The sequence below is a fragment of the Mycena indigotica genome (genome assembly GCF_014461135.1).
Source record: "Mycena indigotica strain 171206Taipei chromosome Unknown Mind.scaff0002, whole genome shotgun sequence".
Classification (NCBI taxonomy): Eukaryota; Fungi; Basidiomycota; class Agaricomycetes; order Agaricales; family Mycenaceae; genus Mycena; species Mycena indigotica.
In genome coordinates, this window is record NW_023503001.1 from 5430501 (window position 1) to 5545165 (window position 114665).

The following is a 114665-nucleotide window of genomic DNA, read 5'->3' on the forward strand; positions in this document are numbered from 1 at the left end:
ACCGCTGACGCCGTATGTTATTTTACTTATATTATTAAGTCCTTTTAACTTCTGCTGTTTCAGGCGGCCTAGACGTTGTGAATACTGTTCTGATGTCAATCATCCACTTGGTTTTTGTTGCTAAATGGGTGATTTGGCATCTCTGGCTCAACTACTCGGCACTGGCAACCTCGGATTGGACTTCTTTCACTCCATCAACTCCCCTGTCCATTTGTATATTACCAGGGCAACTTTCATTTTTCTCTGTTGCCCTTATTTATTGATTTTCCCCTCCTATATGCTTCAAGTTGTTCTCTCCATATTTCTGTTCTGATCTCTACCTATGCTTCCCCTTGTTGTATAGTTATGGTTACTTCTATGACTGGGCTTCCTATTTTAGAATACTCCTGTCTTTTCTTGGCCTATGCACTATACCTACCCACTCCTTACTATACTGTCTTTTCTGGGTTCTTACTAGGTTGGCAGAGATGTTGGAAAGCTTGTAGCACAGTTGTACTTTGTTTTCCTTTGTAAATGCATGAACTCTTGTCGCTCTTTTGATTTGATCATCAAATTGTGATCAAATCACTGATGGAATCAAATCCTTCGACTTTCAATATTTTGAACACCTTGTCAATCCTTGTTGATGTTATCAATTCTTTTTGACCGTCTCGGACCTTCATCCTGCTGGTCTTCTATAACATCTAAATCATCAGAAATTAATTCTGAGTCTGAGTCTGAGTCTGAGTCTGAGTGTAAATCATCCTCCACTCTTTCTTTAGGATGCAATCTCATGCCTCCAAATTGCAAGTCTTTATTCTGAAATTGGAGTTCCTCATCCTCTTCCTCATTAATCATCTCATTGAGTTTATCTTGAGATATATCTATGAGTTCTTGGACTTTGACACCAAGACTTAGCTTGTGTCTCTGTGCATATGGCCTGACACGGAACCTGGCAACTTTTCCATGGAATAGTGCACCATTCATTTCTGAGATTATATATGAACCTCCTTTACTTCTGGCAATTATAACCATAGGTCCATTCCATCTATTCTTGTTGCGGCTGCTCAATGAACCTTCTGCAACTGTATCACGGACTAAGACTAAGTCTCCTGGTTTAAATACATAGTCTTTGATGACATGTCTATATTTCTCTGAATAATTCTGGGCATCTTTATGCTTCCATTCTGCAACTCTTTTTCTCATCTTTTGCACATGGTATGTATGCTTTGCTAATGCTTGGGCTCTATACCCCACTAATTCATCTGTTGATAGTATCCTGTCTGGATATTCAACAAGCCATGTTGCTTCTTCTAGATCTAATGGAGTCACTGGATGTGCTCCACAGACTGCAAAATAGGGAGAGCAACCAAGCCCTCTTCTGATGGTGATTCTATCTGCCCATAGTACTTGTGGTAAAAACCAGAACCATTTCTTGAGATCACCTCCAGTAGCTTTACTAAGTGACTGTCTGATATCCCAATGTCCTCTTTCAATAATTCCATTGGCTTGGGAATTGTATGCAGATATTTGTATGCCAACAATTCCATATTTATTTTTAAGCCAATCAAGAGCAGCTATGAAAGGAGTGCCATTGTCTGAAATGATCCAACTTGGACATCCCCATCTACATATTATTTCTTCAAGGAGAAATCTCCCAATTGACTCTGCATTTTGCTTTCTCAAACCTCTAGCTTCCAGATACCTCGATAATGCACATCTTGCATCAACAATGTATGAACACTGATTTGAGCTTTCACTCATATGCATAACATCAGTATGTATTTTCTGAAATATACTTGGTGTTGCAGTAATGACTGGTGGACTCCTAATTAATGACTGTGTCCTTAACTGACAGGCATGACAGGTTTTTATATACCATTTCACATCCTGTTCTAATTCTGGCCACCAAAATCTTAATTCAATAAGAGACTTGGTTGCAAATACACCTTTATGTCCAAGTGAGTCATGTGCTGCTCTGAGCATAAACATTCTATATGGCTTTTCCACTACTAATTTATGCATAGAGTCATCTCCCCTGCGGTATAATTTACCTTGTGAATTCATGAAGAATTTTCTACTATATTTCATGAATCTCTTGTATTTTAGGTTCTGATTCAAACCTATATCTGGCGGCCTTTGTAATGGATTTTTCAACCATGTGTGTACCAACTGAATTTTGTCATCTTGTGCTCTAGCACTGAGACTTCTGTGGTCCTCAACATATGGTTCACTTTTATTAGACTTCAATTCAACATTTGGAAGTAACCCATCTTCTGGTTTTTGATAAAGATATGATGGCATTATAATTCCTTCAGACCTATATATTGATTGTATATATTGAATCTGGGTATTTTCTTGCTCCTGTGCCATGGCACATTCAGATTCAAAGTCTTTAATTGATACAGCAGCACCTTGGAGTGTTTGCATATATCCTCCTCTCTCATCTATATCTTCTTTGAATACTTCAAAGTCCAAAGGCTGCTCTGAAAAGTAGTCCCAATCTGGATGGTCTTCTGGAGGTTTGCTATCTTCAAACTCTTCTTCATCTGGGAACCATTCCTCATCTCCAGGTTGTGGTTCTCTTCTTGAAAGTCCATCTGGAGGAAAGTTGACTCCTCTAACATGTTTCAACTTAAAGTGAAACATCAGAATTTGTTCAATCCAACGGTTAATAGTGGCATTAGGTCCCATTCCTGGATTGTTCAGCATTCCTTTGATATAGAGTGCATCTGTTTCAACTACCAATCTCCTACAGCCTAAAAGCCAATATTGCATTGCTTCTAGTGCTCTCTTCAAGCCATATAGTTCGCGTTTTGGTTGAGAGAATCTAGCCTCTCTTCTATTTAGTGTGATAGATGCAAACTTTGCATAGTATCTTTTCTTAGGATCATCTGGGTCTAATTGGTAGATTTGTATACCAATTGCCATCCATGAGGTATCAACTGCCAGGACAATGTCTGAGTCCCAATTATAGTTCAATGGTTTCAAACATGGTGCTGTTGCAATTGCCTGTTTCAACTTTTCCATTGCAAGTTCTTGCTCTGGTCCCCATTGGAATGATTCATCGTTTCTAGTTAATTTCTGAATTGGTCTAGCCAAAACACCATAGTCCTTTATGAACATTCTCATGACTCCAATTGTCCCTAGAAATTTCCTAACATCTGAAACATCTTTCAAAGGGCCCCATCTCAGAATAACTCCAACTCTGTCTGTGTCTGGCTTCCTGCCTTCAAATGAACAGAGATGGCCAACAACATGAAATTCTTCAGCACAAATGATGGACTTTGCACCAGATAGAGTGCCTCCACAGTACTTGACTCTTTGAATTACTCTATTGATATTTTCAAAATGTTCCCAAACAAAGCGACGGATGCCAGGATTATCAGGATGTGTTTCATATGAACCATCTGCTAATTGATATCTTGAACCAGGTCCACGGACTGGGATGTCATCAATATATGGTATTGTTACATGTGGAATTTCATCTCTCAAAATGAATGTGACATCATCATGGAATATTGGAACTGAGTTTGTCCATCCTTGAGGTAATTTAACTAACATAAGTGCTCCAAATGGTGTCTGGAAAGTTGTAAAATCTCTTGACTCTTCTGCTATGTCTCTATGATCATACCCAGAATATAAGTCTAGACATCCACCACATGCTCTTCCTGCAAAATGATTTGCAAGTTCTTCTGTAGCTGGTGGTATACCTGAGTGTGCGATGGTAACTGCATTTAGTGGCTCTAATGCATGCACAAGACGGATACTTTTCCCATCTTTCTTGATTACTCCAAAGAATTTACTACGATATGCTGCATTAGATGGTTCATATACTCCAGCATCTATCTTTTTCTTGATGACTTTGATAAATTCTTCCAGTTGCCCTCTAGGAATGGGGATATTTTTCTCAACCCATGTTTCATGTTCAATAACAGGAAATTCAACTGGAGGGAAGAAATCATGTCTGAAGCTTCCTCTTTCTTCATCATTCCATGCAAATGCACTTTCTTGATTGCTCATGAGATGATGCAGTACTTTATACTCCTCTGGCTGCAGAAACTTATCTCCATGCAGTTTCTCAACTATTTGTTTGCGTTCTTCAGTATATCTACCAGTTGGTTGAAACACTGGTGGGTTAGCACTTAATTTAGGCATGTTCAGCAGTGGATCTCCAATTATCTGGCGTTTTATCCTATACTTTTCTGGTAGTTCAGTATATACTGGTCTCACTTTCAATCCTACAGGTTTGTATTTCTTTCCTGCAAATACTGATTTAGGTTCATTCTTGTCATCAGTCTCTGCTGGTATGATGGTATCAACCATTTGACAGCAAGCACAACGCACATCACCAAGACTATGTGCTGTTCTTTCATTCATTCCTGATGGTGAGTGTATCTTTTCTGTTTCATCCTGTCCATCTTTATTGACAGTACTCCATGTAAATATTTCATAGGATTTCCCACTCCCTGGAGTTTTATTCTTTGGCCTTGAACAAAATTCTTGAAATAAAGCTGAGGCCTTGGTATCAGCTTTGATATTTTTACACTCCCTAGAAGCACTAATATATGCTTCTTTGATTTCTGTAGGAGTCAACCTATGTTGTTTTGGTTTGAATATTGCACAAATTCTAAATCCTGAACTAGGATCATGGTCAACTTGAATAGCTAGCTCTTCTCCATCCTGATTAGTCAGAAATTCATCGAAGATTGATGAAAACCCTTTTGGGTCTTCAAGCTGGCTTTGGAGAGTTCACTCTTGTCACAGTCAGAATTAGTATTTGCCTTATTTGACTTTTGCTGATTTGACATTCTATCATATGTCTGAATGGTATATACTTTACTTGTATTGGGATCTGTTAAAGTCAGTACCTGACCATCTTTTGAGTTGATTACTTGACTATGAGTCAGTGTATCAAATGGCCTTCCTAACAGTACTTTGTATGCTGGACTATTCAAGATGTGGACCTGTAAATAAACAGTCATTTCTCCCCATTTGAATGGTACATTTCTGGACATGCCAATAGATTGCTCCATGGTTCCATTTGCACTCTCCATATATATTCTAATTCCTGGATCCCAACTAAGCTTGGACTCTTGAGCCTGCTCAAGTGACATTGAAACTATTTGGGAACCAGAATCCAACACAGATTCTACTGGTTTTTGTCCATTTATTATTGGAAAAGTCACTTTCAAAGGGACTGAGTCTCTTGCAACATATACTTGCTTTGGTCTCTCATCCTTTGGTAAACTTTCCAGGTATTGTAAATAAGGGTCCTTTGCTATAACCGATCCAGCCGGTATATTATCTATAACTGTACTGGTTATAAATACACCGTGTACAGAGGGTATATCAGAGATATCAAGGGCATCATATTCAAAATTGAAATCAGGCATATTTTGAAAGGGAAACATAATTTCATCAGAGGATTGCATAGATTGTTGGACTTGAGATGCCACTGGCAGTCTCACTCTAGTTAGTTTCAACTTTTCAAGCTCTCTTAATTCTGGGGAAATTCCTAATACTTCTCCCAATGTTAATGGAATGGTGGTCTCATGAATCCTGTCCATTACCTCATTTGCAAGGCCTTCTCTTTGGATTGGAGCCCTTATCCTGTAGAGCTTTTCATCAGGATTGACTTCAAATTGTTTGAAAGGTTGCTCTTCTTTTTCAAAACTTGATTCTTGAGTAACCTCATTCAAAGGCTTTACAAGTTTATAAGGTAATTCCACACTGGTTTCTTTTGAAATTCCCTCAGAAGTATTTGAGCTATGAACTCTTTTCCTTTCAGAGTTCCCTAGTTCTGCTTCTGGTTTTTCATTAGTATCTTTTCTATTTTTCTGTTGCTTTCTCCAATTTTCTGATGAGTCTGATGTAGATTTTCTCTCAGGAGGCTTTAAAGACTGTTTGGCCTCCATCCTTGAGTTCTTTAAAAATCCAAGTTAGACTCTGAGGTTTGCTTACCTCCTCTAGTGGTCACAAATTGTTCATGGCCCTTCTGCACATTTAATGCAGCTAGAACTGCTTGTACAACAGCAGTTACATTATTTTCAGTAGGTTGAACCATCATGGTATGTAACTCTGGAGTTGGTACTGAAGATCTCTTTTGAAGCTCATATTTATACTGACGAATTTGTACTAATTCACTCTGAGCTTCATCTCTTATGAGTTCCATTTCAGAAATTCCCTCATTCTCATCAGATTCATCTTCAACTTGTATATAGGCCTGGCCATTCTTTCTGTTCCAATACCTTTCTACTAATTGTGCCCTTGGTGCATCACCAGTAGGTAAGGGTGATCCATTCATCATAACAGTTCTACCCATTTCTACTTTAATCCAGCCTTTGCTGATATGTTCTCTACGTATAGGACAACTTCCTTGCAAATGCCCTTGTTGGTCACAGTAGAAACATCCTCCTTGACGGGCATCTCTCCAATTTTCAGTAGAACGATATCTATTCCTAGTATTACCAGAGGAATTATTATCCTTCTCTCTATCTTGATGAGGTGGTGGATCTCTCATTTTACCTTTGGAAACTTCTTGAATAGCCTTCATAATTGACTCATTATTAGAATCTTGCTTCTTCTGTATTGAAGTCAACATGTCTTTTACATGATTAATCTCTTCTTCTAAAACTTCAACTTGTGCATTTGTGGAAGAATTTAACTGTACAAGAGCTGTTGAAGATGGCCTCTGGATTTGTATTGATCTTGATGTCAACAGTCCAAAAGTAGCATTGACTCCTCCTGTTGAAGCCAATTTTTCTGCCATCTTGACCAAGTCTTGGAGTAAAATGGGATCTTCCTTTCTAGGATCAAGTGCAGCTGCTGCACCTGGTCTGGCTGCTGTGGCTTGAAACTCTCCTTTGAGTAAATTCTTGGTACTGATACTCATTTGTAAGTTCATTGCAAATGAGGCTTCAAGTGTACTTAAGTACTTGACACAGGCATCCTTGTTCAGTAGAATGGCTGGAGCTGTCATTAACTTTTCTGCAAGATCCAGAAATTCAAGACCAAATCTTTTGAGTTTTCCTTCTTCAGCAACTGATATGCCTTGGTTTGAAGAGCAGAGCTTTTCCAATTCAGACAATTTACCTAGTCTGATTTCTTCAAGCTCAGGATAACAAGACTTGACTTCTTCAACAAATTCATTAAAGCTCTTGGTGGTGTCCTTAAATGTTGACAGTCTTTGCCAAATAGCACGTCTCTTCTGAGGCAAATATCGAGTCAATATCCCTTTTTGTTCATTTGCAGGAATTGCACCCTTATCAATGATTCTTTTGATTTGGTCAATGTATTCTTGCAAATCATCAGGATCTTCTGTAGTAAAACTGGGTGCATTTTTATCCCAATTTTCAGGAATCTTAAATGCTGCTGCTGCAGACATCTTTGGTGGTACTAGAGGAGGTGGTGGTGGAGGTGGTGGAGGTGGAGGTGGAGGTGGTACTTGAAATATAGAAATAACTGGACTCTGTGGTTCAGACTTGGTTTGAGGCTCAGGTTTTGGTTCCTCTGAAGATGATGAACCAATAGATGAACCTAAATATGGAAAAGGTATTGAATCAAGACCTTGAAACCTAGGGAGAAAAGATGCAGAGTATGATCTTTGAATCTTAGGAGCACTGAAAAATATACTAGGGGAATCACTAGTTATATTTCCTGGTGTTCCTGGAATAACTTCTGGATCAGTATCCTCCTCAACTAGTTCAAGATCAACTTCTTGAGTTTGAGGTGTTTCAGGTGGACGCTGTCCCAACTGTCTTGAAGATAAAGCTGATGCAACTGTTGCCCAAGCACTAGCTCTTTCTTCTGTTTGAGCTTGACCTTGTTCACGAGCTACTTCTGCAGGTGTTGAAGCCTTATTCTTTCCTTTGTTCCTTTTACCCCTAGGACGCCTGCGATTTGGAGTAATAGAAAGCTCTCCGAGAAGTTGTGTATTGTTTGATCTTGTTACACGGGGTGTTGATGGCTCACCAGTGCTTGACTGAGCCGTGGTATACTGTCACTTCTGAGCAGACACTCAGAAGTTAGAAAGTTTCAATTGAATACAACAAGAAAATATTAAGTTTCCAGTAAATATCTAAATGAACCCCTCGCGGTGGGCTCCAGATAATACACGGAGGAAATGAGCTAGGTAGCTAAATATCAAATCTAACCAACTAAATCAAATCCAAAATATGTATGTGTTTGTGTTCGGGGTTCGAGCCGCAGGAAACGACTAACTGATTCAGATGTGCTACTGGTGGAACTTAAAGGTTGAGTGTTGTAATTAAAGAGAACTTTCAAGGATGAACAAAGAACAACCAAAGGTTTGAAGTTTGTTGAGGATTTTAGCAGAAGAGTACCAATACTCAACTACCAGGTAAGTAAATTGACTGTTACTATAGCCAATCTACTTGGGGCTTACTATGGTTGTGCCTTACTATGCACAGGGTTTACTATGGTTGTGTCTTACTATACACAAATTCACTGGATGTGCCTTACTATGCACAAGTTCACTATATCTGTGTCTTACTATACACAGGATCACTCAGAGTTTACTAACAGTTGGAATCCTCAGCAAAACTACCGGTTGTGACAGTTGTGGTGTCACCCTCAGTAATCCTCTGGGGAAGATCAATTTGATACCACAGCAAAACTAACTAATGTGACAGTGGTGGTGTCACAACTAGTGGTCTCCTGGGGTGCTCACTATTATTCTATCTACTACAATTGAGCTCCTTATATACTGTTTAGAAAAATAACTAATGATGTGACAATTAAACCAATGATGTGACAAAGAAGCATTCTGACTCATTTGGAGTCAGTATGACTCAGTTGGAGTCATTGTGGCTGTGCATTCTAGAATATTCTACCAAATCAAACTTCTATATTAGGATGTTCTACACCCACAATTTAGAATTCATTCTCACAGATTACCCTTGTTCTGGCTCAGACCTAGGCCGGAGTTCTGTGGCTGTGCTACTAGAGCGGTCCAGAACTGATGTTCCTGGCCTTTCTAGATGTTTCTAGGTCTCTAGACATGCCTAGACGAATATAATAATAGAATTAGCCTTCTGGAAATTATGGAATGTTCTCAAGTATTTAGAGCATTAAAATAAATTATTTAGCCCCTTTTATCAGTTTTTAGATGTGCTCCATTTCTAAGCTCATCACCACGGCTCGGGGTGTGTGGTCGAAGCGGCGCTGGGACCGAGCGGGACCTTGAAAGTGAAGTTTGCACCAACACGACGACTGTTCAAAGTGGCGAAAGACAAGGCAGTGATTGATGTCAAGCACGTGTTGATGGCAGATCTAAAACGACGACTTCGCTGACTGTACCACTGTCGCAGTGTCGCTAGGATAGTACTCGTCGTCCAGCCCGCGGCACAGCCGGCCAGCGACAGGAAGAATATGTGACTAATTCTGCGTCGCGGAATGGCGCAGAACGGATGCGGGTCAGGAATAGTTGCCGAATGGGAAGCTGTTTCCAACAGTGTTCATGCCAACGGTGAGCCATTGTTTAACCTCCTGCAGACTGTATCTTATTCCTAGGTGGAACTGGCGGTAATGGGGGTGAGGGAAAGCAGCAAGAAGGATCTGGAGGGTCTGGAACTGGCGCAGAGCTCAGATTTTATGGAGATCACAACAGGTACTGACCTATTTCATTCAATTAGGCGGGTTAGTGCTGGCCAGAATTATATTATGCTTGATTAAATATTGAATATATTCAGAATATTATGAATATATTATGTCCTTCGTGGATCACTTGAATATGATTATGTTTGAATATATTATATTATATTATGACTATACTATATTATAGTCACAGAATATTCAATTATAGTAAGGTGGATGATTACAGCTATTTTCTCAGTCCATGTACTCAGTCATAGTACTAATCTTAGTCTAAGTTAGCCCTACTTCTGATAAATGTCACATATTATCTGTTATATATGGTGATTCATACATTACTCTTAGTAGGAACAGGTGTCAGGAGTGATCACTTTGGGTTGACCCTATTAAAGATAGTGTAGGACCTCTGATCAAGTGTCTACTGGCTAACCTAATACTAGTGGCAATGCCCCTGATTCTATTTTGAGAGTCCTATGTAACCCAGGCTGGAATTAAAGAGGCCCAAAAGGAAGTTGCCCTGACAATCCAGTATGTATTTTATGTTTTTGATTAGCAAATATGTCAAACATATCAAGAGATATGCAGACTATATTATAGTTGAATATATTTATAACATATTCATATTTTTGCAGCTGAATATGATTATATTATACTACAAATATATTATTGGGTTGGAGCTCTGAATATGATATGATTATAATATATTATGCCTATAGAATAATATAATCATATTTGGCCAGCACTAAGGCGGGTCATGGTCACATCGGATTTTTTGGCCGAAATATTTCGGCGGGTCACAGGTCACAGCCAAATCTTTTGGTCCCAAACTGTCCTAATCGGGAAGATTTTGAAATTTTCGGCGCCTGCGGTGGGCTGAACTTCCTAATCGGGTAATAGGTCACGCGAAATTCGGCCTGTGGCCGAATTGGACATTTCGGCCAAACGGTCACGGGTCACAGGCCCGCTGGATTGATCGAAATGGGTCAGTATAGTATTTATTTATTGTTTTTCGAGGCAGGGTAACTCAGAAATATAAATGTAGCATTATAAATAATCCAGGGCTTACACAAGGTATTGTAAAGGCTTCACCCCCAAGTTCTTGCTATTTACCTATATTATCCAAAATATCAGATCCCATTGAAGCCTTTGTAAAGATTGCAGACTGGCTGTCACCTGTGAATTTTGCCCTTCGTCATCAAGATATTCACAAGAACCGGGTAAAGAATAGTGGAAACTGGTTTCTTCACACACATGAGTTCCACAAATGGAAAGCTACCCAGGGAAATGTTCTTTGGTGTACAGGCATTCGTAAGTTCTCCATAAGCAATTGAGCCTAATTCATGGTATCTTAGCTGGTGTGGGAAAGATGTTTATGGTGTAAGTTGCCTTGTAATTATTTCAATTCTGTTGGGATAGATTGTTCTCTCAGGTCAAAGATTGTAGATCACCTGTGTGAATTCCAAAGTGAATCTATAGGGTGGCATACATATATCTCAATTACAAGGAAATTGAGACTCAAACTCTGGAGAATATATTGGGGGCTTTATGGAGACAGCTTGTTCAACCACAGCACATAGGTCCAGCAAAGAAGTTATATGATGTTCATCAGTGCCAGGGGACATGGCCAGCTGCAGAAGAAATTCAACAGCTGATTACTGGCATTACTGTATATTTTATTATTGATGCTTTAGCACGGGGAACTACACCCATGTCAGGGGAACCCCCACTTCAGCCTCCTTCGGACCGTCCGAGCACATCCGAGGCGCATGTGACCACCGCCCCCTCGGGCGCTATGACCTACCCCGACCTTCGTCCTTGGCCTCCTTCGCCCGCACAATCACCGATCCGTCAAGACCCTCCCAACGATCACCTGACAGAGCCTGCGACGCCGCTCAGGCCTTCTGCGCTCTACGTTGGCAGTTACGGATGACCAGTATATAGTTGGCGCCCTAGCAGGCGGACCCTTAGAGTTTCTTCTCTTTGGATCCTCCCCTGCTAGGTCGGTCCCTCCGTGTATCTCCGTAGCTTTTATTCACGCTTTGGATCCTCCCCTGCTAGGCTTTCGTCGGAGTCTCCAGGGTTGCCCTTACAACCCAACCAAAGTCCCCCCCAAACGCTGGCACACCTTCACAGTGGACTTCATTGTCGAGCTCCCCGAGGCTCATGGGTATGACGTGGTTATGGTGGTTGTCAACGCTCTTGGCAAATGCGCTCACTTCACCAAGTGCTATACGATGGTAGATGCAGTTGGACCTGCCCGGTTGTACTATCGGAACGTCTGGAGATACCACGGAACCCCTGAGAAGTACATTTTGGATTGTGGTTCACAGTTCATTGCCAACTTCATGCATGAACTCTGGCGCTTAATCGGCGTCAAACCCGCCACGTCAACGGCTTACCACCCGCAGAACGACGGACAAACTGAACGTGTTAATCAGGAGCTAGAGCAGTACATCCGGATCTTCATGAACTACCAACAGGACGACTGGGACGAGCTTATCCCTGCCGCTGAGTTTGCCTATAACAATCACGTTCACTCCTCCACTCAACAGGTACCCTTCATGACAGACACAGGTTGGCGGGTTTTGAACCAGGCACCCGCTCTGAGCTGGAGTCAGGAAACGAGTTTTGTGATCAGATAGCAAACGGTGTCTCCAAAGCAAAGGCCGCGCTTGTTAAAGCCAAGAACGAGCATAAACGGTACTACGATCGGAAGTGTTCGGACTCCCCGAGTATCCAAGTCGGTGACAAGGTTTGGCTCGACGCCTCTGACATTAGAACGACTCGGCCCTCCAAGAAGTTCTTGCATAAGCGCCTTGGACCATTCAAGGTACTTGCAGAGGTTAGCAAGGGCCTACAAGCTAGACCTCCCCCCGCGTTACTCTAAGCTTCACCCGGTCTTCCCCGTTGTTAAGCTCAAACCCGCTAAGGATGACCCCTTTGATGGACGACCCGGTTACGACGTACCACCCCCCAAACTAGAGGATGGAGTCCTAGAATGGGAAGTTGAGGAAATCTTGGATGCCAGGATAAGGTATAAACGACTTAACTACTTTGTCAGGTAGAAAAGCTACGATGCTCCACATGACTCGTGGGTTCGGTTCAACCGCGCCTTCATGCCAGACAAAGTCGCGGACTTCTATCGGAGATACCCAGGTAAACCACGACAAAGACAAAGGGGGGGGGGATGTCAGGGGAATCCCCGTTTTGGCCTCCTTCCGACCGTCCGAGCGCTGATGAGTGCGGACAGCAAATGAGCTCTCTAACCAACCTAACCAACAAAAACAACCAAACTCCACTTTTTGTAGAGAGAGAAGATGTATAATATTGAGTAGCAAAAGTCGCAAAACCCAAAAATGTCAACTCCTTGTGCGAGAACAGGCCCCTGTGAACAGAGCCTTGGCACAGATGTGTAAGGTTGTAGGGTAGATACGAGTTTCTTGCGAAAAACATTGATTTTATGTGCCCCAAAGCGTACTATCAACGAAACTCCGCAATAGAGAAGCGCCAATACGATGCCCGGAGAGTGTGGATAACTCGGCTTCCCAGCTTTTGATTGACACCCATAACTCATATCTTGTGCGTTTGGCCTCAGCGGTAGTTGTCCCAACTCTCCTGGCGCAAATCCAGTGTTCAGATGTCCAGTTCCTCGTCAGTGTTTTAGAGTTGCCATTGATCGCAGGTCCAGGCCCCGATCAATTGAGTAGGTTTTCGCCGTTTAACCCTCCCTTGGCACTCTCGATCCTCCAGCATGATCCGAAACCACGTTCCAATGATGTCAGTCGTTGATACCAAGAGAGATAGGGGTATCCCTTATCTAGGAGAAGTCGACTTCGAGTCGCCACTGCGCGCCAAACCGAAGATGCCTTTTAGTTTACATTCCCTTTGGGTATTTTGTATAGGATTGGATAGATCCTAACAGAAAACGGGCTCTGCGACCTTTTCCTAGTCAAGATTTTGGAATCACTGAGCGCAATTTGATAGATTTTGACTGGTTCTTTGACAGATAACACCCTAGTTGACCATTCGGGACTCATGTCAACTCGAAGACGTGCGCTGAGCAACAAAATCAACAAAATAGTCGTTTCCTGGTCTGTCCCAGACTGCGGCTTATCAGCACATCCGAGGCACATCTGACCAGCGCCCCCTTGGATGCTCCAACCTACCCAACCCTCGTTCTTGGCCTCCTTTGCCCGCACAATCACCAATCCGTGAAGACCCTCCCAACGATCACCTTGGGACAGAGCCTGCAACACCGCTCAGGCCTTCTGTACTCTATGTCGGCGGTTACAGACGACCAGTATATAGTTGGCGCCCTAGCAGGCGGACCCTTAGAGTTTCTTCTCTTTGGATCCTCCCCTGCTAGGTCAGTCCCTCCGTGTATTTCCATAGCTTTTATTCACGCTTTGGATCCTTCCCTGCTAGGCTAATCATTCAATACCTTTGCGACGGTATAGTCCCGCTCAGTACCCTCCGCGTCTCTCAAATGGCATCGTCAACGAGCCAATGAACTTGGAGACATTCATCCGCCAGATGAAGCTATTCATAAGCTATCATTTCACCTCGGATAGAAGAAAATGGATCTCTTCTCTCTCTTGACTCTTATCTCTGAGCCAGATTCGGCGCGAGCAAAAGCGCAACTTGAGCCGAGCACCTCGATTCCTCCAAAAGCTAATTACATCATATCTAATCTACCCCCGCACCTCTACTCCTCCACAGCGCCGCCCTCGGTTTGACCTAGGCCCATTATTAGTCCTCGCTTGGACTGCCTAGTCCTTCTTCACCGCGGCTGACGAAATATATAATTCGTCAGGGGTGTCACACCACCGACCCCTGCCAGTGACGAATTGATGAATATAGTACAGTATCTCCACAGACCTGCAGTGCTGCTGGCTCATCGCATTTTTATCATACCAAGAATCTACAGATAAATTTGGAAGTTCTTCTATTTATCCTGTACCTTTCTCAGCGGGGGAATTCCTAAATCAGACCAGGGGTCATGACTCAAGATCAACGCAAGACTTAGGAACATACGTGCACCTCATCAACCACAACAACGACAGCGACGATGAGAGCGACGACGCCCGTGCTGCGTTTGCCGCTCAGGCTCCCACGTGCTGTGCCGCTCACACAGTGTGCACATGTCCCCAGCCCTGGCACCCAGACTGGTCACTGGGCTGTGGCTCAGGACGAGTTGCTCGATAACAGACTACTGTAGTAATTAGACCTTAAGTTCAGACCATCTTACACACTACACATTTATTTCAGTACAATCAAGTTTATCGATGATGATCAGCACATCAATTTCCTTATTTGGTATGCCGGTGATAGCCGGCCGCAAAATTTTGATGATATCTGTGAAATTTGATAGATTTGATGCATGATTTCTATGTTTACACATTACACATTTGCAGAAGTTCAGTTCGGGGAGGTGTCTTACCCATTACTCAAACTTAAGGTCTAATTACTACAGTACAGGCTCGCATGATGAGGTGATACCCTGCACATCGCCATGTCCGGACATGGTGGGAACCCGCACTGATGCCCGGCAGCTGCAGGATCCCTGATGCATCTTATTTTTCCCTCCCTCCGCCCGTCGACTCTCTTAACGTTTCCTTCCTTTCGGGCCCGAGAGCGCTTCTGTTCGGAGCACGGATGCCCTTGCGCCGTCTCTCTCCACGCTTCCGTACACGAATTGTCCAGCTCGACCGCTGCGCTTGAAGATTCGGCTCTGCACTCGATGGTGTTCTGTGTTGGGGACGACGGAACTTGGAAGTGCGGAGGAAGACCGTTCCCGCGATCACGTGGTCCGACGTCACAATCAACAACTTGACACTCAACCACCATGTCGATGGCAGCGCCGCTCCCGCCCGCCGGCGCGCTACTGTCGCTCATCCTGCAGCGCGCGCACTGGCATCAGCCACGATGGATTGCCCGGTACACGCGTACGGGGCAGCCGGCCGACGCTCTTGACGGTTCCGTGCGGGCCAGCCGCCAGAGGGCGCTTCTGTGTCTGGGTTCTCGGAGGCGGAGCACGGATGCCCTTGAGCCGGCTCCACGCTTCCGTCACGGTGCAAGAAGCGTCCCGTCCGACCGCCCGCCGCGCTTGAATTCTCTGGGCGAGCCGCTGGCGGAGTCCGGTCCGGGACGACAAGGGCATCATGATGCGCATGGCCGTCCTGAACGTACGCTATATTGTTATGCAGACGTGCGCCCTGCTCTACGCGTGCTGGACACACTCTTATCTTAGCACAGGGAACTCTACTTACTTGGCGGGAGGGACCCTCGTCGCTTTTATGCGGAGTTTCGCCTAACGCCGCTCGCGCCTTCCCCTCCGCAATTCGCCCTACGTCCCTTACCCCCGCCTTTATTCTAGGCCTCCGGCACGGGCTTCCGCGGCGGACACTGGCAAACGCGACGCGAGCCCGCCCTCATATGAAAACACGGCCGACCGCGAGAACGCTTCCGCATTCCCTCCCCCCACCCCCATTGCGTCCCCGACACTAGTACTCATGGCCGCCCCCCGTATTCTCACCGGCCCCGAGGTCGCTGCACACGCGAGCCGCGAGAGCTGCTGGATAATCGTTCATGGTGGGTTCGCCCTTACTCTATTCCTAGGTCGTCTGACGGTGTATTTTTGAAGGCAAGGTATATGATGTGACGGACTTCCTGGACGGTACGTCCTCCTTGTTCTGTCGTCGCGCTCCTCATTCTCACAACCTTGAAGAGCACCCCGGCGGATCCAAGATTATTCTCAAGTATGCTGGTAAAGACGCGACGTGAGTTGTTCATCTGCATCCCCGGTTCTCATTGTTCAACGCCTTTAGTGAGGCATACGATCCCATCCATCCACCGGACGCCATCACTACCAACCTGCCCGTCGAAAAGCAGTACGTCTACCTGCTGCGAATCCCTTCCCTCTACTAACATAAGGCAGCCTCGGCGCCATCGATGCAAGCACCGTCGCAAAGGTCGTCAAGGAGGTGACAGCGGAGGAGAAGACGCGGCTCGCGCTGATGGACGCGCGCCCGCCGCTCGAGAACATCATCAACATGCACGACTTTGAGAACGTCGCCAAGGCCGTGTTGCCGGCGAAATCCTGGGTGTGTCTTGTCTTCCGTTGGTAGGCATAGCTCACGCATGCAGGCGTACTACTCGTCCGCATCCGACGACGAGATCACGCTCCGGGAAAACCGCATGGCGTACCAGCGGATCTGGTTCCGCCCGCGCATCCTCCGGGACGTCGCCGCCGTCGACTGGTCGCATACCATCCTCGGCCAAAAGTCGTCGCTGCCCTTGTACATCGTGCGTCCAAGTTTCCTCTCTGACTGTTACTGAATACCACAGTCCGCCACTGCACTCGGCAAGCTCGGGCACCCGGACGGCGAGCTCTGCCTGACGCGCGCGGCCGGCAAGCACGGCGTGATCCAGATGATCGCCACCCTCGCCTCGGTCTCCCTGGACGACATCCTCGACGCCGGCGTGCCCGGGCAGCCCTTCTTCCTGCAGCTGTACGTCAACCGCGACCGGGAGATCACGCGGAAATACGTGCAGCATGCAGAAAAGCGCGGTGTCAAGGGCCTGTTCATCACCGTCGACGCGCCGCAGCTGGGCCGGCGCGAGAAGGACATGCGGATGAAGGCGGTCGACGACGACGCCGGGGCGAAGGTCCAGGAGGGGCAGGCGGACGTCAAGAAGGACCAGGGCGTGGCACGTGCGATTTCGGTGCGTTATAAATTTGGCCAGGGCACGTGATGATGATGATTTCTCAGTCATTCATCGACCCGAGCTTGTCCTGGAAGGACATCCCGTGGTTCCAGAGCATCACGAAGAGTAAGTCTTTTCCGCCCTCAGTTGCTCGCTAACGGCTCCCAGTGCCCATCATCCTCAAGGGCATCGGGTGCGCGGAGGACGCCGTGCTCGCGTACGAGGCGGGCGTGCAGGGCATCGTGCTGTCCAACCACGGCGGCCGCCAGCTCGACACCGCGCGGTCGGGCATCGAGGTGCTCGCCGAGGTCGTTGCTGCTTTACGGCTCCGGGGCTACTCACGTGACAAGTTCGCGATCTACGTCGACGGCGGGGTGCGCCGTGCCTCCGACGTGCTCAAGGCCATTGCCCTCGGCGCGTCGGCCGTCGGCGTCGGCCGGCCGTTCTTATACGCCTTCTGTGCGTACGGCCAGCAGGGCGTGGAGAAGGCGATCCAGATATTCAGGGACGAGTTCGAGATGAACATGCGGCTGCTCGGCGCCAAGACGATCGCTGACGTCGTGCCCGCGATGGTCGATACGGGGTCGTTGAAGAGCCATGTCGTGATGACGCCGGAGGATAACCTGTTCCGGGATACTTGTGAGTCTTCTGGGAGACGCCGGAGCGCTGCTGACTGTTGATAGACCAGCCGCTGGGGCTCGCAAAGTTCAAGGCTTTGTTGTAGATGACCGTTCGGCGCGCGCCCGGGCCAAAAGAAGTCGCCGCTTAGTTCAAGGCTTTGCTGTAGATTGGCGCAGATCTAGACATTGCATGTATATTATTATGGTGGTCACTTTAGGGAAATATCCCCCCGCCACATATTGCCACAAATCTTGTGTTCTGCGCGATTTTTCCGCATAATTTGGGTGTTACACCATTAGCAGAAAAGTCGCGGGGACACTCAGTGACATATTTATTTTGACAGCGCGACTTTTCTGTTGAATACCAGAGGCCGAACTGGTTCATCACCCCCAAAGTATGGCATTCACCAGAGCCAAACCTTATTTACACATCACTAAAGCTATCCACAATGGGTTGACTCAACTAGACCACTTATTTGAGTTTGTCTGTTAACTGATTATGAGATTTGTATGAGATATTCAAGATTACTAGACTAGTTAATAGCAGCTATTCAACACTGGAACAGGCTACATTATCAAGTTTATCTTCCAGACTGTAGGCAATGGCCTCATACAGGTAGTGCAAAGAGTTATGTACTGTCATTATTATTAGTGTCATAGTCTGCTACAGCTGATAACCCCTCCAAAAATACAGAATACAGTGACTAAGTATTGTTTTTGTTCTAACTGCTCTTCCAAAAAAGGCAATCACTAATAAATGCCACATAAGTCTCAGTATATAACTTTTTTTAAATTGGGAATGTGTCATGTAGGTAACATATATAATTTTATACTATCCTGGTCAGTTACAGGCAAATCCACCCAGAAATACAGTGCAAATATGAATAAAGGTTTGTGAATACCTTAAATTGATCATTTTTAGTCTATTGAACTCTATTCTAGATCTGTTAATTCAAGATCTGTTATGGCTTATATTGTAAGGGCAACCCCGGAGGTCTGAGATCATGGTCCTAGCAGGGGAGGATCCAAAGGCGTGAACATTGGTAAGCGAATACAAATGAAGCTGACCTAGCAGGGGAGGATCCAAAGAGAAGAAACTCTAAGGGTCCGCCTGCTAGGTAGCTGACTATATACTGCTTGTCCGTAGCTGCCGCTGTCGGGCACAGAAGGCTTGGGCAGCGTCGCAGGCGAGGTCCCAGGGCGACCGTCGGGAGGGCGTTGACGGATCGGTGATTGTGCGGGCGAGATGGAGGGCCGGACCGGAGTCGGAACCGGAATCGGACCGGGAATCGGGCGCGTCTCCGGGCCGAAAGGGAGGTTCCCCTGACATCACCCCCCCCTTCAAATGCGGCGTCCCGACGCATAGACCGGAACGGAATCGAGTCGAAGGTCGCGGAGGCGATGTGTCGTGGCTTGCCAGGGTACTTACGATAGAACTCCGCGGTTTTCTCCGGGGCGAAGACGCGGTCGAAGCGGACCCACTGGTCGTGCGGACGCGTCGTAGCCTTTCCATCTGACGGTAATTCAGCCGTTTATACCTCACCCTTGCGTCCAGGATTTCCTCTACTTCCCACTCCGGGACTCCGCCCTCGAGGTCCGGAGGGGGCTGGTCGTAGCCGGGGCGTCCGTCGAAGGGGTCGTCTTGGGCGAGCTCGAGCTTGACGACGGGGAAGACCGGGTGGAGCTTCGAGTAGCGCGGAGGGAGGTCGAGCTTGTAGGCACCTTTGCTGATCTCCGCGACTATCTTGAACGGTCCAAGGCGGCGATGGGAGAACTTTTCCGAGGGGCGAGTCGTCCTGATGTCAGATGCATCTAGCCAAACACGGTCGCCAACCTTAAACTCCGGAGACGGAGTGCGTCTCCGGTCGTAGTAGCGCTTGTACTCCTCTTTGGCCTTAGTGGCGCGGCCTTGGCTTCAGCAACACCAGTGGCGATCCGGTCGCGGAACTTGTTCACTGACTCCATGGCGGAACGGACTCCGGGTTTGAAGCCCATGCGGGAGCCGTCCCGTGTCCGTCATGAAGGGGACCTGCTGCGTGGAGGAGTGAACATGGTTGTTGTAGGCGAACTCCGCGGCCGGAATCAGCTCATCCCAGTCGTCCTGCTGGTAGTTGGTGAAGATCCGCAAGTACTGCTCCAGCTCCTGGTTGACGCGCTCTGTCTGACCGTCTGTCTGCGGGTGGTACGCGGTGGACGTGGCGGGCTTGATGCCGATTAGACGCCAAAGTTCTCGGGTGAAGTCTGCGATGAACTGCGAGCCGCGGTCGGAGACGTACTTCTCCGGAGTCCCATGGTGCCGCCAGACGTTCCGGTAGTAGAGGCGGGCTGCCCCTACTGCATCGACCATTGTATGACACTCCAAGAAGTGGGCGCGCTTTCCGAGGGTGTCAACGACAACCATGATCGCGTCGTACCCGTGGGCTTCGGGAAGCTCTACGATGAAGTTGACAGAGACGGTATGCCAGCGTTCCGGGGGCGTTTCCGTAGGGTGCAGCTCTCCGTGGGGCAGTCTCCGGAGTGCCTTGGTGCGACAGCACAAGTCACAGGTCGCAACATACCGGCCGATATGGCGAGACATCTGAGGCCACCAGTAGTTCCGGGAGACCAACTCCAGGGTCTTGGAACGACCTGCGTGTCCGGCGACTCGGGTGTCATGGCAGAGCTCGATGATGCGTCTCCGGAGGTCCTTGTCCTTTGGTACGACAATCTTTCCTCGGAAATGGAGAAGACCGCCGGAGACGGCCCACTCGTCAGAACGTGAGGAGCGGGGGCCTCGAGCTTGTCCTTGAACCTTAAGAAGTTGCCGGGCCGCTAGTGCGACGGGCTCCTCCAGGTCAGGCTCACCGAGAGGGCATCACGGATGTCACGGAGGAGTTCAGAGCCGGGACCGGAAACGGAAACGCCCTCGAGTGCGCGGACGTGGAAGAGTTCAGGCCGCAGAAGGACGACATCGGAGTTGTCGGAATCGACTCCGTGGTCGGGTCTCCGGGAGAGGGCGTCAGGCCGACCCATATCGCGGCCAGGCTTGTGGTGCAGCGTGAAGTCGAACCGGGAGAGGTACAGAGACCACCGGGCCTGTCTCCGGTTGAGGTGCTGCGTCTTCCTGAAGTACTCCAAATTCTTATGGTCAGTCCAAATCTCGACAGGGTGCGCGGCGCCCTCGAGGAAGTGTCTATACTCCTCGAGTGCGCGGATGATGGCGAGCATCTCCTTGTCGTGGATTTCGTAGTTGCGCTGGACATCATTTAAGCTTTTGGAATAGAATGCTACAGGGTGCCACTTCCCGTCCGGGGCGGATTGTGAACGAACCGCCCCCCGTCGCATAATCAGAGCTGTCCGCCTCGAGTCGGAAAGGCCGTGTGTCGTCCGGAATCGCCAGGACCGGTTCCGAGGTGACTGCGTCCTTGATCGCTTGGAACGCGGAGGCCTCCGCATCGCCCCAAGTCCATTGCTGGTCCTTCTTGGTGAGCACGAAAAGAGGGCGCGCAAGGGTCGAGAAGTCCCGAATGAACCTGCGGTAGAAGTTAGCGAACCCACGGAACTGCTGAATGTCCTTCTTGTTTTCCGGAGTCGGCCAAGCGGAGACGCCTGCGACCTTGACGGGGTCCATTTCGACGTGGTTGTGGGAGATGATGACTCCGAGGTACTCAATTGACGATTTTTCAAAGTTGCACTTCTCTGCTCGAAGGTACAACTTGTGCTCCCGGAGTCGCCGTAAGACCTCCTGGACAATCTGCCGGTGTTTCCGGAGGTCAGAATGGGCGATCAAGATGTCGTCAAGGTAGATCATGACGTCTCCGGAGAGGATGAGGTCCTGAAAAATGTCATTCATCATCGTTTGGAACGTCAGGGAGAGTTTGTCAGGCTGAAATACATCACCAAGGGCTCGAACAGGCCTTGGTTAGTCCGGAAAGCCGCTTTCCACTCGTCACCTTCCTTGATCCGGACGTTGTTGAAGCCCCAACGGACGCCGAGTTTGGTGAAGTAACGAGCGCCTTTGAGCCGGTTGATGAGGTCGTTGATCAGCGGAAGGGGGTACCGGTTTTTGACAGTCATCGCGTTGAGAGCACGGTAGTCCTGGACGAGCGGAGTCCGCCGTCCTTCTTCTTGACGAAGAAGACCGGAGACGCCATCGGAGACTTGGAGGGGCGAATCCGGCCCGTCGAAAGCCCTTCCTCGATGAACGCGTCGAGCTCGCGTTGCTCGAGGGGCGAGATGGGGTACACCTTGCAGTTGGTGGGCTTAGCGTCGGGGACGAGTTCAATGGCGTGGTCCCAGGCTCTCCGCTCCGGTAGCGTGTCGAAGGACTCCTTGTTGAAGACGTCCCTGGAACTCCTTAGCCCAGTCCGGGATCTCGGAGGGCGGAGGGGCGGAGTTCCTGGCGAAGGCTTCGGCCAGGCATTGCGAGACAGTACTGCCAGCGCGTATCTCCTCCGAGGGGCGGAACGAGGTGTAGAAGATGCGGTCACCATCTTCAAGCTGACCATCGTCATCGTCGTCGGCCGGAGTCCAGCGTCAGATCAGGCAGGCCGGAGTCGTCACCGGAGACGGAATCGTCTCCGTCATCAGACCCAGAAAGGTCCATGGCGCAGACCGAGGGGAACGGGCCGGAGCGGAGACGCTTCTGAAGCGACCGGAGTCGCCGCAACTCGGTCCGTTCGACCCGCTCTTCCTCACGGCAGGTCGAGCAATCGCGGGGGCACCGTGTCATCTTGACCTCCTTGGTTTCCCAATTGATCTCTGGGTTATGTTTCTGCAACCAGGAATACCCCGGGATGAGGTCTTGCTTGCCAAGATGGGTGACGGCCAGCTGAACTCGTTCGGCATGGCCCTTTGTAGCGCAGGACCAAGTCCGCGATCTGTTTGATGGAGCCAGCGTCATTGGGGGTGCCATCGACATTGAAGACCGGAATCGGCTGATCGAGGATGCGGACCGGAATGCCATTCCGAGCAACATAGTTCGTGTCAATGAAGTCGGAGGTGGCACCACAGTCGACAAGCCCAGAGAGTGAGAGCTTCAGCGCGCTGGTGGTGGACTCGAGCTCTAATGGGAGGTGGAGGGAGTTCGCCCCAGGGGCAGCGGCAACGGTGTACTGCTTGGGCAGTTTCTTTTCCCAGGCAGTGAGGCGGCGGAGGACGATGACCGGAGTCGCGGGCGGAGTCGGAGACGGAGTCGAGGCGGGGACAGGAGAGGGTGTGTCTTTCGTTTCGGGCTCATTGTAGGGCAAGGAACTGCATTCATCATACAAGGAGGCAAAACGATTTATAGACGCGAACGAGGGCACACCAGTCACTCGTCGCGGGGACAAAATCCTCTCCGGCCATCGACTCCGCTGCCGTCTCCGGCAGGGCAGCTGTGTCCGTGTAGCGGGCGATCAACTCCGCTAACATCTCGTCACCGAGTTGTTGGATCACCTCGCCGAGGATGTCCATCGAGCGGACATCGGCGGGGAGGGGGCAATCCCGGGCGAGATGGTTTGGGTCGCCGCACCTGAAGCAGGCGCGACGAGGGGCACCCCGGGCCTGGTGCGATCCAACTCCATAGGGACGGGAGCTGGAGGCGCCGGAGCGGGGGCGCGGGCCGGGGGTGGCACGACCGGAGCCACCGGGCGGAAAGGGGCCGGAGCCGGGATGCGGTTGACCGGAAACGGAGTCCGAATCAAACCGCCAGGCGTCTTGGGGGTGGCTGACTTGATCAGCTTGGCCCGGACCAGGGCCTCGTATTGACGGAAGGCCCGGGTGCGCCAGCTAAGGTAGTCCCGGAGGTCCGGGGGGTCGTTCGAGGACGTGATTCCGTTGTTGATCAGGGGATCAAGTCCGTGGCGGAACTTGGTCACCTTGACCAACGTGTTCGAATCCGGCGAGGTCCATCAGGTCCTCGAAGTCGTCGGTGTACTGGTAGACATCCTTTGTACCCATGTGATAGGCGGAAGTCTCCAGCTTGAGAGAGCGTGATCTTGGTCATTCTCCTCGACGAACCGGAGTTGAAACTCGGAAACGAACGAGCCCCCAGGACGGAAACGGAAACGGGGCTTTGCTTCCGTGGCGCTCCGCCCATTGCTGAGCGGGTCCTTCTGCCATAAACGACATGGCATAGCGGACAGCCCTTTTCCTCGCTCGCCTCTCCGTTGACCACGAAGGCCTCAGGGGCAAGGCGGGCGTAGGTGCGGACCGCGTAGAGGAACGCGCGGCCGCGTTTACGGTCGCCGTTGAAGGTGAACGGGGGGTTTGGTCGCAAGACCAATTTTGAGGCGAGGTTGATGTCGTCAAAGAGGGCTTGGGAATTGCCCTGGACCGGAGTCCGAGAGTCCGAGTCGGAATCGACGTCTCCGGCGATAGTGTTTGGGGTCCGCCAGCATTATTAGCGGCGGCAGCGCCAGCGGAAGCCTGGTTGGTGAGTAAAGCAAGGGCCTCAGTTAGGCTATCGATTTTCGCCTCGAGTGAGTCCAGCCGGGCGTCTGCGGTAGGAGTGACTCCGGACGGCATGACGGGTGCGGGGACCACAGGAGTAGAGGAGGAGGGGACAAGTGGCAGGGGCGGTGACGAGGGCGGAACAGACTCGTACTCCGAGCCTGAGTCAGCGCCGAACCTGGCAATCTTGTCCGGTTGATCCCGTAGAGAGTTTCTTCTGCTGTAAGGGCAACCCCGGAGGCCTGAGATCAAGGTCCTAGCAGGGGAGGATCCAAGGAGAAGAAACTCTAAGGGTCCGCCTGCTAGGTAGCTGACTATATACTGCTTGTCCGTAGCTGCCGTTGTCGGGCACAGAAGGCTTGGGCGGCGTCGCAGGCAAGGTCCCAGGGCGACTGTTGGGAGGGCGTTGACGGATCGGTGATTGTGCGGGCGAGATGGAGGGCCGGACCGGAGTCGGAGCCGGAGTCGGACCGGAATCGGGCGCGTCTCCGGGCCGAAAGGGAGGTTCCCCTGACATATATACAGAGTCCTAAGGTTCCAACCATTGACTGTCCATCTACAGTGAATGGCTATATGGTATTAAGGTATGGATAGTGTTGAATTCACCCCACTATACTGGAATATTATGATGCTAAGTTTGTAATTATTGAGTATAATAGTAGATAATATGTTATTTTATATTATGATTTGATATATTCGCATATCTACTGCAGCTCTGTTGTCTGAGCACAACATTAATGATCTCAGTTGAAGTTATTGAAAAAGGATTAGAGCTGCCAGAAGTTGATGTGAGCTAGCCAAGACTGCATATAAACTGATATGATATATCATAGCCACCAGAACAGTCAATTAACAGATACTAGGTAGATCAAGAGGACACTTGAAGTGCTCACGTCTTATATAGTATTGTACTGCACTGGAACAGGCCTTAGTATGCCTTTGCGGTGATGTGTAAGTATGGCTGGGCTTTGAATGCTAAATGATGAACCTGGTCCGAGTGGGCCACTTATAATTGATAGAAAAGTCGCGCCATCATGCAGGAAAGTCGCACCATCATACAGAAAAGTCGCGCACTGCAAAAAAGTCATGTTCTGATAGATAAATGTGTTCTGAACATTCACGCAACTTTTCTGCAAAGTTTGTCATAAATTATATTGCGCAACCAAAAATGGGCAGAAGAATCACGCAAAACGCGAAATTGGTGACAATATGTGGCAGGGGAATATTTCCCCAAAGTGACCACCATATACACCGGAGGCATGGACCGTGGCATCAGGCTGCCTGATGCTTAACGGGCATCAGGTGCGCACTGAGCAAACTTCTGGCATGTGACATGAGGTGACCATGAGGCTGTAAATTGATTAGATATGATTCAAGATAACTCTGAATTCACAATTAATTCCCTTCTTACTTGAGATGTATTCAAGTATACAGTCAGTATTGGATGAGGGCAACTTGGTTGTGTGACCCTTACTTATATCTCACTAAAAATGAGTTTATTTCTCTATGGGATGTTTTTTTATTTTATTTTAAAACCTGCTTAACTCTCATCCCACACCCATCTGACTATTCTGACCACTATTTAGCTACATAGGGGAGTCCAAATCATAGATCACCTCTTGGAGATCCTAAAGCAGCCTGCAGCCTCCCCCTCTGGGCATGTGTGGATACCCAGATTTGGACTGGCAGGCTACTAATGGTCTGCTTCCACTAATGGTTAGGCTAGCCATAATTAGCATGCAGTGTATGGCAAGCAGTCTTAAGCTACAGCTATTGGAGTCAGCCATCTTATCTTACCTCTTGTTTTGCCACTATCAAGCTTTGTTTGGGTTTGAAGGCATATAAAGATCTAAATATTACTTTCTATCATATTAACCATAAGGAAATTATTTTTATTTCAATAGTGTCTCACAGGTGCCCTCAGTTCCTACAGCAGCATGAATAGCAGCTACTCAAATAAAAATACGGAATATTGCTAAGCCTCATGGCAGTGACCTGTCACATCTGCCAAAGCTTGCCTGAGGCTCGCCTGATGCCCGTAAATCATCAGGCAGCCTGATGCCACAGGCAATGCCTCCGGTGATATGTATATATCCTTCATTCCAATTTCCCGCGCATCTTCAACCGCCGTGTACATAATTCAACTAACCCCCATTTCCCGACTTGCTGCAGACATTCAAGTTGCCCCCAGTGTCAAGCCAGTGAGTCCCTTGCCCCGCTTTAAGTTCTGCTCCAGGACGACCTGCCAAGTATTGCGCGCCTTCAAGTTCTTCTTGTCCATCCGCAACGCATCCAGCCCCCAAGGCTACATCAATCTGTCCCAGCATCCGACCCAGGGTACCCAGGCGGCGGCTCATCAACGTTGCCATAGAACGCCATACCCGTGTTCTGGCTCTGGAGGCGTGAATACAGTATCCGGACAAGCTCGTCGTTGGGAAGCGCCGCGGCCGCTGCGAGTGGCGGCCCGGGCGGGGCGTGGACTTGTACATGTGCCGGCTCCGAGTCGGGCCGGTCGTCCCGGGCGTGTTCGGCGATGGGTGCAACCTCGTCTGCAGCTGGGCCGGGAGGCGACCTGCTCGTACTCGTGCTCGGCCCCGGCTCTGGCTGGCGGCGCTTCTCAGCAGCTGTCGCTCTGCGGGAGGAAGTCGGCAAAGTCGGCGCCGGTGAGGTGAATGGACTTGTCGACGCCCTGCTCGATTTTCGCCGCAGATGTCGAATCCAGAACAGCAGTCCCCCAGAGCAGAGCAGCACGACGGCCCCTACGACGATGCCCCCCGCTACAGCTCCCGTGTGTGATTTGGGATGGTGGGCGGAAGTACTAACGGTGGTAGCTGAGCTTGCCGGTGATGTGGACGAGCTCGTTGCCGACATCAAGCTCGAACCACCGGTATTTACTGCCGCATCGAGCGTATAAAACGGCACAACCAGCCCACTGAACGTTTCCGTGAGGGTCGCCTTGGCTGTCGGAGGAAAGCTCGCCGGAAAGATGTCGTAGACGCAGACGCCCTCCGTGTTTGCCTCGAATACGCACGACTCGAAGTCCAGCCCCCCGACACTGGCGGTGCCCTCCTCGAAGTGCGATGCGTCTTCGCGGAATGTCGCTATCGACGGTTTGAGTACTATCTAAGTCACCTGCGGTAAGTACCTTACGCACCCGTGAACGGCTCGTCTGAATTCAATGCAAAGGTCCCCAGCACGACGGTCCCCGAGACGTCCAATACCCCCGAGTCGTACCCGTACTCGACGTAGGTCGTGAGTCCATCAGCGCCGACGCCCGCCCTCGAAACCGAGGTGGCCGTGGCGCCGATCTGGTCCCAGGGCCCGACGAGCGCGGTGACCGGCACGGCTTCGAGTGTGACGGTTGGCGCAAGGGCTGTTGACCCTAGCGCTGGTGGTACAATGAGTGCGGTGATTATGTTTCGTTGGAATGCGCTGACCGAGCACCGTGGCGACGAGGAGTTGCAGGAACATGGGATGTAGTGTTTTCTCCTGAGGGGTTGATTGAGCCGACGGGGACTGGCCAGGTCAAATGAGTATATCAAGGACGTGATATAGTGGAAAGCGGGACCGCGTCAGGCGCTCGCCCGGGTCCGAATCTGCTGAGCTCCCGCTCCGTCCATCGTCTGTCTTTGATGCTGCCCTTCAGAGGATATTATCGACTCAATGGGGGTGGAGTCGGTTCGCAAGATGTGTGATGTCCCAAATTTGCCACGCCCAAGAATAGACGCATTGCAAGTGCGGTGTCCCGCTTCATGGACGCAGATAACAAGTTTAGCACTTGTGGTATAATGTTGGAGAACGCGAGCGGGTAGGGACTGGGGGAGAAGTGAAAAGCGGGCGTCAAAACAGTGCAGCTATTTCAATGCTTTAGTTCAATTAGTTGCCGTGGATGACCAGGCGGGGGAGCAGCTGGACGAGGGCCGCGCGCGCTTCCTCGGGAAGGAAGACGCGTACCAAGGAGAGGGATGTCACGGCAGGCGACGTAGAGAGGAAGGTGCGGAGGAGCGGAGCAAGCACGTGCACCCGGGTGTCGTGCACTGTGTCGAGGGCCAGCGATTCCAAATCGGGGGCGGTCAGCGCGCCGAGAACACCGGACACAAACTCCATTGGGCACCGGGAGATCCGCAGGCTGCGCAGCGCCGGCGCAATGCACGCAGACAATTCCGTCTGGGCAACAAGAACCATCGCGGCAACCACAAGCGTGTGCAGGCTGCGCGCCGTCCGCAGGATGTCGAACATCACGGGGGCGTCGACACGTGTGAGCGTACAGCGCGTCACGTGTTGCCATGCCTCTGGGAAGGGCTCCCGGATCGGCGGTTTGGGGAAGGAAATGTGGATATCGTCGACATGCGGGGCCCGAGCCGCCAGCGCCCTGAGGCTGGTGGGGCGCATGCGGAACAGGGTCAAACTCCTCAGAGCCGGGAATGCCGCCGGGGAGGTGTTCAGGAGGGTCCGCTGCGCTACAGTAAGGTCGAGGACGAGTGCCTCCCACCGGCTTGTGCTGGTCAGCAGCAGCGTGAAGAGCGTTATATCTGGATGGGAGAAGCGGACGTTAAGCATTGTTTGTCCGGAACGCGCAAGCTGGAGGCCAAGCATGTCGTGTAACCCCGGCGGCCTGTACTCACGCCCGTCGACCTTCCGCCCAATATTCACATCCCGCCATAGCAACGCCGTCCCGAGCGCTACCGCCCGCCAGCGATGGCACACTGTCGCTGCCACGTGTACCCGGCAATTTGCTGTGGCCAAGGGCGAGAGCGCGTGAGTGTGCTCAAAGATTAGCGAGAGCAGCTCGGGCGGGAGGTCCGCTGCCATCGACATGGTGGTTGACCGTTAAGTTGTTGATTGTGACGAGTATCCCGTGATCGTGAGAACTCGACATTTGCGCTTTCCTCCATTGTCAGCACCGTGACGTACCGCAAACGTACTCTGTCCAGGAGATTCGCCGCTGGTCGTGTGCTACTCGCTTTGCATTGAATCTTGGCCACTGGCTTGGGCATGCCCGCTGCCGACTTGGGTGTGGTGAAGATCATCGCTGAGTGTCAGAGTGTAGCAACCGCCGTCCGTAGCCTCGCCATCCGGATTCCGCAGTTGTTATCACTCTGGCCAAATTTCGAAGATCCGCGGGTTGCTGGGAGGGCTAAATTTGCGATCGGTCAGCGCGGCTATGCCAAATGTATCAGTCTACAGGCTGTGCAACACGCAGCAACAGCCGACACAATGTATATAAGTTGGCGGGTGTGCCCATTCCTGCCTTTCCCCACCACTCAAAGTTCTTCCTTCAAGTCTATCATAACTTTACCTACCTATATGTCTCAGACAATATCTCATCCGCAGCCTACATATATCATCCACGCTGGTGGTATGCATCTATTAACACTTGAGCTGTCATTATTCAAACTATCTAGGTGGTATGGGAGGCAGTGGTGGTCCAGGTACACAGCAGGGAGGTTATGGAGGATCTGGAACTGGTGCAGAGCTCAACTTCTATGGAGATAACTACAGGTAAATAAACTTTAACTAGGTAATACTGGAATGAAGCACTTACCATTTCTAGGATTGTGCACCAGCCAGGACCTACACAAGGTAGAGCAATAGGTCTATTTAAATTCTTGAAACTCACTTGGATTATTATCCAGATGATACTGAGATCTTTGTCAAAATTGCAGAATGGCTTTCACCTTTGAATTTTGCACCCCGCCATCAGGAAATTAAGAACAATCGAGTACAGAAGAGTGGAGGCTGGTTTCTCACAACCAATGAGTTCCTGCGGTGGAGATCAACACCAGGAAATGTTCTTTGGTGCACTGGCATTCGTAAGTGCAGAGTATTATTTTATATAAATTCTCAGTTGATAAATTCCAGCGGGTGCTGGTAAAACATACCTTGCGTAAGTCAAATTTGATTTGATTTCACAAGTAACAGTCCCTTTCAAGGTCAATAATCATAGACCATCTCCAACAGATCAAGGATAAATCTATAGGGGTGGCCTATATCTATCTGAATTACAAGGAAATGGAGAGCCAAACTCTTGAGAATATTCTTGGGACCTTGTGGAGACAGCTCTTCCAAGATCAGAATATATACCCAGTGCAGAAACTGCTCAATAAACACCAGAGAGAGGGCACAAGACCAACAGCAAGTGAAGTTCAGCAGCTGATTATTGATATGACTTCTACTATGAACAGGATGTATATTATTGTTGATGCTTTGGATGAATACCCAGAGCATCAGCGGAATTCCCTTCTCACTCATCTTCTTCAGCTAAGCCCAAGTCTTAACTTGGTAATCACCTGCAGAACACACATTACTCACTTCTCTTGGGAGGAAAGATGGAGACATCTATCTTTCATTACATTCACAATCAAAGCCAATGAAGATGATCTTAGAAATTTCATAACTACTCAAATTGAACATCATGATCACCTTATTGGAATTATCCAAGGCAACCCATCACTAAAGGCTGACATACCAAACAAGATGATAGCAAATGCTCATGGAATGTAAGTAGAAAACAAGTTGAACCTATATTTGTAGCAATAATTGCATAATAGGTTCTTATTAGTAAAACTTCAGCTGGATATCTTGTTCTCAGCAGTTAATACACAGACTCTGGAGGATGCTCTAGACAGCCTGCCTGATACACTCCATGATACCTATAAGCAGACATGGAAGCGTATAGTCTCACAGAAAGAAGCATTTAGAAAAATTACCATAACAAGTCTAGCATGGTTATGTTATGCCAAGCGGCCATTGAAGCCTCAAGAGTTACAGAAGGTACTTGCAGTTATGCAGTATAAGGCTATGCCCAGCTATAAGGCAATGGTCCAAATAGACCATATCATTGCATGGTCAGCTGGATTGATTGTAGAAGATCACAAGCACAGTATTTTACGCCTAATACACTATACAACTCAAGAATTCCTCATGAATCTATTGGACATAGAGCTTCCAAATTTTGACATTCAAATCACCAGGACTCTATTGGACTGTTGGAAATTTGACAACTATGAATACTCAACTGGATACCATAACCAAATTCTACTGCATGCAGCAGGTTCTTCAGAGTCTGAGCTAGCATTACCCCTCATAGAGTGCATAGAACAGATAATTTCTGCCGGGATGGCAAGATATATTATAAGCTGGGACCATAAAGGCATTGATGATTACAGTTACACAACCTTAGAAATTGTGGCCAGCAGTAATTTAAAGGTTCTAACTGAATACCTGCTTTGCCAAGGAAGCTGTGAGGCTCGGTTTGAGCTGATAGGTGCAGCAGCTAATGGTCATATAAATATAGTCAAAATATTGTTACAATACAATCAAGATTTAGATGGCTATATTGATAGATTTTATAGACACTGTAAGACAGCATTGGCTGCTGCTTGTTCAGGGCAGCATAGAGAAATTGTTCAGATCCTTGTGGATGCTGGGGCTAATATTAATCCACCAACATCTGAAAGTATTCTTTTGTTTATCTATCCACTCATGATAGCCTGTCGAAAAAGAAACACAGAAATTATGACAATACTTGTGAATGCAGGGGCTGATATGAACCATTCTTCTGTTAACAATGTACTTGTTCATGCCTGTGTATGTGGCACCATAGATATTGTCAAAATCCTTATAAATGCAGGGGCTAATGTGAATAAATGTGATGATTTTGGTTATACTACTCTTGCAACTGTCTGTAAGAGGGGGAACATAGAATTATTTTGCTTTCTCTTGACTGCGGGAGCAACTGTGAATAGTTTCCACAGGGATTATCATACCCTACTTGAGATAGCTCATAGCCGTGGTTACACACCAATTGTTGAAATTCTTCTTCATGCTGGTGCCAGTGGATATCATTATGGTCCTGCACTTTGGGCAGCCTGCAACAGTGGACACACAACAAGTGTTGAACTTCTTCTTAGTATTGGAGTCAATCTATATGACTTTGAAGATCATTATGATACTGCACTATGGGCTGCCTGTAGTAGTGGGCATACAAAATGTGTTCAACTGCTTCTCAATGCAGCAGTCTATATAAGAAATCCTGACTATTATTATACACCTGCAATTTGGGTAGCCTCTTGCAATGGGTATACAAGAATTGTTGAGCTGCTTATAAAAGCTGGGGCAAAGATTAATGATTCAAATAGTGATTATGGCACTGCACTTCAGATAGCCTACAAGCATGGGCATACAGAAATTATCAAGATTCTTCTCAGGGCAGGAGCTAGCAGGTAATCCAGGAGGTGATATAATTAATATAGTATTATATTGTTGTACCTAGAATTCCATTATAATATTCAACAATTTATAAGAAAGGTTGATCATGGAATTTGTTTATAATCAAAGACATTTTGAAAAATAGTTGTACAGGCACTAGTTGGTCTGTTACTTGTCATGATTTAGCCTCAGATATCAGTAATGTCATATACTTGATGGACAGTCATGTAGATGAGAAGTACATTGTTGAATGGAAACTTGAATTTCATTGGCCTAGATGGAGTTCTAGGAGCAACTTGATCCAAGAACTCCACATTAAGTCAGTGGGATTTGTTGATTGTGGAAATAATGGCAGAATGTGAAAAGGTGATCAAGTAAGATCATTGGCAGTAAACTCAGATAGTCTGCCTAGAAGGCTGAATCAAACAAGTCTTCAAATTCACAGAAGTGTAGTAGAAGGCCTTGGAGTGGGGATGAGGGTAAAGCTGGGGTAAATAATCCCACAAGAATAAGATTACAGATGATATCTCTTAATACTTGTTTGATTGCAACAGTCTAATCTTCTTGATTTCTGTTCTATAACCAAAAATACTTGAGTTGTTGAGGGCTAGTAAAAACAAGTACTTCAGATCACTGATATCAGTAGTTATCAGAAAATGATTGTGAGGCGATAAAATGTGATTTCAATCAAAAACACTATACAGGTGCCCCTACATGAAATTACAAGTGAGAGAGGTCAGATGGAGATTAAAGGATGGATCAAAAGGGACTCCTTGTTTAAAATCTGCTTCTTGTATAGCTTTTGGAGGTCTGCTGATCTAATATCTTAAAATAACTTCAAATGACTCTATATTACTCCAAGTTAGATTAAGTCATATCATGTTTAAGAATGTTGATATAATACTGGTCTCAATCTATATGTATTTGGGTTAAATTTGGTTCTAAATCTTATTCTGACTTGTTTTGGCAGTTCAGCATAGTTAATCATTGATATTATTGATAGGATTGCTTTAAAATGTTGGCCCCCAGATTTTCCAGTGAGCATTTTCATTCTATTATTGTATTTAGTTGGCAATGAATTTACTATAGGACGTAACCTATATTTATCTTGTCATAGCTACATCCCATTCCAGGAAGCACTCCAATAATTTTCTCTTGTTTTTTGTCACAAACTTGATTATTTCAAGTTTTTTGGAATATCTTGTTTGTGCACATGTGACATTCTTGTTAAAAAAATACATTATTATTCTTTATCTAGTTTCCTATAGGTTATGACAAGGCCCCTATCTGAGTAATGTTTTTAATGTGGAACCATTTTTGATGGCCATCAGTACTTTTGATGGCTATATCATAGTACATCAATTTTGTCCTAATTAGGATTGTTATTGATTCAGGCCTTCCTAACTATAATCCGGGTCATCGGCCTGAAGAAAAGGAGTTAAAAGCATTATATATATATTATTATCAAATTATATGTATCTTATACCCACTTATTACATTATTGATGCTATTTAGTTATCTGCCTATTAGATAGAAAAGGGCTTGGAGAGCTAGGTACAGATAGCCCTAGGTACAGCTACCCTCCCCGGCAACCATTTTCCTACCTGTACCTAAGGCTGAAGGCTAAATCTTACAGCTACGGGTGCATATGCCTACGATCAGCATCATATAACCACTGATGCGATCAAAAAATGGCATAAATTTAATCTTTGTGAAACTTTTCTTTGCAAAGAAATTTATGTATGTGTATATGTATATGTGTAGATATGTATGTACCTGGAACCTTCAAACACACAATGTCACACATATGACAGGCCTATATCAACTCTTCGATGGGTTCACCTCCCATCAATTACCTAGCGATGGTGGTGTCTGGTTCGACCTTCCGGTTCAAACCTGAACCGAACGCGCGTTCAGGTTCAAAGTCCAGTGCAAGGCTGAACCTGAACCTGAAGTTCAGTTCAGTGTTGTAATGCCAAACGCCGGAGGCACCGGACTGCCTATCAATCAGCGCCATCACCGCCTACATCATTGGGACTGGTACCCTACTAGTGCGCCGCGCGGCCCGGGAGCATGCATGTAGTAGATGCACACGCAGAGAAGCAGTGCGGCCCAGGCCCCCAGCACGCCAAGGACTCTCACGCTGACCACAGCGCCAGCAGGGAAGAGGGAGGCGAGCAGCGGCAGGTTGGGGGCTGGGTGTGGCACCGGCGCCAGCGCCGAAGAAGTTGGTAGTGGGACCAGGTGGGTGGGAAGCAACTTCAAGCAAGTGTGCGTGCTCTGGCTTGGGCCCAGGCTCAACACCGGCCTGGCCAATGACCCTGCGCCAGTGCTATTATCCCGCTCCCTGCGCCTCCGCTGCCGGCTTCATTGTCGTCGCTACATCCCCCATGGTCATTGTCGTTGTCTGCCATTGTTCCAACATTGTTCTATAAGTACCAACTATATATTGGTTTGCACGCTTCAAGTTCGGAGTTTGAACGTGTTCTGAACCTGAACCGAACCGCGTTGAACCTAAACCTAAAGTTCAGTTCGGAGTTCAGCTTTCGGCTGAACCTGAACCGAACCGAACCTTGCCATCTCTACAATTACCTGATAATAGGCCTATGACAGGGTGGGCTTTCCAGGCTCACAGGCCTGAAAGTGTGTAGAGATATATCATATAAGTACTTATGAGGGTGGTGAACTATGAAATTAGAGTGTATATACACTATATTTTCAGTGTCTTTACACCCATATAGGGCTCAAATCTTTTACATACAAGTGACATATCAGTGACGTGACTGACGCAGACTCTCACACCTTGTTTGAATCGTGACACCCCACCCTTTCGCCACCCTCCCCTAACTTGAACTACGTGCTCTATGTCCCATCAACTGCAAACAGCCATGGACGATGCTGTCAACGTCTGTCTTTACCAGCAGGCGGTGACGACGGAACTGCCTCCGTCCTTCCGCCGGCGTGACTCCAAAAGCTGTTTCGCACCCTCACCAGCGCCGACCGGCAACCATGACATCATCCACGGGGCAGCTTTAACCTTTCGCCCTGCACTGGGGCCATTGTCGGCCACCACCCAAGTCCCATTGTCCAGCGGGGCCAGCATGGTCGAGGCTCGCGCTCTGTCAGCCTACGCTGCTCGACACGAAAGTGCGATTGTCGGTGCCGCCCTGGGGAGCGGCGTCGCGGCCATCGCGGTGTCCGTTTCGCCAATCGAGCCGTCGTCAGACTTCGATTCGCCTGCGACGGGCCAGTGGGTTGTGTGGGCGGATGCAGGGCACGTGCAGTCTCAGTTTGCGTATAATCTCGCTGTCGAAACTGGCGTGGGTGTGCTCATGCGGCCAGCAGAGGCAGCGCCGCCAGAGCTTTGGCTGACCACTGGCACCGTGTTAGCCACAAACTTCCCACCGCCCATTCCATCCACTCAACCCCCATCAACCCCTTCGAACGAGGAAATCCTACTGTGCCCCTCGGATACACAGTCTCCCCCGATGCCTCCATATGCCCCATATCGTCCAGGATACTGTGCCCCGCTGCCTGAGCCGTCTCCCGGGCCGCACGAAGACGACACCCAGCCGAAAAACTCTCCAGTCACGAAAACCACGCGAGTCAGGATAGGCAATGGCGCCGCCACCGCGTCGCTCGTCATCCAGGTGTGTGTCCCTTGGTCTAGATCTCCTGACACGCATTGACTGCTGGTCCTGCAGCGAGGGCAGCGCACTGAGTTATTCATGCGAACCCTGACTGTTCCGCTCACCGCAACACTCGGCCTCACCTGTGGACGGTACGAGCTGGCTGGTGGTTTCGTGACCGTGGCCTCGAATGGTCTGCCGCACATCGTTATGATGTTTGTGTTCTTCCCCTGCGCAACTTGCCTCGGATTAATGTCCTTTTGTAGGCAGCACGATCAGTACAGTGTGTCCCGAGGGTATCCGGTATGTGTGCCGCTCTCCTCAGCTGCTCGCTGACGCGTCGTGTTTATAGCCAGCCGCGCCATTTGTGCTCCGGCCGCACCCTAGCACAACCCTCGCTGTGACATCGGAGGTCATTCCGCGCCCAGCCGCCGACGTTAACGGCGACATCAATATCACCGTCACGATTGCTCCGCGGGTAAGGGCCGCCGCACGCGCACAGCGCGACCCGCCATACGCACTGCCAATCACGTTTACCGCCCAGTGGCTGCTTCGGGACCGGTCCCAGTCCCCGATTGGCCGCTACAATATGCTTGTCGTCGAGGTGGGCATTGACGTTTCTTTCCTCCCTCTTCTGTTGCGCTATTGATGCCCTGTATAGGCTACCGAGGACGTGTGGGGCGGGGCCGGGCCGGGCGACTGGGCAGCGGACGCAACGACAGAAACTAGGCTGGACTTGCCGACGTGCAGCGACGGTGCGGCGTCTGGCCCCGGGCCCGGCCCGACTGCCGCAAGCCTCGCGGCGCTGCAAAGCCGTCTGCAGCCTGCGCTGCCGACGTGGTATACTGTGGCAACGCAGGGCCTCTGGTCACGGTGGTCCTGGAACAAGTCGGTAATACGGGTTGGCGAGCGCTACCAGATGCATGGGCGCAAGGGGTGGATGGAGGTGATCGTGGGCGCTGTCGTGTGCTTCCCAGCGGAGGGAGGGCGTGTGGTGTTCAACAAGCTGCAGCTGGAGCGGGGGATGCGGTTTCGGGAGTATTGAGAGCCTGGAAAAAGAAGGACGAGTCACAGCAACGCAGTGCGGGACGCAGTCGTCGGGCCGGCACGGCGGCCGAGACCAACACGACTCTTCATTCACAAACCTCACCTGGATCACGCCCAGACCGCCGCAAGCCGAATGGGCGCCTATCCTTAGCCGCCGACGGCCATACGCAAAACGGCACTGCTCATAGCCTGGCTTACACGATCACTCGGCCGTCGCCTTGGGTTCGGCGTCACACCGCTCCCCCGGACTGGTACGGCGACGAGGGCGCTCTCGTACGCGCTAAGCCGCGGGCACTCCGGCGCTGGTGTGCGCGGTGCCGGTCGTCGACGGCTGTGGCTCGTGCATTGTACTGGAGGGCGTGTAGGAATTCCGAACCCGGGCGTGCTCAGCCGTAGTCGGAGTGGCGGACGCGGGATTAATATGGTTGCAGTGCTGACTGTGCCGTCCATTACTACCGGCTCAAGTTGGCTTTTCTTCAAACGAAATACTTATCAAGCGAGCCGGTGCAGAAATACCTCTATGACTAGGTGATGATCCCGCTGACGCTGACCTGGCGACGCCGAAGACTCAGTTGGCGGCTGGGACTCATGGGAGCAGGTACATGACACCATATAATCAAACTACTAGTAGTCTCGAGAGAGAAACATATAGAAATAAGGAAGTACGATACAAGTATCAATCATATTTGGCGAATAATCACCGATCTGAGCCAATCCACGTTTTAGTCAGCAAATTTCAGCTGAGCTGAAAATTTGTGACTGTGACGGACTTGTGTCACACACATTTTCAGCTGGGCTGAAAATGTGTGTGACATAACCGTGACCGTGAGTAGTGACCCACTTGCGTCACAAACATTTTTAACTAGGCTAAAATGTGCTGACATAATCATGACCGTGAGTCGTCACCCATCTGTATCACACACATTTTTAGCTAGGCTAAAAATGTGCTGACATAACTGTGACCGTGACTCGTCATGCATGCCATAACCATTTTTTGCTGGGCTAGAAATATGCTGACATAACCAGCCTAACAATTATTCATAGAATTAAGTGTAAACATATAATAGATGCAAGAAGAAGATTGAGCATATAAAACATATCAGCAAGCATAAGGAATGAATATATATAAGTTTATGAGAGAGTGAAAACCCTTGGGTAGCTTGGTATAGCCAGTACTTAATCTACTTGTTCCTCCCTTCAAAGGTTGGTACTGAGGGCTCAGCTTCAATCTTGGGCCTTTTGGCAGTAGATACAGAATCTTTATCCAGAAAGCTCAGCTTTCTTTTGTTGTCATCACCTCTGAGAACTGGGTTGTCTGCCTTCAAGATTTTTGAGCCACCTTCAGTGGGGTCCAAGATAGGCACAGGCTCAGGACCTGCTGGAATAGGAGGCTGGGTTAGAAGCCGCTGGATAGACAGATCAAATACCAGTTTGCAAGACTGGAAGGGGCAGTACCACCAGGTCAACCACACAGACCATGTGTCCCTCCTTGCCCCGTATACGCCTTGGGTTGCTTACTTTGTAGAGTCCGTCATAGCGAAATCTAGGCTTTGTTATTAATATTGCTTGACATACAAAAGAGATCATACCCTGACGTTGGCGCATACTTGGACTTGCATTTGTCCCCACGGATGACCCGGAGTGGCTTGCCCTGCTCAGCACTCCTCTGCCAAGCAAATGCCAAGAGTGAGCCATGTGGACAGAGGGGACATGTGATTAATCACCTTGAGGGACAGATTTCCAGGGTTCTTCCAGTCCTGGTCTCCCTGCTGGGGGGCATTCCCCTGCATGGCCTATGCCACCAATCAGTGCAAATCCTCCCACTCTTGCAGCAATGGCCCACCTTTGCAAGCATGCTCTGGCCTTTGCCTGGATAGATGGGATAGGTCAATGCCCCTGCCAAGCCACTGACTGTGTGTTACCTTGCCCAGTATAGACACTACCCCATGGGATCAGCTCTTTCCACTCCACACATGCAAAGAAGAGTGGCATACATGAAATCACCCATATCCTGGTCGTCCTCGTATCCGCCGTTCACGACGACGGAGCGCGCGCCGAAGGTGGTGTCGGCCCAGATGCCCCGCGCGCAGCGGCGCGTGCAGCCCTGATTTGGCAAGGGCGGCGCGGTTGGGGAAGATCGCGCCGACGGGAATATCTTTGATGTTGCTGTATGCGCGGGAGAAATCAGTGAGTGGAAGAAAATTGGGGGGCACGAGAACGCACGGCATAGCGGCTGAGAATTGGTAGATGATTGTGGTTGAAGAAAGGAAAGCAATTTGAATTTGACTACAAAGGTCACGAAAGTTTTTATACGAGTCACGACAATGGTTGTGACGCGCTTGGCGCGCACATGTCCAAGGCTTTGGTCCAGATGCATCTCTACTCCCCAGTCCATCCATAATTCCCGCGCCCCCAACAGAGTAGTACCCATGACCAGCTTCACCCTCGCCGTTCGCGCGTTCCGGACGCAAAGTCGGCAGTGTTGTGGGTCCCGCCGGACGGCTGGACGATCCCCGATCATTGAACCGCGAGGTCACCGTCTGTTAGACCGGGGAGCAGGGGGACGATGCGTGCGCAGAGAGGGAGATACCCGTGATCGAGAGGCTGGTCACGCAGGGTGACGCGGACAGGAATGTGCAGAGGAGCGGCACGAGCACGTGTTCCGGCGCGTCGAGCATGCTGCCCGTGACCGCGAGTGATCGCAGCCCAGGAGCGACGAGCGCGCTGAAGAAATCGTTGACGAACCCGGTGGAGCAGCGCGTGACGCGGAGGCTGCGCAGGGCCGAGGCCCGGTTGAATACTCCAGCACGCGCTCAGGACGCCGGCAGCGGTGTCGTGTGCAGGATCGCGAGTACTTCTTTGGCACTGACGTTTGTGAGTGTGCAGTGCGTCACGTGTGTCCAAGGGATCGACGCCGGGAGTGTCCTGCGCGGCAGCCGAATGCACACGTTGGCCACGTGTGGGGCAGAGGAGAGCCCGCCGAGGCTGAGTGAGTTGACATGCCGTAGCGTCAGCGTGTGGAGACGAGAAAATGTTGCCGATGATGTCTGGAGCTGATTGTGTTGCAGGTCGGTGAGCTCGAGGTCAAGCGTTTCCCATCGACTTGCGCTTGTCAAAAGGTGCCTGAAGACGAGAGCTCACTTTCGGGCGTGCCCGATGGGCGTGGGCCTGCGCCAACGGGCGTGGATGGGCGTGGGCGTGGGTTTTGGCTGACGATCAAAGCCCACGCCCGTCCATCAGGCGTGCCACGCCCATCGGTCGGCTTGGCACGCCCGTTTGTCCTGCTTGGCACGCCGGACAAACGGGCGTGGGCTCCTATATACTGTAAGTATTTCGGAGTGTGGCAGCTGAATTGCTTCCTACTCCGCCATCCTCAGTCGGCGGCGAGGGCCGCAAGCCGTGCGGGCTGGCGGGCCGGTGGCGGCCACCAACATAGGCCGGCCAGACCGGGATCGATCCCGCCCCGGCCCCGACTACGAGTCGGGCTAGACCATAGCATAACCCCCGCCAACCAACGGCGCAGAAGACGACGACGAGGAGCAACGACACAAACGTGTCGCTGGTGCGCCGGGAAAGGGAAGGGGCCATGTCCCGGGCAGGAGAGCATTCCGTTGACGCTGCTGCGGTTGCCACTATCCGGCCTGGCGCAGGGGCGCAGGTGCAGCATCGGCCGCGGCCTCCCTTTACTCTCGGCGGGGCCAACCAGCCATTGAGCACCGAAACCGGCTTTGCCAAGTCAGCTTGGCACCGCGGTTGACGACGATCAGCACATTTTGATGTGTTCTGATTGGAGCCCACAGGGTGTCGCGGACAAGTGACCGCCACATAACGGTCGTCGCGGTGTCGCGGTCGCCGCCATAGGACCGGGGATAGCCTCCGGGGAGGGTCCCACGCCCGCCCACGCCACGCCCACGCCATCACGGGCGTGCACGCCCGTTGGCGCAGGCCCACGCCGTTTGGCCACGCCCACATGCGAAGTCTCGCCTGAAGACCGTGGTATCGGGGTAGGAAAAGCTCACTCGGAGCTTCGTTTCGCGGGCGCGTTCAAGCTGAAGGTCAAGTAGCCAGAATGATCCAGACGGTCTGTCCTCGCGTCCATCAACTTTCCACTGAATTCGCACGTCCCGCCAGAGCGACGGTGTGGCGAGCGCGACCGCCCGCCAGCGCGCTGACCCGCATTGCCACGAGTGCGCGGCAGTTGGCCGTAGCAGAAGGGTCAATGTCGTGTAAGTGCAGGAAGATGAGCGACAGCAGCTCGGGCGGGAGTGTGGCTTGCATCAACGTGGTGGTCGAGGTTTGTGTTGTTGATTGTGACGTCACGGGCATGTGATCGCGGGAACCGCACCCCCACTCGCGTCTTCTTCCGTGTCATCCACCATCTACTTGTTGCTGAGCCTGCCTACGAAGGAACACCGGTGATGCGGTTGAGTAATTAATTCAAGAATTAACGGGCTAGGAGTGTCAGTGAGTCGAGGTAGAGAGGCTCCGAAGTCTACTGAGTACTGCTGTGCCGCCGGCCCATGCAGTCTCCCGTGTTCCTCAGCTGTTTATGATGTCGCAACATCACTATGCAGTAATCTGATGAATAGACCAACCTGTAGTTGATATAACATTACTCAAGGGGGGCGCAAGATGCCTATCACGGCTATGGGGCAGGGGGGGGGGGTCCAGAGCCTAGAAAAAAAACTTTTGTGTTTGGTGTAGGGATGCTTCAAGAGGTACTTAGGAGGCCTTAGGAGGCCTTTCATATGTAGATCTTCCATGTTAAATGCCATTTGATACCTTTGAATGCAGTGAAACCCAGTTTTTTTGGTGAAGTGACTAAACTTGTCACAGTCTTTGATAGCATCAACATATCATCATGATGCAAGAAGCAATACAACTTTATATGAAAGTTCATTTAAAGGCATAGGAACATTATAATAGCCTAGTTACAATTTAATTTAATCACATTTTCCATTTTCAAGACCTCTATCGATCATTTTGATGCGATTTTGATCGCATCAGTCACGTTTTCGTGGGAGATCATTACTATATAAGGCAGGAGGGGGAGGGGGGGTCCAGTGGGCGCAAAAAAAAACTTTCAGCCCTATGTATGTAATTTCCACCTTGCGCCCCCCTTGACATTACTCATCAATGACTTTTCACCTGGGTATCAGAACATCAAAACATTATTTCTAGCTGACACAACCTAGTTGCAGAGCATGTTTTGCTAGCATTAGATACCCCTCACATACCTCTTCATTCTCTGATATTTGCATTCCCAAAATTTCAATCGCTAACATGTGAAAATATATTTTCTTAAGAAATTTCCAAAAAAAATAAAAATATCGGAACATCAAAACCTTGTTTCTAGCTCACACAATCTAGATGCAGACCATATTTTGCTGGCATTAGATACCCCTCACATACCTTTTCATTCTATGATATATAAATTCCCAAAATTTCAATCACCAACAGGTGAAAACATATTTTCTTGTGAAATTCTAGAGAAAAGAGAAGATATATTATATTATATTATCTTGTGGGTAGCTTACGTCACCTTAGCATCAGGACATCAAAACATTGTTTCTAGCTCACATACTCTAGATGCAAACCATATTTTGCCAGTGTTAGATAGCCCCCACATACCTTTTGCTTGTATGATTTTCAAATACCCAAAATTTCAATCGCTGACAAGTGAACAGATTTTTTTTAGGGGGGGGGGTGTCAGACTGCGGGTCGGGCTGTGCAAGAACCTCTCCTAAGAACGCACGCCCGGAACAGAACAGACGGATCGTCAGGCCTGCAAGTACGGCGAGTGGGGTAGATCGAAACCAAAAGGGCCTGTTAACTCGGTCCCTTGTCGCTGTCGGTGGTCGAAGGTTCGAATCGGGTCGTGTCGTGCCCGATGAGTCGCTGGCACCTCCTTGCACGGAGTAAGGTAGTTCTTCAGACGATCTAAGTGATAGAGTACATAGTACACTATCGTGGTCCGCAAAGGGGTGATCGGACACCCTGGCCTCTCCTGCTCCTCCTCGCCCCCGTTCCTGGCCGCAGAGGGGACAATCGTACATCCCTTGTGGGCCAGGCGCTACTCCTAACCTCATAGAACTCCTCCCCAGTTTGAGTTGGGCTCGGCGACGGCTCGACGCGTCGTTCTCGGTCACGTGCTTCCCACGTGTGTGTTCCTCCTACTGGGGCGCATGTTCCCCGTCGTCACGTGCTGCGTGCTACGGGCCCGCGATGGCCCGACAACAGCGCCAGAGCGGACGGGCCAGGTCTTATCCGTGACAGGTGGGATTCAAAAAAAAAAAAAAAAAAAGATAACTTGTAAGGCAAGTTTTCAGTATCAATCATAGGTGTATTCTTTTTATCCCTGTCAACTCCAAAGGTGGATACTGAACAAAAAGAAAGAAAAAGGATAGAGTAATATACAATTGTCACAAAAGTTGAATCAAGTTAAAAATCTGATCCAGGATCAGGATACTTCTTGCAGAACATAGCTAAAAAAAGATGTCAACATGACATTTAGCAAGTGAAAGGTAAAATAAAACAACTCACAAAGACAGATCTGGAGAAGATATTAATATAAGGAGTTGTAAGTCCAAAATGAAATAACTCACAACTGAAAGCACAATATACACCATTGGCTCAGAGCTTCTTGGAGAATGAATAACTCCCTTGGGCAGCCTTGCATAGCCTGCCATCTGTTTCTTCCTTCCTTCAAGAGTTGGCACAGGGGCTTCAGTGTCAACTCTAGTCTTCTTGAGCACAGGAGCAGAGGTTTCATAGGATAATTCCAAGGGCCGTTTTTGAGTGCTGGCACCAGAAAACAGCTCCTCCAACTTGGCACCAGATACAATTGGATAGAAGCCCTGGGTTGTGCCTGCTACCTTTCCTGTTTCCATAAAGGAGGATGAAGATGATTCCTTTGCTTTGCCACTCTTAGCATTGACCAAGTTCCACAGGGAGACATATTCAGGGTCTTCTGAAAGAGGTTGCTGACCTGGAATCCTCTTATAACACATAGATCAAACACTATTTTCAAGGACAGAACTTAAAAACCATACCTCAAGGACCACTTGACAAATTTTGTGTTCCTTTATGCCAATAACACACTGTGCCTTGGTCACAATATAAAGCCCGTCATAGCGATATCTAGTTGTGTTGCAGCCGGCTTTGAGATTGCGAGGTGAAAACCGGCTCATACCCTGACTTGGGAGCAAACTGTGACTTGCACTTTGCTCCTCGAATGACCCGGATTGGATTGCAAGTTTCATAGCTTATCTGCCAAGCAAGCCAAGAGTCAACCATGTCATGGTAGTGATGGCATGTGATTGATCACCTTCAGGGAGCGGTTTCCAGCATTCTCCCAGTCTTGATCACCCTGCTGAGCAGCATAAAACTTGAAGGGCTGTACCACCCATCAGCCTCCATTCTGCAGACTGCAATTGTCCTACCTCTTTGCGCGCCCCCCTTTGCCTGGGTGGAGAAAGTCAGTCTATGCCCCTACTGAGCTGCGGAATGCTGCCTTGGCCGGTATAGACACTGTGTGATATGTATCAGCTCTTTCCGGTTGCCAGATGCAAAAAAGAGCGGCATACATCACATCACCCCAGTCTTCGTCGTCCTCGTACCCGCCGTTCAAGACGATGGAGAGTGCACCAAACTCGACGTTGGGAGAGATGCCCGCATACAACGGCGCGTGCAGGCCGGCCTCGCGCAGGGCAGCGCGGTTGGAGAAGGTTGCCCCGATGGGGATGCCGGAGATGTGACCGTATGTGCTGGGAGCAAGTGAGAGGAAGAAAGGCTATGGTGGAGCGGACGCACGACATGTCAGGATACTCTTGGTGGTGGTTAAAGGCAGAAAAGAGCAGAAAGTGACTCAGGGAGTCTTCTGCCGGAGTCACAAGTATTTATCCGCGTCGCAGAATGATGATGGAGTTGATGTGATGTGACTCCCAATTTCTTGCCATTGAACAAATACTATTCCAAAGTCAGCCGCGGCACTCTCGAGCCAGTAGCACGACGTTGACGTCGCCCAACTTGTCCGCTAGTTGTTTTCATTCCTCGAATCATTTTGTCCGGGCCTGTAAATATCCCAGTACAAGGGAATCAGCGAAAAATATAATAATAATAATAATAATAATAATAAGCCCATATGGTCCAATATGGTTCAACATGTGGATTACAAGCCCGGGTCCGACCTGTCGTCATCCGCCTCGCCGTACCAGATCTCCACCATATCATATTTGTCCTCGCTTCCCGGCGTCACCTCAAAGTTCATATCCACCGTCATCCCACCCGCCCATAACCCGTCCAGCGACCGGTCGAAGAGGAAGGTCCGCCCTGCGTAAAATAACCACACCTTTTCAATGTCTTCCTCCGGCTGTGCAGCATTGCGAACAGGAGTGTGTTGGGGACTGATAGCCTGCCGACTAGCATCAAGTCGGTCAGATGCGGCAGCCATGGCCAGCTTGTGCCAGTGCGCGCGAGGCCGGTAACTTGAAGTGTCAGCGCCCCAATAAGGGAGCGGGTGTGGACATCGGCTCTAGGTCGAGGGTGGGCACGGTGTCGTAGCGTGAGCGTACGGAGGCTCGGAAATACTGTGGGGTATGCCACGAGGAGAAGCCGCTGGGGTGAGCTCGATAGCAAGTACTGTAGTAATTTATTCAATTCGGCGGTCACGCGTCACACCGCCCCTCTGACGCCAAAATATTTCGGCGTGTCACACGCCACAGCCTGGATGCCGAACGTCAAACACCCATCAGACCATGAAAAAAAATTTGGGCCGCTAAGTAGGCCGAAATATTTCGGCAGTCACGGACATCGACAGGAGGCGCCGAAAATTTAATTTCGGCGCCGATGTCACACTATTTTGGCGCGCCGAATTGAATAAATTGCTACAGTACCGCCCATCGGTCCGCTGTCGCCAGAAGTACTAGTAGTTTGAAGACCATTATATCTGAGTAAGCGAAGCGAACTCTGAGCGTCATCTGGCCAGCGCGTTGAAGTTGAAGGCCGAGCAGGTCGCGTAAACCCTGCGGCTTGCGCTTGTGCCCGTCGACAGTCCGCTGGATATGTATGTCCTGCCATAGCAACAGGTTGCCCAACAGCGGTGGCAGACTGTCGCTGCCACATGTGTGCGGCAGTTCGCCGTAGCCACGGGAGAGATTTCATGCGCATGTTGGAAAATGAGAGCAAGAAGCTCACTGGCAGCGGGAAGTGTTGTTGTCAGCGTCGGGCTCGGGCCGTATCGGGGTGTCGGGGGGTCCGACTTCAAGAGGGTCTGAGGAGCACGAGAGTTGGGTATTCGCCCGGAGAATAGACGATATTAGCCTAACGACTACATCTTGTAAGTACGGGTTTTATACACCAGGGTATTAGGGATAGATCGGATGGGCGCTACGTAGGGTCGCAGGGGTGAAGGGAAGGGGCTGAAGGAATGGGGGAGCGTCGAGGAGTGTGTCGGTATGCGGGCCCGTGCGGCCTCCGGTCGGGCCCGTGTGGCCTCGTGGCCCGGCGGCCCGACCCGAACCGTGACATCACCCCCCCCCGTTGTGGGCGGCGCCTTGACGCCCTATGGGTACGCATTGCCTGATCTTCCTTCCGGATTTTCCATCGCCCGTTTACAAGTTCTTCGCGGGGCGCGAAAGGGTTGAGAATATAGAAATCCTCCAGTGCCTCCTCCGCTCCTTTGAGCTTGTCCCGCAATTCCCACGTCCACTCTTCCCGAGGATAGCCTTTCCATTGAATTAAGTACTTCAGGCGATGTCGACCTTGCTTTGCGTACGAGGGAGATGGCCTCTACTTCGTAGTGGGGCTCGCCGTCCCGCATCTCGGCTGGGGGCGGCGGTACGGCCCGCTGATGATCTGCGACTGGGGCGTTCCAGGGTCGTAACAGCGCGGTGTGGAAAACGGGGCTCACGAGCCAAGTCGGGGGCAAAATTAGCTCGTAGGGACGTTTTACCGACCTTGCGTTTGACTTCGAACAGCCCGAATCTTTTATCGTCCAGTTTCTTTGAGGGTCGGTCACTGGTGAGGTTCGTACCCTGGAGGTATACTTTGTCCCCTTCGGCATAGTTCGGGTCCGGAGAGCGCTTCCGATCATAATATTTCTTCATGGTCTCTTGCGCTTCTTTCATGGCTTCGGCCGCATCGGCCCGAGCTTCCTTCATCCGCTCGGCAAAGACTGTGGCGGCTTCAGTCGGGACCTCTTGCGGAGCCTCGGACCCCTTTCTCGGGTGGAATCCCAGCGTGAGGAAGAAGGGTGAGAACCCTGTCGAAGAGTTTACTTTATCGTTGAATGCAAATTCCGCTAGGGAAAGCCAGTCGGACCAGTCGCTCTGCTGGAAGTTGCAGAATGTTCGGAGGTATTGTTCAACTTCCATATTCGCGCGCTCTGTTTGCCCGTCCGTCTGTGGGTGGTAGGCCGATGAAGATCGAACCTTGATACCCAGCAATTTGCTCAAATCGCTCATGAAATGCCCGATGAATTGCTGTCCCCGGTCGCTAGTCACCTCCTCTGGGAATCCGTAATCCTTCCAGACGTGATCCCGGTACAGCCGGGCGACTCCTTCCCCGGAGATGTTTCCTGTGCACGGGAGTACGCGGATCCCTTTACCCAGCCTGTCGATGATCACAAGGATTGCGTTATACCCGGAGGACTCGGGTAATTGAACGATCAGATCGATGGATATCCGCTGCCATACCCGAGTCGGCACGCTGTTCGGGACCAAGGTCCCTACGGGGCGTCTCAGGAATATCTTTGTTCACTGGCACAACGGGCAGGCCCGTACATAAGCCTGGCAGTTGGTCTGAATCGACGGCCACCAGTAGTTGCGGGTCGTAAGCTCGAGGGTTCGATGCCATCCCGGGTGTCCCACAATAGGGATGTCGTGGTGTTGTCGTAGCACCCGATGCCGCAGTCCCATGGCAGGGGGTACGTATACGAGTCCATTCTGAGTCTTGAAACCATCGTGCTGTTCCCAGCCTTCCAGTTCCCCCTCTTCCCAGAGTTTGAGGACCTTTTCCTCCGTCGCCGGTTCGGCCTGTCGGATCAACTCCATCAACCCGTCGCCCTCTGTATGCTCCAACGTGAGCATCGCGCGGATCGCGTGTTCCTTAAATAGGCCCGCCGGTAGTAGTACAATGTCCTGGTTGTCCCCCTTCCCGTTGTCGTACCCGTTTCTTCGGGATAACGCGTCGGCCCGCCCGTTCGTTTTCCCCGGCTTATGTAACAAGGAGAAGTGATACTCACTCAATTCCAGGGACCATCGGGCCTGTCGCCGGTTCAGCTTCTTAGCGGTCATGAAGTACTCCAGGTTCTTGTGGTCGGTCCAAATCTCAAACGGCTTTTCTCCCCCGTTTTGGAGATAATGTCGCCATTCGGTAAGGGCCCGCATAATGGCGAGCATTTCTTTATCGTGGATGTCGTAGTTGCGTTCGGTGTCGTTCATAGCCCGAGAGAGAAACGCGATCGGTACCCATTTCCCTTCTTGTTCTTGTGAAAGGACGGCCCCGGTAGCGAAGTCGGAGGAGTCCGCTTCGACCCGCCATGCTCCGTGATCCGTAGGGAAGTGTAGAACTGGTTCGTCCGTGACCCGGTCTATCAATGTCTGGAAGGCCTCCTCCTCTTCCAGTCCCCATTTCCATGGGCTATCTTTCCAGGTCAGTCGAGTAAGTGGCTTGGCGTAAGCGCCGAAGTCCTTGATAAAGCGTCGGTAGAAGTTGAGAAACCCCAGGAAGCTTTGCACCTCCCGCAGATTACGAGGTCGGGGCCATTCGCGCACACCAGCGACCTTGATCGGGTCCATGCGGAGTTGCCCGCTCCCGATGATCACGCCGAGGTATTCGACTTCGTCCCGCTCAAAGTCGCATTTGTCCGGTTTCAGATATAGTTGGTTGTCCTTTAGGATCCGTAGGACCTCCTTCACCGTCGCGCGATGTTCGGAGAGGTCGCTGGAGTATATGAGAATGTCGTCTAGATACACGATGACAAGCTTTCTCACTGGTGTGAGAAAGAACAAGAAAAGCAAGAGCCCTTCAAACTGCTCTAACTGCAACCAAAGGCTACAGCACAACCAGAGAGGGGGAAGAAGAAGGAAGACTTTGAACTGTGGGGAAACTCTGCTGGGAAACTATGTGATATGATGAACTAACTAGAGACAGGCTTATATATATACCCTACTAACTAGGAGCTAGGAGAAAGGAACAGGAACTACAGAAGGAACCATATAGGAACTAAGGAACGCATAAAGGGAGAGATCAGGAACAACTACCAAATATGAACAAACAAGCACAAACAAGCAACAACAAGCTGAAGGCTTGTCATCGATCACGCGACCCTGGGAGATCAAGTTGGAAAACAATTCATTCATCATGGATTGGAACGTGGCCGGGGAGTTGGTGAGGCCGAAAAACATCACGAGTGGTTCGAATAGGCCCCGGTTGGTAACGAACGCGGCCTTCTCTTCGTCGCCCTCCTTTATGCGTATATTGTTGTACCCCCAACGTACGTCGAGCTTGGTGAACCACCGGGTGTTACGTAACTTGTGCATGATGTCCGATATGAGGGGTATCGGGTATCGGTTTTTGATGGTGATCTCGTTCAACTTCCGGTAGTCCTGTACGGGCCGCAATTTCCCGTCCTTCTTCTTGACGAAGAAGAACAGGGACGCGTAGGGGGATTTCGAGGGCCAGATCCGCCCGGTTGCCAAGTGTTCCTTAATGAAGGCGTCAAGCTCTTTCTGTTCTTCTCCGGATAAGGGAATGCAGCGTCCTTTGATGGGTTCGGTGTCCGGGTGTAGTTCAATGGCATGGTCCCACTTCCTCCGTTCCGGGAGTTTGTCGAAGTCCTGTTTTTCGAAGACTTCCTTGAACTCCTCGAGGTAGTGCGCGGGCACGCTCTCCTCGATGGTTCGGGGCTTCTCGGCGGCATAGGCGGCGGCGGCCAGCTTGGTGGCCACGCTCTGCATGGCCCGGATGTGGGCGGGCGCGTTCGACCCCTCGTCGTATATCCGGGTAACGAAGAGGTGATCCCCTTTGCCCAGGGGTTCGTTGTCCTCTTCGTCCCATTGTTCCAACAATCGGGCCCACTTGCACTCGGGCGGGCATCGGGTGAAGGCGATCGCCCCTTCGCGCCAATCGATCACGGGATTGTGCTTCTTGAGCCAGTGATGCCCAATGATCACGTCACTATTCCCGGTGTCCGTGATGGCAAACGTGAGAAGCTCGGAGTGGTCCTGAATGGTGACCCGTAAGCGGGTGATGTGGGTGATCGCCCCGTCGGCGTTGATCGTCCCGTCGGCGTTGTATACGGGGACAGGGTGAGGCAGGGCCTCGAGTTCCAGTTGAGAGTCCTCTGCAAACCGCTTGTGCATGAACTCGGACGTGGCTCCGCTATCGAGGAGGGTGTCCACCGAGTACCCTCGGAGATCGTTGACTCCTTGGAGGGTGACGGCCACCCGGGTGGCCGTGGTGCCTTCGCTTTTCCGAAAGGGGGGGGGCGTCTTGTAGCTGTCGCAAAGCTTCGGCTACGTCGGGGGCATACCCCGTTCGTATGAACTCTTCTAGTTCGGGTCCGTTCTCGGCCCGCCGGTCCGGGTGTATCCACTGCTGCAGTTTCGTGCGGGCCTTTTCGGGCTGGTCTCGAATCTGCGCGACAAGCCTTTCGGCACTGGCCGCGGGCCAATTCTTCCAAGCGGGCCTCGGGGTATCTCGTACGGCCTTGTGCGGGCCCTTCTTGCGGGTGGAACCGGCGGGGTGCGGGGTTCTTTGTTCGGGGTTGGTTTTCTACGTCTCGTCCCACGTATCTCTGAGTTGGCAACACGGAATATTGATTATGCGGGTTGTAACTAGAGACACTTGTGGTATACGTCGGCGAGGGCGTAGGCTTCACTCGCGACGATCGCCAAAATCCGCCTTATCTGCGTTATCCTTGATAAACTCCGACAAGATGGCGCGGATCTGGGTGGCTGATGCGGCCCAGTTCGGGCACATCCGGCTGATGTGTCCCTCTTGGCCGCAGTTGTAGCAGCGAGTGCTGCGGGCCGTAGCGGGGGGCCTGGCAGTGTTGCACCGAAGGCCTTAATTGAAGGCCTTGCCAAAGGGGAAGACCTTAGGGCTTAAGCTAAGGCCTAGCCCTTAGGATGCCTAAGGCCTGGGTGAGGTCTTACTACCTAAAAAGGAAATTTCTCCGATGGCCTATGAGGTATTATTATATGAATTTCTTTAGGGTACACTACTATTCAATATCACTTCCCTTCTCCATTACTATCCTCCATGGATCCAGTATATCTCTCAAAACTGATTTCATTGCACTATTACTAATTAATGATGATATATGATGGGAAAGATGATCTATTGATGGCATCATTGGAGGTCTAAGACCTTATGCAAAAATCTGGCCATTTACTAAGGCTTAGTCTAAGCCTTATCCTAAGGCCTTAGGGCTTAGACATGCCCTAAGCCTTAGGGCTTCGGTGCAACACTGGGGCCTGGGCCCGGTCGATCTCCATAGGTGCGGGGCCCTATCGCGGGTCCGGCGACCGTGGTTGCCCCGTTTCCTCGGGGTACGGCCACGGTCGGTCCGGTGGCGCTGATCGCCGCGTTTCGGGCCCAACCGTTGAACGGGTTGCGGTTACTGAACCCGCTCTTGGCGGGAGCAGGCGTTGTTGGGGGCGTTTTGGCCCGCGGGTGGTTGACCTTGTGACTTTCGTCGAAAATGCGGTAGCGGCGGAGTGCACCGTCTTGCTTGATGGCCTCTGCCTTCCAGGCCTCGTAGGTATCGGGGAGTGTGTCCTTTCGGTAGACCGCGTTCGTAACGCCCCGAAGCATGCAGTTCTTGGCAACGCGAATGAGGTTGACGTCATCGTAGTGCGCGACTTTGTTGAGGGAGTCGAGTACTGTGAAGTAACTGGTCGCGTCCATGTCTTTGGTCTGGACGAAGGTCTCCATCTTCTGCTGCGCGATTTCAGCGTGAGCCTCCCCTCGGAAGGCCGCGATGAAGGCTTTCTCGAAGCCCTCGTACGTAGTATAGGCTTCGGCGGTGTGGAGTTTCATGGCTTGGGAGACGTTCTCCTTCCACGTGACCGCGTTTCCTCCTTTGATGTAGGAGAGAGCGTACGAGATCTTTCGTACCTCGTCATTGTAAACGTTCGCGTTGGCTTCGAAAGCCAACCAGCAATCGGCCAGGAAGGCGTCTACTTCGCTGGCGTCGCCCGTGAACTCCTTAGGGGGAGAGACGGTTACTCGTGTATTCCCTCCGTGGGGCCGATGGGCCAAGTCTTCTCTGGCTTGGCGGAGCAGATCGTAGCTCTGCATAACTCCCTGCTGCACAGCTGTGTATTCCCCGTTTACTCGGGACAGCTCGGCCTCGATGACCACTTGTCGATTCGCCAAGGCGGTGTTTTCCGCCTTGAGTTGCTCCATCTCCTGATTCGTTCGGAACAGATGGGCGAACAGGAACTCCTGTTGTTCATTATGGCCCAGGGCCATGAATCGGGCGCGGGGGTGCCCATCGTACTGTCGTGCTCAGTAGACATTTGTCGCGCTTCTTGCGTTCGTCAGCTCCTATAGTCAGATCTATGCATAAGATATGGGTGGTGTCCAGGGAATATTATGCATAAGATATAGGTCCAGCTATTTGTAATATATAACAGCCCTTGAATTTATTATTATTAGACTACCTGAGAGGGTTATCAGTGATGGAGGGATGGCATCTAGATATATACCTTGATGTGGAAGCATTTTTGATTGGCATCAGTGATTCTGATGGCTATATAGAGATCCATCAATTTCATCCTAATTAGGATGATAATCTCTTTTCCCTATCACACAGTCCCCCTAACTACATACCGGGTCATCGGCCTGAAGAAATAGGACTTAAGGATATTATATATGATATTACATAAGTGATATCTGTCAATCCTGTTGTGTAATATCAGGTTTGATCTCCTGTCACAATTCCTGTCACAAGTCTCAGTTATAGGTCTCTGGTGGAACACCCATATCTTATGGATAGCTTTCTGTGGACCTCACCAGCATTTTATGCATAGATCTAGCCATAGAGGGTGCGTTCGTGGGGGAGGCTAATATGGGTGTCGGGGGGTCCGACTTCAAGAGGGTCTGAGGAGCACGAGAGTTGGGTATTTGCCCAGAGAATAGACGATATTAGCCTAACGACTACATCTTGTAAGTACGGGTTTTATACACCAGGGTATTAGGGATAGATCGGATGGGCGCTACGTAGGGTCGCAGGGGTGAAGGGAAGGGGCTGAAGGAATGGGGGAGCGTCGAGGAGTGTGTCGGTATGCGGGCCCGTGCGGCCTCGTGGCCCGGCGGCCCGACCCGAACCGTGACAGTTGTCGCCCTTGGTGCCAGTGGTGGTTGACGGAAAGTTGTTGATGGTGACGTGACGAACATGTGATCGCGGGAATTGCGCCGGGCATCTCATCTTCATTGAATCAACCAGCTAGTAATTTAAGGCCCCGTGTTCATGGCGCTCAGACGTCAGGGAAAACTCGCGTGGTCTGTTGAACAAGTGAAACGCATGAAATGCGAGCAATGGTGAATGCAGAAACAACTCCACAAACAACCAAAACACCCAAATCAAGGTCTGTGTGTTCAGGGCTCCATGGAAAGTATATCCATGCTGCAACCCATAAGAGCAAGATGATGATGAACAAGTTGAGGAGGTGAAGGTGATATGAGTGTGATGGTATCACTGATGACAGTGATGATGTTGATGATGGGAAGTGTGCTGCTGGTGTTGATGGTGTGCAAGGTGGTGTTGGTGGTGGTCTTGTTGATGATGATGATGATGTTGAGTTGGGTGGAGAGGAAGGAGGTGTTGATGTAGGATAGGACAGATATGACATACAGAGCATGCCTCTTGTAGCCAAACATCCCCACAACAACAACCCACTCCAAAATGATCCCAACCCAAAACCAACACCAAAACCCAAAATGGTAGTGGTCACAGTCACAGTCACATCTGGTATGTCGTTGCTGAAAATAGATACATTACCTGGTCCCTTTGTTGTCTTCATCATTGAGGGAAGAACAACTAGCATCAAGAGCATCAGTTGCCACACCATAAATGGCATAAACAACTCCAATATGGGTCGCTCCATCCAAAGAGGGCGACGTTCCATAAAGGGAAGCGCATCTGAGCATAGTTTCCCCATCTTCATGTCTTCACATCAAGCTAGCACTCCAATGTCCTGTAAAACAAATCAATACTCGTTCAACAATCAGAGGTTCGTCGTCGTCGTAGGTGTTCTTGAGGGTAGCAAGTTCAACTTTCCACTATGGGGAGCAATAGAACTGCTATGGGGGGCACGTTGTATTCTGGGGCCTATGCTACAATACAGCGCGAATATATACCTAGGGCCGTCACAGCCTTACATAATCCCTGGCCGCGGCTGCCGGTCACATGTCTCGCTCTGAGACAGTTTCAGACGCTTGTTTCGTCTCATCCCGCTTCAATCTACCCCCTTAATGCATACTGAGACGTCTCAGTCTCTCGTGTTTTGCTTCAGCAAGCATTTTGAGCTCATACACGTCCCATGTCGTGTTTCGGGGCCTCCGGCCGGCCACGGCCCGGTCCGAACTGTTCCAGAGTGATTTTGGGGGTCAAAAGCACCCCCAAGCGGCGCTTCCAGCTCTTTTCCCCCCACCTACGCGTCCCGCGCTCGACACAAGGAAGCGCTCAAGCATGGACACACCGGCGGCCCTGGCTGCAAATCTTATATTTGTCACATGACCATTTAAAATTTGGGTACCCAAATTCAGGATGTGACATAATGGTGTGACATAATGTGATGATCCAAAATTTGGGTAGCCAAATTTCAGACGTGACAGCAATGTGACAAAAACTGAGAAGCGGTCGATCCGCAGGCTGCGCCCAGCCGGGGCGGTACACAGAGGCGGTAGGGACCCATCTCCGACGGGACACCCGGAGCCGGCATGCACAGAAAAGGCCTGGAGGGCTGTCGTTGTGCGCAGGACTGCAAGTGCGATGCGCAGGAGGGTGCAGCGCGTCACAGCGCCGAGAGACGTTGGCGACGTGCGGGAAGGAAAGCCGTCCCAGCTTGAGCGTTGGAACGTGTCGCAGCGTGTATGGAGGCTAGGAAACACCGCTGGGCCCCAGTACTAGCGGGGTCAATATCAAGTACCGCCCACCGGTCCGAAGTCCTCCGAGGAGCCGTCGCCGATGATCCGCAAGCTGCGCAGAGTCGGTGCGGTGGACAGTGGACACCCGAGCCGGCGCTCACGGGAAAGGCCTGCCGTTGTGCGCAGGACTAAGAGCCTGAGTGCTTCTCCGGCATGATCGTGTGGGAGCGGGCCCCGGCCCCGGTCATACCGATGGATGTCGTTCAACGGATAGAAAAAGTGCGGAGTAGAGGAGCGAGGACGTGCCATCCGAGTTGGCAGCAGTTACAAAAAGAACCCGGCGGGGTCATGCGCCTACCGCAGGATGGTAAGTGCCCTCCTCTTGCGCCGGCATACGCGAGCGTGCAACGCGTCGCGTCGCGTAGGACCACGGGAGCCCCGCCGGGACAGAATGCGAAGGTGCCGACACTTTGGCATCGGCCTCATGACTCATGAGTCATGCTGGGAGGAGTTTGTGAACCCTTGTGAACCCGGTCGCATCCAGGTAGGCTTCGTTGTCTAGAACGCTTGCGTTGAAGGCTCAGTAGATGGCACTTTCCCTCCCATAGCAATGCTCAGGCTGTAGGGTATCAATACGGTACTTGTCCCACCGCTGCTGCCAGCGGGCGGACACCGCCACGGGCCACAGGTTCCTGGCAGCTGTTAGTAGAGGCGGGTAAGAGATTGTTGACATTCTGGAACACGAGCGAGATCAGCTCAGCGGGGAGTGTCGTCGCTATCCGTGGTGGTTGATTGAGAGTTGTTGATGTTGACGTCAACGGACATGTGACCGCGGGAAACAACAATACCATGACATCGCCTCTCTTCATTCCCCAGCCCCCATTTATATTCGGTGTCGAACCCCGGTATTCCTCTCCTTGCCTCAATGAACACCTCACTGGCACGCCAGTGGTACCTGGCAAGCAGCAGCAACCTGAACCTCGTGCCAGTGTAGTGTTTAAAACGTGTACACTGACAGGCAGTGACAGCCGACTGGCAGCCAGCATGACGGAGACGGTTATAAATTCGGCCCTCCATGTCCACTCGCCCTCCACACGCACTTGATCGTCGACATGGGCTTTGGGGCAACACTTACCTCGGGAATCCAGGACATTGCTGCCTTTTTGCCCATTTTTGGGACAGACCAATGCGAAACCCATGTGGGCTCCGCGCTCGATCGTGGCTACCTCTACGCTGCCGCCGCACCGATGTCGCTTTTTGGCTGTTTAGGAATCGTCAAAGCCGCCATCGCAGTTCTTTTTGCAAGCATATCCTCCCTGTTCAGCGGTGCGCAGAAGCTGAACGATGCAGGGTTCGAACTTGTGGGGTCTGTTGCACCAATGATAGGCACATCACAGGACCACAGCTTTGAATTCGAGACGACTAATCGCATATCCACATGTTTGACACAATTTGACGTGCCAGTGGGTGATCGCAGTAATCAGCTTAGGATCCGCACCAATTACACTGCAGTGGAACTGGAGTGCTTCCGGTGGAACATATCCCTAACGGTGTGGACAATAATCTTGGCTGCAGTTGGTCTGATCCCATATGTCTCCATCATAAATACTCAGCATGGTGCTGTCAAATCATGGATATATCCGATACTACGCGTTATGGGCTCAGCAATCTGCACTATCTGCATACAGTTCTTGCTGCAGCGCCGCATTGTGGCGATCATTCACGATGATGCCAACCTCTCCCGGAACAATCACCAGGAGTTTTATATACTTTTTGCCCTTCGTGTTGTGCTGATATTGGGAAGTGGAGCAACGGCTGTCGGATATGTAGGATGCTTCAATCTTTTGCAAGATACCAGTACCCGCCAAACAGTACTGTGGCTGGTGCTTGAAGCTATACTTTGTGTCCTTCGAGTTTTTCTGTGGTCACTCAACCCTGAGAGTGATGAAGGTATCTGGTTGAAATTCACCTTGACCACACCTGTAAGACAAATAACCCAGGCCAGCATATCTGCTCAATATGAAGACATACTCCCAAGTTCAGATGTGGGGTCATCATTCACAGGCATTCCAGCCACACAGTTCATACAAATGACACAACCAAGACAGTCATCTCATAACCAATACAGCCGTCAGGCCTTGCCTTTCTACTTAACAGCTGTGCTATCCACTTCCATTGACTCACTCTACTTTTTATGCACATACAAACCTGTGCCCACAACACATTTGATTCATGCTGCACAATCAGTCAGCCGTTATGGATTGAGCCAAACTGTTGTGGCTCTCTACAAGTATAAAGTCCTCCAGCCCATCGGTTGGTATGTAGCCAATTATTCCAACAGGATTGGTGAGAGGAGTCTTGCTGTTACACTGCGATATGAAACTAGTATGCCAACAAACAACTTGTTACCAAGAACAGAAACTGGCAGGATATGGACAGTTGATGAAATGAATGCCATTGTTGCACAAGCCATGATTCACTTCAATGATCCTACCCAAAAGACTAGAATATTGTTGGTTTCCTTGAATGGAAGAATACAAGGATATGGTCCCATGAAGGAAGAGATTCTAGGATAGGAGTTGTTAAGTACATAACTGTAGTGTAGGGGACTGGTCAGATTGATAGTAAGTACCAACTGCTATTTTCTAATCCTTGATTTGTGGACTCTTCAGAGTGGCACAGAATATTCAGCTGTGCCAAGCCGTTGTCCTGGTTATGGTATTGGGTCAAAAATGGTCATGATGGCAGCTGTGTTGTCTGTAAACCAGTGCAAGTGCTTTATTGACTCATCTGCCTTAACCGTTGGGCATAAGGATTAGTGAGTGTACAAATTTGAAATAATTATATTGGGGCGAAAAACAGGGAAAGATTTTTGGGTATTTCCTGAAATGGGTATAGCTGTAAGACAATAAATAGTATAAAGTATAGGTTAAGGTCAGAGCTCATCATTGCCAACCAATTACTATAGTATTAAATGCCCAATCTGGTGTGACATTCAATAGAAAATTTTTACCTCAAATTATTCCTAATTAGGCAACTCATACTGCCAGAGGCAACTGGAAATGTCCAAAATTACTATTTTGAGAGTGCTAGGAGGTTAGGAGTAGCACCTGGCCCACAAGGGATGTATGATCGTCCCCTCTGCGGCCAGGAACGGGAGCGAGGAGGAGCAGGAGAGGCCAGGGTGTCCGATCACCCCCCTTTGCGGGCCCGCGTATATACAACTCATCGGGCCTGACACGACCCGATTCGAACCTTCAACCACCGACAGTGACAAGGGACTGAGTTAACAGGCCCTTTCGGTTTCGATCTACCCCGCTCGCCGCACCTCGCGGGCCCGACTATCTGTCTGTTCTGTTCCGGGCGTGCACTATTAGGAGAGGTCCTTGCACGGCCTGACCCACAGTCTGACAAGGCCTGGGCAGCGCCGCAGGTTCCGTCCCAAGGTAATTGTTGAGAGGGTCTTGACGGATCAGTGATAGAAAAAAAATATTTACTGCTTCTTATATCTTAACTAAATATGGCTAGAGACACCTCAAAAATAGCTATGGTGCATCTACTAATATATCCCATATATATATATTCCATCTCATATACCTATAAGCATGGTTTAATAAGCCCAATGTGGTGCAATAATGACAGCCTGTCACATTCTCATCACACTACTGGTGATACATGACTAGTGATTATCACATATATGACGTATATGGACCCATATAGGCTGAGAACATCATACAATACCTCTTTATAATATATATAGTACCAGAGTTAACACCAAAACATTACCTTTATCAGCAGTTTTGATCCCATCAATTGGTCACATGTCTCAGCAAAGGCTGACCATTCCCATAGTCTCCTATCATTAACCTTGCACGGCCCGACCCGCAGTCTGACAGCAAGACCTTGTCGTCCACAGTCAGTACCCTTATATCACGCTATGCAGCCAACAAGGTATGCTATAAAGGTCCAGACACTACTGACTACGCCAGGTGCAGATGCCGAGCATCGACACATATGCCATGTGATGCCGACGGCATGTTGAACATGGGCAACACCCAAGGCTTGATTGGGTACATCTAAACACCTCCTTTGAACCCCCCCATGGTGTACCCAATCATGCCTGACAGGACAGGTGTGGGTGTATCCACCCATTAATGTGGGCATACCCCGGAACACCTACTGGAAGCGGAGGGCATCACCCATATCTGATGGGATCACCCAGACAGTTTCCGGGTCGGGCCGTGCAAGGACTCCTCCTAAGAACGCGCGCCCGGAACAGAACAGATGGATAGTCGGGCCCGCAAATATGGCGGGTGGGGTAGATCGAAACCGAAAGGGCCCGTGAACTCGGTCCCTTGTCGCTGTCGGTGGTCGAAGGTTCGAATCGGGTCGTGTCGGGCCCGATGAGTCGGTACTGCCTCCTTGCACAGAGTAAGGTAGTTCTTTAGACAATCTAAGCGATAGAGTACAGGGTACACTATATTACCTGATATGGCAGAAGAGGGCAAGGGGGGGCAAGGTAGTGCTGGCCAGAATTATGTTATGGTTAATTAAATATTTAATACATTCAGAATATAATGAATATATTATGCCCTTGGTGGATCACTTGAATATGATTATATTTGAATATAATATAGTATATTCATAATATAATATTATATCATATTATAGTTATAGGATATTCAACTACGGTAAGGTGGATGATTACAGCTATTTTCTTAGTCTATGGACTCAGTCCGAGTGTTATATCCTGTGCATCTTTGGACGCTCCGAGGTTATCCTTAGAATGCAACAGGGTTTTTTTCATGATAAAGGTATTTGAGTGTTTCCCTTCAAACAGTTAATCTGCACACAAACTCTCTCGGACCTGTTTGGACCCTTCAATTATTAATATGAATCTTTACCCATTTGAACTTTAGCTTGTTTACTTATATTCTTTAGGCGTTCGTCTTGTTTCCTTTGCATTGTGTATGCCTTTTCATTCCCCTTACTTACTATGCCTTTGTACTTATCCTGCAGACCCCTTCGGATCTCCCTGCAAGGTCATATGCCTTATGCCTACCACTTGGTATAAATACTCATACACTCCTGTACTTCAGTTGATACTCACAGCACCCTAGTGGCAATGTCCCTGATTATATTTTAAGAGTCATGTGTATCCAAGGCTGGGATTAGAGAGGCCCCAAAAGAAGTTGCCCTGACAATCCAGTATGCACACTGGGGTTTCAGCCAAAAAATGGTCCCCTAATCAGAATTTAGATATAAGAAATAGTGGTCCAAAACAAGAGCCTTTTTTGCTGCTTTGATTTATATGCAATAACAGTTGCAAAAATTGTCTCTGATTTACAAGAAATCAAGTACTCTATTGGGTTATCAGATATAGTATATATATCATGACCACCCTCTTCCCGACTTTGTAGACAATAAGTGCACCTTATTCGAACTTAAATATTTGTCAAAAAATAGTTTCATATTACAATCTGTCATATATAAGGTGATTTGTCATATATGATGGCACTTTGTCACTTATTTCTAATATAGCAGGTACACTTTGGTGCTGTCCCTAATTCTTTCTATATATGGTCACAATAGGTTTTTATACGAGTCACACAACAATGGCTGTGACGCGCTTGGCGCACATATCCCGACGCATCTCTATTCCCCAGTCTGAGTATGCATGACTTCCACGCCCCCAATAGTCCCACATGGCAGATCGATGGCCAGCTGCACCCGCGCCATTTGCACGTTCCTTTACACTCGTCTCGGGGGTGGATGGAGCTGGACGTAACATTCAGTGTTGTGCCGGGCCCCGCCAGACCCCGCAGACGGCGGGACGGCGGGACGGTGCTTGAGGTGGCAGTGGATGAGGGTGCAGTTGCTCGGTAAAGCGTTGTCAGTAGTAGATGTCAATACAAATGGAACACATATTACTTGAGTATTACACTCGTCCTCCTCAGACGCCAATGTCATCGTGACGTTCCGGTTGTATAGACTCGGATCTGGTCCCACTGCCCCATTATTCAACCGCGAGGTCACCATTTGTGAGACCGGGGAGCAAGGGGACAATCGAGGCGTGCGGGTGCTCAGACTGAGAGGGAGACACCCGTAATCGAGAGGCTGGTCATGCAGGCGCAGAGAGGAACGTGTGGAGGAGCGGCACGAGCACGTGTTCCCGGCGTGTCGAGCATGCTGCACGTGAGCGCAAGTGACCGCAGCCCTGGAGCGGCCAGCGCCCCAAAGAAATCATTGACGAACTCAGTCGAGCTGACGCGGAGGCTGCGCAGGGCGAGCGTAGAGCATGCGGGCGGGGGCGGGCCGAGGTCCGGCGGGATACTCCGGCATGCCACGCTGACAGCGAGGGACGGCAGCGGTGTCGTGCACAGAATGGCAAGCACTTCTTTTGCGCTGACGTTTGTGAGGTGTGTAGCGCGTCACGTGTGCCCAGGGGACACCGGTGGCAATGTCAAAGGCGGCCAGCAGATGACGGCCAGCTGACAGGTCCATGGACAGCATGGCTGGCGGCCCTTATGGCAGACCCAACGGCGGTTTGACTGGGAGCCAGCTGAACAAAGAGAAGTCCTTTGTAGCAAGATTTCAGAAGATTTTTCTTTTATTTACTGAGAATCAGACACCAGCGCGCACATAATCTAGCGCCGCTTGGGCCACCCCGGGCCCCCCGGCGTCGGGCCGGAGATCATAACATGCCAGCAAATGTGCCACCCACGTGCCGGAAGCGCTGGTGTGCGCGCTCACGGTGGTGTCCCCAACACCGAGTAAGTCCCCCAAATCCTACGCAGTGCCCAGTTTGAGCCATGTTGGCTGATGTATGGCCTTGGGCTGCGCCGCCCGCAAAGTCATGTCTGGGATAACACGATGCTCCCTGCGCATGCAGACACCCATTGCCACAAACTCCATCTCCAACCTCGTGCAAATCACAGCCCTCGTTAAATCGTCACTGCCCGTGACTTAATCACTGACCATCTGTGATTCCGTATGCATATGTCTCTCTGCTTCCAACCACCATCTTTGGTGACACAATCGGTGTTCCTCAGCCCAATCTTTCTCCCACTGACTTGCAAATTGCTAGGCAACGCTCATCTCCCCTCTACAGCATGGCGCGGTCCAGCCTATTGTGACAAGAATTTGCAAAATGTGCAAGCAGCATTTGTCTTTGCGTCCCCCGCGGCTGATAGAGGCTTCGCGGTAGTCCGATTGCCGGATCCCCCAACTTTGCTTGGTCCAGACTCCGCACACAGATGTCGCAGCGTCGCACACCTCTATTATTATTATTATTAAGGGCATAAGGTCCCAAATCTGGGTACCGCCCAACTCAAGAAGCCAGCGGGGGTGAGCTGTACCCTCCAGGGAGTACGTCGACCCCCTACCCGCTCTCAGGAGCTCTACATCCATAAGCTACACCAGCGCTGTTGCATCCACACCAACCAGCCATCTTGCAGAAAGGAGCAGACGCGCGCCGCGGCCGGCCCTAGCAGGGCAGGATCACTGGATAAAACCCTCTGTGAAAACCCGGTGGGAAAAAACACGGTGGGACGCAGACGGAGTTCTCCCCTCCTGCGTGTAAATCCCCAGCATCCACCGCCAACATCAAATACGCGCTGCCCACACTAATCTGCCTGGGTGGGAAACTCAGCACTCTGCAGCCCCCCCACAAAACAGAAACCAACACTCAAACCCGCTGCCTCAATCTCCACACTCGCCAACTGAATTCGCGCCATCCCCATCCTCCTCGCTCCATTCGTCCTCTGACAACGGTGCCAACTCGCTAACCATTGACGGCAGCCTGCGCCCAAACCATCTCCACGCCTTGCAGACCCGGTAGACAAAACGCGCCATCGGCACCACTGTGTCCCAACCAAAGATGAGCCTGCGCAGCTCGATCTCCGCATCCGCTCGAGAAGCCGGGTTTGTGACAAGTCTCAGTCCGAATTCATGCCCGAGCTCATGGCGCAACTCCACTATCTCACGGGCCCTGCACTGGAGGAACACATGCCCGGGTGTCTCCTCATCCTCGCCACACATACGACAAGCCAAGGACGCAGGATCGTGTCCGCCAGTAAGCGCGTGAGCGCCAGCCGGTGATTGGTGTGCGCTACTCTAGGCACGTGCTCCACGTCACTGCTGTGGGCCTGTGGCTCCTCAAGGGGCCTCTTCGGTGAGATCCAGACCCTCTGGCGGGCAGGAACAAGGCCATCGATGCTGAGAAGCATGCTGCATGACTCATGATCTGGAAACCCCAAGTCTGGTCTTGGCGTCTTGCCACCAGCACCCTCACCCATCCTCACCTCTGACTGCGCTGACCGTCACTGTTGTCGTCCCCACCATCGACCTTGCCACCTGCACCGCGCAGCCCAGAAGTGTCACGTTCTAACTTCTGGCAGGCCGAAGCCGAGTTGCCCACTCTCCCCTGAGTTTCGCCCCGGGGCCAAGATCTGATAAATCCTACAAGGATTGTTAAGCCAACAGGCATGATGATGGTAAATCAGGTTTAACTTGTTCAAGTTAAACTGCGTTAAACACAGTGATAAACTGTCCCAAAAATGGCACCACCCGGGATTGAACCTATGACCGCCAACAAAAGACATGCCATGAACCACAAGGCCAAGAAGATATACTTAGACCAATGTGCACAACCCATCAGCTGATTGTGTAACCATCAATAAAACTAATTAGCAAGCACTTTGCTATCTTACCCCTTGGTTATGATACTTGCTACAACTGATAACTACTCATTTACTGCTGTAGTAAAAAAAGTCATCCTCTTTTGCTCACTTGACTTGGACTCATTGAACCAAATTGTCAGGGGAACCCCCACTTCGGCCTCCTTCGGACCCTCCGAACGCATCCGAGGTGCATCTGACCGGCGCCCCCTCGGACGCTCCGACCCACCCCGACCATCGTCCACGGCCTCCTTCGCCCGCACAATCACCGATCCGTCAAGACCCTCCCAACGATCACCTTGGGACAGAGCCTGCGACGCCGCTCAGGCCTTCTGCGCTCTACGTCGGCAGTTACGGACGACCAGTATATAGTTGGCGCCCTAGCAGGCGGACCCTTAGAGTTTCTTCTCTTTGGATCCTCCCCTGCTAGGTCGGTCCCTCCATGTATTTCCGTAGCTTCTATTCACGCTTTGGATCCTCCCCTGCTAGGCTTTCGTCGGAGTCTCCAGGGTTGCCCTTACAGTATTGTTCTGGTCAGTTTCAGCCAAATCTATTGATAAATACAATATAAATATCAATCTATCCAGAGAGAGATACTTAAATTTTATACTACTGATTTTTTGATAAATTGGAAATACTTCTCTTAGGCAGTGGGATCATTATACATTATGCTCTTCATTTGTTGCCAAATCCAAAAGCAAAGAAAAGGCTATCTGTCAAACCCTGGGTTCAAAAACCCTTTTTCTTCACCCTTTAAACCTTTTATTTTGGCCCTGGTTGATAAGATAAGACAAGGAGGAGATAAGATGGACGATAAGATGGTGATTGGATCATCAGATGTCGATGCTGATGTTGATTGACAGCGTGGAGTTGGACATGAGGCAAACAGCACGTAAAGGCATGGCTAAAGTATGACGTCATTGCCTCTCGTATTAGGCATGATAAACACATAGTAGTAGTGTATATAAGTAGAGTAGATTTTGTCTTGTACCCCAGTCTTCGAATTGCATCATCTTTACGATATCTTTTCATGGTGCTTCTTGGTGTTGCAGGCCTTAAGGGGCTAATATCCAAAGAGTGAATGCAGATACAACTACAGTTCATTTGGCAACAGAGGATGCAAGGCCAAGATACCCTACAGGTCTGCTTACTAGATGGCTAACCATATACTCCTACTGCACCAAGGATAATCATTGCTCTAAGTAAATTTCAATATCTGATATAAACTTAGGTAGCCAAATTTCATATTGTCATACTGCTGTCACGTCCGAAATTTGGCTACCCAAATTTTGGATTGTCACATTATGTTATGTGGATTGTCACATTATGTCACATCATTAGTCACGTCTTGAATTTGGGTACCCAAATTTTAAATGGTCATGTGACAAATATAAGATTTGCAGCCAGGGCCGTGTCTATGCTTGAGCGCTGCCTTGTTCATCAGACGTAAGGCTTCAACTAATTACTATCCATATACACTCCAATGCTGTATTGTATTGGGATATGGATAGTATTGAGTTATAACCCAATATATTGAGTATATAGTAGATAATGTATTGTTTTAAAATATTATTTTATATATCACAATCATGATAGTTATGAACTATCTGTAAGGGGAGCATGTGATGTGACAGCTGTGACTGATCACGTGACTGGTCCGTGCGCAGATAGCCCTGTACTTAAGTAGTTGGCCGTGGGGCTGTTCCCCCGGCTTTGGTATCAACTAGGCACCTGGACCCTCATCCCCTGACAGCATACCAAAGCCTCTATATCGACTCTGGCACTCTTCTAGCCCCAGTTGATCCTCTCTATCTCCTATATTCGTCCTCACCCTACTGTGCTTGCCTTCTCTCCTCCAATGACGACTCCCGGCGTCCCTGTTGACCTATATTCGTACTGCCTGCTTCTGCAGAGCGAAATTACTCGCCTCACCGACCGTCTCAACCGTCTTGAGTATGGTACGCCTGCTCCACCCCCTGCTCCCCCTTCCCCTGGTCCTACATTCCATGGTGTCTGGGACGGCAGTTGCTGGGTTCTTCCAACGATCCCGGCCCCTACCCCTGCCGTCATTGCTGCGGCCCACACTTCCATACCACTTGCCGAAACCTTCCCCCCTACTGCGCCCGACACTGTCACGTGCTTCTCTTGTACGCTTGTGGTGCCTGACTCGGCTGTCGGGCATATCGTGGGTCGCGGCGGCAAGGGTCTCCACCAAGCTCACGACACTTCCGGTGCTCAGTTGCGCGCGTACTCTGATCGCGCTGCGCCTGGCGAGCGCCGGGTCTCTATCCGGGGAACCGACCAGCAAATTGGTGAAGCGCTTATCGCGCTTGGGAAACGGTTCATGCGCAAGCGTGTCCGTCTGCTGAGGGACCTGCCCCCCCCCTCCTCCTGCCGCGCCTGTGCCTGTACCATGTGCCACAAAGATGGATGTCGACCGTGCCCCTCTGCACCGCTCGTCCACCGTGATCCACGCCCAGTCTCAGGTGCCCCGCGCCACTACTGCGGTTCGACCTGCCACTCATCCGAGGGCCTCGGCCGCTGGTGGGCCAGCTGGGCATTCGCGACTGTCTTCCCCCCTCTTCCCGTCTTCTCTACCCCGCCAACCTGCCGCCGCCACTACCCCACCTATGCAGGCCGCGGCACCATCTCTTCCTACCCCCCAGCCTTACCCTACTCCCTTCGCACCCTTGGTGGTTATGGCCACTCCGTCGGCGCTGACCAGCGCGTCACCTACCCCGATCGGCTCTCCTATGCAGATCGACGTAGCTCACGCCCGGCCGCGTAACCGGCAGACTGCCCGACGAGGGGCGTACCTGCGCAGTCATCAGCGCGTCATAGGCGACAACCTCTATTTCCCTGGCGATCCCGAATATGAGTTCGCAGAACCCTACACTCCGCCTATCCGTCGAGGCGACGGATCTTGAGGAGGGGTTGGTGTAAGGGGAGCATGTGATGTGACAGCTGTGACTGATCACGTGACTGGTCCGTGCGCAGATAGCCCTGTACTTAAGTAGTTGGCCGTGGGGCTGTTCCCCCGGCTTTGGTATCAACTAGGCACCTGGACCCTCATCCCCTGACACTATCAAGTATAGTTCTGCCATATGCTAGGGACCATAATAACATCTTAGTTACAGGTCCTGAAAGTCTTAGAGCTGCAAAAAAGACGACATTGAGGTTAACCAAGGCTTTTAATAGTCAAATATAATAGTAAAACAGCACAGATGTCAGATCAAGAGGAAACTGGGTAATCAGATAAATGTTGTGTTGATAGTTAACTATAAAGCTCTCTTCTTATCATGATACTTACAGTCTTTTGATTGTGATAAAATTTCCTTATATGGAAATTTTGAAGTTTAACCTAGACTTATGATTGATATATGAGAAAATTTATTATAATAATAAGGTTGTTTAGATGGGTCAGTTTGTGGGTCAGTTGGAAGCTGTGGTTAAAGTAGCATCTGAACTTTTAGTCAGATATCAGATATAGTCCCAAAAAGTATAGTAACAAAGACTCAGAAAATACCTTATCTGAAAGAAGTTGACTTGATAACACCTTGTATAACCTACAGATACTGCCTATATAGGCCTCTGAGAAAACTCAATAGTATAGAGTATCTATACAGTATATATTCTATACTACAAAAATTTTGCCACCCTGTATATATATATGGATTGTATTGGGTTATAACTCAATATATTGAGTATTGTATTGTATTTGGTTGGAGCCTTAATCAGACGTCCGAGAGCCCGCCAGTAACTGAGTACATATGCGCGCGGGTTTTGAATCTTCCCTAATGTCTGAGCGATGACTGACACAAAGGCGTTCAAGTTGGAGGTGTTCCATGGACAGATGCACTGTTACTGTGTTAGAGCTCCGGGAGCTACTAGTATTAAGTCACTGGCTGGTTGAAGATGAGAGCCCGGCGCGATTCCCGCGATCACATGTTCGTCACGTCACCATCAACAACTTTCCCTCAACCACCACCGATGGCGACAACACTCCCCGCTGAGCTTCTTTCTCTCATTTTCCAACATGCGCATGAAATCTCTCCCCTGGCCACGGTGAACTGCCGCACACACGTGGCAGCGGCAGTCTGCCACCGCTGGCGGGCAGTCGCGTTGGGCAACCCGTTGCTATGGCGGGACATCCATATCCAGCGGACTGTCGACGGGCACAAGCGCAGGCCGCAAGGTTTACGCGACCTGCTCGGTCTTCAACTTCAACGCTCTGGCCAGATCACGCTCAGAGTTCGCTTTGCTTATCCAGACTCGGATATAGCGGTCTTCAAACTACTTCTGACGACGACGGACCGGTGGGCGGTACTTGACATCGAGCTCACCGGGGCCCAGCGGTCTCTCCTCATGGCATACCCCGCGGTGTTTCCAAGCCTCGTGACGCTCACACTGCGTCACGTTTCCACTCTCAACCTAGGTGGGCTGTCCTTCGCGCCACACGTCACCGACGTCCGCATTCTGGGGCCGATCACGCCGCTCCCGGCGGCACTCCCGTGGGACAGCGTGACGCGCTGCATCCTCCTGTACATCAACACCGAAGAAGCACTTGCAGTCCTGAACACAGCGGCAGCCCTCCAGGCCTTCTGCGTGAGTGCCGGCTCGGGTGTCCCGCCGGGGCTGGGCCCGCTACCGCCACTGTGCACTGCACCGGCTCTGCGCAGCCTGCGGATCACCCGCTCCTTGGAGGAGTTCGTGTCTAGCCTGCTCGGCAAGCTGGCCGCTCCCGATCTGCAATCGCTCATGCTCGACACACTTGACGTCCCGGCACACGTGCTCTCGCCGCTCCTCCGCACCTTCATCTCCGCTTCACCTGGACTTACATCCCTCTCCCTCACCCGTGTTTCGCTCTCTGAGCCCGACCTTATCGCCCTCCTGCCTCTGCTCCCCGCGTTGACCCGCCTCGCCGTCGTCTGGCCAGCCGATGTCCATACCCGCTCTCTCATTGGGGCGCTGACACTCACCGGCCTTGCGCGCACAAGTTGGCTGCCACATCTGACCGACCTAACGCTCGTTGGCGGGCTGTCGGTCCCCGACACACTCCTGTTCGCAATGCTCCACAGCCGCCGGAAGACGTTGAAAAGGGTGGGGTTATTTTACGCGGGAAGAACCTTCTTTTTCGACCGGTCGCTGGACGGGTTAAGGGCGGGTGGGATGACGGTGGATATGAACTTTGAGGTGACGCCGGGAAGCGAGTACAAAGATGATACTGTGGAAATTGAGGATGAGGACCCAGACGAGCCGAACATGGACCTGTAACCCAAAATCTATCATAATTTTCTGTGGCCGTGTTCGAGTCTCAAATGCTGTGGTTCGCTCGCCTGTTCCTTTTCCTGAAGCACACTCTTCACGCTAATATGGAGGTCACAGTCGTGGCCTCGCCGGTGGGTTCGCATGCAAGCCGAGCGGTAGCTATAACAACTTGATCATCGTCACTCGAATATATTATATGGCTGGACGACACGAGCCCAACAGGGGTGTATAACGCAACTGGAAGAGGAGGACGCGATGTCGTGCTACTGGCTCGCGAGTGCTGCGAATACAGAATGTATTTATTCGATGCCAAGATATTGTGAGTCCATCACATAAGTTGATGTGACTGATTTAGTGAGTTAGGATCAGTCACATGTCCTGTTTTGGTGATAAGTACCACTCAAACCAGCCACTGACCAGGACAGGGCCCAAGCCTCAAGCCCTAGGCAGGGCAGGGCAGGGCAGGGCCTGGGGCCAGGGCTTGACTTACAGTCAAGCCCCAGCCCTGGAAAGCCCAGCCCTAAGTGGGGCTTGGCAGGGCAGCCCGGCCCTAGACAACACTAATCACATCAACTCCATCATCATTCTGCAAATCGGATAAATACCTGTGACCCTGCCAGAAGACTCCCTGAGTCACTTTCTGCTCTTTTCTGCCTTTGACCACCACCAAGAGTATCCTCCCATGTCGTGCGTCCGCTGCGCTGCGATCGTTCTCCCTCTCATCTGAGTTCCCAGCACATACGCATCACCAAATTGGTCACAACGCTGTAACAACTTTTCGTCCCGACAAACCCCGACAAGGTGCTAGTTAACCGACATAATCCTTAGCCACACTTTTATGATACTAGCAACAGGCTTGGAAGACTTGCTACAAGCCTTGCCGTGAACGGGAAGGGTAGTCATACAGTTAATACACCCTTATTACTCAGCGCTTTCGATATGGAATTGTTTTGCAAGTTATTCTGGTTCAAGAGCTTTGTTTGAGTATACTAGTAAGTCTAAGTACATGAGATATCTTTGCGTGCTTGGTTATTGTAACAACTGTCAGCAATGGAGAGTACGGAGATGCTTTTGTTTCTAGGCTGACAGCGAGTGTCAATTCATATCTTCGAACGGAAGCTGAAGCACTGACCTGACGTGTGTGGTTCAGACCAGTCGCTCCTTCTTGATACGAGATGGTCCTGCTGCCACTGTCGCGGTCGGGGCTCGAAGAATCTGGTCACTATTTGTATCTTCAAGCTAAATACGCGCTGGTCAGCCGAGAATAAGGTCGGAAGTTCACAGTAAGCACCTGGGATTCCTCCTGGGCTTCCGATGTAACGTCTCCTTGCTGTTCGAGTTTTCGCTAGATAGTAGTCGTGTCAGTTTCTGAATCAGCTGTTGGGGCACCACGCACGACAATTCCTCGATAATACTGCAAATTCTGGGACAGAACAATAGGGTCCTGGGCAACATTATCAATGCATCTCTTTGGACCGCGTCGTCCCAGATTGTTGCAGTTGGCGATTGCTCTTCGAACGGCAGAGGGATGACGACCAAGAGCTTCCGCAAGTTGCTCGTAGCTGTAGTCGTCTTGGAGGGCACGGCAAACGGCTCGTTCACAATGGGTCACAGAGCGGCGCGGGGTTCTGAAAACGTCAGTAACATGCATGGAGGCCAGAACGAAGACTGACTGGCCGCGCTTTGTTGGCGAACTGGCTGTTTTTCGCGACTGGAGGAACATAGCAGCTGAAAGAATGGGATGAGTTCGCAAGAGTTGCGGGCGTCTTTATAAGTTGAAACGCGCTGCAAAGGTGGCAGTGTTTTCAAGCTTTGTGGTGTTCCAAAGAGAACCGCAGTCGTCTGTGGTTGAATTGTAGGTAGGAAATATGCTTTGCTGCGCTTCAGCGAGCACGCGGTACCAGATTTCACAAGGAGAATCCTGCTTTCAATGTTGATGCGGTGGTGCGCGGAGAAGGGATACTCAACTGCGGCATGACTGTGAATTCAAACTCAGAGGCCCGAGCGACTCGTCTCTTTTAATTCTTGAGATTTCTGGCTCTGTTCATTGAGCGACAGCAGCCTAAGTGGTAGGGTGGTAGATGACATGGCCATATAACGCGTGAGGGCCTCGTTAATGGATAGTACCTCGACGAGCATGGCGGTTGAGAGTAAGTTGAGTGGCGGGCATCGGCTCTCATTGACCCGAGATCCGACTTATGTCCGGCGGCATCACCAAATTTGGTGGGGTTAACAAATTGGAAATATTACACGAATGAGCAGTTATGAGCGTTGGAATATTACACGAATGAGCAGTTATGAGCGATCTATTCGGCTAGACCAAGGTGATTGATAACTGCCGCATCACCTCCATACAACGGTTCATCTTCATGATCAGCCTCTTCGTTGTCCTGTTCAAATATCGCGTCTCCACGCCAATCAGCATCCTCCTCCTCTGAATCGCTGTTATCCCCGTCAACCTGCATCAAGGGCATAGTAGTATCCTCTATTGAGGACGGGTCATCCACTGCTTCGCTCAACAGTGTCTGATCAGATGAGACCGCAAGGTTGTTGTCGATTGTGGAAAGACTGTCGTCCGACAGTTGGAGAGGCGTAATCTTGTGATGGCCAATGACATTGTCATGGTACCGCATAAGCATGTCGCGATCGACCACCCTAACAAGTCTGAGTGAAATAAGGTAGCGTAGAGAAAGAGGCTTACATATTGACATAATAGAATCGCCAGTCTTCGTTTCTGCTAGATTCGGGTCGAGCCACAGACTTGGGAAGATACTCCGTTGTTCGTCCGTGGCGAAAAGCAGGTATCAAATGACTGCCCCGCACAATATCTTGAGGATCGAGAAAACCGAAAGCATCGGGATCCTCATGCGGCATGTAGCCAAGGCGCGGGAAGCGTTTTGCTTTGAGTCCGCAGGTGTAGGTCATATCGCGTCGGAACCATCGAACCCAAAGGAATTCCATGCGCTTTGCTTTACTAGGGTGGTCTGCCAGTAACGCATAGACATGGAATATGCCCAAAATTTCGCCATACCAGTAACAGTGAGGATCGATTGAATCCTGTGCATGAACCATGAAGAATCTTCAGGTTCGCGGATTCAATGTGTCCTGGTCTCGACGAACATCGTACGTTGTGTAGTTGACCTTCATGGTTGCATGAGTGTAAAGCAAATCTTTCTCGACAATCACATTGAGCAAATCCTCCTTAGTGAGCTGAACATCATCGTCAAGGGCGAGAAGTTGACGTCGCAAGTAAGCCTTGAGTTTAGGAGTAAAGTCCTGCAGTTATGGTGAATTATGCACGAGTGGACAATAGCACGCCTACCTTGAGTGCAGGATCGGAGTACGACTGATCAATCTCCTGTCAGGCAATTGATAAGACGAACCATATACCTGAAATGTCTATACACCATGGGTTCTATGGGAGGCCCGTCAGTACCAGTATCCAAAACTTCCTCTTCATCCTCCATGTTGATGTCCGAAAGATGCCAAAATGATCTCTTCGAGTCAGAGATATAATGATGCTGTTCCGGAGGAACATAGGCACCATATGATGACGACGAAGGTTTGGGACGGAGAGTGGACACCAGTTGTTGTCGATTGCGACGTGCTTTGCTTACTTCAGCAGCACTTGGTTGTTTGGTCGGCGGGGGATAGCTCCCGTTGCAGTTGCTTTCTCAGCAGCTTTTCTCTCCGCCTCTTTACACGGCGGACAAAACAAAGTCCCTTGGCACAAAGTCGCCACGGGTCCCTTGTCTGTCCCTTGCCACAGCGCTTTGAGGAGGCTGATCTTCATCTATTAAGTCCATAATTTCTTTGTATTCTAAAAGAATCTATACAAAAAAAAAACAAAGTTGCAGCATGATAAAATTTCACCCAATTTACACGTCACTGTCGTCGTCTCCCTCCGCATCAGCCCAGGAGAACTCAGCCTCATCATCTTCATCATCTGCATCATCGGAAAGAAACTCCACGATACTGCCAGCCTCAGACTGGTTTTCATCGTCCCCACCATCCCCGTCCTCTGTATCCTCGCTGCCCACACTCTCGCCTTCATCATCGCTTGTTGCGGCCGGGGCCGGGGCCGGGGCCGGGGCCGGGGTTGGAGCCGGGGCCGGGGTTGGAGCCGGACGTGAGGTATTCGAAGTTGAAGCCGTTGGAGATGCAGAAGAGGTAGTGGGAACCTCAACAAGATCGTATAATGGGAATACAGTTGGACCATATTTGCGAGTTAGTTGCTCGATGGTCATGGATCCAGTGTCACTTCGTTTAGAGATGTCCGTTGAGCCAGGCTGAAAAACAATGATTTGTTGGGGTGCAATTTTGGCACGAATGCCCGGCGGGAGTTGATTGAACTCCGCAGGATCATAGTATTGAATGGGCATATGTTGAGGAATCTAGATGGTTTGTAAGAAGGAAACAAACACGACAAGAACCAATACTAACTGTTGCATACCGAGAGAGACCTCGTTTTGAAAATTCAGGGACAGTTCGACGGCTCAATTTGTTGGCGGCCCGAGTCTGGTTGGTCATTGATAAGGTCTTGATAATGAGTCTATCGACCATCTGAATGATGTTGTCAGCATCCATGGACCGCTCCGGACGGCGAAGGGCACGAGAGCCTGTCGGTGTTGACTCGTCATCTGACGTTGCCTTGGGTTTGAAGAGTAGTTGGATGCCTTCTGGGACACACGAGTCCGGAGAGCTCACATACGCGACTCGTCGTTCGGAGCGCTATAAAAACTTCATGATTGGAACAAGAAATAGTGAAAATAGACATACCCGCTGACGAGCATGGGGACGCAGCATTCCGATCTGCCTCGACATTATTTGCCCCAGGGTTCCGGATTTCCTTGGCCCACTTCTCGCGCATATAATGGAAGATGAAATGGTTGAAGAGATTGTTCATGAATTCGATAGAGTCGATGGGCGAGATGTCTGTCATGCACAGAAAGTCGTATGCGGCGCTAGCAACCATCAGTCGGAAAGTATCGACAGCAGCGATGCGCATAGTTGAGTTATAAAGGGAGTCGGAAGGCTGCTCGAAGTCGGGAGCCCATTGGATGATTCCGAAGCGTGCCAAGTTACCACGGATTGCAAGCTTGGGTGTGTCGCCAAGTTGGGAAAACTTTTTGACGATTTGGCTCTGAGAGCGAGCCGCAGTGGAAGGGAGAATTCCAAGCTGGAACAATTAGTGACAAGCGACAGGCAAAAACATGACACGCACCCTCACATCAGCAACTTCAACGAAGTTTTTGGCACCGTGCATACCGATCCGTGACATCTCCTTCACAGAGTATCCTTTAAACCGACGATTGAATGCATCGATTATCTCTTGCGATGCAGTGGTCGGAACGGAGTTCGACTCCAGATTGCCCCAGAGGAACCGAATATGAAGATAAAACCCTTTCTGCTCAGCTGTAAGTCAATGGATGTAAGCCGAATGATATTACCTTGAAGGGATCCGTTTCCTTGTCCAATTCCTTCTTCAAAATTTGATGCTCTGCCGGCTTTCGAGCTCGCTTCGCCTTAGATGCAGGTTTCCCAGTCGGCGCAGTTGGTGTATTGCCAGTCGTGGACTTGGAGGCAAAAGGAGGGGACGTGCCTGTTGTCGAGTCCGTGGATTGAGGTGGAGCAGTGGTGGGCGATGCCTTTGATGATGGCTTGGTTGTCTTCGGTGAGCTCGGGGGTGGCGTCGTTTTTGACTTCTTCTTCGACTTCTTGTGGTTACCGGATGCGGCGGGCGTAGTGTCGTTCGCAGCTGGCTGTCTGCAGAACCTATTAGTTGAGAATAGCTGAAAAATAGAGGATGCGTACTGGGAAGCTTGTCGGAAGGCTGCCTGTGCCTGTACATACGCTGCATCGCGTTGCGCCTGCATTGCTATGTACTCCCCGTTCATTTGCTGATAGCGTTGCTGGTACTGTTGCTCGTAACGGGTCTCCGCTTGCTGGGAGTGATGATCGAACATCGCCTGCTGCTGCTGATACTGGCGGTCGAGTTCATTTTGGTGAGCTAGTCGCATGTTCGCCATCCAAGCTGCGAGATCGGGGTTGTTGTTCATCACATCAGCAACACTTGGCGGAATTTCGATGTGGCCACTGTTGTAGAGTGGCTGAGACGTGTCGTAGTTGAATGAGTTGTTTTGCTGGTAACCATAGCCGTTGGCGTAAGTGTCGTAGGCGGTGTACTGGGACGAATAGCCTTGATTTTCGAAAGGTTGTCCCGCATAGTATGTGTTGGTCGACTGTGGATATGGATGGGATGGATTGGCCGCGGAGGAGGACTGGTTAGGGTCGGGAGCGTTCGCCCATTGCGACTGTGCAACACCTTCGTTGTTGTTGTAGTGGTAGGCCATGAAAGAGAAGAAGTGGCTGACATGTGTGTCAGCTGGGTATAAGAGCTCAGAAGACAAAGAAACATACCATAAAGGTTCCGAGGAAGCTCAAAGGGAGCGCTGGTGCGGCTACATGGCCGTCAGAGAATGAGTAACAGGAGTCACACAGTAGATCAGATTTCAATCGACACGGCAGCCGGGCCATCTCCGCAACGTTCAATGCAAAAATAAGACCCCGCGGGCAGCCCCGCACCACTTGTGCTTGAACTCATCCTCGGCGTCAACAACATTCCAACTTCCTGTGATTGCTCGTCCCCTCTAGTAACCCCTTTTTCACAAACTCCACCCTCTCGGCCCGGGACCGCGCATATGGCACAGCGGTGCTCGTTCTTGCTCGCTTGGCGCCAACTTGAACGCGAAGCAGGCCGGCCAGTACTGGTGGCGCCTACTCTTAGCGGACCAGCATCTCGGGGAGTTGGACCATGGCGTCGGCGTGCCAACTGCAGGACAGACAAGAACGCCATTTCGCACAGGAACTACAGCCGTAAGCCACCGCGCGGGGTATCCCTGCAGTCAAGGCCGCCAGCGGAGCGGTCCCTCTGGGGCTTCCGCGCGGTTGTGTTTCGCCACCGACGCGAAGCGCAGGCGCAGGCGCAGGCGCAGGCGCAAACCGAGGACCATGGCCGCCCGAGCCGTTGCCCGTTGTTGCTCAGCCAAATCCCTATTGGGTCGCGCTCAGGAACCTGACCACGTCCACGAGCACGCCAACCATCGTGAGGATCAGCGGGCCTCGTGGACGGCAGTGCTCTCCTTCGAGTTCCCGGCCGGGCGACACCCCCACGAGCACCACAGTCCTCAGCGTCGACAACGCCAGGCACACGACGTACGCCGTCGCAAAGCTTCGCCTCGCGGCCCGGTTCCGGCGCAGCATCGTCTAAACCTCGCCTGCTCGCCGTCTCGCGCCGCGTTCCTCTGCATGCAGCGCCGCCGGCTCTCTGCTCAGCCACCGCCGAGTCCCCGCTGTCACGGCGTTAACGGACACGCGGATCGGAGCTGACAACGAGCATTTGTGCGCACCACGAAACTCAGCGCTGGGGAGCAACAGGCAGCGGCGCAGGTCAGCCTTGCGGATCGAGGACTCGATGCTGCTCAGGAAGACGGGCGGGACTGTTTCTCCTCTCCTTCAGCTTCCGGCGACCCCCGCAAGCACCAGAATCCTGGGCGTCGACAACGCCCGGCCCCATTCGGGCGCAGACCGTGGCCCGGCCACGCTCATCTGCCGCGTTGGTTGTCCACAGTCTGCCGCGACTCACGGCGCGGTGATTGCGATGGAGTCGGTCCGCCAGGGCCGGGCCAGAGGAGGAGACGATGCCGCGTGTTGGCCGCCAGCGCGAGCAACGTGGGATTCTAGGCGGGTTTAGAGCCTTGGAGGGGACTGGGGCGGCTGGGTGAGTCGGTGCACAGCGGCTATCTGCTCAGATAATCAGCGCTAGATAAGAAAATAAGAATTATAAACTGTGTATGTATTTAAATTTCTTTCAATATCTTATAATATACAACAAATTCCATTCAGAAAACTATTGCTAGTAATATTTTGACAACTACTAGTATGTATATCACTGTAGTCAAGTTCGGCCACGATGCAAGGAATCCACAAATATAGTAAAATTCTCCATTATTCCAAATGTTCCAGCAGGACGCTGGTGATAGGCCAGATGGGAAATAATATGCTGAGGTTCTATAACCAACAAGGATTGAGGGGTTTGTGGTGAAGAATATCTCAAAAGGCATGCAAGACCAGGATGAGAAGCATAGGGAGTCTTAGCTTCATCTTCAGGAGACAATGCTTGGTGAGGCTGAACTAGGATGAATGTGAAGAGTTTGTCATGTAGAAGCATTGCAAATATTGCTTGAATAAAAGCAAAATCCTTCTGCCCTGTCTGTGGATTCTTGTATGAGATTGAGCTATTTCCATGGTGCTTCTGGTAGGTAGAAAAGACACGAGTTTTATGGTGAAAAGTCTTGAGTGGTAAAGCCCTGGAAGGAAATGCTTTGAGACCAGCTTCCAATGCCTCAAATCCATAATCAGCCTGTGAAATGAAGGATCCACCATAGTGGGTATTATGATAGTTAAGCAAGAGGTTATAGACAGTGTTATCAAGTTGAATAGCTTGACGACGGTGAGCACTTTGTTCCTCAATAGGAATACTATGAGGCTCTAAAGGAACAGAGCTGGCTGGCTGTGGGGAAAGAATCTCCATAGCCTCAGCAACTGCTGGATCAGAGTCAGGCTGGCTGAGCTTGATACTATCATGCATTGCTGCAACTAATCGACCTCGCCTACAAATCTGGCGAAGCATAGTAAGATCCATTTCCCCTATTTATGATAAGATTAAGAAACGTTTGTTAAATAAAGATTTATACATACACATATGATTATTGGTCTTGATTTTTTGAAGGGTCCCATTATGAGTTTCATATAAGAACTCAGCAAGTTGAACCAGAGGACCCCACCATTTCAGTTGAGCACCATAATGAAGTGCAAAATGATGATTAGGGCGTGTACTAAGTCCTGGGAAGAGGTCCTGAGATGTTTCTAGATAGTGCACATAGTATTCCATAAATTTATCAGCTTCAGCTGGAGTGACTGAATATGAAAACAGAAGATTTGTTGCAGCAACTAGATCTGTTAAGTTCTCAAGAAGCTTTTTGTCAAATGTTCTGCGTTCTGATAGACCACAGCTGAATATCTCTGGCACAATCAAGGGGAAATTGATAGTAATGGCAACAAACCAATTGTCAGCCTTTAATTTCCCATGTGTTTTTTCTCCAAGATTGAGGGGAATTTGGTCAAGATAGGATGGCAGTACCACACCTGCAAGACCTTCATGAAATTTAGGCATTCCAAAATCCTGAATAGTAAATTAAATATAAATAAAAGATTAAAAAAAGAGATATTACCTTGGTGAAAATTGTATGAGGAGGTTTCTCACTCTCATATACCCCCTCCTCATTTTGTTCCTCTTCCTCTTCTGACTCCTCTTCTTCTTCTGCAGTAATATATGCTGTCCCAGTTTGCTCTGCCTCAGGTATTCCTTGAGGAACCTGTGAAGAGCTTGCAAAAAAGTTCAACTAAACCTAGTCCTTCAATTTCTTCTTGAATATCTGTTTCATCTATATCCATCATATCATCATCTCCTGAATTTTCTGCAGCTTCTTTATTTTGAACAGAATTTCCAATTCCCCATTTTAACCTGCAATGATGTTGCACAACTCCTTCCAGCCATCCATGCATGATACCCAGAGTAGTATGCTTGATAGGATCCCGATATTCTAAAAAATGAAGTGCTGAAAATCGATGACCTTCATCACGGACAATCTGCTCCCGCTCTCGTTTAGTTTTTGCAATAAGGTGTTTGTATGCTGCAAAACGAGCCTCTGAACCTTTTCTAAGAACAAAGTTTTGATAATCTGTACGAGTAATCTCATTTCTAGGAAGCTTGCACAGAAAACAGAAATTCTTTAGTGAAGCAAGCCCTGCAGCTCCTAAAAACTTTGCAAGAGCCAGAAGGTCTCCTAAGGCACAGAGTACAGCGGCCCGATAGTAGATGCCCTCAGTAGGATGATTGAATGTCCGTAAGCATTTTCCTTTCCACATATCAACAAACTCCTTAACGGGTGTCTCCATAAGACCATTGACAGTGTCAACTGTTGGTTCATGAGGTGGTGGAGTAATCCCAGCAAAGTATGCATTGCCTGTTAAGTGCCAGAGCTCATAAGGCAAGTTTAAACAAACTGCTATAATGGCACCACATGAGGCCTTCTTCCCTGCAATCTTGTTCAGGAATGGGTTGAACCAATCTACATAAAAGCTAAAGACAAGATTGTGTGGCTTGGATGTAAAGTCATTAGGGAGACTCTTCCATGCTGGGCTATCCCAGATAGAGTGCATGCGCCCAGAGGGATCTGGCTGATGATGAACAGATTTGCTAAGAAGCTCTTCCATTCCAGGACGGCCTAAAAAATGTTCTAGAAATGTTGAAAAGCTCTGTGTGCTATATAAGCGCCGTGGGACAATCTTTGGTCCACCACGGGTTTGACGTTCTGTCCAGAGAGGTGTAGAACATGTAGTATTTCCATTTCTGGCAAGACATGTCTGAGGAAGATCCTGTATTGAATAGGCCCGGAAGCATTTGGGACAGCAGATACTGCGGACAATTGTAGGCTCTATAGATAAATGACCTATTGCAGTTCGAACATCTGTTGGGACATTATATTGCTGGGGTGATGCTGTGTTATCTTGAGCTGTCAGGCGGATAAGAATGTTGAGAACTTTCAATACACGGCTACTTGTCTCTCTGCTAACACCAGAAACAAGGTGCAGCCAAGAAGCCAGAGAACTTGCTAGAAACTGAATTCTCTGCTTAGAAGATACTTTTTTTTAAAAAAAAATCAGCTATGTACTGCATTCATTTAGTATAAGCTTACCAGTTGGGCCACCTTGTGCAATTTGCAGAGCAACAGGCTGCACATACTCAGCTTGAGCCTGGGGTACAGTAGGCTGAGCCTGTGGTATAGCAGGCTGAGCCTGAGAAGGTTGCTAAAACAGAGTTAATTCTATTTAAATTATACTATATAAGTTGAAAGGGTACCTGATTTTGTTGAGCCTCATATTCTGCATCTGCTTTTGTGTGCTTAGAAACTGTTGACCTATGGAGCCATTGCCCCCCCTGCGCAAAGAGCCATCAGCTGACATCCAGACTTTTGATCTGCAATCTTTAGAAATACAGGTGCAAACTCTGTAATATTCCTTGTTTTCTTTAGGATCTGGTTCTAATTCCATATAGGTTGGGGCATTACTAGAGCTTGCCATGGTGGTTGAGAGCAAGATGGGTGAGGGGGAGATTGATAAGTGATAATAGTTCCTACTTCATCCATGTCAACAGCTCTCGGTCCGAGCCTAACGAAGCCGCGGACTTGGCACTGTGACCGTAACGATGTCACATCATTGTGACATCGGTGAAAAAAGTGTGCAAAAGAACAATTGGATTTCATATACTATGATTCACATTAAGTAAAAGACTTAAAAAAATCATAGGGTGCTTGGGTGCTTTGTATAAACAAAGCACCCTATGGAGTGGAAAAGGACAGCGTCGACACATCAGCCAAGGGACTTGATGTTGTCCGCCGTGTTATAGGACCGTCGTTTCTCCCACATTGCACGTATCAACCGTCGGCGGTGTTCATGCTTTGCAATTTGACGAACATGATCTTGCTTGTTCGTGCGGACGGTACAGATATTTGACGAGCCTGTGAGCAAGCTTGCCCTGATAGACAATTCAGAACTGGATGAAATCTAGTTGGAGATTACTCACAATCTGAGTTGAAAATGAGTCAGTGGTTCCGTAACGCAGGATGGCATCCGGATAGTCGGGGAGCGAGTGCAATTTGAACGTGATTAAATTGAACGGCTTCTCAACCTGTTCTCCCTTTTGTTTGGGCGGAGCAGGGGGAGTTGTGCTTGTGATTGTAGTCGATGAACCTGGTGTAGCCAACGAACTTGGCGCGTCAGCTGGCGTAGACAAGTGGTCGGTGATTCGTGTGTCGATGGGCCAGCCGCTGGCGGTAGGTCACCATCTGGGTTTGCCGACAGCATTGCTGAATCAGATGAGTGGTCCGCAATGGGTGTCGGCAGCCCAGGTATCAGTGTCTCGTTGTCACTTGCATTCGCCAACGGTATAGCAGGACCAGTTGATTTTAACTTTGCCTTCGTCTTCGCCTTCGCCTTCGACTTAGGCTTGGGTTTAGGTTTGGGTTTGGGCTTTGATGTGGCACTCGAGTGTAGAGAAGGGGGAACGGGAGGAACCGGGTTTTGAGGAAGTGTTGTTGGTTGAATATCAGTAACCGCTGTTGCTGCTTTCGCCGCCGCTGCAATAGTAGCAAGCAAAATCCTGCGAGGACTAAGTCTCAGTAGTAAGAAACAGCGTATCACGTACTTCTCAGGATAATCTGCCCCATAGATAAAGAAACGAGGGAAAACAAGACGAACAATGCCGTCCCAACATCGAATTTTGATACCGTTGTCATATGCATCAATGAAGTCTTCTGAGAGAAGAAGATCCCATATTCGATGCATTAACTCGCGTTTGAGATGCTTGTATACTTCATCCGACATGTCGCACCCATAATGAGCACGATATGTGTCCCGTATAGAGTCTGGGAGCTGCAAGACCGTGAGCATCATCGCAAGAATAGGCAAATAACATACGGTAGCAAAATACGCTTGATGAAAGCCAGCATTTGAGGATGGTTTAGCTCGAAATCCCTTCGGATGGTTGCCAAAGAAGGTATAACCGGGCCACAGCGATGCAGTCCCGAATTGAGCAAGGTGGGTCGCATCAGACCATTCCATTATACCCATAATAATACTCTCAACAGGGTCCTCTGGAGATTGCGGAGGAGGGGGTTGCGGGATTGCTTTGTATGCCTCGAGAAATGCCGCCGATGTGTATAATTCTCCAAAGACCTCTTCGTGACCCGGAGGAAGGCCAGGTAGTCCATATTCGTTAAGGGGAGGATTGGCGTCGTCGAGTACGATGTCAGCTGATGTCGAGTCGAAGGTGGGGTCGAAACGAAGGGAGAACGGCGTAGTATGGAGCTTTTCGAATAAAGGCCCTTGGAGAACCTCTCTAATAGGGTCAAGAAGAGGTCGGTAGTGTATGTCGGTGACCGTGAAAGTAGGAGCATCACACTCTTTTTGAGAGTGTCCAACGCAGGGCATTTTGAGCTGGACGCTCCCAGAAATCCACTTGTCAGTGACCTCAAGAGGCTCTATTCCATTCTTGTCGAGTTGTTCAAGAAACTTCTTGGTCGAGAATGGTCGAGGGAGGTCACGAAGGTCCACGCCATCTGACTCGGCTTCGTCGTTGGGTTGGAGAATATTCTGGATAAATCGGTCAAAACCGCCGATAGACCCAGGATTTTCCTCTTCGATATGATATTTCATGAGGTGCGCAACTGATGCATTCGGAAATGGATAATACCAAGGCTCTTTCGGAAGGGGTAAATTATCCCAGTTGATTTGGTCCTTTGGCGCGCAATATAAGTCGTTTAGCATTGCATGTTCGTCAGGATCGTGGGTGGGACGCTGAGGATAAACTTTGTACAGCCCAAAATGATTAGGCTCTGTTCGAATCCATGTTGAAGGTTGCGATTCGAGTGGAGATTCGGGCTCGGCAATCGACTGCACGGTATTAGGCGCAGGTTGGGGTAGCGACTGAGATGAAGCCTTTCGGCGAAGATGGGGCAGTGGAGTTGGCGCAGCATCATTTAGTTTGGCTGGAGCGCGGCGCTTTCGGTCCGGTAAGCCACTTTTACGGTATGTTGGAAGCTCTGGGGCCGCTCTTCAATCATTTCAACTTGGATCTATTCCCTAGTATGAGCGAGGTAAACCAGCAACAAGATTTCTTGAAACGCACTGGAGCAGCTGGTGGGCTTGGAGGTGCTGATGGCAGTTGCATGGCAAGTCGTTGGTGGACATGGGCAACAGATTGTAGGTGCAAGGCTTTGAAGCCCGCACACGTTCTATCGTGAACCTGTTTTGCTTCTCCCAAATTGCGTAGAGGCTTTTGGCATAGCTCACACGCGTATTTCGCCTTAGGCATCTCTTGTCTGACTTGAGGGCAGGGCGACCGCGCAACTGGAATTCAAGTTGGTGATCGCGCGGAAGAAAAGTTGTTGTTTATATAATCACGTCATTCACGTTTCCTCGCGCGCGCGCGTCCTCAGATTCATCTCTCTTCAAGTTTGGAATACCATTAAATTGCAAGTAATATAGTCGATGTAGCTAAGGAGCGTGTCTAGGAAAAAGAGCGAAAGAAACGAAGAGATGGGTGTCCGAGGTCAGAGTTTGAAAGTGATAACGGTAGGTCTACTAGTCGTCGGCCTGGATTGAGTCAGATGAAATACTAATTACGGAGTCCATAGAGATATCAGCCACCGCATCGTCGGCATCAAGGGAGTGGAGTGTATCCTGTAAAATGCGACTGAGAGTACGGAGAGATGCGATGTGCGCCAGAGACTGTTGTCGAGCTTCCCCGAGACCGGTCTGTGCATTGTGAAGCAACAGCCGGAGGTTTGCAAGGTCTTGAAGAAGGAGGTCATTATCCTCCTTAAGCCTATCTGCGCGGCCCTGAGCTTTGTCGTAACTTTTTGTAAGTTGCTCGAAAGCTTTTCTCAGCGTCTAGATATTACTATAAGTGGATTGCCTCTGTTCACAAAGTCGGAGCATACCTTGCGCTTGGCTTCGTTCTTCGAAGCTGTCTCGGAACATTGGTGGAGCTCTCTGCGCGTATTCTCCAACTCCAACTCCAACTGTGCCTGCCGGTCCATCGCCACGTCCAAGTTGTGCTCCAAACGAGCGTTCTCTTCGCGGATGTTCTGGTTTTCATTGGTGACAATGGCGTACTGAAGCGTAAGAGTCTCGTTTTCCTTCTGCAGACGCTCGTGTTCGTCTTCGAGTTTGTGGAATCTGGCGACGGTAGCCTCAAGCTTGGCCACTTCTGTTTTTGTCAGTCAGTGACAGCAGACTGAAAATATAAACACAAACTCTGGGCATGTTTTTCCGCGACGCTGACGGAGAGGTCAATGAAAGAATCTACTAACAAGTGGCGACGACATACAGCTGAGGAAGCAAAGCTGGCAGAGGGTCTATGGCGGCCACCTCATTGGCGGGGCCTTGAGCTCGTGTTACGCTGGACGATCTGGTCCTCGAGGCTCCCGGAGTGAAGAGACTCTCGCCGGTTCGTTTCAATGGCCGAGTGGAATTCGAAGACCCAGACCCAAGATTCTCTTTCTGCTGAGAAGACCGTCGTTGTTTCTCGGCGAAGGATGGCAAGGTGGAAGGACTGTCGATATCGCTGGAATTCATGTTGATAAGCAAAGGAAGGAAGCGGGAAGAGAGGGAAATAATGACCCACATCCAACTATCGTTCGAGCTTTTATAGGGCAGGCTATTCGAAGGGTTGGGGTTGGCAGAGCGAACATTTTGCGCTTGATGGCAACATTTTGGCGCCGATTTGTTCAAGAGAAGTTGGAGAGAAGCATTCGCCTTGGCGAAAGCCAAGTAAGGAGGGCGTATATGATGGGCTCGTGGGCGCATAGTTCACTGAATGAGTCGACATCCGCAACAATGCCAAGCTTTGCTGGTGGTCGATGCTAGCGCAGTCACGGCTCGTGACTGCGCTTCGTTCAGAATGACCACAACTACCTCGAGAAGCCTTCCTGCATTCCTGCTGAATATACCATCCACATCTACTCCCAGATTTTTGGAAGATGGTAAACGGATAGTGCGTTAACATGACTTAGATTGACTTGGTAAATTTAAATCATGACTTAGAAATTGGCTTTCGACGGGTCGATTGTACAAGTACCTCGCAATGCTCCCGAGAGCGACCATCTACTCCACCTACTACGCTCTCGACTAGACGCATCCCTAACCGAGAAGAATCTCCTTGAGAAACGGATACATTCACAACTCCAGTACCTGAAATATCTCCAGTATCAAATCGACCACGTCGAAGACGATATACAGCACGAACACCAGGACATAGGAGTCGTCAGGGCTGCGATGCGCTGCTTGGGCATACCTATAGATGGGGACAAAATGGAGTGTGGGTGTTAAACGCGTTATTCCGAGCTTGTTGTAATATCTCGTGTATATGTATCGTGTGTGCGCTCCGCCAGTTGGCGACAAAATATGTTTATCGCAGCCGCTGCTGCCGCATTGAGGAGAGGATGTTGGTGACGCATTGACAGGTATTTCAGGCAGTAGATTAAACCGATGTTCCGCATGATTTGGCATAAATATAGCGATAACAATGACGGGAAGAAAGCCAGGATAGTCAATCCATCGAAGCGGTAAACAACGATGGAAGCAGTTGCCGGTATTGACAATTGCCTACAATGGCGTCGTCGCGAAATATTGAAGAACGCCAGAGAGATGTCCTCCCACAAGAGCGGGCTTCCTGAATGAGTGCGGGTCAGTTATAGAGCTCTTGAGCTTGAGAACCTCAACAAATGAAGTCGTTATGCACCAAGCCTTGGCTTAGATGGAATGAAATCGGCCTACCGCCGTTGGGAATTTAGTTGACAAGCGCGTTGACGTCTTGCAATAAAGCGAAAGAAGGACAAGCAAACGATCCAGCAGTTGTTGCGCGACATTGTGCTGTGTGTTCAAAGAGAGCAAAAGTCACGAGTTGTTGCCCGAGTTTGATTTAGAGAGCAACGAGATGAGCGCGTATTCAAGTTGTGCATAGGATACTGGCAGTAGGTGCAACAAGCCGCGCTTGTAAGCTTGATTATCCTTGTTCTTAGACAGAAAAATTGGCTAAGCCGCGGCGGAGAAGAACGAGTTTCCAGATTGTGAGGCAGATAATCCCTCGTTTCGCTGCATGTGATGTATCAGTAACGATTCCAGACTTGGTAAAATACACAAACATGAACAGCACAAATGAGCGCGGCGCTCAGGCTCTTGAAGTGGCGCTAAAGCAAGTTTACGACAGCGCACACACGTGCTTGTCACGTGTTGACAAGCTTTTCTCGCCAACCCGAATCTGCGTTCGCATCGATGCTGCTCTGGAAGGAGCGCGGACAATTTGTCGCCTGCAGCAGGTTTCTGGACACGCTGAGCTCTGCAAAGAAGCATTTCGACCGCTTCCATTAGGTGGCAATCCCGAAGCTGTAACAGTAAGCGCGCGTAGGAAGAAAACAATGCCTACTGTCAACTAACAAGCAGGGCAGCTCGAAGATTCATCGGTCGCCCATTTGAAAACCAGGCCGCTCCGCAGACTCGACCAGATCATCAAGGCCCCAGTAGCCGCAAGCAAAGCCCAGCATCTGGCGCATGTCGTTCTGGGGTACGTCGTTCGTTGCTCTCGACAGGCATTGGCGCTAACTATTGCCATGAAGCTTTGATTTTGCGAGCTGCAAGAGGTCTGGCAAGTCAAACCTTCAGCAAGCAGAGCTGGGGTTGTTTTTGGGCGCTGCAGCGTGGCCGTGATCAACAGGGTTGTGCGAGGCAGGCTAGCAGCCGTTGGCGGCTGTAAAAGGGGAGAAAATTGAAGGACTATGGTTGGCGGACGAGCGGACGAGCTGTACCTGATGGCTGGAGAACGAGTCTCGTTGGCACGACATTGACAACGCAACGCTGGCTGCTCACCTCCACGATCTGTAGCCAACGCGTTACCCCCTCCGACGGTGGGACTTCGAGCGTAGGGCGTCGGGAATCGACAAGCCTCGCCGATCGCAAAAAGACAAGCCGCGCGCGGGATCGAGGGGGACATGTTCCACCCTAGCTGAACTATCCGCCCTCTTGTTCGCTCCGATCCAAAACATTGGAGACGAAATGCAGTGCGGGCCGCTAGCTCCTAATTCGACGGTTACCCTGAAGGCAGAAGAGCTCGTGGGCCCCAAAACCTATTGTCAATACCTAAACCAAACGACAACGACGACTTTGCTGCGACAAGTTGCTCCGAGTAACTGGAACGGGCGGGATGCGCAAAACCGCCAAACAATACTATGGCCTTAATAACATAACGGCGCCTAACCGATCGTCCTGGCCAATAATTGCAAATATGCGATTAGGGTGAGGCTACGGCCGAGAACTTCGACTAAACTCTGACCTACGTCATCGAAAAAGGAGCTCATAAACCCTTAAAAGGCCAGCCCGAATTCGTAAACCGCCAAATCATGCCCGTCTTTTCCACTTTGCAGGACGACTCCCTTCCACAAGTACCCTTGCTCAGTATGCCTCTCCCGGGCCGCGGCAATGACTTCCCAGCTCTCTACTTGGCTGTGGGCCATCCCTTCGCTATCCAATTGACAGACGGCTCCTTTGGAGACGTTTATGTCTATCGTCAGGATACATCTCAGGAGGGACTGGAGCAAACGTGGGCGTGGGAGCGCACCCTTGCCATTCCGAACAAGACTGAGGAGGAGTTGTCAGCGTCAGGTAACGTTGGCTTCCGCTCGAATTATTTCTCTGATTTTGCTTCTTCAGGCTGGCTCAAGTTGAAAAGCGGGGATCTCATTGCCTCTCGCAGTCTTACAGGCTCTCAGCACCCCAAGGACGATGTTCCCATGGCTTGGGTCGTTGGAAAGTGCGTCTCATCATATCTTTTGCCGTTTCCACAGCTGACTTGGTCCACAGGGAGCTCATCCCTCTTAGCATCAGCGACGCCACGCTCGTTCAACGCGACCACTTTCTTGGTCCCAGCGCTGAACGTACCTTGCAGCGTCCCACCATTGAAGTCATCAATGGCGAGCGCACGCCTGTGGGAGGTATAGCTTTCGAACGAAGTCCCATCGCCAAACCAGTCAACAACGCGTGCGCCTACACTCTTGGCACCTCCTATGAAGTTCAAACCAATGTTGTTGCCCCGACTGCCTCCGTGAAAGTCGGCAACCCCGATCAAGTTACTGCTGCACATGAAAAGCGCGACTATGTTGGGGTTTGTCCTCTTTTCATCGTTCGTTATCTCCCATCTAACTCACTGCATTCAGATTTTTACTGAAGCAGCGATGCACTGTTTGGAGCTTGGCCCCGACGTCATCACGGAGCCCTTGCGCCAAGCTGCTTTGTTGCGTAATGTACCCTCATACGCAATCGAAGGCAATTACGCGTTTGGTACGACTCAGCTTAATGTCGCTGCCGCTCAAGAGCCCGACGGAGAAAACAGTACAATCGTGCCTCACTGTTCTCTTTTCATTTGCTAAACCCTCGCCAGATTCTCTGGCCGCAGATCTTAGTTTCTTCGGCGGCGCCCACATCGACGACAAGGACAGCGTTGGACACTACACGCACATGATGGTGCTATCTGACATCCCATCAACTTACACTCCCGGGTTCTTCTTCATCCTCGGGCTTGGCGTCTTTGTTGTCGCCGAACCTCAAGTCTCAATCGTTTTCTGCGGCCTTCGCCAACACGGGGGCACACCTCCTCTTTCACCTGTCGGGGAAGCAGTCGAGAATTCAGCCGTTCGTCTTACCACCATCACATATCCGCCTTGGGCGCAGATGAATGGTACTGGAAGATTGCGTGTGGGCACTTGGCCCGACGGTTCGCCTTTATACGTCGCTCCCGAAGTTACTTACGCAGGGTATGACAACAATAGTTGATTATGTGTTAGTTCAATGATGAAATATGCAGTATTTCCTTCTTCAACACACTTGGTCTCGCTTCAAAAGGCCAAAGCAACCGCACCACATTTTCAGCCGAGGGCAAATTGCTATTCCCCCGGCTCGCATTGATCACTTTTGTGATTCGCGCTCTCATGTTGCTTGTGTACTGGTTCATCAAACAACTCGACGACGAAATCGACTTCTATCCTCACAACTTTGAACGCGCCTTTTCCTTCAAGGTCAACGGAGTTCGACGCACTGTTGATCGTTGGACCTTGGCCCCTGGACGTCGATCAAATTCCACAAATAGCGCAACGCCCTTCTGTATCATCTCAGACGAGGAATGGGATGATACTGAGGAAATGGACCCGCAGCGTTCGAAGGCCGCCAAGATCTGGGTCGACCATCTTGCTCACGTTCGAAGTCATATTCCTTCGGTCGGTTCTTTGGGGGAAATGACTACACTATTCGAGCGTCCAAAGCCCAAGAAGGGTAAGATGCGCTTTTCTCGCGCTACTGTTAATTGACACAAAATGCAGCACCCAAGACGAAAACCTATATTGCTGGCATCAAAAAGGCGCGAGCAGTCACAGCAGGCAAAGGAAAGCGGGGACGTGCAAAGGGCAAATCTGCAAGGCGAATAGGGAAAGAGGAGTTGGGGTTGAGGAAAGCTAGAGGGGACAAGGCTGTCATCGAACGAGCCCGACGAGAACAGATGAAGAAGAAAAAGGGTAAACAGTATGAAGAGGATGATGATGACTACGTGGATTCGCAGGATGAAGGCCTAGATGAAGATGCGGAGGAATTTACTGACGATGAAGACTTGCGAATGACAGATCACGAAGAGGAAGAGGAGGTGGAGATGGGTATGTGTTTATCCCTTTATCTACTGAAATCTCAAACCGGACAGGTTGGAACATGCGGGATCGAGGTACAAAGGGTACAATGGCTGAAGCCATTGCTCCTATACGCGCGGCCAAACGCAGCCGTCGAACATTCCAAGGCATGTTAGGTGGCCAGTGTATATTCAGATAAGCCTAATCAATAGAAAGATGATTCGATTGTGCAAGATACCGCAACTCGTACGCAAAAGCATTGGGACTGGATGTACGAGCTCCTTGAGTTGAAATCGGCCCCAAAGGATAGCACAACTACGACTCCGATTGCGGAATCCCAGGAGTCAGGTTTGTTTTTGCGACAAGGGCGTCTCGAAATCAACTGAGTAATCTGCAGATCATATTCCTTTTGTCGAGTCTCTGAATCAGGCCGGCATTGCGGCTGACTTGGAGGAAATAGAACAGGTGTCTACTGCCATAGCCGCCGGGCCAATAGCCTCCGGCGCTCATCAACGCATTTGTAAGGGCAACCCCGGAGGCCTGAGATCAAGGTCCTAGCAGGGGAGGATCCAAAGCGTGAACATTGGTAAGCGAATACAAATGAAGCTGACCTAGCAGGGGAGGATCCAAAGAGAAGAAACTCTAAGGGTCCGCCTGCTAGGTAGCTGACTATATACTGCTTGTCCGTAGCTGCCGCTGTCGGGCACAGAAGGCTTGGGCGGCGTCGCAGGCGAGGTCCCAGGGCGACCGTCGGGAGGGCGTTGACGGATCGGTGATTGTGCGGGCGAGATGGAGGGCCGGACCGGAGACGGAACCGGAGTCGGACCGGAATCGGAGGCGTCTCCGAGGGGCCGAAAGGGAGGTTCCCCTGACATCACCCCCCCCTTTGAATGCGGCGTCCCGACGCATAGACCGGAACGGAATCGAGTCGAAGGTCGCGGAGGCGATGTGTCGTGGCTTGCCAGGGTACTTACGATAGAACTCCGCAATTTTCTCCGGGCGAAGACGCGGTCGAAGCGGACCCATTGGTCGTGCGATGCGTCGTAGCCTTTCCATCTGACGAAGTAGTTCAGCCGCTTATACCTCACCCTTGCGTCCAGGATTTCCTCTACTTCCCACTCCGGGACTCCGTCCTCGAGGTCCGGAGGGGGCTGGTCGTAGCCGGGGCGTCCGTCGAAGGGGTCGTCCTGAGCGAGCTCGAGCTTGACGACGGGGAAGACCGGGTGGAGCTTCGAGTAGCGCGGAGGGAGGTCGAGCTTGTAGGCACCTTTGCTGATCTCCGCGACTATCTTGAACGGTCCAAGGCGGCGATGGGAGAACTTTTCCGAGGGGCGAGTCGTCCTGATGTCAGAGGCATCCAGCCAAACACGGTCGCCAACCTTAAACTCCGGAGACGGAGTCCGTCTCCGGTCGTAGTAGCGCTTGTACTCCTCTTTGGCCTTAGTGAGCGGCCTTGGCTTCAGCAACACCAGTGGCGATCCGGTCGCGGAACTCGTTCACTGACTCCATGGCGGAACGGACTCCGGGTTCGAAGCCCATGCGCGGGAGCCGTCCCGTGTCCGTCATGAAGGGGACCTGCTGCGTGGAGGAGTGAACGTGGTTGTTGTAGGCGAACTCCGCGGCCGGAATCAGCTCATCCCAGTCGTCCTGCTGGTAGTTGGTGAAGATCCGCAAGTACTGCTCCAGCTCCTGGTTGACGCGCTCTGTCTGACCGTCTGTCTGCGGGTGGTACGCGGTGGACGTGGCGGGCTTGATGCCAATTAGACGCCAAAGTTCTCGGGTGAAGTCCGCGATGAACTGCGAGCCGCGGTCGGAGACGTACTTCTCCGGAGTCCCATGGTGCCGCCAGACATTCCGGTAGTAGAGGCGGGCTGCCCCTACTGCATCGACCGTCGTATGACACTCTGAGAAGTGGGCGCGCTTTCCGAGGGGTGTCAACGACGACCATGATCGCGTCGTACCCATGGGCTTCGGGAAGCTCTACGATGAAGTCGACGGAGACGGTATGCCAGCGTCCGGGGTGTTTCCGTGGGGTGCAGCTCTCCGTGGGGCAGTCTCCGGAGTGCCTTGGTGCGACAGCACAAGTCACAGGTCGCAACATACCGGCCGATATGGCGAGACATCTGAGGCCACCAGTAGTTCCGGGAGACCAACTCCAAGGTCTTGAAACGACCTGCGTGTCCGGCGACTCGGGTGTCATGGCAGAGCTCGATGATGCGTCTCCGGAGGTCCTTGTCTTTTGGTACGACGATCTTTCCTCGGAAATGGAGAAGACCGCCGGAGACGGCCCACTCGTCAGAACGTGAGGAGCGGGGGCCTCGAGCTTGACCTTGAACCTTAAGAAGTTGCCGGGCCGCTAGTGCGACGGGCTCCTCCAGGTCAGGCTCACCGGAGAGGGCATCACGGATGTCACGGAGGAGTTCAGAGCCGGGACCGGAAACGGAAACGCCCTCGAGTGCGCGGACGTGGAAGAGTTCAGGCCGCAGAAGGACGACGCCGGAGTTGTCGGAATCGACTCCGTGGTCGGGTCTCCGGGAGAGGGCGTCAGGCCGACCCATATCGCGGCCAGGCTTGTGGTGCAGCGTGAAGTCGAACCGGGAGAGGTACAGAGACCACCGGGCCTGTCTCCGGTTGAGGTGTTGCGTCTTCCTGAAGTACTCCAAATTCTTATGGTCAGTCCAAATCTCGACAGGGTGCGCGGCGCCCTCGAGGAAGTGTCTATACTCCTCGAGTGCGCGGATGATCGCGAGCATCTCCTTGTCGTGGATTTCGTAGTTGCGCTGGACATCATTTAAGCTTTTGGAATAGAATGCTACAGGGTGCCACTTCCCGTTGATGAGTGCGGAGTGGGGACAAAAGCAAATGAGCCTCTAACTAACCAAACTAACAAAAACAACCAAAACTCCACTTGAGATAGAGAGAAAGTTGTATAATGTCGAGTAGGGAAAGTCACAAAACCCAAAATATCGTCCACTCCTTGTGCGAGAACAGACCCCTGTGAACAGAGCCTTGGCACAAATGTGTAAGGTTGTAGGGTTGATACGAGTTTCTTGCGAAAAACGTTGATTTGTTGTGCCCCAAAGCGTACTATCGACGAAACTCAGCAATAGAGAAGCGCCAATACGATGCCCGGAGAGTTTATACTCGTTGGATCAGGACTAACTGCCTTAAACCCTCTGAGTTGTCTCGAGTCAGGAACTAACTGCCTTAAACTCTCGACCAGCAACCGAAACCCAATAAACAGCAACCGGAACTCTCTTTTAAACGGCAACAAACCCTCAACCAATAATCCTTCGACGATGATACTATTCGAAAGAGCTAGCAAGATAAATTGACGAGCTAGATCCCCAGATGCACCTAGTAGAGCGGGGCAATCCGTGAACCTGCCAAATACAAAACAGAGGTATAAATACTAAACAGAAATTGATAGAATCAGGGAAAATCTCGAGTAAGAAAAGTCGTCCATGTGCATAATTGTATAGGTATCGTTTCGCCATACGACCCGGAGTCGAAAATCCAGGTCCAGATGACTGGTATCGCGTGTGTTGGAGTCAATGACCTGTGTAAATCTTCCGTGTTCGCGACCATCTAGTTTTGCTTGTGAAGAATCCCTCGATCTTGAGTAGGATAAGTGGATAGCTCTGCTTCCCAGCTTTCGATTGACACCCATAACTCGTATCTTGTGCGTATGGCCTCAGCGGTAGTTGTCCCAACTCTCCTGGCGCATTTCCAATGTTCAGATGATCAGTTCCTCGACAGTGTTTTAGAGTCGCCGTTGATCACAGGTCCAGGCCCCAATCAATTGAGTAGGTTTTTCACCGTTTAACCGTCCCTTGGCACTCCCGATCCTCCAGCATGATCCGAAACCACGTTCCAATGATGTCAGTCGTCGATACCAACAGAGATAGGGGTGGCCCTAGTCTAGGAGTTGTCGATTTCGAGTCTCCACTGAGCGCCAAACCGAATATGCCTTTTAGAATACACTCCCTTTGGGTATTTTGCATAGAATTGGATGGATTCTAGCGAGAAGCGGGCTCTGCGAACTTTTCCTAGTCAAGACTTTGGAATCACTATGAGCGATTTGATAGGATTTGACTGGATTTTGATATGTTCTTGTGCAGGTAACTCCCTAGTTGACCATTCGGGACTCATGTCAACTCTGAGACGTGCGCTGAGCAACAAAATCGACAAAAATAGTCGTTTCCTGGTCTGTCCCAGACTGCGGCTTATCATCTCCCCCATTTTTAAATCTCGACTGTCCCCAGTCGTCTTTTTGGCAATACTCGAATTCAACAACATCAATGAATTCTCTCCATCTTTCACTTTTTGCCGTCAGCGAAGATCAAGGATCGACACCTGGACTCAAATTTTTGACATTCTCTGTCGGATCTTTGGTTCTGCCAAGCAAAGGCGTTGCCGTGATCACTGATTTGCCCTCGGACAAAGGAATGCTTCCGTTCAGGCGCCCGGTCGGCCCTTTCCGTCTCGCAAGCTTCCCTTAATTCTACCCTGGGTTTCCAGATTCACCCAATACACTTAAGCTGCTAACCAAATAGAGCGGTTCCGCCGACTGCGCGCAAGAGAAAGTTAATTCCCCGGAGCCGGTGCATGTGGTTTAAGCTTCAGAAGCGTCCTTGCTGTCACGTTTTGTTCTTCACTCTTCTTCACAGCCCTACGCTCGCGCGTATAAAGCTTGTCCGCCCCCCTTTTTCGTCCCATTCTTTCTTTCTTTCTTCCACCATGTCCACCAAAAAGACCTCCCCGTCGAAGAAACAGGCTCGGGCAGCCTCGCCCTCTCTGTCAGACGACTCTCTAACTCCTATCATCCCCTTGACCTCCAACCCCTGCTGGTCTTGCTTCGTTAACAAGGCCGGCCAATCCTTCTTCAACACCCTCCGTCGCGTCACCGCCGAAGACCCGTCTACTCCTGCCCTCAAGCCACACTGGAAAACTCCTCCTCTCGTGTCGCACCTCAACGGAGTACTCCCGTATTTCGTGAGTCTTCTCGTTTTCTTCTCGCACTTCCCCTTTCTGATCACCCCTTTCCAGCGCTATATCTTCCAATACACCGAATCCCTCTCGCGAGCCTCCACCGAATATGCATCCCTCGATATCGTGCTCCTCGTCGACTTGACCATCAAATTGCGGGACCTGCTCCCTTCCAAAGAGTTGGACAAGGACTGGGCGTTCCTGACTTGTAAATTTTCGCTCTTCACCGTGCGTATCTCCTTTTATTTCCTCCTTTCGATTATCTGACTCGGTTTTTCAGGACCTTGGTTCATATTACTTGGACATTTCCGACGAAGCCTTCCCTAGCAATATGCCGGCGACGCTGAAGCTCAAGGAGCTCGAACTGCCCAGCCTCCACGCTTCGTTGGCCAAACACCAAGCCGACGACAAGAAGCCAAAACCTCGGCCCAAACCCAAGGCCAAGCAACCCTCCCCGGTTGTCATTCCAGTCGAGTCCGAGGAAGAGAACGGTGAAGATGACGACAATGGTACGTCTTATTCATCTCCCTTTCCCCAAACCGGATTGTACTGACACTCTTTTTCTTCAGAGTCCGTTGTTGCTGTCAAGAAAAAGAAGGGCAAGGCTCCCGTCCGCAAGCGTGTTCGTGAAGATTCTTCTGGAGAAGAGACTGTCTCTCCAGAGAAAGTCTCCAAGTCCACCCGTACGTTCTCAAGCCTTCCTTCACTTCTTGCTTCCACTAACTCTTCGTTCTTCAGGCAAGCCACCCGCCAAAAAGTCGAAATATGCCAAGGAGAAGGGCACGGTGCTGGAGTTTGACGATGCTGAGGAGCTAAACGATGAGTTGGTGCCAGGCGCTGATGGGTATTTCCGCTATCGTCCGGCAGACGAGAACGCCCCCTTCGACGCGCGTCTGACCCCGCACACACCCATAAGCTCAACCAGCTTTTGGTTCGTCTCTTCCAACCGCGGCTTCATGCGCGACATCCTTTCCTTCACCCCCAACAATCGCGTCCGGCTGGTCTTGTCCCGCATTACCCAAGCGTTGCCTCTCTCTTGGACGGCCCTCGTGAAGACCTTCGACTCGCCCGTCTCAACTAACCCCGGCAAATCGACGATCCAGTCGAAGGGTTTCGAGCCCTACTACGTCGAGTCCGCACCCGTCCCAATTGCTTTCCTCAAGAGAGCGTTCCCGGACCAGCCCCTCTTCCCGCTTGGCCATGCCTGATGTGCATGATGTTCCGCCGAGACTGCACCCCTTTGGGATACGGTGTTCCTTGCGACAACTGCAACCACGACAGCAAAAAGGGTCACCTCTCGACCACCAACCCTCCTCAGACGAGATGCTCAAAGTCATCGAGCATCTCACGCCTCTCATCGCGTCTTCTAACCGCGAGACTCATCTGGAGTTGATCCACCTCAAGGAGGTCTTCGAGCTGGCAGCGCAGACTCGTGAAGCCCATCGCCTGGCGATGTCCTCGGTCAAACGGGCACTCGAATCCTTCCAGGGGCACCTGGAGTCGGTTGTCGAGATCCATTCTTCCGAAGGCCTCGAGCGACGCTTCCTTCTCGAGACTGGCGACAGAGTCCGACCCTGGTCCTCAACCAGCTGCTCCTTGCCAATGCTCGCAAAGGTACTTCCACATCTCTCTCCTCAGCTTCCCATCGCTAACACTCTTTTCCTCTGTAGGATCCAACTATCCCAACGGTCCCAAGGACGAGAAGGACAAGAAGGACGAGGAGACGGAGGAGAACGACGAGTTGCTGGGCGACACGGAGATGCCCATCGCTCCACCCGATTCCAACGAGGCGGGTCCATCCACATCTGGGTGAGATCCCCTTGGTCTGGTTTCCGGTTGCATCTCGATGGTTGGGAGCTCGTCGGCGGGTCGAAAGTCTACGGACTATAAAATTTTTGTATATTTCACAGTGCGCGGCCGGCGTAAAGTACTTTGCTTGTACTTTTACGACCGGCAAAACAATCAGTATTTTCACATTGCCTTCCTTTCTCGTCCGAACTTAAGTAAAATTCATCTGAGAAAAGTCCCCAATGCAAAGTCCTGAGTATTTTGACTCGATCTTGGACTTGGGTTCCCTCCCAATTCATCAACTCGACAATCTTTGTTCGAGATCTGCGGATTTCCCATCAATCCACAACTCCCCACATGTCTTCTTCTCAGCAATCCACCAGTAGCAACTCCGATCGGTCGCCTAGATAACGTCCTTGATGTTGTGTGGTCGAATTTGTAATGGTTTCGTCGAATAAAAGCTTTTCCATCTCTAAGAAAAGTCTGTCTTGACCCTCTACCATGACCGACAACGGTATTCCCAAGTACGTCAACGAGCCCATGATCCCTATCCTCTATAGCGGCATCTTCGTGGACGAAGTCTATCGATCCATCTTCAAAATGTGTGCGAGTCTTGAAGTATGTCACTTTTCCCACTCGAAATCTTGCAATTTCTTGACGGGAAACAGCTCATCGGCCCATGTAACTGTTGCAAAGTCCTCAATCGCGACTGTGTCCACCTCATGGCTGGTCTTCCTTGCATCCCCTGTGGTCTGAATCGCGACGACACCTGCGATTTCTCCACTCTCGAAGGTTTCCATGTCATTTATAGTCTCAATCGTGACTCTCATTTGGCATTTCTTGGTGCGTTTGGTATTTTCCTGACAGGAAAAAGGCATTTCTGACTTTCTCTTGTCAACAAAGATCATAAGAAGACGACCAACGAGCAGGAAGAGATGGCCAAGACCCTCGTCCTACTTCGCAAGTGGGAGGAACTCCGCACCAACGGCCATCTCAAAACGTTCCTCGACGCTATGCACGTGAAAACCCAAAAACTCCTCGAATGTGGCGTCCAAAGCTTGTTCTCCACACTCGGCCACGACGAACTCCATCAGGCCGAAGCCATTTTCGACGGGAACCCCAGTACCATGCGTCTCTCGAAGCTCGCTCATTACTCCCGCATCCAACTCGAAGACAAGGCCGAGATTCGTCGCGAGCAAATTCGTAAAAAGGTCGAATCCCTCAAGAACGAGTACAAATACGCTTCAGAGCTACTCGCTCGACTCGAATCTGCTCACTCCAAGGTCATTTCCCTCTGCGAATCGTCCATTCTTGTCGATCTGACCTATTTCCCTCAGGCATCGCTCTTTGGTTATACCCAAGATAACGATTTCATGAACGAATATGGCCACACCATGATCATGAACGTCCCAATCGACTCTCCCGCGTCCTCTGCATCCTCTCTCACTGATATGCCCGCACTGGAAACGATCCCTGAACATGGAGAACATTCCCCGGTGATCCATTCCGTCCCAATGGGCATTCCTGACGCTCCTGCTTGCTCCACCTGCCCATCCGCACAGGCTCACTCCTTCCACCCTTGCCCTGCTGATCATGTCGTTTGACAATCTCAACGGCGCAAACCCTTAATCCAACTTCTTATCTGTCGTTACCGTCGTTTACAATCATTCCTGTCGTTACAGTAGCGTTTTGAATCACAAAGGGCGTGTTGTTCCTTGATTTCCTCTGTTTTGGCACTTTTCCTACTCGAAGATTTGGTTGATACCGAAGATCTCGTTTCCAGAAACTGCGATGAGGCTGCCTTGGCAGTCCTGCATAAGATCCAGGTCCGGGTATATCCTTCTCCATGCTTGCATTTCATAAGAAAGTGGCAATCTCGACGGTAATAGCATATCTTTGAGGGTGGAAACATGATCCAGATCGCCAAAGTGTTTCGCTCTTTCGAGAGAACCATGCTTTGCGGTCCACAACCATGCTGCGCTCCATGTTCTCCATGTTATGCCAAAACGTGCACCACGTTGAGCCCATCTCCCCCATTTTTAAGATCTTGCTGTCCCAGCAATAAGCCATCGCCTATAAAAGATGTCCTGGTTCGATAACCCATTCCAGTTTCTCTCGCATCTCTATCCAAAGACATTCGCTCCCTTCCAATCTCGACCAGTACGAGCACTTCCTCCACAGTGTCGAGCGCGGGATGCGTAGAGCGCTGGAAACCTGCTGGAACGGCCATCCGGGCCATCTTTGACCGGTCGGACATCGGCCGACACGTGATACGGACCGGGCCCGGCGGCCGGCCGAGCCGGAAACACGAAATGAGCCAATAGCGGACGCGTTTGGGCTCAAACATGTCGCAGATGGTTCAAACGCACACCCAAACGCGGGGAGGTGGATAAAACGCGAGGTGAAACCAAACGCGTGAGGTGAGACGCGTCGCAAGTGGGCGAAACATTACAGTGAAACAGCACGTGACCGTGGCCGGGGCGGCCGGGGCCATCAAAATTAGATAAGCGAGTAGTATATATTGAGCCCGAGTTTGTGCTAGATACCCCAGAATTCAATGCGCCCCCCATAGCGGTTGTCTTGCTCCCCATAGTGGAAAGGTCTTTGACATTGACGACGACAACGACGAACGCTGTGATTACGTGATCCGAACCCGAGAACGCTACCCAACAACACCGAGACTACCCGAGAACGCCACAACTATCGCCAAATTGTCTGATATACCGGAACTATTGTTAAATTTTGGGACATTGAAGTGCCAGGTTGATGTGAAGACATGAAGATGGGGAAACTATGCTCAGATGCGCTTCCCTTTATGGAACGTCGCCCTCTTTGGATGGAGCGACCCATATTGGAGTTGTTTATGCCATTTATGGTGTGGCAACTGATGCTCTTGATGCTAGCTGTTCTACTCTCAAGGATGAAGACAACACAAGAGACAGGTAATGTATCTACCTTCAGCAACAACATACCAGCTGTGACTGTGACTGTGACTGTGACTGTGACTGTGACCACTACCATTTTGGGTTTTGATGTTGGTTTTGGGTTGAGATTATTGTGGAGTGGGTTGTTGTTGTGGGGATGTTTGGCCACAAGAGGCATACTCTGTATGTCATATCTGTCCTATCCTACATCAACACCTCCTTCCTCTCCACCCAACCTAACATCTTCACCACCACCACCACCACCACCACCACCACCACCACCACCACCAGCTTACAAGCCATCAACATCATCACTGTCATCAGTGATTCCATCACACCACCTTCACCACCTCAACTTGATCATCATCATCTTGCTCTTATGGGTTGCAGCATGGATATACTTTCCATGGAGCCCCGAACACACAGACCTTGATTTGGGTGTTTTGGTTGTTTGTGGAGTTGTTTCTGCATTCACCATTGCACTCATTTCACGCGTTTCATACGCGGTGGGGGCCGGCCGCCGGCCCGGTCCGTATCACGTGTCGGCCGATGTCCGACCGGTCAAAGATGGCCCGGATGGCCGTTCCAGCAGGTTTCCAGCGCTCTACGCATCCCGCGCTCGACAACAGTCTCCTCCAAGCCTGAGTACTGACGATATGAACCCTCAGACGTCTCCAGTTGAACACAAAATGGCAGACTCGATGTATGCCCCTCGCGAACCCGAGGAAGGAGTTCCAGAAGAACTCGAAGCCGACGTTCACGAGTTCATAACCACCGTTTCCGACTTGCGCATTCGTACCAACGACGAGAATGTCCGTAAAATTCACTTGTTGTATCGGTATTTGGTGCGTCGTCACTTTTCCTAGTCGGAATAATGGTACTCATCATCGTTCTTAGCTTCCTCAGCTCAAGGAGGAAGAGGTCCGCGACCGTTTGGCTGCAAGCCAGTTGATCTATCAAGACCTTCCCCATGCGCTTCAAAAACTCCATGCGATTCAGAACAATATTCGCAACGACGGCAAGATCGTCAATCTCCCTGACTCGGTGCGTTCTTATCTAGGAAGGCTCTGGCGATACCGACAAGAGTCCTTCTAAGAAGAAGCGCAACAAAGCCAGTTCTCCCAAGCTCATAGACGAGTCTGGCAAAACCCCTGCGCCGATCTCTTCTTTATCCTTCAAGAAGAAAGACCCCAAGGACCTCCCAACTGTCTGTAGACTCTATCCGATGTCCCTTCTATCGCTGATTCGCATATTCGCAGATCCCCTGGCTGCCGTAGCCGGAATTGTAACTTTTCCTTGACCAGATTTGAAGTTTCTGACTTGAATTTCCCAGATTTTGACCAATCCTTATCCGGTTGACGATTCCGCTCCTGCTGATCTCGAGTACAAGACCATTCAAGAACTTCTCGATCAATTCGCACAAGGAACCGAAGTCCGAATCACCAATAAGCAGCTGACCGCCTGCCTCGAACTCGCTCAGCAGCAAGTGCTCATCGCTGTCCAGCGTATGGCATATGCCCGTGACTCGTGCTGAAGTAGTCGCCTCGTCGCTACCAAACACTCTTCGACCTCGCGAAGGACCGCAACATGAAAGTTGATAGTAAACTCCCGTCCGTCCCTCTCAGTCTCGTCATAGTGCTCGATTTCTGACTTCTCCTCGTCAGCGATCCGTCCCAGTACTTGGCTATCATCCCGGAAATGCTCGTCTCGCAACTCCCAACGGTCCTTCCCATGGCCGCAAGTAAATCCCTTACTGCTCCATCGAAATCCCTTCTCCCATAGTACTATATACCCCCACACTCGTTTCCAAGGCTTTCCAGATCAGCCGTCCGGTCGTTACTTGAACTGTACTATGTCTTCACACCTCGAACGAATGTATTCTTGCGTTGTGACACTTTTTCTCTTCGATTTTGAAGCAGTCTTCCTCCTTAAGCGTCGTCATCTGACTTTTCGCTCTCGGAATCTGACTCTTCCTCGTCAAGATCTATGTCTCCAAACTGCAAATCCGTTCCTTCCACATCCTCTCGGCCTTCTGCGAGCTCATCCAGTTCCTCTTTTGTCATGTCGATCATCTTTTCGATGTCCTTTGAGAAAGAAATCTTCTCCCTGGCTTCATAGGGTATTACTCGGAATGCGCCAATCTTTCCTGGTACCATGGCTCCATTTAGCTCACATACTAGATAAGATCCACCCATTGTCCGTCTCACAACCACCATTGGTCCCAGGTAACGAAGTTTTGCCTTCTTGTCCAGACTCTTCTCGATGCGAGTGTTACGAATCAAGACGATATCTCCAGGTTTGAAGTCATAATCCTTGATAGTAGCAGCGTGGATGCGCTCATATCGACGAACAGCTTCTAACTTCTCCTTTGAGACTCGATCTCTCATCTCCTGAATATGATTTCGATGTTTCACCAATGCTCTCTTCGATATCCGACCAACTCAGCGGTACTGATGATTTTCCCTGGATATTCGACCAACCACGTCGATTCCACGATGTCGAATGGCAAAATCGGATGACAACCAGTCGCAGCGTAATAGGGTGAGCAGCCTAATCCTCTCCGAATGGTAATTCTATCCGCCCAAGTAACTTGAGGCAAGAAATAAAACCATTTGTTAGGGTTACCAGCGCACGCTTTTACAATCGACTGTCGAACATCTCGATGTCCACTCTCCACAGGTCCATTTGCCTTCGAATTATAGGGTGAAATCTTGATTCCAGTAATGCCATACTTGTTTCCGAGCCACTCAAGAGCCGCGAGAAACTGGGGCGCATTATCCGTCACCAATTCAGCAGGACAACCCCAACGACAGATAATATTCTCGAGTAAGAACATCCCAATCGTCGACGCCGTGTCTGATCTCAAGCCCTTAGCTTCCAGCCATCTACTCAATGAATCCCTCGCCGCAATGACCAACTTGTGTCCGTTTGAAGTCGCTCCCATGACCATCACATCGGTATGGATTTTCTGGAACAAGCTCGGAGTCTTCGTAGGTATAGGCGGTATTCGAATCATTGTACTCTGACGAACTTGACACATATGGCACGTTTTCACATACCAAGATACGTCTCGATCCATCTGAGGCCACCATAATCTGACTTCAATCAAGGATTTCGTTGCATACGCTCCTCGATGACCCAAACTATCGTGCGCAGAACGCATCGCATACATCCTATGCTCCTTCTTAACAACGATCTTGTGCATTCCATCCTTATCTCGACGGAAAAGCCTTCCTTTCTCACTCAGAAAGAACTTCCGGCGTATTTTATCAACGCTTCAAGGCCCTATCTGTGAATCCAGTCGGTCTCTTCTTGGTATTTGAAGCCACTTCTCAACCAACTCGAGCTTTTCATCCAGCGTACTCCTTCTGTCGTCCGATGCTCTTCAGGATATGGTTCCCTCTTCTTAGCATCCCATTTGAACGCTGAATTCGGTAGGAGTTTCTCAGGCTCTCGCACGAACGATGAAATGTACTGTGGCATCTCAATTCCTTCTCTGCGATAAGTATCCCTGATAATTTCTGCCTCATCCATTGATTCCACATAGGTATCCAAGCAAAGTTGACCATGCTCTCCTCCAGGCTTCGTTCTCCATTGTGTCGTGCTCATCGAGATCCAACGCTCCGAAGTAGAATCCACCTCTCGTGTCAATTTCCGACTTGAAATCATCATACTCCTTCGGTTGAGGAATCGAATAATCCCAATCTTTATGCACTCCTGGCTTCACCAACTCGGGTCCATCATCGGTATTCTCATACTCTTCATCTCCCGGTACTTTGTCTCGTCTCGAGAGTCCATCTGGCGTAAAGGTCTTGCCGATTACATGTTTCAACCTCGAAATGGAACATGAGAATCTGTTCAATCCACCGATTTATCGTTGCATTCGGGCCCATGCCAGGATTATCCAGCATTCCCTTAATATACGACGCATCTGTTTCAAGTACCAGATTTCTACAGCCCAAAATCCAATATTGCATGTGCTCCAAGCCTCGCTTTATGCCAAACAACTCTCGTTTCGCCTGAGAAAAGTTCGCCTGTCTCTCGTCGAGCGGTATTGATGAAAATCTTGAGTAGTATCGTTTCTTTGGGTTGTTCTCATGATACTGGTAGATCACGATTCCGATTCCCTTGTACGAACTATCGATCTGAATCACTGTTGTCCATCCTTCTGAGTAGTTCAACGGTCGAATCGCCGGACACTCCGCCACTGCCTTCTTGATCAACGCCATAGAAGCCTCTTGAAGCTCTCCCCACTCGAATTCCACTCCTTTCTTCAGCATATCCGTCATCGGCTTGCTCATAATATGGAAATCTTGAATGAAGTGCTTGATATACGTCAAGACTCCTAAGAATTGTCTTATCTCAGAGACATTCTTCAAAGGAGGCCATCGTGTAATGACTCCTACTCGATCCGTCGACGGCCTTCTTCCTTCGTACGAGCACGTATGGCCTACGACCACAAATTCATCCGCACACAACACCGCTTTCATGCCAGAAACCGTCAAACCTGAGTATTTCAGCCTTTGAACTACTCGATTCACGTTCTGCATATGCTCCCAGAAGAATCTACGAATCCCCTTATTCTCAGGTATCGTTTCCTCTTCTCCGTTCTCATCCTCGTACCGCGTTGCTGGTCCTCGAATAGGTACATCATCGATATATGGCATCGAAACGTGGGGAACCTCTTCTCGCAAGACGAAATTGACATCGTCATGGAAAATTGGTACGGAGTCGTCCATCCTTGAGGAAGTTTCACTAATCTCAACGCTCCGAAGGGCGACTGAAACGTTGTGTAGTCCCGCGAGGTCTCCGCAAGGTCCCTATGATCATATCCCAGTACAAATCCAAAACTCCCCCACACGCTCGACCCGAAAAGTGGTCTGCCAACTCTTCTGTCGCAGGTGGGATTCCTGAATGCGCAATTGTAACCGCGTTTAACGGCTCCAAAGCATGAACGAGTCGAATACTCTTGCCATCCTTCTTGAGAACACCAAAGAACTTCGAGCGATATGAAGCATTCGACGGTTCGTACACGCCCGCGTCGATTTTCTTCTTAATCACTTTACAAAACTCCTCTAGTTGTCCTCTCGGGATCGGAATACTCTTCTCTATCCACACTTTGTGCTCGACCGTCGGTATTTCGACAGGCGGAAAGAAATCATGTCGCAAAGTTCCTCGCTCCTCGTCATTCCAAGCGAACGCAGGCCAATGAAGCATCATGAAATTATGAATAACCTTCATTTCCTCGCTCCTCAAGAACCCAGTGTTGTGAACTTTATCGATAATTTCCATCCTCTCTTGTGTATATCTCTCGGTAGGTACGAATTCACTCGGATTTGGTGATAACTTAGGCATTTCAGCCAAAGGATCCCCGATGATTTCCCTCTTTATGCGATATTTCTCTGGAAGCTCACCATAAACTGGCCTCGTTTTCAACGCAACCGGTTTATACTTCTTTCCAGCGAATGTATCCATAATCTCGACTCCAGCCTCCACAGGTGAACCATTTCTCTCTCGATCGAACCCAAGGTCGGCACATTTCAGACACGGAATCGATGATTCATGCTGATGTACGTTCCCCAGATAAGATGTCTTCTACCGCCGCTCTAACTTCCTCGTCTGGTCCTTGACGGACACCCAATTCAGACTCGAATTTTACCACTAGCCCACTTTTCCTACTCTGTGAAGAGTGGTCGACTCGCTGTTGGACAAACTCCTCGAGCAACTCTTTTGCCTTTCGGTCCTTGGACATGGTTTTCGACTCTTTACTGGCTGTTAGGTACGCCAATTGCAGTTCTTCATCCTCAAATCGACACCCGTCCTCAGGTTCGATGTATCCCTCCACTCGCACTTCGCCCTTTTCATCAATTCCCATACACACACACAGCTCTTCGCCTCCCCAGTCTCCCACTAGTTCCTCGACGAGTTCTGAAAATCCGATTCCACCTCGACTTTGGCCCTATGCTCTCGATTCTCCTTCTGAACAGGCGGATCTTTCCCAGGTTCTTCGACCCGTTTCGAGTTCGACACCACAGAATAAGTTCCCCTTGCCTGAGTCGGTATCACACACCTTCGCTCTCGGTTAGGATCGCGAATCGTGAGCATTTGGTTCCCATTCCCAAAGTTTTCTAACTTGGATTCCGTTACTAGATCGAAAGGTCGTCCGAGCAAAACTTCATAAGCCACTTGGTCGATGATATGCACTTGCAGATAGACGGGTATGTCTCCAAACAAGAAGCATACATTTCTTGCTAACCCAGCAGACTTCTTCAGTTGCCCATTCGCACTTTGCATGTAGATTTGCAAGTCAGGATCCCAAGGAATTCCCAATCTTTCCGCTACCGACAATGCCATCGACACAATTTGCGATCCACTGTCAATAACACACTCCACACGCTCTCGCGCAGCGATTAACGGCCACACAACCCTCAACGACGCCGAATCTTTCCCTGAGAAGACTTGCTTGGGCGGTTCTCCCGGTGGGAGAGAAGCCACATACTGGAGATATGGGTCGGTACTCACGTATGAGCCTTCCCTTATTCCGTATTGCTTATCCTCTTCAGTAGAAATGTAGAACGAGTCCACCATTGCACCTGCCCTGCCCAAATCTGTCAACAGATGAGATGTGTTGATGGGACCCGATCGTGACATCTCCGGGGTATCAAAAACCTCAATTTCTCTTACTCTTCGACAATCCTCTCCGACAATTCCCCCCCATTGGACTTCTCCTGGGCTCAACACTGCCCGGGCGGCGTGCCGATGCCATCAACGGCGCGGCGGTGTTACTCAGCATGACACCTGCCCCCTCTGTCCGTCTGCTTGTCTCTCCACCGCTGTCACTGCCGTCACCGCCGCACCGTCCACCCTCGCGCGCGTCGGGCCTCGGCGCCGCGCGGCTGACGTCACAGCGCCATCATCGCGTGACCCGTGGCCCGGGCTCTGTCAGCTGCCACGTCGACCATGCTCCCCTGCTCACTGTCCTCCCGCCTCACTGTCCACCCGCTCGCTGCCGCCGCCGTCGCGGAACCTCACCACCTGTCAATGGTCATCACGCTGTCACGTTGCGGCTGCGTCACCGGCCACGTCGGCCCAGCAGGAAGCACTCCAGCCCACCATCAGCGGCCTGCCCGCCGCCACCACGCTCGTTGCTGCCGCGCTCGTTGCCCTCCGCATCACCGCCGGACTGACACGGGCTTGCCCTCCGCATCACCGCCGGACTGACACGGGCGCCGCATCACTGTCGCGCTTACTGTCGACGTCACGACACAGTCACCGCGTAACCCGGCCACGTCAACCCGGCCACATGTCCGTTGTCGACCCATCCCTTCGCTGCTCTTCCACCGTACCGACGCAGGACCCGCCCACGGCCACCGCCCGCCTATGCTTGCCGACCTCGCGTGCGCGTTTGCGCTGATTAACGCCGCAACGTCGCGTGCCCGTCTCTCGCTGTTGATACCATCGTCGCGCTGGTTGGAGCCGGCACCGCCGCGCGTGGGACAGCTACATCACGCGGGATCTCTTCACGCTGCCTCAAGTACTCATCACGGTGTACCTCAGCCCGTTTGGAGGAGGAACAAGCCAGCAACGAGCGGCATTCCTCTCTAAACTCCGTGCGGTCAAGTTCTCATTCGACGTCTATCACTTCAAACCTATGCGGAAGAGCGGAGAAGTCCCCAACTGCCCCATCTGCAAACTGTACGGACACCTGGCGTACATCTGCCCATTCACACGTGAGAACAGCGCAACATTCTGGTGGGGCCCGACCCAGACCCTCGGCGAACACACCGAAGGCCCGCTCGCCCTAAACAAGAGAGGCAGATCGGAACGGGGAAGGGGTGGACGAGGTGGCGCCCCACGCGGCCGTTACGTAAACAGAGGCAGCCGAGGAGGGTACAATAGTCGCAGATAATCGAGCTCATGTACTAAACACAATCCCAACTCAGTATATATTGAATGAACACATTTACATTGTTGAAACACAGAATGCCTAGGAACGGGACTAGAAGAAGACGTGGGATGTACCGACTCACGCAACCCAACCCTGCCAAATCTACTGACCAGTGTAAAACTGGGACAGGAAACAGGGGAGGGGACCGCGTTGGGAAAATGCACCCTTGACAATTCAGAAATGGGTTGTGAAGGGGGCATGAGTACCAACGCCGCAACAGCGGGGCCTATTTAGGCCGGGGTCCGCTGGCCAGCAGTCCTGGCATGACGGCGGGCGGAAGCTGCATACCCGATTTATGCAACGGAAGCCCAATGTCAACCCCGAACGGTAGGCGCTAACGTCGCGGGCCATGGCGCGGCCCGCGGCGTGCCTTTTCTTTTGCTACCACAAATTCAACACCATCTAACACAACCACAGGACATACCAGAATGCAACCCGGCACACGACTTGCGGCTCTCGGAGGGTCGGCGAGCTCCGCCACCGGCTTGCCAACACCCAATGATGGGAGCCACATTGGAGGGGAAACAGCGGCGGGTCAACCAGAGGTGAACTGGGATGGCCCAACCGATGACCATCCCCTTAACACCGATGAAGGTCAACCAACTGCGACTCTGCCCACAGTACCGGGAGCAGGGGGCATCAGAGAGGATGCTGTTATGGTGCAGTACGCACCAGGAACCCAGTACGAGGTTCCCCGGCCAGGCAACGAGTCAGTTGCCAGGGATGACACCGGAGACGCACAGTACGTGCATGTAGGCGACACCGCGGGAGTGATCCCAGTCGCAACTCTGCCCGCAGTACAGGGAGCAGGGGGCATCGCAGACGATGCTACGGTGCAAGATGCACCAGGAACTCAGTACGAAGTCCCACGGCTAGTAGAAAGGCCGCCCACACAAGGAGATGTGGAGAATTCACAAGCAGATGCACCTGCTATCCAAAACGAAACCGCGCAAGCACCGCGAGTGAACACACAGAGAGTCTTCCCGGGTCCTGACACCAGCGATAGCAGACTAGGGAAAAAGAACACCAAGGCGTCGACAATGGTTGCTTCGCTAAACATAAGAGGCAATGGGCATGTTAACCCAAGCCACGAAGACAGCAAATGGCCAGAGGTATGGCAGATGATGCGAGAGGAAAAGATTGGAGTCCTCATCGTCTGCGAATCACATCTGAGCGACGAACGAAAACAGCGCATTGACCGCCTGTTTGGAAGACGAATGAGACTCGAGTTCTCACGTGACGAAAGATCGCCAAATGCGAAAGGCGTCGCTTTTGTCCTTAACAAATTCCTTGTGAATGCTAAAGAAATAAACAAGCGTGAAATAGTCGCTGGCCGGGCCCTACTCCTAGAGATGAAACACGGAGACGGCTCAAAACTCTCCATTCTCGGCGTCTACGCGCCAAACGACCCGACTGAGAACGCTGAATTCTGGGACACAATCAACCAATGGTTTGCGAACAACCCACACGTGAGACGCCCGGACATAATGGGGGGCGACATAAATATGGTTGAGTCGGCAATTGACCGCCTCCCCGCACACAGTGACCCTGTCATCTGCGTGGATGCCCTCGACCGACTGAAAACTGCACTCGGCCTGGTGGACTACTGGAGGGAGACACACCCGACGACGCTGAAATATACATATGCCCAGTCCGAAGACCAAGGTGGAGCGGAATCGCGAATCGACAGATTCTATGTCCGCGCAAGCATTGCAGACGATACGTTCGAATGGACCTTCAAAACACCAGGCATCCGGACAGACCATAAGCTAATCAGCTTCCGAATAACAACCGTGGACTCGCCAACGATGGGTAGCGGCCGATGGACACTCCCCGAACACATAACGAGCGAGAAAACATTCAAAAAATATACCTCAGAGCGTGGCAAACTCCTCGAAGATAGTCTCGGCCTACTGAAGTCCCACCCAGAAATGCGCAGCCCCTCCAACAACCCACAAATACTCTGGGAAGAGTTCAAGGACGATATCACACACAAAGCAAGGGAACGAGCCAAAATAGTAACCCCCAAGATGACGAAAGAAATCAAAGATCTGGAGAAAAAACTGGATATGATAGTCAAAGACGCAAACATGACCGGGACATACCAGATGAAGCAAGCGCACGCACAAACAGATGCGACACCTTGTAGTTAGATGCGACACGTGTCCTATCTAAGCATCAAAATCAAACATTTGATACAGCAAATTTCGATGATACAATCATAATATGATGATAAAGGAGATGGCAACAGTTGGTATTTTATCTTGTTAGTATTTATTAAGTTGGTTAGGTTCAGTTAGTTAGGGTTCAGTTAGGGTTGGTTAGGTTCGGTTAGGGTTGGTTAGGTTCGGTTAGGGTTGGTTAGGTCTGGTTAGGGTTGGTTAGGTTCGGTTAGGGTTAGTTAAAGGTTCGTTTAAGGGGAAAGGTACATTATATATATGTTGTTGGGGATCATTTCAGTCTGATGGGACAATCAATGTATCATACGTAATATTGAAACAGAAGCGACACTTTAGTAATATGATGCAGCAGGTGTCGCATCTGTTTTTTGCGTGTGCTGGCTTCATCTGTACAATACTCAAACATGACTGACGAAGAAAAAACCCTCTCGGCGGCAGTGATGACCGAGAAGCTTGTGCAACTGCAACGAACCAGATTTAAATCCAACAGACAAACCGTCAAGATGCAGCATGTCGTACATGCAGAGCTCGTTGGAAGATACTGGTCCAAACTAAACAGGCCTGCGAAGCCAAAGGATATCATCCCACGCCTGCAAAAGAACGTCGGCTCGAACGAACAACCAAGATACGAGACTAACTCGAGAAAAATGGCATCCATGGCCCGTGATTACCATAACAAACTGCAGAACGAGCGAAACGACGTCCCACCAGAAGAACGGGAGACCAAGATTGACACAGTGCTAAACCGGGTAAAAGCGACCACGTCTCAAGACCAACAAACACGCCTTGGGGGCAAAGTCACCCGGGACGAAGTACTGAACGCACTGAAAATGTCAGCCAACTTCAAAGCACCTGGCCTAGACGGCATACCTTTTGAGCTTTGGAAAACACTGAACGATCGATACGAGTCAGCAAAGGAGAAAGCGGCGGAGGAAGAGAGAGTAGCAGAATTTGACGTGATTACCGCAATGCAAACGGTCTTCAACGACATCGAGGAGCATGGTATGGCGGAGAACACAGACTTCTCGGAGAGCTGGATGTGCCCACTGTACAAGAAAAATGACAAATCTGATATTGCGAACTATCGTCCAATCTCCCTCCTAAACACCGACTACAAAATATTCACGAAAGCTCTCACCATTAAACTCGCGCAAGAAGCCCCATCTCTTATACACACCGACCAAGCAGGCTTTGTCCCAAAACGGCAAATTCGGGACCAAGTATGGTTGACGAAAAGATTAATCGAATACGCTGAAGTGTCAGAACACGACGGGGTAATAGTCGCACTCGACCAAGAGAAAGCTTATGACAAAATAGAACATGACTACCTATGGCGGACTCTGCAGAAATTTGGAATACCAGAGCAATTTATTAAAACCGTACGGGCACTGTACAGCAACGCGAAAACATATGTCATGATCAACGGAGAGCGGAGTGAGCACCCCTTCAAGGTGACGGGGAGTGCGGCAAGGGGACCCACTCTCATGCCTTCTGTTCGACCTGGCCATAGAACCACTCGCAGAAGCACTACGATCCTCCCACCTGAAAGGGATCAAAATCGAAGGTAGAGTGGAAAGAATTATCACCTCCCTCTTCGCCGACGACACAATGGTGTACCTCGACAAGGAAGACGACTGGGGTGAATTATGGAAAATTCTAGATGAATGGTGCATTGCAGCGGGGGCTAAATTTAATGTTAGCAAGACGGAAATCATCCCTGTCGGGAGACAACAGCACCGTGAGGCAGTCGTTGAGTCGAGATGCATTAACGGACTAGACGGCACCAAAGTGGCTGACAACATCAAAATCGCAATGGACGGAGAACCAGTTCGCACCCTTGGAGCCTGGGTAGGGAACAACGTCGAAGATGCAGACACATGGGCAAGAACCCTTGAAAAAATTGACGGCGCTCTGGCGCATTGGGAACTGAGTAACCCTACAATGGAGGGACGCAGGCTCATTGTTCAAATGGTGGTGGGAGGTATGACACAATACCTTACCACAGTGCAAGGCATGCCCAAGGAGGTGGAGAACCGAATCGAGCGCAGGATACGCAACTTCCTATGGGCAGGTAAAAAGAGCGTGACGATAAACAAGGAAACAGTGTACGCACCGAAAGAAATTGGCGGCAGAAGCCTCCTTGACATCCGGCCCGGAACGAAGCCATAACCATAACGTGGCTCCAGAGATACCTAAATTTCGGCCCCGACAGACCCTCATGGGCATACGTCACAGACCAAATACTGATAAGGAATAAATCTGACGACCAAAAATATGGAAGTATGGAAACACGCACCAGCCCGTACCTACAACACTGGGAGCCCAAAGTATCATCGGCCAAAGTCGGAAACGACCTCGCACGCCTGATCAAGGCAGGAAAAGACCACGATGTCGGCATCGAGGCAATAGCTGTGTCCCGAAACATACAACGCAGTATGCCAATATGGCACCACATCAAGTCCAGCGAGGATGACTGGAGGGTCTTCCGCTACCCAAAGGCAACAATCGAATGCCTACACAAGAACCACAAAGTCAAGTCAGTCCGAGACGCGGAAGAACTGGCGAACAAAATGCAAACACGAAGACATACGTCACGAGTCGACTGTAAATGTACATCGTGCCAAATAACGAGGGTGGCGTCTAAATGTAAGCACCCGAATAAGTGCTACGAGAAGGCGAGAGACATGCTACATACCATCCAAGACAAATGGGACCCCAGATTGGCCCAGCCGGAGACGATGGAGGAACTCCTTGAAGACACACCGGTCGCACTCGATGAGAATATTGTCCCATTCAACCGGAAAGTCACCACACGAGGGTCCATAGCCGACACATTCCGCGTCTTCAGAAATGGAGCGCGAAATAAAGCAAAAGCGGCCCCGGACACTTCACCGCTACCCGCAAGCGGCCCAGCCGTCACAGTCTACACAGATGGGTCAGCACTTAAGAACGGAACCCCCCAGGTGCAGGCTGGAGCCGGCATCTTCTTTGGGGAAAATGACCCTAGGAACAGGTCACTGAGAATCCCCGCCCACCTCTCGCCATCCAACCAGGTTGGAGAGCTGGCGGCAGTAAAAGAAGCCGCAGAAATGTGCCCCATCGACCGCCCACTGCACATAATCAGTGACTCAAGGTACACAATCGACGGCCTCACGAAGAACCTACAGAACTGGGAAGATGTCGGATTCTTCCTCGTGGAAAATGGTGAGCTGGGCGCGCAACGGTGTCGAGGATCAGAGAACGCAGGGCGGAGACGACCTTCCAATGGGTCAAAGGCCACGCTGGCAACGAAGGGAACGAAGGGGCCGACGAACTGGCTGGCCTTGGTGCAACACAAACCCCGAAGACGAAATTCGTATGGATTTGAGACCAGACTTAGTCCTCCCGGGGCCAAACTACAGGCGATCAAACAGTCGACGGCCTACAAAATAATCAGACAAATAAATATGGCGAAACCGGACTACGAGGAAGCCCTCAATAGACGGGCCACAAGGAACAACATGTCCAAAGCACAAAACGCGATTGAGTCGCGAGAGGACACGACCGCTACCGAGAAAACAATCTGGAAAGCGACGAGACACAAAGATGTGTCACGCATAATCCGAATCTTCATGTGGAAACTGCTGCATGGAGGCTTCAAAGTGGGCAACCACTGGAAGGACATCCCACAGTACACAGACTGGGTAGATTGCAGGAAATGCGGACTCACCGAATCCATGGAGCATATTCTGACAAAATGCGAATGTCAGGGACAGGAAGAGATCTGGAAATTGGTGAGCAACACATGGGAAAAGAAAACAGGCAACGAAATTAAACCCACAATCGGCCAGATAATGGCCTCTGGTGCACCGGCGCGAGCCAGGGAAAGAGTAGTGGCGAAGAGCGACTATACCGAGTACTAATATCAGAGTCAGCATATCTCATTTGGAAGCTTAGATGCGAACGCGTCATAGGAGATAAACCAGAGGCGTCGCTTGAAGAGATCAGGAACCGCTGGCGCAAAACAATCAACAACAGGATAGAGATAGATCGTGCACTCACCGATAAGAAAAAGTGGGGCAAGAAGGCCATTCGCCGCTCGGTTGTACAGGCCACCTGGGGCAAAACACTGAGGGACGAGGACCAACTGCCGTCGAACTGGACGTCGACGACTATCGGGGTTTTAGTGGGTATCGGATGAGCTGGTGATGATGGCAAGCTGTGACTGATGAAGCCGCAAGGCAGAAGTTGCAGCGCTGCCTGAACTAGCAAGGCCGAAGCCCCCACACAAGGCGTGTACACACGCCAGTGCTATGGAGCATTTCCTCGAGTGGACCAAAATCAGGCTTGGTTTAAATCCCAAGGCCGCCAAACCACGGGTAGCGAGTGACCGACATAGGTGGCCCGGATGCGATGCGGAATCTCGAAAGAGATAAACGCGGAGATACGGGGAAGCGCATTCGCCCTTACGTGCTACTATCCCAAACGTACACAAAAAAAAAAAAAAAAAAAAAAAAAACTACACAGTACTTGTCTCCCCACTCGTTACGCGCTCGCCGCCTGCTCTTCTGTCGGCGGCCGCGTGTGCAGCGAGGTGCACTCTTGATCGACATGTACGGCACCCTTCGGGCTCGCCCGCTGTCCGAACGTGGCACAGTGACACATGCAAGCTGAATGGAGGAGATTGGGCGCTGCGGGGACGATGAGTGCGTCGTTCCGCCTGCGATTCACAGGAGATGGGCACGCATGGCGTCGCTGCCCGTGGGTGAGTTTCCAGGCCGAACGCGTGGGAGGCGGGCCGGAACGCCGCCTCGTCTCTGAGAACAGAGGCAGGGCTGCAAAGCGCCAACCACTGACCCGTTGCGCTTGATATTTTCAGGACACATAGGAGGTCGCTGGATTTCTTCATCCTGACAGTCTCAGGTGCAACGCGTAGGAGCTCCGCCCAGCGCCTCCGGGCGTCGCCGACACGCGTCACAGCAGCATCCGCTGCATGCAGAGCCAACCCTCGCCCGGTTCCCTTAAACGTCTCAGAGATAGGAGCGCTACCCACTGTCCAACCTGCTCATGGCCTGGCGCTAGTTGACACGCCGCTAATTGGGGCTTAACTGGGCATGTAGTTCCACCTATACAGCTCTGTGTATGATCCTCGTATACAATATCAAACACATTTTGAGTCAATTCTATGTCTACAGGACCATTATAACTTCTCTTGAAGCTTGTGCTTAGGAGCAAGCTTGTGAAA

At 50.5% G+C, this 114665-nt stretch overlaps 10 protein-coding genes across 10 annotated transcripts; 3 read left to right on the forward strand and 7 right to left on the reverse strand.

The window, feature by feature from the left end:
- Window positions 1–16106: 16106 nt before the first annotated feature.
- MIND_00277300 (Glyoxylate dehydrogenase) lies at window positions 16107–18025 on the forward strand (the record flags this gene model as incomplete). Its single annotated transcript, XM_037359645.1, has 10 exons — window positions 16107–16185; window positions 16238–16270; window positions 16322–16373; window positions 16422–16484; window positions 16532–16697; window positions 16741–16899; window positions 16942–17319; window positions 17367–17427; window positions 17470–17940; window positions 17985–18025. The coding sequence occupies 10 exons, from the start codon at window positions 16107–16109 to the stop codon at window positions 18023–18025; spliced, it is 1503 nt and encodes a 500-aa protein (XP_037224740.1).
- An 8617-nt stretch (window positions 18026–26642) lies between these two features.
- Window positions 26643–27803, reverse strand: MIND_00277400 (uncharacterized protein; the record flags this gene model as incomplete). The annotated part of the gene is made up of 3 exons (XM_037359646.1): window positions 26643–27433; window positions 27487–27720; window positions 27770–27803. 3 exons carry the CDS (start codon window positions 27801–27803, stop codon window positions 26643–26645), a joined length of 1059 nt encoding a protein of 352 aa, XP_037224741.1.
- A 7604-nt stretch (window positions 27804–35407) lies between these two features.
- Window positions 35408–37217, forward strand: MIND_00277500 (uncharacterized protein; the record flags this gene model as incomplete). Its single annotated transcript, XM_037359647.1, has 6 exons — window positions 35408–36193; window positions 36248–36387; window positions 36439–36475; window positions 36525–36650; window positions 36717–36776; window positions 36834–37217. The coding sequence occupies 6 exons, from the start codon at window positions 35408–35410 to the stop codon at window positions 37215–37217; spliced, it is 1533 nt and encodes a 510-aa protein (XP_037224742.1).
- Window positions 37218–38400: 1183 nt separating this feature from the next.
- MIND_00277600 (Carboxymuconolactone decarboxylase) lies at window positions 38401–39447 on the reverse strand (the record flags this gene model as incomplete). The annotated part of the gene is made up of 7 exons (XM_037359648.1): window positions 38401–38625; window positions 38675–38762; window positions 38809–38885; window positions 38944–39012; window positions 39063–39088; window positions 39142–39158; window positions 39224–39447. 7 exons carry the CDS (start codon window positions 39445–39447, stop codon window positions 38401–38403), a joined length of 726 nt encoding a protein of 241 aa, XP_037224743.1.
- Window positions 39448–43660: 4213 nt separating this feature from the next.
- Window positions 43661–44481, reverse strand: MIND_00277700 (uncharacterized protein; the record flags this gene model as incomplete). The annotated part of the gene is made up of 4 exons (XM_037359649.1): window positions 43661–43704; window positions 43763–43772; window positions 43825–44217; window positions 44272–44481. 4 exons carry the CDS (start codon window positions 44479–44481, stop codon window positions 43661–43663), a joined length of 657 nt encoding a protein of 218 aa, XP_037224744.1.
- A 216-nt stretch (window positions 44482–44697) lies between these two features.
- Window positions 44698–45036, reverse strand: MIND_00277800 (Carboxymuconolactone decarboxylase; the record flags this gene model as incomplete). Its single annotated transcript, XM_037359650.1, has 3 exons — window positions 44698–44749; window positions 44806–44985; window positions 45032–45036. 3 exons carry the CDS (start codon window positions 45034–45036, stop codon window positions 44698–44700), a joined length of 237 nt encoding a protein of 78 aa, XP_037224745.1.
- Window positions 45037–67986: 22950 nt separating this feature from the next.
- MIND_00277900 (F-box domain-containing protein) lies at window positions 67987–69270 on the forward strand (the record flags this gene model as incomplete). Its single annotated transcript, XM_037359651.1, has 1 exon — window positions 67987–69270. The coding sequence occupies one exon, from the start codon at window positions 67987–67989 to the stop codon at window positions 69268–69270; it is 1284 nt and encodes a 427-aa protein (XP_037224746.1).
- Window positions 69271–71570: 2300 nt separating this feature from the next.
- MIND_00278000 (uncharacterized protein) lies at window positions 71571–72731 on the reverse strand (the record flags this gene model as incomplete). The annotated part of the gene is made up of 5 exons (XM_037359652.1): window positions 71571–71919; window positions 71966–72321; window positions 72385–72540; window positions 72587–72622; window positions 72672–72731. 5 exons carry the CDS (start codon window positions 72729–72731, stop codon window positions 71571–71573), a joined length of 957 nt encoding a protein of 318 aa, XP_037224747.1.
- Window positions 72732–80935: 8204 nt separating this feature from the next.
- Window positions 80936–83116, reverse strand: MIND_00278100 (uncharacterized protein; the record flags this gene model as incomplete). The annotated part of the gene is made up of 5 exons (XM_037359653.1): window positions 80936–81085; window positions 81139–81547; window positions 81593–81819; window positions 81865–82947; window positions 83075–83116. The coding sequence occupies 5 exons, from the start codon at window positions 83114–83116 to the stop codon at window positions 80936–80938; spliced, it is 1911 nt and encodes a 636-aa protein (XP_037224748.1).
- A 27981-nt stretch (window positions 83117–111097) lies between these two features.
- MIND_00278200 (uncharacterized protein) lies at window positions 111098–112326 on the reverse strand (the record flags this gene model as incomplete). The annotated part of the gene is made up of 10 exons (XM_037359654.1): window positions 112137–112326; window positions 112032–112081; window positions 111945–111954; window positions 111738–111747; window positions 111679–111684; window positions 111555–111633; window positions 111495–111502; window positions 111277–111285; window positions 111179–111233; window positions 111098–111125 (listed from the first exon to the last, which is right to left on the reverse strand). The coding sequence occupies exons 1-10, from the start codon at window positions 112263–112265 to the stop codon at window positions 111098–111100; spliced, it is 384 nt and encodes a 127-aa protein (XP_037224749.1). The 5' UTR covers window positions 112266–112326.
- Window positions 112327–114665: the final 2339 nt, after the last annotated feature.